A 144,179-nucleotide genomic window follows, 5' to 3' on the forward strand; every position below is an offset into this window, starting at 1 on the left:
CTGCGGGAGTCACTTACTACTGAGGCCACTGTGGTGGTTAGTATTACTACTGGGACCAATATAGAAGACACTATTACTACTAAGGCCATTGTGGGGGTCGTTATTACTACTGGGGCCACCATTGGGGACACTTACTACTGAGGCCACTGTGACGGTCACTATTACTACTGTGGCCAATATAAGGGACACTATTACTACTGGGGTCACTGTGGGAGTCATTATTACGATTACTATTCAGCTCTGCCGCTTAATGTATCTATCCGACTGTGTCATGTGGTACAAGTGAGGTTATAAAAGTGAGTGTCTGAGAGCGGGAAGAGGAATCTACTTCAATCTATGTTAGAGTAGGGCTCCATCTTACCTGCTGCTCTGAGCTAACACAGAGCACCTTTAGCTTCCATGTTGGTGAAGATGGAGGAAGAGGAACAACTACCCGCCGTGTTTGGAGTATGGATGCAATAGGAGTGAGTCCCGTCCAGAGAGAGAGAGAGCGCACAACCCCCAACATCCCAGTTTTACTATACCAGGTACCCGTTTACACTACAGGCATTTATTTTTCCTGTGTGACCGTCCGTCAATAGGATCACCACACAGAGGTACGTGATTGTGACACCCACATGGATGAAGTGTGGAGTGTATTTAGGCTAAACCTTTTTTTCAGTATCTGTCTACCAGAGTGTTTGTGGAGAGGTCTCTACTTTTACCTCCTCCGGAGTATATTTAATGTCCAGGACCGGTGATATATAGATAACGTGGACTATAGGGCAATATAGTATTGGAATATAGTATTGTTCCTGGGTATTTTTCCTCCCAACCTCTGATTTTTTGCCTGTAACTACTGCCGTAAATGGTACCTGTAATTGCCTGTTTATTCAAGTTGATCCAAGTAAAGTTTACCGTGTCTCAACCGTTTCTGAGATCCCGAGATACGATACACAAGTCTCAGTGTTTATTACTCCGCCATATAGAATAACGGTGTGGGAACGGTGGTGTCTTGACGTGATATATATTATTTCCACAATCATTCCCCTACGTGTTACCACTCGGATACACAGTCATATGGGCGCCGATCCGCCCATGTTTTAGGATGGGAAAACGGGCGCACTGCAGGTGCGGACAAATCTGTGCACCTGCCGGAAACAGAACATATGGCTGGCGATGGAGCTGGTCATGTGGAGATTCATCCGCACACGGTGCGGCCGTTTTCCCGTCCTGAAAGACGGGCGGATCGGCGCCCCGTGTGACTGAGCCCTATCAAGGACTAGGCCTCCAGCCATACACAAGTCCAATGGTTCATGTCCCCGTGAATTACAAGTCTCTACCAGGGCACTGCAACTAAATTATGGTGTCTCTCACAGGACGTTACATAAAATGTTGCCATGTTATTATCAGGATCTGACCTGATGTGCCTAATACAAGTTCCAGTGGGGTCACCCAAGATGGCGCCCATTATATTTTTATGCTCTCCTCTGTGACTCACATTTGCCAAAGTTGCTTGGCGCCAAAATGACAACGCCCTGGCCTGGTGCAAATTAGGGGGTGGGGGGGACTACCCCTGCTTGATGGACTTGCTGGTGCCCAAATTGGGAGGTGCTAACTGTGGCTGCAAACTCCTGGGCCCAAAGCATAATTGGCCAGGGAAGTGAAAAAAATGCACCTCACTACAAAAACAAGAGGGCTGCCAATCTACTGCAGGGAAGACTACCCCCATCATCCACCGGGCCAACCGGGCGGCCCATGCAAATATGCCTCAGGGTTGCATCCCTATGCACAGGATTTTGAGAACCCAGGGGTAAAAGTGTTCTACAACACTCTTTCCCCTACTGGCTGGACCGCTGGCTCCGAGGAAGAGAGAGAGATCCTGGCAAGCTACAGTATCCAGCCCCATTTCTTCTGTTAATTAAAAGGGACTCTTTATGTAAGAGACACTGGTCTGTTTTTCACATTTTTCTTGGTTTTTATGTTTATTGCAAAAGACTCTAACATACCAGAGACTGCAAAGAAAATGTTTTTTTCTCATGCTGAAAAGTTCCATAAAAGTTATGCAACATTTTATAATGTTCTGGTGTAGTAAAGGTAAAGGCGTATACAGTTTAAAAGTCTATGTGCTTATGCTCCCTCTCTTAAAGTCACCTTTCTCTTAAAGTCAATTATTTATACTTTAAGTCACATTTTCTTGCTTAAAGTTTATCTTATATGCTTAAAGTCATTGCATATTCATGCTTAATTAATAGTTGGTATATTATAGTCAATTTCATGCAAATTTTATGCAAATCCAAATGCAGTCACAGTGTGTATGAGACTGTGTGTATGATAGATCCATGTGTATGACTGGAGTTTTCTTGTGTACCCCTTAGTCCACTCTTTTGTGTTTGCAGCCTGTCATTAGCCTGTCTCGGGGGCCGGGGCCTTCCTACCACTTTTTAGTCACAGACAGCGGTATAGACTGCAGCTACTGACTGTTCTGGTGATTTTTTTTCTCTTTTTCTAGGGTACTGCCTGTGTTCTTTGTCTGCCAGTCACCTCTTCTAATTTTTTCATTAGGTCACACAGTGCGTTTCATTCTCTTAAAGAGACTGTGATGGTCATTCCACTGATCTCATTTTTCACTAGTCTTTGGAGCAAAGAGTTATGTATGACACTCCATAGCAATACCTGTTTTGGATTCTGTCCACCCTGGTAGATTTTTTAAAAGTACTTGCAAGCTAATTTTCTTACACGCTGTCATATACCAAAAGTCTTACACAAAAATGACACTTCATTAGTCACTAGTACACTGGGGCTGGGTTACGCCTTATATATAGGTAACCAGAGGATGGAATTGTGTTTCCAGGTTTCACCTTGCACACTCCGCAGAACCTTTTCCAGTGATAGCGAAGTAATACAGTTAAGATGGTACGTCTCCGGATTTGTACACTCTGTTTTAGAGGCGCCGGAGGTCGGCTTATTTTTAAGTAGGGGGAACTGTAGTGTCCCAGAACAGCATTTTGGATCCATCCATAAAAGTCATACATGTGCTGTCTCATGTGGATACACTGTGCAAAACTGTCATGTCAATTTTCTGTGTGTATGTTGCACAGCTGCAGCGTCTAAAATAATTGCCTGTGGGGGTCACTATTACTACTGGGGCCAATATAAGGGACACTATTACTACTGAGGCCCATATGGGATCAGTATTACTACTGGGGCCACTGTGGGAGTCACTATTACTATGGGGGGCCAAAATTAGGAACACTTACTACTGAGGCCACTGTGACGGTCGCTATTACTACAGGGGCCGATATAGGGGGAAATATTACTCCTGAGGCCACTCTGTATATTGCAACATACTTCAAGCTCACTTAGGCCACTTTCACACGGGCTTAAATATCGCACGAAATTTGTGCGTGGTGAGACACACAAATATGAACCCCATTCTTAAGAATGGGGTCATATGCATAGGTGATTGTTTTCCCGTATCACGGTGTGGTAAAAAAAAAAATCAAAAAAAACAATCACAGCATGCCCTATTTCTGGGCGTTCCCTTGGAACACATCACCCATTGTTTTCAATGGACAGGAAAACACATCACATGGCACGTGATGTACACGTGAGTGTGAGGTTTCCCATTGAAAACAATGGGAAACGCTTGCCAATCCTCCAACGCAGCTAAAACCAGGGCCAGAGGATCGAGACCTCACCGAAGTAATGGGAGGCGTTTATTTATTTTTTTTACAGAAAAATGGCTTGCATCCACCGGTCCATTGCAGTTTGGGCATTCTATGTCTAAAAGGTTAGCCAACACTAGCATAGGTCATGGTCCTTTCCTCTGGGAACTGACTGAACTTCCTACGATGATGTGACTTTGCTCCTATTACTGCTAGCTTGAAAAGTATTTTCACTCAGTCTTGACTTAATCTGGCAGCTAAGACTTAGTTGCACAAATTGACAAAGCAATTATAGAATAAGAGATTATATATATATATGCGCAGCTATCCTACAGTACAGGCAGCCATAGTGATACTTCTATCATCATTACAAATACTCTGTCTATGGAAATATTGTTGACTCAATAGGAATGTAAAATAGAAAAAAAGTCATCTTATGAGGAAGTAACATTTTGGTCCGATAATCCCTCTAGGGCAGAGAGGACCAATGGAGACATCTTCTGGCCGCTAAAATGTACTACACTCAACAGCTATTTTTGTAATTCTTGTAATTTAAGTATGCATCTAGATGCGAGCAGAAGGGAAGAAGATAAACTTCTTTAAAGCCCATTCCCAGTGACTAACCAGGGGCATGATGAAGGTAAGCACGTTGCACCCGAACCAACCACCGTTATATGGTATTGTCAAGTAAATGTGATAACTCCGCTAGTTACAGAGTCTTTATTGCATTTTAAAAGGTTAGAACATATTTCAGGGTGAAGACAGTGAGGAAATAGTGCTAACCATTCATAATGTTAGGTTGGTAGATAAGCAAGTGTCCAATGGGTTGGGTAGATAGGTGCCCAATATCTAGTGGAGAAGACAGGATTTCTAGTATCTAGTGGCAGCTGCAGTAGCCTATAATGGTGTCAGCCAAAATGCACCACCTAGAAGGAACAGCCACATTGCTCCATAACAATGTCAGATATCGTTCTCCAGTAGTCTTATACCAATAGTGCGCCTGTAACAATGCCATAATATTGTCAAAGTGCCCCATGCTTCTTATAATGCTGCCCATACACAATGAGCCCAAAATAGTACTTACCACAATGCACCCATTAAAGTGCCAGCCACAATTTCTGCATAACACTAGTCACACTGCCCCCATTTTAGAGAAACAAACAAAAAAAAAAACACGCACACTATTCCCCACAGTGCCTTTACATGAAAGGTTTTTGGCTGTGTGGCACAGGGTCGTATTGGGGCAATGCTAACTAAATGTGTCTGGTGGCCACTTAACTAGTATTGCTCATTGTGATGGGCCAGCAGGTAAAAATTGGGCTGATTTTTGCAGAATCAGATCAGGTCATGCCGATCTCAGATTATTTTTGAAAAATTGGGATGACATAGTTTAGTTATTAGAAAAAAAAAAACTTTCTGACAGTGAGGGTGATGAATGAGTGGAACAGGTTACCACGGGAGGTGGTGAGTTCTTCTTCAATGGAAGTGTTCAAAACAAAGGCTGGACAAATATCTGTCTGGGATGATTTAGTGAATCCTGCACTGAGCAGGGGGCTGGACCCGATGACCCTGGAGGTCCCTTCCAACTCTACCATTCTACGATTCTAAGTCAACTTTTCTAATAACGGTCATCACTACACTTTCTATTTCCTATTAAGATAAACAAGTACACTCAGCTATACATGTTTATGGTGGAGTTGGGACAGACAGTTGTCAGCCAACCCAACATCATGTGTATGGCCAGATTTATATTTCAGAGCTGCACTCATAATTCTCCCAACATTCCTTTCAACTCAATGGTTGCACAGGGCATTCCCTGGTGAATAGCATTCTGGCAGGGGTCAATGTTCAGTCATTTGATACAGGAAAACTTTCCAACTGTATTATACATATTTTCTCTGTTGTTTCTAGTAGTAATTAGCAGAATTATGAATGCAGCTCTGCAAAATAATATAGCCTATAACTCACAAGATAAGCAATCTAATTAAGTTTCTAAGGGGCCAGTTGCAAAACATTCTGATGTATGTCTCTGGGTTCTATCTTGTGGTTCGATATGAATCTCCAAAACGGAACTATAGGTTTACATTGCTGAAACGGAGACCAATAAGGTCTGCATCTCAGTAGGTCTCAATTTGTTTCCTGCTTTTGTGCCAGACAGGATATTGTAGTCTATTCAGCAATGGAAGGCTTTGGTTTGTCCCGGGGTTCCATCTGAATGCATGGCCACTAATTTACTCAATGGTTTCTTCTTCTGTTAACCCCTAAAATATAGGCAACCGTAAAAAAAACAAAAAAACATGCAACTATACAGTTACTACTTTTATGCCATTTGTTGGCCCCATAGAAACTCATGATAGGCATTATATACAATTGATGCATTGGGCAGACATGGTGTCAAATTTTGGTATATGCTTAAAAGGATTGTCCAGTTTACAAATCTCATTTTAATATATCATTTTAGGGAATTCTGAATTAATGGGGTGAGGGGGTTGAGGAGTGGGATGAGGGGGGGGGGGTCCTCTATTTAGTCAGAATGGAGAATGGTTAGAAAAAGGCATCTTTCTCTCTGGAGGACCTATCCTGTCCAGCATTACACAGACAATCCATTAATTTGTTTGGGCATTGTGTATTGCTTAATTTCCCCTTTGGCAGCGCTGCAGGGGAATGGAACACTTATGCCGGGTTTACCCACAAATTGAAGCTCATTGCTGGTGGGCCCACAATGGGGACACTTTATGATCAGCTTATTGTCAAGGAACCCTTCTATCTAGTAGGGGTTGTTCAATATGGAGAACCCTTTTAAGTTGCTCAAGAGTGGTAACTGGACCATAGACTAGGAACGTCACTGCCTGCAGAGTGAATAAACGAAACCGCCACATGACACTCATTCTACTGTATGCATTAGGTTATCCCAACATTAGGGAAGTAGAGATGTCAAACTTATGACTGCTTTTCAAGGCGTTCCATATGTATTATATCCAAACACGAATAACAATAATCCGTCCTCTATCTTAGACACAATTATCTTTATTTCATATTAAAAAAGTATTATATGCTTCAGAAAGGATTCTGTAAAGGGTCAGTCTTCAGCTTGCTGCTGCATTATAGACGGTTTTGGGACGTGCTGGAGGGCAGTCCTCGGCTCTGATCACAGAACTAGATTTTACTCATTTGGTTCTGTTCACTCTTGCATTGGAGTCTCCACCACAAATTCTGCTGGCTTTGGCTGGAGATATGGTGCTGCATGAAGGACAACACAATCAAACCCCAGACGACCAACCCCAATGGAGTCCGTCAGAGGGTGCTGGTGTCCATTCTACAATGAGTGCAATAGAGCATTGTGGCTTTTGATTAGATGCCAGGGATCATCTGGAGTCAAGAACCATGCTGGAAGTCACTGCTGTAGATAAAGGGCTTGTCAACTCGGGTCAATCCTAGTCCATACAGGAGGTCCTATTAGTGGTTACAGTATCAGGACTGCATATTGTAAGGGTTTTGTAGTTATAGACAATACATTTAATAAACGGAGTTTGATTGCGATATATAAAGAAACTGGTTATCTAACACCTGCCAACTCCTTTAACGTTTTGTCTTATCAGTACAGCATCTTAAAATATACAAGTTTTACAGAGTTGTCTGGGACTTTAACTATTGATGACCTATCCTCAAGGATTCAATGGAAGCTGTGCCTGCAGTACCAAAATTGGACACTATAATAAAGATAGTGCTATCAGCTTCCAGCGCTGTCTGCACTGACAGTGAGCCCAACGATTAGCTGACTGGTAGAGATTGTGAGCGTAAAGGTCCCAGGCAACCCCTTTTAGAGTACATTTTCCTTTTGCTGGTGCTGAAAACTACATCGCTACTAGAGATGAGCGAGCATACTCGCTAAGGGCAATTGCTCGATCGAGCATTGCCCTTAGCGAGTACCTGCCCGCTCGGGAGCAAAGATTCGGCTGCCGGCGGCGAGCGGCGGGGGAGAGCGGGGAGGAACAGAGGGGAGATCTCTCTCTTCCTTTCTCCCCCCCCCCCCCCACCCCCCGCTCCCCCCTGCTCATGGCCGCAACTCACCTCTCACCCGCGACGGCAGCCGTACCTTTTCTTCCGGGCGGGTACTCGCTAAGGACCATGATTGATCGAGTAATTGTCCTTAGAGAGTATGCTCGCTCATCTCTAATCACTACATTAGCAAAAAAAAAACTTTGATAACAGAGTTAAACACAAAAATGTAGCACATACCACATGACAATATGTTTTCAACATTATGCATAGGCTTTCTGCCATGTGAACTTTTAAAACAATAAAAAGGGGGGGGGGATGTATTTGTTAAATTGTTGTGGGGTGCTGTAAGATGCATCAGTCCTTCCTTTGACTATAATGGAAGTATATAGTATAGTTTCTAAGCTTAACTGTACATATACCACAGAGTCAGCAAATGTGGTGGCTATAGATGCCCAGGTGGGTGGGGGCCTGTATTTGAATGGGCCCTGAGAATGTCTAAGGGTCCCCTCTCCACAGGTTCTACAAACAAGCAGCTAGTCCTTCTCTCCTGCGTAGTTAGAGGTCTGGTGGCAATAATCAGTGCCAGAAGGGAGCCCCACTGTAGCCTTTGCTATGGGACATCATTCCCTCCATGTAGAGCCCTGGCTGCTCTGTGTATAGTAGATGTAGTCTAAGGTTATCTGAAGATGTGATGCGACATCTTCACAAAGTGCTCCGTCATAAAACTCTTGCCTCTTCTGCCTTCTACTGAGTGTTCACTGTGAGCAATCAAGTCTTATCAAAGGAAAACCAGTGAAGACGAGGCTGTATTCTTCATATTCACCAACAAGTAACAATGTCCTGTACTTCTCCGACTCTGGTCTTATACATCACATGGGTCGGACGCATCCAGACCGGATTCACTGCACTAGAGAAATGGGACAAAATAGAATCAGTCATGTAACTAATCGAGTGAATCGTTTCCTCCACATTGGAAGTTACTGTAAAGCATACATTAAGGTATCCAGGTGGAACGAAGAGCACAATTGTCAATGCAATCCACTGATGTGGTGGCCTGATTTCTACTTTGCACTGACAAATTTAATTCCAACTAACCCTCCATCTAAAGAGTACATTATGGAAATGCATTATGAGCAATTCCCTTCCACCTCGGCCAGCTTTTGGAACCTATAACAGTTAGAGCAGTAGTTTCACATCTAGTAATTGCATCTCCACTGATATAGTGCTGTTAAAGAACAATGTAAAACAAAATAAGTGCAGTTCTCCATTACCGCCACTAGATGGCACTTTACTGCAATAAATTAAATTGGCCACAAGTATCAGTCAGTTATACTATAGGGTCTGTAGAGCTGAAACCCAGGACTATGGGAAGAGTCTGTATATATAACGAATTCTAAATTCACATTAACCCTATTAACCCAACTATTTTTTCAACATTTCCTTTTTTTTTTTTTTTTTTAAACGCACTTTTGAGAGCCATAACTTTTTTCTTTTTCTGTGGATGCTGCTGTGTAAGAGCTTGCTTTTACGTTTTTATGGGTACCATTTTGCGGTACATGTGACTTTTTAATCACTTTTTACTTTGTTTCTAGGAGGCAGAATAAATTTAATAAAAACACGTTTTTTTTCACTTTTTTCTCTCTTGGAGATGGGTTGACCAAAAAAAGCGTAATGGTAGAATTTGGGCTGCCTGCACCCTATTGAAAGCAATGGGAGAACATCGCTTTCCTTGGCCATAGCTGTAACAGCTGTGGCAGGGGGTTCCTTCATTCCCGCAGGGAGTCCCCTTGTCACTGAACACTGACAGTGCTGCCATAGTGGTCAGTGATGAGGGAACTCGCTGCAGGGATTTTTTAGGCGCAGCACGGACCTTACAGGCGCATGGGTGTCCTATCTTTTGCAGTTGCGAGTATTTTTGTATTCCTATCCTATGAACACACCATGGTTCTATCAGACACACTTTTTTTTTGCACACATAGGCGCATGCAAAAAAAACTTTTGTTTTTATGCAATACGCCATGTGCATACTGGAAGTTGTAGGTAACAGCTTACTGCGGAACTGATGCTTGTAAACCAAGCGGCAGAACAATGTCTGCACGGGACGAAGACGAGAGGACAGAGCGGCAGATAAACAGTACAGGTGGTTGTTACTTAGCTGTGCCTCCCGGATTTCAGCATGTTCAGAATTTCCATTTTGTGCCCAGAAGACCCCCATTAAATCTTGATATCAGATTAAGGGGTTCTCACATCACAATTACAGCCGCAGCAGCTGTTCCTTGACTATTTAATGATTTGTGTTGTGTTGAGTGTCAAGCTAGTGTTTGCTACATCTGGGCAACCTGCATGGCCAGATCCAGAGACCCCATGGCAAGCGGCTAATTTTGCATAGGAAAGCTATAAATTTCGCCTCCAGCGATTGCTAGGGATGGGGGGGGGGGGGAATAGACAGACAGATTTGATAGATAGATTAGACAGATAATTAGTAATAAGAGGACAGTATACACAGGGACCGCCACAATCAAGTTTTACCCTTTTCACTTTCAGGGTCTCTAGGGCTGCCTTTACTGTACTGAAGAATTGCTCGTGCTTTGGGCCACCGTCTGCGCCGCAGTACATGAGGGCCTTCACTAGTGACACTACAAGAAACACATATCCTGTGTTATAGAAGAACATGGAAGAGACACGTCCTCCTAGAACGGACATTACTCACCACTGCAGCCTGTGAATAAGACCTCCGTGTCGAGTTCTCTCAGATCCTGGGAAATCTAAAGACATAGAGAAAAACCCCTGTAAAGAATAACATCAAATATCTTCTTCAAGACATCGACTACAAGGCATGACCAGTTTGTGGAGGCGGCCGTATTCACTTTATTGTTGTGGAGATCGCAGACCTGGATGATACACAACATAAAACTGAGTGGAGTTTAACTGACACTGCAATTCTCTGTAATGTTTTGGATTTGGTTTTTGTTTCTCTCTCATTGTTTTGCCTTTTTCTGGATCAACATTCGGGGGTGTAATAGGCTGGATGGACATGTGTCTTTTGTCGGCCTTACATACTACTGTGTTCCCCCGAAAATAAGACACTGGCTTATATTAAATTTTGCACCAAAAGAGGCACAGTGTCTTATGTTTAGGGGGAAGGGGGTGGGGCAGGGAGTATACTCACCTCGCAGATGGCATCTGTGTCTCCAGCGATGTCTCCCAGCGGTGCGGCAGGCTGCTCTAATCCTCCTCGCTGTCGTTTCTCTTTGGTAAACGGGGCTTTGAATTCCCCCGCCTCCAGCAATTAAGCGCTGTGAGTGGATAGATCACCAGCCAATCAGAGCCGGTGCTTGATGAACCAATAACAGCCAGTGATGTCATTCACTGAATGGCTGTGAATGGTTGAGCGTCGGCTCTGATTGGCTAGCGGTCAATCCAATCACAGCGCTTACTTGCTGAAGGCAGGGGATTTCAAAGCCCCATTTACCAGAGAGAAACGGCAGCGGGGAGGATTACTGAGCAGCCTGCCACACCGCCGGGGAGACATTGCTGGAGACACAGATGCCGTCTGCAGGGTGAGTATTGTGTTTTTGTTTACCTAATGTAGCTAGGGTTCATTATCAGGTCAGGTCTTATTTTTGGGGAAAACACACAGCAGTAATGGTGTGACTCTCTGCTACTATTAAAAGTAACACTATTAACCTACTAACCTACTTCTTGCTTTTGTTTTGCAGTGGAATATTGGTTACACAGTGTGCAGAAACCATTGCTGAGGAATTTTTATTTGATGCAAAGTCTGATTACGTGACCGGCCCTATGTCTAACAAATCACATGCAGTTAATGAGGTCTATGAATACCTGAGTGAGGGAAATCACTCCTGTATAGTCCAGAAATGTAATCCCGCGGCAGTCTAACACCAAGGTCACCTTCAGACATCCGTCACGCTGGAACCTTTCTGAAACAGAAACGATCATTTCCATCTGTTGCCTCTTTTTAAGCTGCTTCTAGCTTCCTTTACACAAAGTTTAATGGTGTTTTTTTCTAGCTTATAAACATCAATTTCATGCTTTTTTGGTGTTTTTATAAAGGGTCTACACATCCGTTAGAATGCCAGGTTGTCATGTTAAAGAATCCAACAAAGATGAATCATTTCAGATTTATTTCCACCTTCAATGTGACCCATTATCTGTACAACTCCATTGAAAAACTAACTGAAATCTTTTGGGAAAATCTAAAACAAATCTACAATAATGTGGTTGCATCTGGGTATCTCATGTGTAGCGCTCTCTTCAGGTCAACTCACAGATCTTCAAATGGGACTCAGGTCTTGGCTCTGGCTGGGCCATTCTAAAACTTAGATCTTCTTCTGGCAAAGCCATTCTTTTGTTGGCTTGGAAGTAGCCTTTGGGTCGTTGTCATGCTGAAAGGTGAAATTCTTCTTCATCTTCAGCTTTTTAGCCAAGGACTGAAGGTTTTGTGCCAACATGGACTGATATGTGGAACTGTTCAGAATTCCTTCCACCATCACTAAAGCCCCAGTTGCAGCAAGAAAAAACAACACCAAAGCATAATGCTGTCTCCACTATCCTCACTGCAGGTAAGGTAGTCTTCTGTGTTGCCTTTGTGCCAAACATACCTTTTGGAATTATGGCCAAAAAATCCAACCTTGGTCTTATCAGACCAGAACACGTTCTCCAACATACTTTAAGCAGACTTGATGCAAAATATAGCCGGCTTGGACGTTTTGCTTTGTAAGGCCTTAGTCAGACGGGCGTTTTTAGCCGCGATTTGCGCATGCGCATGCGTCCGGCGATTTTATAAAACCATTGCTTTGCAATGGTATCGGACACATGAGCGCTTTTTATGCGCTCGTCCGATAAATTATAGAACAGAAATCGCAGATCGCACCTATCTGCGATCTGCGATTCCTGTTCTCTTCTCTATATGCGCTCAATGGGGCCGGCGGCAGCAGCGCCGACCCCATTGAGAACATATAGAAGACAAATCATTCTTCTCTGCCACAGCAATAACAGCTGTGACAGAGAAGAACGATGTTTGCCCATTGAATTCAATGGAGCCGGCAATACAGCCACTCCATTGAAAGCAATGGGCTGCCGGCGTGCGCGGGGTGAATTGTCGGGAAGGGCTTAAATATATAAGCCCTTCCCTGCAATTCATCCTAAAATGTGTTAAAATAAAAAAAAATTGTATACTCACCTTTCCGCTGCAGCCGGAGTCCAGCCGCGGCCGCTGTCAGTTCTCCTGAACTGCTTCTCAGCACTATTCAGCCGGCGGGGCTTTAAAATCCCCGCCTGCTGAATGATCTGCCTCTGATTGGTCACAGCCCTGACTAAATCAGAGGCAGGTTTCACTCACACACCCATTCATGAATTCATGAATGGGTGAGTGACTGCTGCCTCTCAGCGCTGAGCCAATCAGGGGCAGGTCTGACTCACATCCATTCATGAATTCATGAATGTGTGTGACTGAGACATCCCTCTGATTGGCTCAGCGCTGAGCCAATCAGGGGGCAGGTCTGACTCACACCCCCTTCACACCCACTGCAGGACGGCCGCGCGGAGCTCCGGCTGCCGGGAGAAGGTGAGTATATATATATTTTTTATTTTTACACATTTTAGGATGAATTGCAGGGAAGGGCTTATATATTTAAGCCCTTCCCGACAATTCATCCCGGGCTCACCCGCATCGCATTGCTTTAAATGGAGCCGGCTCTATTGCCGTTTCCATTGAATGCAATGCGCTGGACAGCTCCGGCCCGTTTCTAATGAAACGCGGCTAGGAGCAGATTTCCGGGCGATTTGCGGGCGACTTGCGCGCACCGGTCACGCAATTTGCGGATGCGCATCCGTCATGCGATCCGCAAATCACGCGAAAAAACGCCCGTCTGACTAAAGCCTAAGAAAATGCTTCCGTCTTGCCCCCCTGTGGTGCAAATATAATTGGCCATTTGTAGCCCTCCATTTTGTATGTTATTGTACTGCAGGCCTACATAAATGGCTAATTATGTTCCTTCATCCTCCATTTTGTATTTTAAATACGAATAGCTATGAACATTCATGTGGACTTTAAACCTGTTTGGTGTAGGAAGCTTTGATGTAACTGTGAAATGTGTATGTGACTTGTTAATTTTTTGTATAAGATAGAGGTCTAACATATGTATATTTGTTTTATTTATACAGAACAATGGTAATTGTATTAACTACAATTACCAGAACAATGCTAATTGCATCAACTACAATTCCATTTATATAGGTTTGTTTGAATTCTGTTCATATACATTGTATCACCATGAATCTGTTGAGTCTTGTTACTCCTCTGATACCATCATCTTTGTCTAGGGAATTGAGTTGTTGATTCTGAACCTTTGGTCAATGAAGCTGGCTATTTCAGATGGTGGGGGCCTCAGATTGATAACATCTTGGTGGCAAAGCTTGGAGAATATGGCAGATGACTCAGCAAGTTATAGTGTATAAAATAGGACACAAATTGTACTGCATCAGAAGCATCTTGTACCTGTAGGGAGAAGACCATCTCTTACAGTGTTGGTCCATGAAACCTGTATGCTTTTCACTGTGGCTTCTCCAGTGAAAAGATGAACTCCAGGCAGAAGTGTTTAAGGTTGTAAGTATGTGTCTGTAAGTCTTTTGTATTGTAAAGTGTGTTTATGTTTTATCACTTCCTATATGTATTTTACCTGTAGAGTATCATTGTAAACATTTATGCAATATCATCTATTTTTATGGAACTTTCTTTTATTTTTATCATTTATCCATTTGTATTAATAAATTGTGTTGTATCAACTAGAGATGAGCGAGCACCAAAATGCTCGGGTGCTCGTTATTCGGGACGAACTTTTCGCGATGCTCGAGGGTTCGTTTCGAGTAACGAACCCCATTGAAGTCAATGGGCGACCCGAGCATTTTTGTATTTCGCCGATGCTCGCTAAGGTTTCCTTGTGTGAAAATCTGGGCAATTCAAGAAAGTGATGGGAACGACACAGCAATGGACAGGGCAGGCGAGGGGCTACATGTTGGGCTGCATCTCAAGTTCACAGCTCCCACTATTAAGCCACAATAGCGGCAAGAGTGGGCCCCCCCCCCTCCCAAAAACTTTTACTTCTGAAAAGCCCTCATTAGCAATGCATACCTTAGCTAAGCACCACACTACCTCCAACAAAGCACAATCACTGCCTGCATGACACTCCACTGCCACTTCTCCTGGCTTACATGCTGCCCAACCGCCCCCCCTCCCCCCACAGCGCACACCAAAGTGTCCCTGTGCAGCCTTCAGCTGCCCTCATGCCACACCACACTCATGTCAATTTAGAAGTGCGTCTGCCATGAGGAGGAACCGCAGGCACACACTGCAGAGGGTTGGCACGGCTAGGCAGCGACCCTCTTTAAAAGGGGCGGGGCGATAGCCCACAATGCTGTACAGAAGCAATGAGAAATAGAATCCTGTGCCACCGCCATCAGGAGCTGCACACGTGGGCATAGCAATTGGGAACCTATGTGCCAACACTATTCATTCTGTCAAGGTGTCTGCATGCCCCAGTCAGACCGCAGTTTTTAATTCATAGACACAGGCAGGTACAACTCCCTATTGTGAAGTCCCTGTGGACCGACAGCATGGGTGGCTCCCTGGAACCCACCGGCGGAACATAAAAATATCCCATTGCATTGCCCAACACAGCTGAGGTAGTAATGTCATGTTTAATGCAGGTGGGCTTCGGCTCACACTGCATGCCCCAGTCAGACTGGGGTTCTTTACAAGTGGAAACAGATGCATTTATAATTCCCTGTGGACCCACAGCATGGGTGGGTGCCAGGAAGCCACCGGTGGTACATAGAAATATCCCATTGCATTGCCCAACACAGCTGAGGTAGTAATGTCGTGCTTAATGCAGGTGGGCTTCGGCCCACACTGCATGCCCCAGTCAGACTGGGGTTCTTTACAAGTGGACAGATGTAGGTTAAACTCCGTGTGCACCTACAGCATGGGTGGCTCCCTGGAACCCACCGGCGGTACATAAAAATATCCCATTGCATTGCCCAACACAGCGGATGTAACATCAGCTGTAATGCAGGTGGGCTAAAAATTCATTTGATTACACTGTAGGCGAGGGCCCACAAAAATTGCTGTATCAACAGTACTAATGTACATCCAAAAAATTGGCCATGGCCAACCAAGAGGGCAGGTGAAACCCATTAATCGCTTTGGTTAATGTGGCTTAAGTTGTAACTAGGCCTGGAGGCAGCCCAGTTTAACGAAAAATTGGTTCAAGTTAAAGTTTCAACGCTTTTAAGAACATTGAAACATATAAAAATTGTTTAGAAAAATTATATGACTGAGCCTTGTGGCCCTAAGAAAAATTGCCCGTTCAGCGTGATTACGTGAGGTTTCAGGAGGAGGAGCAGGAGGAATATTAGACACAGATTGATGAAGCAGAAATGTCCCCATTTTGGATGGTGAGAGAGAACGTAGCTTCCATCCGCGGGTGCAGCCTACGTATTGCTTACGTATCGCTGCTGTCCGCTGGTGGAGAAGAGAAGTCTGGGGAAATCCAGGCTTTGTTCATCTTGATGAGTGTAAGCCTGTCGGCACTGTCGGTTGACAGGTGGGTACGCTTATCCGTGATGATTCCCCCAGCCACACTAAACACACTCTCTGACAAGACGCTAGCCGCAGGACAAGCAAGCACCTCCAGGGCATACAGCGCGAGTTCAGGCCACGTGTCCAGCTTCGACACCCAGTAGTTGTAGGGGGCAGAGGCGTCACGGAGGACGGTCGTGCGATCGGCTACGTACTCCCTCACCATCCTTTTACAGTGCTCCCGCCGACTCAGCCTTGACTGGGGAGCGGTGACACAGTCTTGCTGGGGAGCCATAATGCTGGCAAAGGCCTTGGAGAATGTTCCCCTGCCTGCGCTGTACATGCTGCCTGATCTCTGCGCCTCCCCTGCTACCTGGCCCTCGGAACTGCGCCTTCTGCCACTAGCGCTGTCGGATGGGAAGTTTACCATCAGTTTGTCCACCAGCGCCCTGTGGTATAGCATCACTCTCGAACCCCTTTCCTCTTCGGGAATCAGAGTGGAAAAGTTCTCCTTATACCGTGGGTCGAGCAATGTGTACACCCAGTAATCTGTAGTGGCCAGAATGCGTGTAACGCGAGGGTCACAAGAAAGGCATCCTAACATGAAGTCCGCCATGTGTGCCAGAGTACCTGTACGCAACACATGGCTGTCCTCACTAGGAAGATCACTTTCAGGATCCTCCTCCTCCTCCTCTTCCTCCTCCTCAGGCCATACACGCTGAAAGGATGACAGCCCAGCAGCATCTGTACCCTCAGCAGTGGGCCAAGCTGTCTCTTCCCCCTCCTCCTCATCTTCCTCATGCTCCTCCTCCTCCTCCTCAACGCGCTGAGATATAGACAGGCGGGTGCTCTGACTATCCAGTGACATACTGTCTTCCCCGGCTCTGTTTCCGAGCGCAAAGCGTCTGCCTTTATGCTTTGCAGGGAACTTTTCAAGATGCATAGCAGAGGAATGGTGACGCTAATGATTGTAGCATCGCCGCTCACCACCTGGGTAGACTCCTCAAATGTTCCAAGGACCTGACAGATGGCTGCCAACCAGGGCCACTCTTCTGTAAATAATTGAGGAGGCCGACTCCCACTGCGCCGCGCAAGTTGGAGTTGGTATTCCACTATAGCTCTACGCTGCTCATACAGTCTGGCCAACATGTGGAGCGTAGAGTTCCACTGTGTGGGCACGTCACACAGCAGTCGGTGCACTGGCAGATTAAACCTATGTTGCAGTGTCCGCAGGGTGGCAGCGTGCGTGTGGGATTTGCGGAAATGTGCGCAGAGCTGGCGCGCCTTTCCGAGCAGGTATGACAAGTGGGGGTAGCTTTTCAGAAAGCGCTGAACCACCAAATTAAAGACATGGGCCAGGCATGGCACGTGCGTGAGGCTGCCGAGCTGCAGAGCCGCCACCAGCTTACGGCCGTTGTCACACACGACCATGCCCGGTTGGAGGCTCAGCGGCGCAAGCCAGCGGTCGGTCTGCTCTGTCAGACCCTGCAGCAGTTCGTGGGCCATGTGCCTCTTCTCTCCTAAGCTGAGTAGTTTCAGCACGGCCTGCTGACGCTTGCCCACCGCTGTGCTGCCACGCCGCGTGACACCGACTGCTGGCGACGTACTGCTGACACATCTTGATTGCGAGACAGAGGTTGCGTTGGAGGAGGAGGAGGAGGAAGGTGCTTGAGTGGAGGAAGCATACACCGCCGCAGATACCACCACCGAGCTGTGGCCCGCAATTCTGGGTGTGGGTAGGACGTGAGCGGTCCCAGGCTCTGACTCTGTCCCAGCCTCCACTAAATTCACCCAATGTGCCGTCAGGGAGATATAGTGGCCCTGCCCGCCTGTGCTTGTCCACGTGTCCGTTGTTAAGTGGACCTTGGCAGTAACCGCGTTGGTGAGGGCGCGTACAATGTTGCGGGAGACGTGGTCGTGCAGGGCTGGGACGGCACATCGGGAAAAGTAGTGGCGACTGGGAACCAAGTAGCGCGGGGCAGCCGCCGCCATCATGCTTTTGAAAGCCTCCGTTTCCACAAGCCTATACGGCAGCATCTGTAGGCTCATCAATTTTGCAATGTGCACGTTTAACGCTTGAGCGTGCGGGTGCGTGGCGTCGTACTTGCGCTTGCGCTCAAACTGTGGCACTAGCGACGTCTGGACGCTACGCTGAGAGACATTGCTGGATGGGGCCGAGGACAGCGGAGGTGAGGGTGTGGGTGTAGGCCAGGAGACTGTACTGCCTGTGTCCTCAGAGGGGGGTTGGATCTCAGTGGCAGGTTGGGGCACAGGGGGAGAGGCAGTGGTGCAAACCGGAGGCGGTGAACGGCATCGTCCCACCTTGTGGGGTGCTTGGCCATCATATGCCTGCGCATGCTGTTGGTGGTGCCTCCCCAGCTGATCTTGGCGCGACAAAGGTTGCACACCACTGTTCGTCGGTCGTCAGGCGTCTCTGTGAAAAACTGCCACACCGTAGAGCACCTTGACCTGTGCAGGGTGGCATGGCGCGAGGGGGCGCTTTGGGAAACAGTTGGTGGATTATTCGGTCTGGCCCTGCCTCTACCCCTGGCCACCGCACTGGCTCGGCCTGTGCCCACACCCTCACTTGGCCCTCCGCGTCCTCGGCCGCGTCCACATCCTCTAGGCCTACCCCTACCCCTCAGCATGCTGTATTACCAGTGATTTGATTTCCCAGGCAGGAAAGAAATTGGCGCAAGGCTGCACTCAACCGTAGCTGGTTGCGTCTGATTTTTGTACGTTGTCCACGCAGCACACACGTACACGGAGACCTTAGGACTGACACAGGCAGGCCAAATACAATTTCTTTTCCTTTTTTGCAAAGGGAAGGACCCACTGCGTATATTCAATGAACGATAACTTTTAGAACTGTAGTGTGGCCCTGAAAAAGTGACACACAACTTTAGTGTAGCAGAGTTATTAACTCTAGCAGAGCAGGTATTTGCCAGTCAGGAAAGACAATGGCGCAAGCCTGCAGTAAACCGTAGCTGGTTGCGTCTGATTTTTGTACGTTCTCCACGCAGCACACACGTACACGGAGACCTTAGGACTGACACAGGCAGGCCAAATATAATTTCTTTTCCTTTTTTGCAAAGGGAAGGACCCACTGCGTATATTCAATGAACAATAACTGTGTTGTGGCCCTGCCTACACAATTCTGTCCCTGTAGTATCAATGGAGGGTGCAATGCTCTGCACAGACGATTTTTAGAAAAAAAAAAATATGCAACACTGCTAACAGCAGCCAGCACAGTACTGCACACGGTTAAATTTGGCCCTAGAAAGGACCGTTGAGGTTCTTGAAGGCTACACTCACTGCTAACACTCTCCCTGCCTATGCACCACTTCTGTCCCTAATGCCGGGTGCAATGCTCTGCACTGCCGATTTTGAGGAAAAAAAAAAAAACACTGCTAGCAGCAGCCTGCACACAGGTAGATGTGGCCCTGAGAAGGACCGTTGGGGTTCTTGAAGCCTACACTGACTCCTAACGCTCTCCCTACAGCAGCACCAGCACGATAGTACTTTCCCTCAGCTAACTCACAAGGCATGTGTGGCGAGCCGCGGGAGGGGCCGACTTTTATACTCGGGTGACATCTGATCGCCCCAGCCACTCACAGCAGGGGGGTGGTATAGGGCTTGAACGTCACAGGGGGAAGTTGTAATGCCTTCCCTATCTTTCAATTGGCCAGAAAAGCGCGCTAACGTCTCAGAGAGGAAACTGAAAGTAACCAGAACACCGCGTGGTGCTCGTTATGAGTAACGAGCATCCCGAACACCCTAATATTCGCCCGAATATCAAGCTCGGACGAGTACGTTCGCTCATCTCTAGTATCAACCCACTTGTCCTTCTTTAAAGCCGTATCTGAACTTGTTGCCTTTCAGTTGGCAAAACACCCCCCACAGCCCAGACATATGGACAATACGGGAGAGGGTTGTCACATGTACTACACAACCAGTACTTGCAGGAAACTCCCGCAGCGTCTTCAATGTTGCAGTAGGCCTCTTGGCCGTCTCCTGGAACAATTTCAGACCCCTTTGTGTTGTAAGATCTTTATGGACCAACTAAGAAAATATCTGAAAAATCCTCCTAGAAGAGCTGAACTTGGGGGGCGTGGCCAAGCCTGCAAAGTGTGAGGACGCACTGAAACGTGGCTCCGGAGCCATAGAGGCTTTTTAGGCATCTTTTGGCATATTATAGCCAGCAAGTGCTCCCCACACTAAAAGCAAGACCTTACCTGCAGTGTGAGGATCATTTAGAGCGGTTTCCCCACGAAATCGGGACATCGGGAGGCTCGGTGCGCTGAGCCAGCACGGAGTCCGGCAAGGGAGCGGGAGTGAGGAGAGAGAGCGGTGCGCATAGAGAAGCTTCGGAGGATCTGTTTCCCTGCAGCAGAAGATCCCTGGTGAGCGCCTGTCGGCAGCGCCGGCGGAGGTGAGCTGAGGAGAGCCAGGAGAACAGGGGCGGCTCACGGGACACTTCTCCGGTAACCTGGGAGTCTCGGTGCGCTGTGCGCTGAGCGCGGAGCCGGTACAGAGTCCTGCACGGAAGAGGAGAGGAGAGAGAGCGGGGTGTGCAGAGGAGCCGCATAGAAACTATTCCCCTATAGCGGAGGATCCCCGGTGTACCCCTACCGGCAGCGCTGGCGGAGGAAAGCTGAGGAGAGCCCAGAGAATAGGAGCGGCTCACAGGACGTTTATTCAGACAGCCCCGTGAGCGGGAGCCACGGCAACAGGCAAGAAAGAGAGAAAAACAACGTTCTCAAAAGCAGTGAGTACCGGAGACCCTGATAAGCCTTCCCACATACTAGGCATGCTCCCCAGGGCTTAAAGATTGCTCATCTTACTTTGAACGCCAACTCCCTGCCAGCAAACCCGCTTCCCGCCAGAATTTCCCGCCATCCAGCCCCCCCTCCCTCTCCCCCTACAGTGTCTGCGGCCATTACAGAGTGCAGTAGCTCTCTATTAAAGGAGCTGTCAGCCCAAACGGCACAAGTTTTAGCAAGACAAACTCTCCTTAAAGGGCACTGCCCTAATTTTTCTCGGAGCTGGTTTATCCAGCTCCAAAACTCTTTCAATTTTTGAAGGCTATAGACGCACGCAGGCTAGCACTGCAACTCACAAAACAATTTTTTCCTTTTTTTTTTCTTTTCTCCATCACTAACAAGCAAATAGCCCACAGGCTTGCTGTAAAGAAAAGAAGAGACCCCTCCAAAAGCATAGTTCAAACCTTCTACGGAGCTGTATCACACAGATCCGTGGAAAATTTTTCAGGACGATAGAAATAAGTCTGCCAAAACCGCAAAATTCAACTTTTCCTCTGTCATCTTAAAACACCATCTTCCCATGGGGTGAAACTCGCCTACAAAGATGACAGGCTGAATTCTAACTAGTGTGGAAGAAGTTGCACCTTGACCTGACCCATAACGCCGGGCACAATAATATACGACTGATTCCCGGGACCTTTCTGACCGTCAAACAAACTCCAACAAACCCCTTACAATCGCATAAAATGGTGAAGGGAAGCAGAGACCGCAGTGGCGATCCACCAAATACACCAAGAGGACAAAAAAATCAAGTTGACATGCAGAAATTTCTAAAAAAGAAAAACTCACAATCTCCAAGCACCTCTGCAAAATCGCTTCCCCCACAAAACACCTCTGACCAAGCAACCCCAGATTCAGAGCTAGACAGCGACATGGAAGAGGAAGAGTGCGACCTCAATACCCAAATATCTAAATCCTTCCTTCAAAAAGCACTACTGAAAGTCACCCAACCAATAATGTCAGAACTAGCGGATATCAAAACCGAGTTACAACAAATGGGCCACAGAGTGGAGGACCTGGAAGGTTCATGCTCAGCCATCATAGAACATGCAAAAGCCACCACGCAAGTGGTGGGGGTCCACCGTTCATACCTTGATCGTGCGCTTACCTTAATCGAAGATCAAGAAAACCGTAGCAGACGCTGCAACATCCGGATAAAAGGGCTACCGGAATCTTGGGCAGCAGAATCCTTACGCAAAGTGGCTGAAGAGATTTTCACTGACTTACTGGGCGAAGAGAGGGCCACTCACATCCAAATCGAAAGAATTCACAGAGCAATAAGACCCAAACCAAAAAACGGAGACCCGCCAAGGGATGTTATTTGCGGCCTTCTCTCCTTCACAGACACAAGTGCCATTTTAAATGCAGCAAGAACTCACCAGACATTTAAATATAACGATGCGACACTACTCTTCTTCCAAGACATCGCGCCATCTACTCTGGCAAAAAGGCGGATACTGCGACCGCTTCTAGAAGCTCTGAAATCAAAAGGAATTCAATACTCCTGGCTGTTCCCATTTGGCCTAGCAATCAATGATGCAGGACACAGATTGACGGTCAGAACCCCGGAAGATCTCGAGGTGATTTGGCAACAACTGAAAATAGATCCAATAGATATACCTTCCTGGATGCCGACACAATACGATCTAACTATACCACCGCTTCCGGAGATAGAGCCTTGGAAGTTAACAACAAAGCTCAAATCACCCAGAAGCAAAAAACATGGCGCAAAAACCTCATCTTAGGACACTTTAAGAGTCTTTTCCTCGTTGTTGGAGTGGTGATGGTCCCCCAGAGGAGTGGCGCTGTGGACTAATGAGAGTGAGACCCAGACACGAGACTTTTGCTTTCTGAGTAATGAGCGGACTTCCTCACACTGTTTTTTTTCAACAGTAACGTTATTGAAAAAGAGACACTGGCGGGCTCCTCCTCGCAATGCTCAAGAATTCACAGGAGACTCCTCGGGCTGTCCTCTCCGTGTACGTCCAGACCAGCATGAGAAGAGGGTATGAGCATCGGAGGTTAAAGTAAAATGTTTTGAGTAAATTCTGTGTTGCCAGAGGTATTTAGCCTTTATTGGTCGGGATTGTGCATTGGGGGGTTCGGGCCAGGAGGCTGGGTCCTGGGGCTGGGTGGGGCCCGGGGGCCGTACGGGGGTCGGCCCGCCGGGTTCCCTCCCCGCCCGGGGATCACAGCGCGAGAGCGGTTTGATCAAGTTGGCTCACTAGCTTACTCTAGTTATAAGAAGTTCCTAGGAAGAATGTGTCATATGGGCTACGAAGGATACTGTTGCACTTATTATTGTTCTATGTTAACGTGCCTTTCTTTTTCCTTCTACCTCTCACCTCGTCCACTTTCTGCTGCTCCGACTAGCCTTTCTCCATACCCAGGTTAAGCCAAAAACACCAAGACTTTGCCGGTAGAGGGAGGTGCTCGCCCAGCGGGCGGAGAAAAATTCTCCAGACGGCATAAACGGAACAGAGAATAACATCCGACCACGCGCCACCAGGGGAGGCCACACATGTGAGTGAACTTACCACACACTGAACTCCAACACCTGCTCTTATTTAAGGGCAATACCGAGATGAGAAAGACACCGACAACAGAGACCCGTAAGGGGAGGTTGTCGGGGTGCTTCTGATCCACACAAAACAAACACAGAACATAAAACAGTTGACTGGACATTTACACACCAGTCAAGAACCCAACGTTAATTGCAGACCTTCTGCTAATAGTTTAACCGATTTCCCCCACCCTCATTTTCTGCGAAAACAGACACGTATACAGAACCCAGAAATATGTCTGCGAGACATCTTAACAATGCCGATACCCCACAATACAAACAGAAAAAACAACAGAGGTTCTCCACATCCCCCCAAACAAGTAGCACAACATTTACCACCTTCAACGCTAAAGGCTTAAACTCCCCTAATAAAAGACACCATATGATATGGCTATTGAGGAAAAATAAAACCAAAATCGCATTCCTCCAAGAGACCCATTTTAAAAGTAACAAGATTCCAATCCTCCCCAAAAACTATTTCAAACAATGGTTCCACAGCTGCAACCCCTCCTCAGCCTCTAAGGGAGTCACAATTGCAATTCACAAAGATTTCCCATTCCAGTGTGAAAAACAACTAACAGATACAGAGGGACGCTTTATATTCGTTAAAGGCAAAATAAGAGGAGTCCCATACACCCTAGCTAACATCTATGGGCCCAATACGAACCAATCTAAGTGGCTCACGGACACTCTACATACACTGAGAGCTTTTGCAGAGGGTCAGGTGATTCTGGGCGGGGATCTAAATGTGACACTAAACCCGTTACTGGACTCCTCGAGGGGCAAGTCCCAGGTCTCGCAGAGGGCGCTGAAAAAAATTCATATAGCCTTGCAGGAACTAAATATAACCGACTCCTGGAGATATAGACACCCAGAAGAAAAAGATTTTACATTCTACTCGCACATTCACACCTCACATCAGAGACTCGATTACATTTTTGTGTCAAACAATCTACTGAAAGCAATACACAGTTCTCAAATAGATTGCATAACAATTTCAGACCACGCCCCAATACACACGAGTTTAAATATATTTTCGAACAACCTAGGGGAATGGAGATGGTCCTTGAACGAGTCGATATTAAGAGAAGAGGAATACAAACAAGAGCTGATAAAAAATCTCTCTGAATTCTTCGAAATTAATTCCAAAGACAACACAAATGCTCCCTTGATATGGGAAACACACAAGGCTTTCGTGAGAGGCTTATTCATTTCCCTGGGTTCGAAACTGAAGAAACAGAAACAAAAAAAAATAGATGAACTATTAACAAAAATCGCAGTCTTAGAGCGAAAAAGAAAACTAGCACTTGTAGAAAAGGCACAAATCGAACTTAATTCCCTCAGGGATCAATTAAGAGCAATCCTTGACAAAAAATTCACTAAATCCTCTATAAATTACAAACAAAAGATCTACGCACATGGAGACAAGGGTGGAAAGCTGATGTCAACCCTTATTAAAAAAGAGAGGGAAAAAACCCACATCAAAGAGATTAAAAAAGCCTCGGGAGGGAAAGCCACATCATCTAAAGATATAGCGACAGAATTCCATGACTACTACACAAATCTATACAACATTGAAGGCAAACTCACACAAATAGAGCTTGAAAGAAAACACAAGAACATGGAGAAATTCCTTAAAAAGCTCACCCTTCCCAAGATTAGCTCAGAAGAAGCCACAGATTTACTGACCCCTGTGAGTCAAGAAGAACTGACAGAAGTAATAAATAGCTTCCCTAACGGTAAGAGCCCGGGCCCTGATGGCCTCACTACAGGCTACTATAAAACACTACTACAAAGTCTGGAACCCCATCTTAGAACTACGTTAAACGCTATTATGAACGGAGCCACATTCCCCACACAAACGCAGGAGGCCCACATCGCCTTAATACATAAAGAAGGCAAAGACCCAACCCTATGTAACAACTACCGCCCAATCTCTCTACTGAACGTAGATATAAAAATCTGGGCAAAAATAATTGCTAATCGCCTGAGCAGCATTATACCCAAACTAGTTTCTGATGAACAGTCAGGGTTCGTTAAAGGTAGAGAGGGAAAGGACAACGCCGCCATACTCCTACATTCGATACAATATGCTAAGAAAAAGAACATTCCCCTAATTTTCCTGGGGATCGATGCTGAAAAAGCATTCGATAGAGTAAATTGGTCATTCATGAGAGCGACTCTAGACAAATTTAACTTCCCTAGCCAACTAACCGACGCTGTCTTCTCCCTCTACGCAAAACCCTACGCCAGAATAAAAATTAATGATATCTTATCCCAACCATTTAATATAACAAACGGCACGCGCCAAGGATGCCCACTTTCTCCCACATTATTTATCCTTACACTGGAAATTCTCCTTCAGGCGGTTAGACAATCCCCAGAAATTCGAGGCCTGGAGGTTGGAGGAGATTGTATACAATCTGCTGCATTTGCAGATGATGTGTTATTCCTGATCACAAATCCGGCACAGGGACTCAATAGCTTAAATCTCTTGCTAGATGAATATGGCAGCTTCTCCAACCTAAAAGTGAATACAAATAAATCGGTAATACTGAATATTTCGCTGCCCCCCCACAGGGCAGAAGAAGTGAAGAGATCATCACCATATGTATGGGCAGATCATTCATTAGACTATTTAGGTATCAAAATTTCAAATAACCTGTCCAAACTTTATGAGATCAATTTGGGACCGTTAATTACAGATATCTCATCACTTCTCACCGCATATAACTTTCCAATAATTTCTTGGTTTGGGAGGAAAAACCTAATTAAAACATACATTCTACCTAAAATTCTATACAAATTACAAATGTTACCAATACACATACCCAAATCCTTTTTCAAGGAAATCAACTCACAATTCTCGCGCTTCTTCTGGAAATACAAACGTCCGCGACTAGCATACTCGTTAATGTCTAGAAGAAGACAACACGGAGGTGTGGGCCTCCCTAATATAATGGAATATTACAAGGCAATAAACCTTAATAGATGGTTGGGTATGGTGGCTCCGACCAAAAGCCAAAAGTTAAGGAAAATCGCACAACAAACTTATGGTAACAACCTGATAAGAGATCTGTGGCTTCCCTGCCCAAAAACATACCGAGCCAAAGAATTTAGCATCCTGTTGAGAGGTATCTGCGAGACCTGGGACTCCCTATCACACAGATTGGCCCCCCTGCCATCACCATACACTCCGTTAAGCCTGCTCCCCAACACCCTCAAAAATCCTAAGACTGGGATGCCAGAGAACCTATGGAACATTTTTGAAGGAAATACAATTCAGGATTTTCAAAACATTATGCACGAGGATCCCACCACTATTATTAACTCCCTAGGCATACAAAAGAAACTACAAAATCTCCATATTGCACATATTGCGAACACAATAGCTACATTTAAAAAAGATTACCCCTCCACAAGACCAACTACGGAATTTGAAAGGTTAATAAAATCACAGAATACAGAACGCAGGAAAATTTCCTCGCTTGTCAAAAACTTCACAACACCTCATACATTAAGTAGACCATCTTATATCTCCTCGTGGGAGAAGGAGCTGGACATCAAGCTATCGGAAATAGAAATTAAAACGATATTTAAAGCTTCTTATGGCGCTTCCCCTTGCGTGCGCCTCCAAGAAAACAACTACAAACTATTGTCCAGATGGTATAAAACCCCCGAGTGGTTGTATAACTACAAACTGGCAGATTCAAACAGGTGCTGGAGATGCCAGGAGGAGGTGGGATCTTACTTACACATCTGGTGGAATTGCAAAATAATTAAACCCTTTTGGTCAGCGATTGAAAGCGAAATGCATAGAATTTTGGGAAAAACAATTGACTTGACCCCAGACACGATAATTTTAAATAGACCAAACAAGTCATTCAATCCCCTAAAGGACAAACTGGCCGCTTTTATGGTGGCAGCAGCTAAAGCGTTAATACCCCTCCACTGGAAAAGCCCTGCACCCCCCCCTATTACGATGTGGAAAACAAAAATCAACCAGATATACCAGTTTGAGGAGATCCTTAGTTGGACAAACTCGACATATCCAACATTTTTGACAATATGGTCGCCGTGGGTAGACTCTTGCTCTAGTACCACAACACAAGGCGGATCCCCTGCAGCGGACCCCTCTTGATTTGAGGGGGGTAACTCCACCGGAGCCTCCATAATAGTCTCTCTGAGAGGAGTCCGGATTGCACTGTAATAGAGTCAAAGCCTAGTAGCGAACAAGTAAAGATACTAGCTGGAAATAATCCACCTCACACAACTAACTCAATCCTCCAAAGCCATACACTAGAATAATCTTCCCACACCAACTCTGAGCTATAGCACCTCACAAGACTTGAGACATGACGGACCTACCCCCTTCCGCTTGTAAGACCACAGAGTCTCAGGGTGCCTGGAGAGCTGCCAATTGGGAGATGTCGGGAGGACGTCGCTGGGGCGCTCGCGTCCCTGCACCCCCCCCCCCCCGGTGGGGACGTGACCGCCCGCACACATGCGACAAACCCTGGGATTGGCCTCAGGGATTTAGAGATATGGGGAAATAACTTCAATAACTCCACTATCCATATTTGGAGTAAAGTAGGGGTTGCGTGGAAGACAACAGTTCACGCACCACGCCCACCCAAGTGGCGTTAACCGCAGAACTAAAGTTCGTAGACTGAATACAGAGACTTGTGACCACCCCCCCCCCCCTCCCCGTCCCCCCCCCCCCCCCACCCTTGCCTTTAAGCCTTACTCTTCTGATAAGTTGTAGAGATTTGAATAGTTTAGGTACTTGGATGTGATGATTTATGCCCACTCTGGCCGGATAAATAAAGCCATGTGTAAGTGTCTGACCGGGATGGGCAGTTCAGATACAAGTCAGTTTGATAAGAATATAATGTTATGATGGTAACATACGCATGTAATTCTGTAAGAAACTCTATGTTACTGAAGTTTAGACAAACAGCTGGTACTTATGTAAAGTTGAATACCATGTATGTTAAACTCTTTCAATAAAAAGTGAATTAACAAAAAAAAAGAAGAGCTGAACTTTATATGGGGAAAATCATAATCCTCGTAAATAATGACTACTATTTATCATGAGTTTAAATGCGATTGGCCAATTCTGAATTCAACCACATCCTCAAATATAAGAGGATGCAACCACATTATTTTAATTTTGTTTTGTCTTTTTCACCCCAAATGGTTACAGTTTGTTTTCCAATGACGTTGTACAGATAACGGGCCACACTGAAGGTGGAAATAAAGCTCAAATAATTCTTCTTTGTCAAATTTAGCATGACAAAAACCTGGGATTTTACAGAGGTGTGCAGATGTTTTTATCCATTGTACTTCAGGCACTTTTTTACTTGTAGAGAAGTCTATAAGAACCCCCCACCCCTAAAAAAAGAAACAAAACTGCATACCTAGAGCATGCTGCATTTAGTAAAAAATGTTGTGGACCCCAAAAAACACCTTAAAGAAAACCACCACAAAACAAACAACTTATTCTTACTACTGAGATACAGCTAACATCTGATCATAGCAAAAAATAAACACAGGTCAATCACAGGGTTTATCAGAAAAAAAAAAAATCAGTTGTTTTATGGAAGTTACTATGTATTTTTTTATCCAGAAATGAATGCAAGAGACATGGGAACAATAAAGACAGGACTTCTACTTCCTTACTGCTGGATCCATTTCTGGCTTAGTCTAAAAAAAACTGCATCAAAACTGCCACAAAGACCTGTGAAACCGCCAAAGGGCTCATTCACAAGGTTATCTGTCTGATCCTTCCAATGTGGATCTGGTGAAACATGCAACATTTTCACAGACCAAAACTGTGTGTATTGCCTGCATTATACTTTTTTTTTACGCATATACATTGCATATTTCACGGGCACAAAAAAAAAAAAAAGACGCAAGGAGGCCCCATTGATTCCAAGTGTAAATAAGCAGTGAATACACTGCGAATTTACGCAATCCCATTGACTTTAACAGGCTATATCAATCCATAATATGGATCAAAATAGAATGTGCTGCGATTATTTTCACTCGCTTGAAAAGCACATGTCTGAATACCCCACGGCAAATCAATGGGGTTTCGGTTCTCTGTATTAGGCATGTTAAACATTCGTGCAACATATGTGAAGGGGGCCTTAATCCATGGCAGAAATCTGAGACTAAGGGCTCCTTCAGACGGACATAAGCGCAAATATGCACAAAGCATTGGAACAATAATCTGCACCCAACAGGTCATTCCGTGTAGAAGCACCCTTAGGGTCCCACACACTTGAGATTGCGTTTTTTGTTAACGTGATTTGTTAATGCACAGAGTTGCGTTGCGTTGTGTTTTTTACAATAGAAAGTCCCATTGACAATCGCGTTAACAAAAAAACGCAAACACAAGTGTGTGGGAGCCCTTAGACTGCAGTAATCTATATGATATAATAGTGATAAGCAGAAGCTGGAGAAGACAAAGAGCAAAAGTTTTAATTAAACCCTATTGCAAAAATGAGTGTCAGTCCAACATACATGGATTAAAGGAGATACAGTAAATCACAGTAAATCAAAGTTGCATATATTACAAGTATAAACATATGCTAAGCTGCATAATGGATAGGCAAAAAAAGGTCAGCATGCAAAAACTTCAATAAAAAAATTACACTTTATTAAATAGAATTATTTTAAATTATCACATAACAGAAGAGGTAGAAATAATGCAACCAAAAAGGAAGGCATCTAGCATGTCATGTACATAGAGAGATGTCTCTGCAAAAGATATCCAATGCTGTGACCATCATGTTACACTGTATCCATTTCTTTGGCATCTCAGAATTCCCATTGATAGAGAATAGAGTGCTGACCGCCCATGCTCGGCTAGCACACCCTTAATAGGATGCTACTACAGGGCGAGAAGTGACCCTCGTAGTAACAGGAGAACAGGACACGGAGGTCTCATTCTTGAAATTAGCAGGGGGCTCAGCAGTGAGACCCCTACTGTTCTGCAAGTTATCCCACTTCAAATTCTGGTACAAACCATTTGAGTAAAATCTCTCCCCAAAGGCATCCTGAAGATTAGTTGTCTCCAAAGCATCCATCATCTCATCAAAATGCAGTCTATTCTGATGCGTCACTGCTAGGAAGTGACTGCTGCATTAGACAGTGCACTGATTTTGGCAAAAGGAATACATTTACTTACCTTTGTACACTCCATTGGGCGTAGTCATCAGCAATGCTCCGGCTTTATGCTAAAATACAGATTAAATTATTAGATCTTATAGAGACACACAGACAAACAGACAGAGAGAGAGAGAGACAGAAAGACAGAGATGGATAGACACTCAGGCAGATATGAAATAGATAGATAAATACTCAGATACTGGGGAACACAATTTTTTAGTGACTGAGATGTTAGAACCTTAGTTGTATCCATGTACACATATTGTATTATACATGTAATGACTTCTAATCAAAAGCTGAAGGTACAAAAGATAAATCCCAAGAAGCCTAGAACACGAATAAAACAAAAGTTTATTCATTGTGTCGATGATGCTACATTTCTGTGATTTCTTGCAATGAGATGTTCCTGGACATTCGCGCTGGATGTTTCACCAATAGTCTGTCAAGATTTGTGTATCCCATCGTCTGCAGTCCTGTTCTTCCACAGTCACCAGTAGTCCGCCATCATATATGTATCTCATCGTCCGCAGTCTTGTTCTTCCAAGGTCACCAGTAGTCCGCCATCATATGTGTATCCCATCATCTGCAGTCCTGTTCTTCCAAGGTCACCAGTAGTCTGCCATCATATATGTATCTCATTGTCCGCAGTCTTGTTCTTCCACGGTCACCAGTAGTCCGCCATTGTATATGTATCCCATCGTCTGAAGGCCTGTTCTTCCACGGTCACCAGTAATCCGCCATCATTTGTATCCCATCATCTGCAGTCCTGTTCTTCCACGGTCATCAGTAGTCCGCCATCATATGTGTATCCCATCGTCCACAGTCCTGTTCTTCCACGGTCACCAGTAGTCCGCCATCATATATGTATCCCATTGTCTGCAGTCCTGTTCTTCCATGGCCACCAGTAGTCCGCCATCATATATGTATCTCATCGTCCGCAGTCTTGTTCTTCCACGGTCACCAGTAGTCCGCCATCGTATAGGTATCCCATTGTCTGCAGTCCTGTTCTTCCAAGGTCACCAGTAGTCTGCCATCATATATGTATCCCATCATCCGCAGTTTTGTTCTTCCTTGGTCACCAGTAGTCCGCCATTGTATGTATCCCATCATCTGCAGTCCTGTTCTTCCACGGTCATCAGTAGTCCGCCATCATATGTGTATCCCATCGTCCACAGTCCTGTTCTTCCACGGTCACCAGTAGTCCGCCATCATATGTGTATCCCATCGTCCACAGTCCTGTTCTTCCACGGTCACCAGTAGTCCGCCATCATATATGTATCCCATTGTCTGCAGTCCTGTTCTTCCAAGGTCACCAGTAGTCTGCCATCATATATGTATCCCATCATCCGCAGTTTTGTTCTTCCACGGGCACCAGTAGCCCGCCATTGTATATGTATCCCATCGTCTGAAGGCCTGTTCTTCCACGGTCACCAGTAGTCCGCCATCATATATGTATCCCATTGTCTGCAGTCCTGTTCTTCCAAGGTCACCAGTAGTCTGCCATCATATATGTATCCCATCATCCGCAGTTTTGTTCTTCCACGGGCACCAGTAGCCCGCCATTGTATATGTATCCCATCGTCTGAAGGCCTGTTCTTCCAAGGTCACCAGTAGTCTGCCATCATATATGTATCTCATTGTCCGCAGTCTTGTTCTTCCACGGTCACCAGTAGTCAGCCATTGTATATGTATCCCATCGTCTGAAGGCCTGTTCTTCCACGGTCACCAGTAATCCGCCATCATTTGTATCCCATCATCTGCAGTCCTGTTCTTCCACGGTCATCAGTAGTCCGCCATCATATGTGTATCCCATCGTCCACAGTCCTGTTCTTCCACGGTCACCAGTAGTCCGCCATCATATATGTATCCCATTGTCTGCAGTCCTGTTCTTCCAAGGTCACCAGTAGTCCGCCATCATATATGTATCTCATCGTCCGCAGTCTTGTTCTTCCACGGTCACCAGTAGTCCGCCATCATATATGTATCCCATTGTCTGCAGTCCTGTTCTTCCAAGGTCACCAGTAGTCTGCCATCATATATGTATCCCATCATCCGCAGTTTTGTTCTTCCACGGGCACCAGTAGCCCGCCATTGTATATGTATCCCATCGTCTGAAGGCCTGTTCTTCCACGGTCACCAGTAGTCCACCATCATATATGTATCCCATCGTCTGCAGTCCTGTTCTTCCACGGTCATCAGTAGTCCGCCATCATATGTGTATCCCATCGTCCACAGTCCTGTTCTTCCACGGTCACCAGTAGTCCGCCATCATATGTGTATCCCATCGTCCGCAGTCCTGTTCTGGCATGGTCACCAATAGTCTGCCATCATATGTGTATCCCATCGTCCGCAGTCCTGTTCTGGCATGGTCACCAGTAGTCTGCCATCATATGTGTATCCCATCGACCGCAATCTTGTTCTTCCACTGTCCTTATTTCCTGCAGACATCCTTCCCCCTGTTCATCACTTACATCACCAAGACAATCTGGAAATCCATTCAAATAAGTGCAGATCCTGCAATCTGATGCTCATGTTACACCCTAGTGTTAAAAAACAGAAGTGAGCGTATTCTCCACAAGTTCACCAGAGTTTACGGCCTTCTAGTTCCCAAGGAAATGCTTTAAAAGCATATAAAACAACGACCACGCAGAGGCCTCAGAGCCGTCCACTGAATCTGTAAACGCTGGTCTTTCCTTAGTTCCCAGATTTGTGGTCCATCGAATTTACCTGCTTTTAGCTTCTCCATGCTCATTGCAGGAAGTTTTTTGTAGCTGAAACACGTTCCATGCCTCTTCAATGTCTTTACACGTTGTTTTATCTAACCAAGTGTGATGTACAGTGGTGGCAATATGTATCTTATATACTACTAGTCAGCAAATGCTGGCGGCAAAATAAAGTAACTATAGCAAAACTAGATAATGACATCAGGAATCTCTCAAAAACTAGCGCTCCTAGAACTAAAAACACCCAGAATAAGGTCTAAAATTTCAGGCATCATAAAACAAATTTTTTTAGTAGTGTTATACAATTTAGGCCATTTATGTAAAGAACAGAAGAGCAAAAATGCAGGGTTCTACAGAACGAACTCTATAATTTTATGATGTTCCAGTCCTGCAACTTTTTCATTTTTCCAAGAATGAAGGCAGCAGTTGAACTCGGCTCTCTCCAGCAGTCCCTTTGAAATGAATGGAGCAGTAGCTTTAATATGCGACCGCAACTCCCTTTATTCCTGGACCCCCCACACCTGTGGATACGGGATCACTTGCACTGGTGAGACAACCCTTTTAATGATACTGTTCTAGTCTAGGACGCTCGTCGCGGATATAAAAAGTTGTATCGATATGCAGCCCATTATTTCCCAAACTCTTGTTGCAGACTTTGAACAATACATATTATCGACTCTCTGTCTATTTTTGAAAAGGAAATCCAGAATGAGGATATTTTCTCACCGTACAGGAATCTCTTCTTGTTACAAATTTACGCATCATCTCCAGGATGTCTACATGGACTCTCTTGGCATTGAGAAAAAATAGTGGAGCCCCGATAGAGACAACTTTTAGTCCCTGGAAGAATGACAGAATAAGTATATGAAGATACCAGATAGATCAGATGCACACATTATTGCTCTGGCAGATAGACTAAAGGGGTTTTGTGGTCCTAAACTGTTGATGATCTATTTCCAAGGTAGGTCATCAATAGTTGATCGGCGGGGGTCCTCAATATCAGGATCCTCATTGATCAGCTGATTGAAGTGACAGTGGAGCTTGGAGGAGCTCCATTTTTACTTCTGTGTATACCAGGAACAGCGCCGTACACTGTATAGTGGCTATGCCCAGTATTGCAGCTCAGTCCCTTTAAATCACAGCCATTTTTTGAGAAATAATGCTTGTGTGTCACCAATCCATACCACCAGCACTTTTATGTGCTGGGAGTAACTCAATGTGCTCACCATTATAGTAGAAGGAAGGAGCTATTTAACCAATAATTGAAACTAGGCCCAGGACAAGATCCCACTTCCTATATGGGCCTAGATATGGATTATACATATTTATGATAGGACATCAATAGATTGCTGATGATAGTCTAACTATACTTCCCAACAAGCTTGGCCCACAAAGACGACCTAAAATGGATGGAGCTTATACAAATCTGACCCAAAGCGGTCATTCCTGGGCAGAGCAGGGGGCAGGACCTCATAATGTCTTGCAAAATAGTATTCAAATGTTGGTAAAATATTGTCCAACCACGGAGACTCCCACCTGTCACCCCAATGTATGGGTCATAGTGATCCGTGAAGTTGTCCTCCTCTATATGCTGTGTCTAGTATTGCAGCTCAGACTCATTCACTTGAATGGGTTGAGCTCCTGTACATAAACCCAAAGCATGAGCAAAATTCTCTTCAACTCATGATCATTAGGGGTTTCAGTTGGACCCTATAGATCTACAGGCTAATATTTTGGCACATACAATCCCTTCATTATGGATTGGACTATGATTTATAAAATCCTTACCGGATACTTATCTTCAGTCACTGCATTATATTCTTCATGCATATATACTACACGCATTATCTTGGCTCTGTAGAGTTAAGGGCATTTTTAATTAATTCATAGGTCATTAACCAAGTGAGCTACCATAACTTCAGTCTGCATGAAATACGTGAAGGTGGTTTTTAATATTTTATACTAGAATGTGATATGATCGCTTGAGGTTACAGTCCTGGAGCCTGAGGCTGCACTACTTCTGACACGGGTCAGCAAAAGATCTTGCAGCTTTCACTAAACCAACGCTGCTTGCACTCTAACCCAGCAGTTAACAAATCGGCAACTGTTGGCCTACCGACGCCAGGCGGAAACTGTTGGCCTACCGACGCCAGGCGGAAACTGTTGGCCTACCGACGCCAGGCGGAAACTGTTGGCCTACCGACGCCAGGCGGAAACTGTTGGCCTACCGACGCCAGGCGGAAACTGTTGGCCTACCGACGCCAGGCGGAAACTGTTGGCCTACCGACGCCAGGCGGAAACTGTTGGCCTACCGACGCCAGGCGGAAACTGTTGGCCTACCGACGCCAGGCGGAAACTGTTGGGTTAAAGCACAGGCAGTGCTGGTTTGGTGAACGCTATCAGATCTTGCAATAATAGCACTCTGTGAGGTCACATTTTGCCATGCGGACTTACGGGAAGGAGGAGGGTTACCAACATTGCAAAACCCAGAAGTTCATGCCCAACTCCGGAAGAAGTCCGGCACTTTATGTGGAAGAATGGAGCAATTTTTGCAGGGGTTCTCCACTTCTATACTATTAATGGCCTATTGATGACAGGATAGGTCATCAAAAGTTAATTGGAGGGGGTCTGCTGCTTAGGGCTCACATGCCGTGTGACGTGCACGCAAGTGCGATGTTTCCAATTGAAATCAATGGGAAACTCAATCCTCGAGCATGCATGAAACATATGCACCTGGCGATTGCAATTTTTTAAATCAAAAACGCCTTGCATCCTCTTTAAAAAAAAAACAAAAAAAAACGCACGTTGGCAACTGCGATATTAGGCCGAGTTTCTCAGCTTGATATCACGCTCACCCGTGTGAATGTAGCCTAAGAGTACAATCTAGATAGAAAACAATGCAGAGCTTACAAATGGCGCAGCTGGCTAACAATTGAAGGACACGGGATCAATGCAGTATATACAGATGGTTCTTACCGGGTTATTCTCAGCACGCCAACAGCTATACTAAACACAACTCCGAACAACAGACCCATGTTTGCAGCAAAGCAGATTGTAACCAGGTAAGTGCAGATCCAGATTACCTACAAAGAAAGGAAGTCCAGGACAACAGCAGAAGAATCAAAAGAAGGTGAAGAAGAGGCTGTCCGGGCGTGGAGCGATTTAAGAGAAAAATGGGTGTAAATGTGTTAAAGCAGCTGTACTTACCCGTTCATTAACCTGACAATCCAGCACTGCAGCTCCAGCGGTCGGCCCAGTCTTTGGCGATGAACTGCTACCACCTGACTGCTGCACCATTAAGACACAGCAGCGGTCGCATGCCATTCACTTGGCATCATGGCTTCCGGCATCTCATTGGCTGCTGTGGTCAGGTGGCAAGTTCGTCAACTAAGGCCGGGAGCTGCAGCGCTGGATTGGCGGTCAGTACAGATGCTTTCACTGTTTTAACACATGCTTAAAACAGACAAATATGTGTGCGCACGTTTTTATGCACGCGAAACTCATATCCGCAAAATGTGATAATGCAAACCCATTGATTTCAATGAGTTTGTACTCATGAACACATGCTACGCACGAGAAAAGATAGGACCTGTCCTATTTTTCTGCGTGTTACACAGAAAGCTGCCACAGAAGTCTATGGCAGGTTAAGAAAAAAAAGGGGAAGGGTGTGAGATAGTCGTCCTGTGTACACACCGCCACCAACAGGGCGCTGAGTCGGAAATCACTCAGATTTCGCTTCGTTTCAGCTTCCCTTAAACAAAGTAACTAGCGAGATTCTACTCACTCAGTGTAAACTGGAGTCATTCATCTACGAACGACTGCCTGTTTGCAGTGAATGGAGATGGGCAGCCGGAAGAGACATCCGGTCCGTATTGCCTCCATTCACTGAATGACCATTACCCCTCATAGGAGCGATTGTGGTTGGGACGACTGTCAGGCGCTTATGCACCCAAAAGTTGTCTTGCATAAAAGGTACATTCACCATCAGGGGAGTAACTAAAGGCTCAGGGGCCCTGATGCAAAACGTGAGCTGGGCCCCCCCCTCTATCTGTATCTGTACCCGTACCCATACCTAAACCATGCTGCACAGAGAAAGAACTTGAAGCTTCTGGACCCCAATGCAAAACCTGTAACAGGGTCCCTGACTATAATGCTTTATTCATAGTACTGGGCTCCGTATATGGAGAAGAGAGGCCTTATTGGCCCCCTAGGGCTCCTGGGCCCGGGTGCAACGCCATCCCCTGCACCCTCTATAGTTACACCCCTGTTCACCATGACAAAAACTCAAGGATGTGTCTAAGGCCCGGGCTCACATGGGGGTATCTGGCAGCATGCTAACTGGGAGATGTATGCACATGCGGCACACAGTAAGTACACAATGACTGCATACTGGCTGTATGCCGCTCATCGCCATGTACCATCTTGGTGTGTATGCTCACGTAATACGTGCTGAGATAGGACATGCTGTGATCTTTCTTGCAAGTTGTATGAGCGGCAACATGGCTAACTATGGCAGACTGGTACAGGAAAACCCGTGTGCCGAATACACTTGTACCGACATGCTCGTGTAAGCCGGGCCCAAGCCAATTCCGGGGCACTTTCAGTCCGATTCTTCAAACGCCAATAAATATAATGCAGTGCCATAACGAAGACGCATATTTGTGTAATAAATGGTAGCGTCACAGAGGAGTTCCATTCTTACCCAATCACATTTGTCCACGTTCCAATATTTCTTCAAATCTCTGAATTGGATGAGCATGCCTTTCAGTCCCACAACAATTATAGCTGCCAGGACACACTGCAATAGAAATGCAGGTAAGTAGTTTTTAATTAAAATGTGGATTCAAAGATTGAATTCTCAAACCATAGCTTCCCTTACCATAGGTAGCCAGTATAAGAGTGGTGCGACAAAGTAAATAACGAGCAGGACCAGCACGCACGCTATCAGAGAAGTCACCTAAAGAGCAAAGAAAAATGGATTTCACATATTATCTATTATAATATATACTCTATCTGAACTATTGATAGTTAAAGGAGTTTTTCTGGACTATGCTATTAATGACCTGTTCTCAAGATGGACCACATTGACAAACCTATCATTTGGGATTCCCACCAATCTGCTAAATGAAGAGGTCATGGTGCTCAGTTGAGCACCACAACATCTTCCTAGGCATGTGACATCACATTTGTAGGTCACATGACCTGAGAGCAGCTCAATCTTATTCATGTTAATAGGACTAAGCTGCAATACCAGGCACAGCCACTATACAATCTACAGTGCTGTGCTTGGTATGGACTGAACTTACAGCGGCACTCACAAAAGCACTACTGGCTCTTCAATCAGTTGACTCCCGCCAATCAACTATTAATGAACTATTCTGAGTAAAGGTCATCAAAAGTGTAGTGCCAGAAACCCCTTTAAAAATTGCGCGCCACCAAAATGTTCTTTGTGCTACATTTCTATTATTAGCAGCTGATTGGTGGATCATTTGACCTCTCATAGTCGGCTTAGCTGCACTGAATCTAATTGGTGAGAGCCCTCACTGTAGCTCCGGCCTTTAGACTCATTTATACATAAGCCGATCGTTTGGTTTCATTTTCTATAGTGCATGCCTGATTACAATCCTGTTAACCATTTCCAATTATACCGCCAGGCTTCAAAGAGGGTTTAAGGTTTTATACCTATGGCTTCTTAAAGGGGTATTCAGGCTTTAAAAAATTGATGATCTATCCTCAGGATAGGCCATCAATACCTGATCAGTGGAGGTCCGCTGCCTAGGACCACTACAGGTTAATCACCACAACGGCTTCAATCTGTACATCTGAGTATAATCCTGTTTGTACTCAGGACGCAGTATTTTTTTAGTGGCTCTTCTCCGTACTGTAAGCTTGCTTGTCCCATTGAATTAGGTTATTTCGGCATACATTTTACTATTAAAGTCTACGGGCACGTTGGCATATACAAGTGGAGGTCTTCATGGCATGAATGCTGAAGGGGCACTGCGGACATGGTGTGAATTGATCATTCTTCCACGTAACAGTGATAATGCAGGGTACTCACCTGGGTTTTCGATGCAGCGCTGTACGATATAAAAGTACGTACGGGGGCTCCAGAATTTGGAATACAAAAGAAAAACGATGGAATGATATTGCTGAGCCCATGGGCAAAGAGTTCCTAAGAAGAAAAAAAAAAAAGGAATAGATCATGAGACATTATCCTTCTACAACAAGAGGTAGGTCATTTTTAAAATGTTCTACTCCTATAGACATTCAATGGAGAAGGATGGTAACACTAGATACACAACACTGTGCTCTGATGTATGTGAAAGGATTCGGTGTTAAACTTGTTATTCAAGGGTTAATATATAGCTTAGTTTGAAGATAATAGAAGCAGCATTTCCAGGAGAGCATATTTAGTCATTGTGCCCGCATTCCTTCACTTTTATCAGTTTAAGATAATGTAAGCAAAATGTCCCATTATGTAATCATTCCTCAGTATAAAGGCCCATTAACACGCAAAGATAATCTTTCTAACGATTGAAAGATTGAAAGTTTGTGCTCTTTTTGCATAAAGTGTTAATGGCCACTGATGTCCATTAACACTTTATCATCTTCATTTTGCATGTAAATGGGCCTCCAGAAACTGTTTGCATAGCCCAGCATGTAATTAGAAACACGCCCGGCTGTGCAGAGAGCTGCACTGTTCTCATCCAGGCTGCCTGCAATTACCTGCAACCCACAGAGAACACAGCCTGCGGTCTACTGGAGATAAATGCAACCTGCTTTATCTGCAGTAGCTGAACATGGGATTTTAAGTTCACATTAAAATCATTGTTAAAGCGAAAAGTGAATGATGCCTGCATTTACATGTAATGATTATCGCTCATTTCTGGTCGTTTGAACGAATTTTGAGTGATAATCGTTACATGTAAATGGACCTTTACACGCAACGATTACCACTCAAAATTAGTTCAAATGACCACAAATAAGCGATAATCATTACATGTAAACGCAGCCATCGTGCACTTTTCGTCTGAACGATAATTTTAAGGTGAACTTAAAATCCATCGTTCAGCCACAGAGAGACAAAGTATCTCTCAACAGACCGCATGCTGCATTCTCCACAGGAGATGGAAGATAACATTGTAATCTGCCTGCAGCCCCGGCGAAAGCAATGCTGGGCTCTGCAAACAGCTCATGTAGGCCCTTTTACATGAAAATGAAGATGATAAAGTGGTAATGGACATTAGTGTCCATTAACACTTTATGCAAAAAGATCGCTAAAATTTTCAATCATTTGAAAAATTATCTTAGCATTTAAATAGGCCTTTAGACTTTGTATGATTTGCCAGATTTATGGAGTTGTCCACTTGCCATTTGACACTATACTATACTTTCCTCTGTTTTGAACTATAAATAAAGTTAACACTGAGGTGAGGTGGGTCGGAAAGAACATAGTGGTGACTTCACATGATCATCGTTAATTAATTTGGACACGAGGGACTTATTGCCAATTCTAAAATGAAGGGAGTACTTCAACATGTAACATACATTAACCCTCTCCAATCCACTGTCTGACCTCTGAAGACAATATGATTTAAGGCTGTACAGCTCTGATGTTGGAAGACGTCTGCCAGGGTTCTCTTACTGTATACTGCCAGCCTCTCTGCTGTCGGAGCCTATCCAACGTGTCACCTCATGCAGTACTGGCTTTAGCCAGCAGATAGCGCCATTGCATAACGGCAGAAAAAGAGTAAGCCCCCTAGGAAAACCGGGATAGAAATTGGATTGGAAAGGGTTCATATGATATATTCTTATTGCTCAGTCTTTAAAGGGAACCTTTTGGGTACTTTATGTTGTGCTCACCGAGGGCAGCATAAAGTAGTGACAGACATGCTGATTTCAGCAATGTCTCACTTGTATTGTGTCACAGTTAAAGGGGTTTTGTAGTCCTATATATTGATGACTAATCCTTATGTTAGGTAGTCAATATCAGATTTGCGGAGGTCCTCACTAATGTGAAGTAGCCATGGCACTCGAATGAAGTGAATAGGAGAGAGCTGCAGTACCATTCCAGGCCACTAGACAGTGGACAGAGTTCTGCTAATTGCAGTGCACTACGGCTACTTTACATTAGCTGATTAGCAAGAGTGCTGAGCTTCAGATCCCCACCAATTTGATTCGGATGACCTACCCCGAGGATTGGTTTCCATGCTCAGAATGTAGGTTTCTTAGCCAGAGCCACTGCAAAGAATAGTTATTCTTTAGGCAACTTGGCAGTATGTAGGGGCCAAAATTAAGATTGGCAAGCCTTTTGGGGCCACAGATAGGTTTTTAATGGCTCACTTTGTAAATAAGCCGCTAAAAACCTATCTATTCTATAGCTTAATGATTAAATTAATTTTGAAAATTTCTAAGTATTACCAGTTTTTAATCACATTTTGCAGCTTTGCCATTTTAAAGCCAAATTACCTTGACATTAAGTGGGTCAGTAAGTGAACACATATAAAGGGTCAAATTGGATAGACTTCTTGGACTTGTTCTGCCATCATGACTCTGTCCCGAAGCTCTTATGTTTGAAAAACGAACAATTTACATTTATAATATACTTTTTAACTCAAGAAAAAGCCCAGGATGAATGACATAACTTTTTACCCTGCAACGCACTTACAGCAGCTCTAAATACTGAAAGAGTCTGCCGCTCCGCCGCTCCCAAGGCCTACAGGACCTTCCCTGATTTGAATGACCAGCCGCGGTCACATGACTGTAATTGACCAAAGGTCCTTTACCGTGCGCAGTCATGTCACGCTAGTGGTAAAATGTAGACTTTACCATTAGTGGTTAGCGTGATATGACTGTGCCACGGACTGTGCCATGACTATAATGTAAAGTGGCATGTAGCCTTATGTTGTGCAGGCCTGTTCTAGATGAACCAGTCTCCTAACTGACCATGGTCCACTGAGATCATGTTGCATCTCTGTGCAGAACCATATCCCAGGCTATTGGCATTTCTGTTTCATGATTACTGGATGAAATTAATTTACTCTCTAGATAGATCACTTAATAAACCAACATGTGATTCACCTGATTCTCACAAATGGGGTATTTAAACTTCTTTGATGAGCTGTAAGCAAGAAATATCGATACTGCATATCCAACTAAGGCAACCCCAAATGCTTCCACAACAACATACTGGAGGATATCCATAGGTGGCACCTTTGGAAGGGGTAATCTGAAAAGGTAAGACAAAAGAGCCATCACTGTAAAATATAGCCTTCATCTCAGTCTACAATAAGGAAACTTAAGAGGGCCATACCACAATTGCAAGTTCTTCCCTATTCACAGGATAGAGGATAACTGCTGATTGGTGGGGGTCTCACTGCTGAGATCCCCGCCGATCTGCAGAATGGGGCTGCCATGTCCCACTCTACCGGTTACTGTGAGGGTCACTTCTTCCCCAGCAGTGACTTTAACATGGAGTGTTGGCTGAATATGCACAGTCAGCCAGCGATTGCCACTTGGGTATCTCCACAGCCCCATTGAACGTGAACAGAGTGCTAGTGCACTCCATTCAGTCTCCTCCTTACTGCAGGAGGTCCTATAACCCCACAGTGAAAATGACGGGGAACACGAGACCCCGATTCTCGAGATCAACTGGGGTCTCAGTGGTGTGACCCCCCACGATTAGCAAGTTATCCTTGATCTTATAGATAGGGGATAACTTGCAATTGTGGTATAACCCCTTTAAAGAAGTTCAGAGATTTGGGATTAGATATGTACAGGAGTTATCCCACAAAAACACTTACTTATGTCTGATTGTTGTAGGTCCAACCATTGGGACCCCCAGGGATCATAACAACAGCACACCCTGAGTTTCCCTAGTGAGTGGAGCGGAGTTACACATGCATGACCAATGCACCATTCACTGTCTACAGAGAAAGTCAAGCAATGTGATCGGGTATCTCCTTCTGTCCCATGGTAAATGGAGCTGTAGTCACACATGTATACCACCATTACATTCAATAAGGGGGGGGGGGCACTGTTCGCTTGATCCCCGGGGATCCCAGCATTAGACGCCTAATGATTATATATAAGGTTAAATGCCTATGTATATACTGAATCACAGATGTGACTACCACTAAAAACGTATTTTATTAAATGTATTAAAAAACATAAACTGGGCACTACAAAGACAACACACAGCAACCAGGTACCTCCAGACACAGATTCGTTATAGGAGGATAAGGACCTGGAGTTATTTGATACTTGATAAGCGATAAAAAAAAATGTTTTATGATAAACAAAAACACTCTACCCAAGATGGATTCAAAAAAGCAAAGGATAATTCAATATAGGAGCCAAAAGAGCTGGTTTATTCTATGTGTAAACAAGGCAGGGTTACCATTTGGACTCTCACTTGTGATGGAACACTATCACTATCAGTGATCAGGACTCAGGCTCCAACAATTGAGCGTCCTGAATTGTTATAGGTGTCGACAAGACAGGATCACCATCTAGGTATTCACTTATGATGATCAGTACTTGAGTAAGCCAGTACAAATACTCAGATCAGTACTAGGGTTGGTCAGTACTTATACTCTACGCGTTTCACCATTAATTTGTTGGATCATCAGGAGATACAGTACTTGAGTCATAGGTTCAAAGGTAGAGGGAATGAGAAATCCCCGAGAGAACATCAAACTAATATATAAAAAGCTGTATCTAAGATGAATACAGCAAAACTTGTGTAGTGATCAGGATAAATATCCTTATTATAAGAGAGTTCTATACTCTCAATTAGGGCATTAAGGTAACTCTTAGGGTTGGGGGCCTGCCAAAAGGTACCTCTAAACAAGGAAGCTTATCTTGTGTGCTAGCGGTTAATAGCTAGATGATATATGTAGGTACATAACGAGAGGTGTTTATTTCAAAGTATGCCTGTAAATACACGCACAGAGGCGGAGTAGAGCGTCCCCAAAAATAGATACTCAAAATAGTTAGCATATCGAGTTAGAATTTAGGTAATCGATATGGGGATAAGGCATAATATTATGTCCTGATCTCCTGACCCAATTAATTGCACTTAAGCAGACAAGAATAGCTAAAGTGCTAGATTCCAACCCAAAGTGCTCGCAATAGAGGTCATTGGTGTGGAGGTATGACATTAATGTAAGTCAAACTCTCCTGACCTAATTGTAGAAGCACTTTTAGATGTCCAAATTGCTCGCATAGAGGTCATTAGTATGGAGGTATGACATTAGTATGAGTCAAACTCTCCTGACCTAGTTGTAGAAGCACTTTTAGACGCTGTGCATGCTCTCAGGATAGACAAGCCATAAAGCTAGTTTCCTAGTAGTTAGATTTCAGGCAAGCAACCCCAGCAACCCCCCCAGATATAGGGCTCAAGAGAGAGCAAAGAAAAGGGTATGACCCATCGCCTTGATGGTAGGCTAGGGAATGAAAAATGCCCCATTTGGAGCTGCTTATATATATCCATAGACACGCCTCCAAGGGGGACGGCTTAATCGATACAGCCGGCCGCAGATAGCCTCTGTTTATGGACTGACATGCTACGATTAGCTGTATCGATTAAGCTGGCCCCCTTGGAGGCGTGTCTATGGATATATAAGCAGCTCCAAATGGGGCATTTTTCATTCCCTAGCCTACCATCAAGGCGATGGGTCATACCTTTTTCTTTGCTCTCTCTTGAGCCCTATATCTGGGGGGGTTGCTGGGGTTGCTTGCCTGAAATCTAACTACTAGGAAACTAGCTTTATGGCTTGTCTATCTTGAGAGCATGCACAGCGTCTAAAAGTGCTTCTACAACTAGGTCAGGAGAGTTTGACTCATACTAATGTCATACCTCCATACTAATGACCTCTATGCGAGCAATTTGGACATCTAAAAGTGCTTCTACAATTAGGTCAGGAGAGTTTGACTTATATTAATGTCATACCTCCACACCAATGACCTCTAATGCGAGCACTTTGGGTTGGAATCTAGCACTTTAGCTATTCTTGTCTGCTTAAAGGAGATGTCCCGCGCCGAAACGGGTTTTTTTTTTTTTAAACCCCCCCCCGTTCGGCGCGAGACAACCCCGATGCAGGGGTTAAAAAAACCACCCGCACAGCGCTTACCTGAATCCCGGCGGTCCGGCGTCTTCATACTCACCTGCTGAAGATGGCCGCCGGGATCCTCTGTCTTCGTGGACCGCAGCTCTTCTGTGCGGTCCACTGCCGATTCCAGCCTCCTGATTGGCTGGAATCGGCACGTGACGGGGCGGAGCTACACGGAGCCGCTCTCTGGCACGAGCGGCTCCATAGAAGACTGCTGAAGACCCGGACTGCGCAAGCGCGGCTAATTTGGCCATCGGAGGCCAAAAATTAGTCGGCACCATGGAGACGAGGACGCTAGCAACGGAGCAGGTAAGTATAAAACTTTTTATAACTTCTGTATGGCTCATAATTAATGCACAATGTACATTACAAAGTGCATTATTATGGCCATACAGAAGTGTATAGACCCACTTGCTGCCTCGGGACAACCCCTTTAAGTGCAATTAATTGGGTCAGGAGATCAGGACATAATATTATGCCTTATCCCCATATCGATGACCTAAATTCTAACTCGATACGCTAACTATTTTGAGTATCCTATTTGTGCATGACAAGCATTATACCATCTCTCTAGCGCTCAGGTATTTGAGAGCAGTGCCCCCCCATATTTTCGGGGACGCTCTACTCTACCTCTGTGCGTGTATTGACGGGCATACTTTGAAATAAACACCTCTCGTTATGTACCTACATATATCATCTAGCTATTAACCGCTAGCACACAAGATAAGCTTCCTTGCTTAGAGGTACCTTTTGGCAGGCCCCCAACCCTAAGAGTTACCTTAATGCCCTAATTGAGAGTATAGAACTCTCCTATAATAAGGATATTTATCCTGATCACTACACAAGTTTTGCTGTACTCATCTCAGATACAGCTTTTTATATATCAGTTTGATGTTCTCTCGGGGATTTCTCATTCCCTCTACCTCTGAACCTATGACTCAAGTACTGTATCTCCTGATGATCCAACAAATTAATGGTGAAACGCGTAGAGTATAAGTACTGACCAACCCTAGTACTGATCTGAGTATTTGTACTGGCTTACTCAAGTACTGATCATCATAAGTGAATACCTAGATGGTGATCCTGTCTTGTCAACACCTATAACAATTCAGGACGCTCAATTGTTGGAGCCTGAGTCCTGATCACTGATAGTGATAGTGTTCCATCACAAGTGAGAGTCCAAATGGTAACCCTGCCTTGTTTACACATAGAATAAACCAGCTCTTTTGGCTCCTATATTGAATTATCCTTTGCTTTTTTGAATCCATCTCGGGTAGAGTGTTTTTGTTTGTTATCATAAAACATCTTTTTATCGCTTATCAAGTATCAAATAACTCCAGGTCCTTATCCTCCTATAACGAATCTGTGTCTGGAGGTACCTGGTTGCTGTGTGTTGTCTTTGTAGTGCCCAGTTTATGTTTTTTAATACATTTAATAAAATACGTTTTTAGTGGTAGTCACGTCTGTGAATTGGGCTTATATTTCTTGGTTGACTCTATACTGCCCCCTCTGTGAAGTCCTATGTATATACTGTATCTATGAATATTGCTGCTGTACTTCATATTTCTGCCAGGGCCTTCAGAGAGAAGTCACATGACCACGTTCTTGCACTCTAACTTTGTTGATGTGGATTAACAGGATCTAAACTGCCTGCTGATTGGCTGATAGACTAGGTATAAAGGGACAGGCTCTGGTGTGACTCAGCAGTTTCAGAGAGTGCAGAGAGGAGACACTCTGCTAGTGAGAGCTGCAGTAGAGTTGACTTGCAGCTGGGACTTGTGAGATTTTGCAGCCAGGAGAAACAGTTTTGGTCAGGGGACAGTGACTGCAGATTTTAGGTAGCAAATGTAGTCATTTGGTTAACCAAAGTTCCTGCAAGACTAAGCTACTTCAGAGGAGACTCCTATTTCCAACCAACATTTGTGGAGCCACCCATTCGTAGGCTTGTATGTTTTTGGCATATTATTTTTATTGTACATACAGCAAAGTATTGTTTAACTGAACTGGTGTAAAACCTCTCCACTATATGTGTCATACTCCGCACCTGTTACATATACATAAGTGATAAATGTTTTTGGTGGGATATTGGACCCTTCTATGAACCAGAACGGGAAGTAGTTAAGAAGCCGCAGCGCTCAAACTGTCAGCTGTCCATTCATTTGGAAGGTAATGCTACCTTCTCCCTGCAGTAGCCACTGGGAGCTGTGTTGGAGGTTTCCAAGGCACAGTAATTCTCTTATTTAAGGGGTTGCCCCATTGTATACTATTGATGACCTTTCATCAGGATAGGTCATTAACCCTTTCCAATCCACTGTCTGACATCTAAAGACATTCTGATTGAAGGCTGTACAGTGTCGATGTCGGAAGACGTCCGGCAGGATATTCTTACTGTATATTACTGGCTGCTATATTGCCAGGGGCCTCTCCAGCATGTCACATACAGCAGTACTGGCTCTAGCCAGCAGATGGTGCCATTGTATAATGGCAGAAAGAGAAAGCCTCCTGGTAAACCCTGAATCCAAAATTGGATTGCAAAGGGTTAATAGTAGATTGAAAGAGGTATGTTGACAGACATTTGTCAATCAGCTCTTCACTGAGCTTGTGCACTGAGCCAATTACTGCAGGAAGTAGACAGCTCGGTACTCACTGCAGTGGCCAGGCATGGTACTGCATGCCCAGCTCACATAGTACTGAATAGGAACTTGGTGGGAACTGGTTCGCATAGTACTGAATGGGAACTTTTGACCCTGGGTAGCAGATCCCTGCCAATCTATTACTGATGATCTATCCTGTTGATTGGCCATCAGCAGTTTACAATCCCTTTAAAGTAGCGGTCTCTGATTAAGTAATCTCTCAAAACGTGCATTATGGTAGTTACATGGAGGTACACTAAAGCAAATTATATTAAACCAAAAATTTTAGGGTCATGTACAAAGTAGAACTCTGCTTCAGTGCAAATATTGACTCTGTCAGTAAAGAAAAGGTGGGAAAGTTATCACTTTGGTCAGTTTCTCAAATAAATGTTACACAAATTTAAAGAATTTAAATTACCCTGTTGGAATATGTCCAACAACGTCCATTCCATGAGATTTAGGCATATCGGCAAGGTAACAAGCGAGAGAAGTCAAAATGATCTGTAGTAGAAGCAAAATTTATAACAGTTACGATATGAAATGCTTATAACTAGTCCTTGGTAGATACCTGTAGTTGTGGCCTCTCATGTGGTGGCTACAGGGGTACTTGACTATTATCTCTAGGGGTGTTCGACTGATGGGGAATAGGGTTTCTTGTTCACATGTATCCTAAATGAAAGTCTGATATGAAATTTTAGATAATGTTCATTTGCAAAATCAGGTGAATACACCGGGCGAAGCAAGTGTGCCATGCAGTTGTTTTTTTTCAAAAATGGTGTATTTCTGTATCCTGAATCTGCATTGTGACACCAACCACACATGACATTATGATATCCATATGCCCTAATCAACTTTTAACACCTATCTTCATGAAAGGTGAAAAAAGACTGATCGTGGGGAAGGGGGTCTCTACTGAGCCCCCAACTGATCTTAAAAACACCCCTAACTGAATGAAATAGTGACTGACAATGTGCGCTGCTGTTCCATTCATTTTCAATGGCAGTCCCATAGTGTTGAGCTTGCATGCTGCAGCTGTATTCATTTTCAATGGTACCTGCGGCAGCCTCATAGAGCTGATTGGAGGGTGGCCAAGCATACTCGCTGACAACTCTTTTTCAAAACTCCTGTTCTCAGGATTGGTAGGGGTCTCAGTGGCGAAACCCACACACCTATTCCGAGGATAGGCGATAAAAATCCTCCAAAAACACATTGTACAGTTATAGAACTAATACTATCATTGCAATAAACACCCTCCTTATTGGACTCACCAAAGCCAGGTCAATAGGGATAACAAATCCAATTTTACTTTTGAACTTTTCATTAAGCTCTTTTGTCAGAATCAGAACCACAAGGGAGAGACTGGATAGAAGCAGAACTCCAAACTGAATCAGACTGATGTTTTTAAAGACATAGCTATAAATCTGCAAAAAAAATAGAAGAGGAGATCTAAATACTACCGCAAACTAAAGGCAAAACTATATGTTGGTCGAACGGAGAGAGAACCCAGCATGGTACTTACATAAAACATTCCTAATGGTCCTGATATATAAGGCATCTTCATTCCTAGCAGAAACTTGACTTGAGATGTCACCACATGAGTGGCAGCGCCCGTTGTCATTGCGCTAACTACCGGTTCTGATAACAGGACTGTTGTACAGCCCAAATTCAGCAAGAACATGGACATCTGTGATAGAAAGAACATTGGCAATTCAGAAGCACCTCCTTAGTTCTACACGGATGATCGCTGTATGGAATTTATACAATAAGGGATACAGAAAGAAAGTAACAATCATATACAGTAACGTGTTTTCAATATACAGAGGTCTCAAGCGTTGACTTGACATTTAAAGAGCCTCTATCACCTAAGCTTAGCTTATGAGGGCTAACATTATGGGCTGATAGTAGATGACCCGCTGAGCCTGAGTAAGTGAGTGTTACACTTACCTCCCCTGATGTTCCCCCTGGTGTCAGTGCTGAAATCTGCTGCTCAATGCACTGAGCGGCGCTACCAAGTAGACTGCCCATTGTAGAATTAGAAGGGGCGAACTACTTAGCGCTGAGCAGCCGCCATCAGCGCTGACACCAGGGAAACAACGGGGGAGGCAATTTAAACACTTGCCCGAATTCAGCTTGTCGCCTACTTTCAGCCCATAAGCTTAACTCATAGGGCTAAAAGTAGGTGACAGATTCCCTTTAAAGGGATTGTCCAGTAAGATTTTGAAAATTTAATGGCAGGTGCATCTGTGTAAAAATAAGAAATACAGTAGAACTTACCCGTCCCTGGCATTCCAATGCTGCAACCTTGCTGTTCTTTCAGTCTCTGTTGACAGCAGAAGTCAGGTGACTGCTGCCTGCCAATCAGGGGCCGCAGTGTCACTGTTCAGAACTCATGGCATTCAGGATGTAAGTAATGATGCCAGGAGTACTGCCGATGACGCTTGGGCCTCTGATTGGCAGGCAGCAGTCACATGATTTCTGCTGTCAGAGACCGGGACCACTGTGGGGTTGCAACTCTTGATCACTGGGGCCGAGGACAGTCAAGAACTGCTGTATTTGCTGTTTTCACACAGATGCACCTGCCATTACATTAGCAAAAAGTAACCCGACAAGCCCTTTAATGCATTATGATAACTTTACTATGATGTATTGCAATGCTGTAAATTAGGTTATCACAATGTGCCGGTCATGTTAACGAATGCTACATCTGTGTATTACCTACTGTATATAGGAGTGTACAGATGTAACAAGCACCAAACTAACAGTTATAATGTAACACTTGCCACATCTGTATATGTGTTCTAGCAGTTCGGCTTCTAATGAATGACCTTCATTCTATATTTTGTCCTTCCTATTATCTAATCACCCTCCGGTTGTATCAACTACCCCTTTAACCCCTTAGTAAGCAGCCCATCTTGTGCTTTAAGGACCAAGCAATGTTCATCATGGTATTACAAGAGCCATAATTCGTTGACAGCCATATGAGGGCTTGTTTGTTTAGACAAGTTATATATTTTAATGGCACTACTCTGGGGTACATATAATGTGGGGTATAACATTTATTAATTTTTTTTTTTTTTGGGGGGGGGGGGGGGAGGTGGAAAAAACAATCAGAAATCCCACTATTGTTTTGGGGTTTTATTTTTACAGCGTTCACCTTTTGTAAAAGTAACATGCTAACTTTCTTATCTGGATAAGCAAGATTACTGCGATATCAAGTTACAGCCGCTGTCACACGGCCGCACAAAATCGTGTGAGATAAGTGCATTGCAAGACGCACAAATCTCACACGAATAGGAGCCTCATTCTATTGAATGGAGTCGCATACATGAGCGATTTGCTCTATCTTCGGAACGCACCGCCGGTTGTTTTTAATGGGACAGGAAAACACATCGTACATCGAGTGCGATGCGAGGTTTCCCATTGAAAACAACGGGAATCATTTGACAAACCTCACAGAAGTGATGGGAGGCGTTTGGCAGAAAAACGCCTCGCATCTGTGGGTACATCACATGTGCACGAGCGCGATATTATGCCGAGCTTCACGCTCAGCTGTGTGTAGGTAGCCTAACAGATTTTTTTACTGCTTTTGCCAATAAAAACACACTTTCTAAAAAACAATCTGCCTCCTTAAATACCACATCACAGTAGCACAAAATGAGTTTAAAGATCATTACTTGGATGACCCCGCCGAGAAATGTCACCGCTGCAGCGACTCCTATTCTTTGCATTTCAAAATCAGATAATCCCAGATCAGCCAGCGAGGTATTGGTAACATTGCTGTCACTTCGTGGAACGAGACGCTCCACAGCCGCACAAGATATCAGCGATGTGATAGCGAAGGTTCCTGAAATACAAATAAAGATTAGTTGGCAAGAATACACATTTGTGCTTTATAATTTTGGGAATGGCTGGGGGTAGGGATGGTGATGAGGGGGGGGGGGGGAGGAGTCATTCAAAAATAAAATGTAATTACTCATAGCAAGCAATCGGAGGGTAATTTCTACTTTCTAAACATTAACAAGCTCCACATCCTCTTGGCTATAAAGGACCGCATACTGTTGGAGGAGTTTTTGCCTATTTTACTGTACTTTCAGCTATAGACTTCTTGTTGCATTTCTAAGTTATGGTTATACAGAACTCCGGATCCCCTTCACACACTAGGGGGCTCATCTAGCTTTAGAATTTGGGGCTAGATGCTCGTAATTAGTTACAATATTTTTGGTGCGACAACCCCCTCAAAGAGGTTTTGCCGGAACTGAAAAAACAAAAGGCCGATGTCCATACAGTCTATGAGAAACCCCTCCTACAATGTAACTAGCATGGTTCATGCAAATCTATAGGGGAGAAGGGATGTGGAACCTGATGCCATACTGTTCATTCTTGTCCGGCTGAATGGCTAAATCTAAGAGGAAAGACCAGTGTAGTGTTACGCTCGCCCCCATCCCATCTTGTCTAGAGCCGCATACACCGGTCCGAGTTACATTCCAGGAAAGCTTCCTCGCAGGCTGCAGAAACAGCAGCCGCTTTTGTTCAGTTCACGTAAACCCCTTTAACTAAAATAGTGACCGATGCAGAGGCTGCGAGGATCCTGCCCGCGAGAGTCTACAATCTACAAGGACGGGGGTAATGATACAGTTGGTGATGGTAGAAGCTGCTCATATGGTAGGGTAGTGGCAGTAGGGTTATTGTAGGCTTTTCTGAAGAGTTGGGTTTTTTGGGTTGCTTTTGAAGATATCAAAGGTGGAAGGGGGTCTGATGTGTTGGGGAGCAGAAAGGAGGAGCGCAGAGAAGAAGGTCTTGTGAGGACTGGAGATTACATGTGGGGAGGTATTAGAAGATTAGGCCTGAGATGTACAGAGGGTTGTAGATGACCTTGTATGCAAATTGATAATATTTTGAACTGAATACTCTGGACAATGGGCAGACTATGAAGGGATTGGCCAAGGGGAAATGCAGAGGAGTAATAAGCAGAAAGGTGGATTAGTTGGGCAGCAAAGTTGAGATTAGATTGGAAAGGTGCAGAAGTGTTGGATGAGAGGCCACAGAGAAGGCTATTGCAGTAGTCTAGGCGGAGTATGAAGAGAGCATGCATTAGTACTTTTGTTGACTCAAAGTTGAGAAAAGAGCGATTTCAAGAGATGTTTTTGAGTTGAAGGTGGGCAGGATGTGATGAGGACTTTGATGACCCCGCAATTTGAAAGAGGAGCCAGAACCAAAGGTTATCCTGAGTTAACGGAGTTGTGAGACTGGGGAGCAACTTACTATGATTGATATGTCTGCTGTGAGATTGAGTGAGATGGGGGAAGTTGTGTCTGTAGGGTTATGAGGTTATGAGGTAGCAAAGTGTGCATAACAGAGCTTCATCTTCTAGACAAATTTGTCATGCCTTAGGCCTCATGCACACGGGGCAAATTGAATTGCGCATTCCGCGCTTGTCAAGAGGCGTGGGCGACCCGCTGCTCAATGTGCCCATTGAGGTGTGTGGAGATTCCTCTCTGCATGAACACAAGCGGATTTTACGTGACAAAATAAAATTGCAGCATGCTCTATTTTCAGTGTGGATACGCAGGGACGGCTTCCATTGTAGTCAATGAGCATTGCAGAAGTGTTGCGGATCTGCGTCATTGCCTAGGCGACGGCGCGGGGAGATCTGTACTGCGCATGTGTGCCGGCGGCACATCCGCAGTACAGAAGATGATGATTTCTAACAGGTACGCAAGGTTATCAGCAGCGGTCACAGGAGGATTCCGTGCAGGATTTCCCACATAGAATCCGTGCGTGCCCGTGTAATTGAGGCTTTACATGCAGATTTCACATAAAATAAAAACATCAAATCTCCTTAAAAGTTTCTTAAAAGTAGGTAAAAGTAGGTTTCTTAAACTGTATAGTAAAGTGCAGTACAATTGAAGACTCTTTAGAAATACAAAGAATAGTTTATATTTTAAGGTATACTTTAACCCCTTGCTGCCTTACATTTATGGCACAGGAAGTAATTCAGTAGTGACAATAAATAAGTTAAATTCCCTCTTTATTTTTCTTCTCACCTGTAAAAACATGACGACCCATTCCAAAGATAGCGTATATCAATGGGGCGAAGAAAGAGCCATACAGCCCAAACACAGGGTGAACTGATGACATCACTGCAAAGGCGATACCTGCAAAAAAAAAAGAGTAATTAATAGAGATGAGCGAGCGTACTCGGAAAAGCACTACTCGCTCGAGTAATTTGCTTTATCCGAGTATCGCTGTGCTCGGGTCTGAAGATTCGGGTGCCGGCACGGAGCGGGGAGCAGGGGAGAGCGGGGAGGAACGGAGGTAAGATCTTTCTCTCCCTCTCTCCCGCCCACTCTCCCCTGCTCCCCGCTGCGACTCACCTGTCAGCCGCAGCGGCACCCGAATCTTCAGACCCGAGCACAGCGATACTCGGATAAAGCAAATTACTCGAGCGAGTAGTGCTTTTCTGAGTACGCTCGCTCATCTCTAGTAATTAAAGATTAATAGGCTAAACTGGATGGACATATGTCTTTTTTCGGCCTTACATACTATGTAACTAGAGAAAAATTACTCTTGGGGCTTATTCAGATGGACGTATATCGGTCTGGTTTTCATGCCCGGCCAATATACGCTGTCCCCCTCTGCCAAGGGAAGAGGCGGGACGAGAGCTAGTGTGCTAAGGTTAGACGGCAACTTAGCCTTGACATCAGGAGTCCTATGTGAGATTGCAACATTGGCACATTACATCAGAACCCAATTTAAGTGAATCTGCTGGACTTCGGATGGTTGGGTCGCAGTAGCTTGCGAGTCACTACACATATTTTGATCAAAGTGTGTGAGCCCATCTTGCAGATACTTGTACTGTATGTCGTAGCCACGGCGGACGCGCACCTGCACATTTATTGCATTTGTAGGAAGTGCTGTCTAAATGAATGCTTATTTTGTTGCATTTGTGAGTCAAAAAGGGACCATTACATCTGGGCCAACAATTTGGCCATTGTAAAAGCATCATTAGGATAACGTCACACATGCTGTTTGAAAGCAATTTTTGCAGCCAATGTCAGGAGTGGATGATAAAGGGAGGGAAAACATACATGAAACATTCTACCGCTCCTTTTTTCAAACCACTCCTTCTTTGGCTTAACCTATGGCATCAAACGATACCAAAAATGGTTAGAAAAACTGGATATAAGGCACAACCTGGGGACATATATGAATACACAATGACAGTATTGCTTAACATTCTGTTTATTATATAACCAGCACATATACATTTTTTAAGGCCATTATGCCTCCATTGTATACTCATATATGTTCCCCTCCCTTTATGATCCACTCTGACATTGGCTATAAAAATTGCATTAAAACATTATGCTGAAACATCTTCCTGGGCAAAAGGCCAGAAGTCTGCTCCTCACACCTGACTTGCCCCCAAAAAACACTGAGGACGAGGCATAATGACCTTGAAACGCGTATATGTGCCAGTTATGTAATTAACAGAATGTTAAGCAATACTATCATTGTGTACTCATATGTCCCCAGGTTGTGACAGTCAGTTGGGGTTGGAGGCACCTACTATGCAGAGAACTCTCTCCTGTTAAGGACCCAGTCTACACACCCTTACCAAGGATATAGTCCATCGTCTTCTCTCCATACTATCCATGTAAGGCCACAAAAATGACACCAATGAAGGCATCATAAACGAAGAGAACTGAGGCAATGGTGTGCCAAACTACCGTAAATCACCAGACATGACAAGTGCATTGTGTTCAATGACATTCAATCATTTCTACTAATGGTTGCACATTAGGGGCGTTATCCATTTCGTAACTACCCTCAGGACAGTCCACCACTCGGTTCCCATCAGCTGTCAGTATGTCTACAGTGCTGGAAGCACACAGCTCCGTACGCTTGGCAGCAGCATGGGTTGGTATTGCAGGCACTGTTCCCATAGACAACCCCATTAAATGCATCCTGCAAATGGTTTGTGGTCATGGAAAGTTTCTTTATATAAATACATTCCACTTTCTATCACATTCACCAGCTTGTAAAGCCTGTGCCAAGAGCCAAAGCGGAAAATTATGCTTAGTGGCATAATGCCCAGTATTTGGTAACAATATAGGGTGGTAAACAGTCTCCAGAGGTCAATGATAACGTGCCCAATATATGTGAGTGCCACCGCCCATGGGTGTGATGGTGGGGATAGTAGTACAGATAGCAGTGGAAGTTGCACAAGCTGTATCCACACAAAGACAGCAGAAGTCAATATAACTCTATAGAGTGAATAAATATGCTGCCTGTCGACTCCGTCGGATGTCCGATATGACAGATGAATGTAGTTTGTGTATAGGGGCTGAATTAAGCCAAAAGCACTTGTGCACTTAGTAGATCAACTTTTACAAACTACCAGCAGGAGAAGCATCCATGTATTTTGGAATACTGTGCTTTTTTACCTGTAACCCCCACTAGGAGGAATGCTTTGTATGGATGCTTGTTTAATGAGAACAGTATAAATCTGAATGCAATGAGCACCCTCTAGTGGTGGGTGCAGGCACAAAGTTTTGTAATTAAAGGCAATCTGTAATCATGACACACCCCCACCCCTCCCTTCCAGTTTCAAACTACCATAATATTTAGGTAGCTGAAGAGACATAGATTGCAGGGGTGTAATTCTTATCTCTGAACTCACTTTCACTTCTTCAACAGTAAGACCCAACGTCCATGGAAGATCTGCAAATCAAGCCGTCCATAGGTAAACTTGGGTGTCCGTAAATGAAATGAAGCATGCAGATTTGATTTGCGGCCCATTTGGTTCGGAAAACAAATCGCAGCATGCTCCATTTCAGTGCGAATCTGCAGCCTAGCCGCAATAAAACTGTGGATTCCGCGGGAAAGCAGGAGTTCAAAAATATATATATATTTTTAAAATGCACTGTGCTGGTGCGCCGCTTCACATACATTCGCAGACCAGGAAATAAAAGACCCAGACGGGTAAGCAGAAGACCCGCAGTGTCCTCGGACAGGGTCAGATTCTGCTGCGGGTTCCCGCATGTGGGATCCGACCCGCCTGTGGACATTGCGCCTAAGCCAGCAAACAGCTCATGGTCTATGTGCTAATTGAGCATCTGGGAGTCCCAATGTAGTGTTCATCACAGCTTAGGAGCTTGGTGGATGCACTACAATGCAGAGCACTGACCGTTTGCTAACTTACTGCAAGGGAATGAAAGGGAGTTCAGAGATAATAATTACATCCTTGGAATCAGTGCCTCTTCAGCTATCCACACATTATAGTAATTCAAGGCAAAAAACTAACCTTACATACAGACTAGTGATGAGCGAGTATACTCGCTAAGGGCAATTGCTCGAGCGAGCATTGCCCTTAGCGAGTACCTGCCCGCTCGAGACAATAGGTTCGGGTGCCGGTGGCGGGCAGGGAGCTGCGGGGGAGAGAGGGGAGATCTCTCTCTCCCTCTCCCCCCCCCCCCCCTCCCCCCCGATTGGCCTGCTGTGACAGTCTTTGAATGGAATCTGTCACCTTGAATGGTCCCCATAACCTAAAGGAATCAATGAATTGTAAAATGGACTATCAGTTCAAGTCTGTCATTTATAAGCTTATTCTCACTCCCATCCTCCTTTGCCCCCACAAACTGACCAATCAGTGCGTAGAAAGGACTATTGAGCATGCGCACACAATGGGGAGTACTAGCTCTCTATACATCACCATGCAGTGAACAAAGGTTTGAAGGCACAAAGTAGAACAGGACTGAGAGTAAGCAAGCAAATTACACATCTGAACGGATTGTCCTTTCTACTATTCCTTTATTACGTTAGCTTATGAGGGTCGTCACAGGTGACAGTCTATATGTATTAGCTCTTACTTCAATAGATTTTATCCCTATAGACGGAATACTCTACATACAAGAATCTACAGTATATGCACCTGTCCAATGTCCATAGACAAGATGTGAGGACATAGCAGAGCTGAGTTTGTCATTCAGTGCAATACAATACTTTGATTGCATTATTCTACCCATATGCTACATGCACAAGAATGAAGTCTGTCATGTAGTCCTCTTAGATTTACACTTACAGATACAGCAAACTAAAACTTAACTTCTAACACGTTAACTTTTTGTGCCACCGCTTATATACCATTTCATCACTTTTGTTAAGATGAGAGAACAATAGTTTTTGAGTAACTTAAATGGGTTTTCCGGGCAGCTTCAGCTGTCAGTACTGGGCTACAGTGGGGTCGGATGGAATCTGCTGCTCCGACCCCCTGGGTAATAGCCGTTGCAGCTCTCATTGAAATCAATGGGACCCCGGCCTGAAATTACAAACGCAGCTCCCATTGACTTCACAGAGAGCTTCAGCTGCAATTATGAGAGCCGGCCACTACACAGAAGTCGGAGCAGCGACTTCCACTCTGAATCCAGTGTAGCATGGCACGGACAGCGGGGGACTGCTTGGAAAACCCCTTTAAGGTAGAAAAAAAACATATTGCAGAAAGTTTTCATACTCAAGTTAAACCTTGCTACATCTGTACTTGTCTGCATGGTCTCATATGCCAGAGGATTACATCATGTATGGCTGCTCGTGTAGTAGGAGATACCAGAGGCGTAACTTGAAGCTCCTGGGCCCCAATGCAAAACCTGGAACGGGGCCCCCAACTATAATGCTTTATTCATAGTACTGGGCTCCCTATATGGAGAAGAGAGGCCTTATGGGCCCCCTAAGGCTTCTGGGCGCGCGTGCAATCGCATCCCCTGCACCCTCTATAGTTACGCCCCTGAGAGATACTGTAAATGAGTCTTATTACCGTGTGCCACCTGCTGGACGGCCAGCATCATCCCGTAGATCAGGTCTGGAGTGAAGTTTTGCCGTAGTTTGTACTTGGGAGCCCACTCCAGTATAGGGATTCTTCTTAGCCACCATTGCCTCACCGCAGAGCGGCTGATAGTAGATAATCGCTGCCGAAGTAAGCACAAATACGTTTTCCTGCCTGGTTTCTTGTTTGTCATCTCTGTTCTTCAGTCTGACAATGGACAATGAGTTCAGCTCCGCTGTGTAATACTGCTCCCTAGTCGTCCTGCTCTCACAGCACTGACACCTGGAACCACTGAGGTACTGAGGAACTATTCTTGATTTGCATTGCTTCCCGCCCCTGTACAAGTCTCGTCACTGGATTAGGCAAGAACTGGAATAGAGCTCTGTGAGAAAACTGACTATATAAACTTTTGGACACCTTGTATTTCTGTGGATGCTATTATACGGCTTATTAGGATACTTCGATCAAGCACCCTGTGGTGTGGACTGTGCCGTATACCCTAAGGCAATCAATCGCCTTTGTAAAATATAACATATAGAGTTCCTTAAAGGGAACCTGTCATCAATTCTAAACATTGTAAAGTTACGGTTGCTTATAGTTCAGGTGACGTGGAGTCTTCTCATTCTCATCCAGCTGTCCCTGCAGTGTCCCCTGGTGAAGGCAGAGTGTGCGCAGCAAGCTTGACTCTTTTCAGATGACTGTGTATTCCCATTCATGTCTATGGGACTGCATGCACGGCCTTTCGAAGAGTCAAGCTTGAAGTGCGTGCTAACTTTGCAGGGGAACACTGCAGGAATAGAGGACAGAGAATGAGAAGAGGCTCCACGGACTTCATGTCACTTAAAGTAGAAGCACCATAACTTTTTTTATACCGGTTATAGTTGATGACAGGTTTCCTTTAAGTGGCAGCATACTTAATCTGTAGGTATAGATTAATATACCGTGGATACAGTAATCTATATTATTATTCTAACTGCGTAGTGACAAACCCATTTTTTGCCTTAAGGGCCCAGCGATTTTCATCTTCGTGTTGCAAGAGCCATAACCCTATGAGGGCTTGTTGGGGTTTTTTGGGACAAGTTTATATAAATGTTTTTATTGCTTAGTACATTTGCAGACAACAAGTCTTTAACCCCTTATTGATGCAGCCCTTTTTTTTCATTTTCGTTTTTTCCTCCCTCCTTTTAAAAAATCGTAACTTCTTTATTTACCCATCAACGTCGCTGTATGAGGGCTTGTTTTTTGTACATTGGAAACTGTGGTGAGGGGCGGAAGCTCAGCATACTAGCTCCCGCCCTGTCCCACCTCCTCCCTTTGCGGAGAGGGGCAGCGTATAGTGGCCGGGCGTGAAAACCCCGCCGATATACGTCCATGTAAATAAGCCCTAAGCCTGTGACAGCAGCCTATTAGACTTTACTAGAGGCAAGGCCTATCAGGCTGAGTTACATGACAGACACAGAGGCCTTTGTCAGGCTTCCGGCTGCTATGGAAACCCATTAGTACCTTGCCATCACACTGTGAGGTACTGATTGGTGACTGAAGAAGACCCTCCCAGTCATCTGCTTACATACTGTAGCTACTATTGATTGTGGCATGTAAGGGGTTAAAATTCCAGGATCTGATGTTTCTCCGCTCCTGGGAGTTAGAGCAGGAGCCTGGCTGTTAGTAGTCTGTCAAGCCACCACCTTAAAAAGATGTATGTGCAGGCTTAAAGCTCATTAGTGAGGTCAGTGAAAAAGGAATATTATAGTATGTAGCAGTGGGTCCATTAGAGTATTTTCTGTGCAGGCTATCCACACTGAAAATCCACAGCATTTAGAGTAATAGTCTGCAAAGAAAATCCCCCCAAAAATCTGTGTGGAATGGACATGTGTTACAGAATTTAATTTCACAGCATGTCAATTAGCTGCAGGAGATTTGTGGTGCAGATTTCACCTCCACTAAAATCTGAGTTAAAATTCACAACAAATGGATTTTGACATGGCTTTTGCGCTGTAGATCTATTCCAGAGTGTCTGCTGTGGACCCACCCCTCCAGCAGCATGGTGCAACAGAAATCCGGATTCATCTAAGCAGGCGATGTTTTCCACTGCTCACTGATACAATTTTTGTGCCATTTTGTCTCCTTGATTCTCGATTTTCTTCTGTTTTTCTTAGACACAATGGTGGTGGAGCGGGTTGTCTGCTGTTATAGCCCATCCACGGTAAGGAGTGATGAGCTGCGCATTCAAACACATCAGTTGGAGCAGTAGTGTTGTACACAGTTGCAATTTGATTGTACACCATCTGTTTGTCAGTATAATTTTTGACATCCTCCGGACCCCTTTTATTGATGAGTTGTTCATCAAACCCCACAAGGTTGGCAGTGTATGAAATCCTGGCCCCAGGCTAGTCTAGCACCGATGACCAGGTCTCCTTGGAAGTTGCTCAGATTTTCCCATTATAATGTGGATTTGCACTGAAACTGATCCACGGAAAACTTGCCACTTCATTTTAAGCTGCACTCCAGCGTTAGGGCTCCCACCCACTTGCATTTTTTTCACGCGTTATAGCTTGCCTTTTTTCATGCTATATTGCTGCTTTTTTTTCCACACGATTGTCAATGGGACTTTCTAATGTTAAAAACGCACCAACTTGCAAAGCGTTTTTAACATTAGAAAGTCCCATTGACAATCGCTTGCAAAAAAGGCAAGCTATAACGCGTGCAAAAAAACACAAGCGGGTTGGAGCTCTTACAGGGATAATTTCCATACAGGGAAGCTCCAATCATGAAAATGCCGAGGTCTATATAAATGTCCATTCAGTGTGAGTGTGTGTGTATATATATATATAATATTACTGTCAGTGACAAACTACTAAATAAACAAATTTATTGAAAATGCTGTACATTATTGGAATCATAAAAAATGTAATTAAATGTTTCATAAATAATCAAGGCCTAGAAGTTGTCGTTTTGCTGTAAAACCTGGAATGCAGTTCCATCTCAGGGTGGATTCAGACGACCGTATATCGGCTCGGTTTTCACGCCGAGCCGATATACGGTGTCCTCATCTGCAGGGGGGGGGGTAAGGGGGGGGGTTGGATGGAAGAACCAGGAGCAGGTACTGAGCTCCCGCCCCCTCTCTGCCCCTCTGCACTATTTGCAATGAAAGGAGGCGGGACGGGGGCGAGGCTAAGTTCCGAGAATTAGCCCCACCTCCATCCCACCTCTCCCCATTGCAAACAGTGCAGAGGGGCAGAGAGGGGGTGGGAGCTCAGAGCACTGCTCCTGGCTCTTCCAGACTCCCTCCCCCCCCCCCCTGCAGAGAAAGACAACGTATATCGGCTCAGCGTGAAAACCAAGCTGATATACATTCATGTGAATCCAGCCTTAGGCAGATATACAAATGATTAGAGTTGTGGTTATTAGATGAACCGTCTTGTCACCTGAGACCCTAAAAGTGGTTCCCCGCTTGGCCTATAAAAAGCTCTCGGAGGCTCCTTGTGTGTAGTGACCTCTTCTTCCACTTGTGTAGAGCTTGTTGGCCACTAGACATCTCTACGATGCAGAGAAGAGATTTCACCCCGTTACCAGAGTCTGAGAGGGGCACATTATTGGGATGGGAGAACCTGGATGGTCGTATCAACAAATTGCTGCCACCTGGGCTGTTCTGACCAGACTGTTTAGAGGTGTTGGGATCAGTGGATGCGTGAGGGCCACTGGTGTACCCTCCGTGGTTGCAGGGGGTTGCAATGGCTACCCTCCGTAATATATAGTGCATTGCCAGCCGCGTGATTGCTGCGCTGCATCAGACAGTGTGAGCCAGAGAGCAGTAGCGAAGAGGAGGAAGGAGAGAGGAGGCGAAAGGCAGGCAGGCAGACACACAGATGGGACATCAAGGAACAGAGGAAGCTGCTGATGATGATGTGATCCCCCTGCACTCCTGCACAGTGTCTCCATGCCTGCTGATCTCCTCACACAGAGAAGTGGTCCAGGGTATGTATCTATCTGTCTCATCTATCTAAGAATAATGAAAAAGCTGGGCAGCATCAAACGGTGCAAATAACAGTAGTCTGCGTTTCGACCAGTGTGGTCTTCTTCATCTATCGAATTATGGCTGATATAAGTTATACATCTCCTGTATATAATTACACACAATTAAAAAAACACATTAAAAACACATTCAGTTCTTTATAGTGTAAGCAGATTCTTAAAAACTTATGTGGGCTTTGAATACTGCATGCAGTTTTTTTATGTGTTTTTCTTAATTTTGGTTCAAAAGTATAACAAAAAAACTTGAACACACCCTAAGGCAACTCTCACACATGCGTTCAGAAAGCACAGTTCTAAATTGTGGCATTTCACCGCAATTTCGAGCTGCGTTTTTGAATGCTTGGTACAGTGTTTGACAGCGCTTTTTAATGCAACCCACCATTGTGCTAGGTGAGCAGGTGCATAAAAAAACATGAAAACACAAAAATAGAACAGACGGCTCTCAAAAATTGCGACGTTAGGAACACTGTGTTTGAGCGCAGGTCTGATTAACCACATTAAAATCAATGGGAGTGTTGTACTGTGGCTAGTACAGCGCTTGGAGGGGGCACGTGCTAACAGTGGTAAAAAGCGGTGTGTGAGAGTGGCCTAAGGGGCTACAAATACGTTTTTTACTGTAGTGCAGGATTTAGGCATGGATACGGGTGGGGGGGCAGGTTGAACTTTTGCACCCAGGCCCCTGAGCTTATAGGTATGCTCCTGGTGAGGGCACACAAGGTGACCAGGTTAAAGATGCCTCCGACAAACCACCACTAGAGAGGATCATCTGATGATCCAACAAGCGCAAGCAGCTCCAACTGTCTCGTTGTCTGCCATCCAGAGACAGGTGGCACCATCGTTACAACCCTGTCTCTGAACCATTTCCAGGTGCTTGGTTGAAGGAGATTTGCTCTCACAGGGCCCATTATGCGTACTGCCTATGATACCCACCGTCACCTACGTTTGCAGTGAAGTCATGAACTATGAAACTGGACTGCTACTGAGTGGAATTGGGTTGTCTTCAGAGACAAAACCAAATTTAGTTTGGGCTATGATGACAGCCGAGCTTATGTCTGGAGATCTAGGGTACTAGAGCCTCCATGCCAATCCGTATTACATGGTGTATCCAAGCTAAAGGCGCTACAACAGAGTACTAGAGCTCCATGCCCACCCGTATCACATCTTTCATCCAGGCTAGAGGCAGTACAACAGGGTACTAGAGCCTCCATGCCCGCCCTGTATCACATGCTGCATCCAAGCTAGAGGCAGTACAACAGGGTACTAGAGCCACCATGCCTGCTTGTATCACATCTTGTATCCAAGCTAGAGGCAGTACAACAGGGTACTAGAGCCTCTATTCCCACCAGTATCACATCTTGTATCTAAGCTAGAAGCGGTACAACATGGTACTAGAGCCTCACTTCAAGTGGTCAGTTTTCTGCAAGAAGTTCTCCTTTTGCTCTGATACTGTAATCACTTATATCAACGTTACAATCACACAGAGAACGTTCCATTCCGACACCTTCTGGGGAGGACGGGTCTGACAATGAGTGTATATTTCAGGCCGCTCATTGAGCTGCTACTCCAAAAATATCAGCATGTCTCTGGTTAAAGCACTGGTAAGAGCAGAGTAAGATCTTCACCGGTAACAGCGGCACATTGTTGGAGGTCTTCATCTTCTGTTGGCATGGAAAAAGAAAAAAACATTTTGTTAGAGGTGAATATTGACCATGCTGTGGCTGGGCACAAATCACACGGATCTACAGTGGATGATAGGAGTATAGCAATGCCCTCTACAGGGTGGTACATGTAGTAAAATAATCAAAAGAAGAGATTCAGTCAATGGGCTGCTGCTTATCCATTATAGATACATATACAGTAGAATACCCATCCTCCTCTACCAAACAGTTATGTTGGTGCGTATGGAGAGGAGACAATAGAATCAGACAAATACATGCAAATACTATTGATGATATCCTCAGGATATATTATCAGTAGTCGATTGGCTGTGGTCCACCCTGGGTGATCAGCTGATCAGGCAATCTCTGTCAGCGCTGCAATACACAGTGGTCAGAGTGGAAGCAGTTGGCTCTGACCCCAGTGTAGTGGCCAGAACTCGTAACTGCAGGCACCCCCTCATTGAGTTATAATGAGACCCCAGACTGCAATTATCAGCGCCAGCCACTACACAGAGTGAGAGCTAACTGTTTCCGCCACGACCCCTGAGTATTGCGGTGCTGACAGTGGGCACCCAATCACTTGATTGGCTGTGGTCCCGAGCGGTAGACCCCAACCAATCAACTATTGATGACTTATCATGAGGATAGGTCACCAATAGTATTTGTGTGGCAAACCACTTTCAGAACGTGGCCTGAGTTAGCCTATAAGACTCAGTGATTTTTTTTGATTTTTTTTTCAGTTTTTCATTCCTGCCCTCCAAGACCTATAACAGTTTTACTTTCCCATCAATGTAGCCCTATTAGGGGATGCTCTTTTGTGGCACAAGTTGTCTTTTTTTTATTGGCACCATGTTGGGATACATTTAATGTATTGAAACAACTTTTACTTATTTACTTACTTTGAAGAACAGAAAGAAACAGAACTTTTTACGGCATTTATTTCTTGGTTTTCCCCATATAATATAAATGACATGTTAGCTTTATTCTTCAGGTTGGAAATACCAAAATACAATTCTGGAAATACCAAATTTATATAGTTTGTTTTACCAGTTTTGCACAAAAAGCACTCTTTAAAAAAAACCATTTTTGCATTCCTGTATTCAGAGTCCTACAACTTTTTCTTGGTCTCTGTGTGGCCATATTCTGAGAGCTATAATTTTTTTGTTTTTCCATCGAGAGAACCTGAACATCCCTGGATGCCACCACCAATACTCACACGTTCACAGTGGATAGCAGGTACCAGATTAGAATTTTGTTGTTCGGCCCTGTCACAGCAGCCAAACAACGGCAATCAGGAAGAGTCGGATCCAGAACATCACTGACAAGAATAGTGCTCGATGCTCCCGGCTGACTAGAATACCGTCTGTCAGGTTCCAGTTATGCTGCCCAGCAAATGAATGCAGCATAATACTGGTATGTTATACTATCCAGCATTTGGAATGGATCTGCAATAGAGGCCAGAGCCAAGCTCCCTCTAGTGGTGGCTACTAAAAGCAGCCACAATTTTATCATTTAACCTTATGAAGTGGATTTATAAGGCATTTAGCAGGAAAATGTAGTCCATTAGTACAAAGTCTACTGAGGAAGGTCACCAAAGATTCCAGAATGGCAACAGTCTTCTGAGATCTCCAGTGTATCACCAGCTTTTCATTGGCACTATGATGTGGGTTTGTTACACCAGCCTGTCCCACGTCTCATTCTATAACATCTCACACATTCATACATTTATTGTATGTTTTATTACCTTCTTCACATCCACAAACTTTACGCACACCAGCCACATATCTAGAAACCACTTTCCGCACAGCGCACACGCATTTCTACCGCTAAGCAGTCTTCCAGCATCCGGGTAATGCTTGATCTGTTCTCGCAAGATGCTTTCATTTTCTGGATGATTTAAAATGTGTCTGGCTGTTATTTCCTGCAAGATGATGATAACAGAAGTTGTAAAAAACAAAACGTCATTATAATGCGGAAAGTTTTGAAAAGTAAACAAGGTGGCAAAGTGAACAATGTAAAAGATTCTTACAATGTAACGAAGTAGATACAGAAACGGTATATATATATATATATATATATATATATATATATATATATATATAAAAGTCTACACCGTTCTATGTATAAAGTCGGATTTAAAATCCGCGCCAAAATCTGAACAAAATTGGTGCACATTTTGACATGAATTTTCATGTGGGTCCACAGCAGACTGCAGCCCTTTAATTGAAAGGGTGAACTCTGCTGCAGATCCTTGTCAAAATCCGCACCAAACGGTGCAGATCTGAACCAAAATCCACAGTGCAAAATATGCTGTGGATTTTAGTGCACCCATGCACCACAATCCGCCACTCTTAGGCAGTGTTCAGATGGTTGCATGCAAGTTGTGCCAAAGAGACTTGGGCGCAGCTGGCATCAAGTACACCAACTCAACTCTGCACACTGCATGTGCTTTTCTTGCTCGTGAAAAAGACGAGAAAAGGACATGAGGCAATTTCTTTCTAATGGTTTGTTTGAAAGATCATTTGTGTGAATTTCCTCATAGGGTATTATTACGCTGTGTCCTGTCTGTGAACTACATGGACAACACACGGCCCAGATATAGTGCCATCTGAACGGGCCCTGAGAGATAATTGGTCCATTTTTGGCCTATCTAGAACTGCCATCATAGTTGCGTGAAATGTTTAAATGCTGTAAAAGTCTCTTAATCTGGAATATGATTATCCAGAAAATCTGACAATGTGGTGATGTTTCCAGCATCAAACTGCAATATACTGTTCAAATATTCAAAATTTTGCAATGTTGCTTGGCTGATAAAATGTGTGGAATACGATATAAAAATCCTTAAATATGCTGTCCAAGCTGCAGGATCGTGTTATTGAGCAGCAGAAGCTGAGCAAATTGATATATAGTATTATGGGGAAAGATGAGCAAAGATATAACTGAATAAAATACACGTTATACTCCATAAAACTATATATCAGTCCGCTCAGCTCCCCCTGTTCTATAACATCATGCCTGCGGTTTGGACAAAGTGTTTGAACCGACAGCTTCCCTTTAAAACGGGTTTTCGGAGTTACACAAAAAATGCAGAGGATAGGGAATACATCTAAGAATAGGGTTACAAATAAGAAACTACGTTCCTCTATTCCCCTACCAATGCCACCGCTCCTGTCCTCACGGACGGGCCTGGTTTGCATTGGCTGCAGCACTGACATCCCATATAGACATGTGTCCACTGCAACCAATCACTGGCCTCTATGGTATACAACTGAAGAGCTATTGAAAGAGTGAATAACGTGTGGCACAGAACTTTTTTTTTTTTAGCATTAAGTCTCAAGCTTTTGCTAGATCTCTATACGGACATGCCACCACTACAGTTTGTCAAAAAAAGACCATCGGTGGGGACAGGAGCAGTGGTGGTGCTGGACCAATGGGGAATGGAGTGGTGAGTATAACTTAGCATTTTATTTTCAAGCATTATCTATCGTCTGTGCATTTTCTGTAAACTCAGTAAAAAACATTTAAAGAGGTTTTCCAGATAATTTTTTTTGATGACTTATCCTCAGGATACAAGCTCTTGGTAGATTGGGCTCGTAGCGCTGTGAATATGTCAGGTGGGCGGTCCCTACCACTCACTGTCAATCAAGTATGACATCACCCATTGACAGTGGGTGCCAGGTATGAGGAAAGAGGAGTACATCATCAGAGCAATGCAGCTAGTCCTGCTGATATGAGGATATGACAGGTCTGTGGGGTGGTGTGTGACATAGGGATTCACGTCTCTGCTCTAGAACCATGACAGAGATTTACGTCTCTGCTCTAGAACCATGACATAGGGATTCACGTCCCTGCTCTAGAAGCATGACATAGGGATTTACGTCTCTGCTCTAGAACCATGACATAGGGATTTACGTCTCTGCTCTAGAACCATGACATAGGGATTCACATCCCTGCTCTAGAACCATGACATAGGGATTTACGTCTCTGCTCTAGAACCACATAGGCACGCCATATCTATTACAAAGCTTAACCCCTTCCTGACATGCACCATACATATATGGCGTAGCAGGCCAGTAGTTCCCGCATCACGTTACACATGTGAGGCATAATAGATGGAAAAAAAAAATTTAAATGATCGTTCTCTGAATATGGCGATAAAAAAACTGCAGGTTCAGGGTAATACTATTGAGTTTTGTTTATCTGATAACTTTTGTAGTTCTAAAAATCATTAGAATTGAAAATCTGCAAGAAAAATGAAATTTTCTAATTTTTCTTCCATTTTGCTTTAGTTCTTCTGAACCAATTCAATAGTTAAAATGGGGTGATTTATGGAGGTTTATGATATTTATATATATATATATATATATATTAAAAAATTGTATAATATATGGTCTCAAAAAGTCACTTCCGAACTGAATCATGCAAGATTTGTGCGTTGCAAGATGCACAGATATGAACCCCATTTTTTTGCGATGTAGGAAACAAATCACGGCATGTTCTATCTTGCTGCATTATCTCGCATTGCAGCACCCATTGTTTTCAATGGGGCTGACGGCTGCATCCCACCGTGTGCTAAGTACATGCGGCGTGATGCAAGATCTCCTATTTAAAACAATGGGAGAAACTCTGCGATCCTCCGCTGCGACTGATAGCACAAATCTCACATGAATATGAACCGCATTCTTTTGAAGGAGGCCATATACATGAGCGATTTCCCCCCCACATCATGGTGTGGGGAGGGGGGAAAAAAAAAAAACGCTGTATGTCCTCTTTTCTCTTTCCTCGGAACGCATTGCCCATTGTTTTCAATGGGACAGAAAAACATATTGCACGGTGTGCGGTGTGCATGCGAGTGCGTTGCAAGGTTTCCCACTGAAAACAATGGGAAACACTGGCTGATCCTCCGACGCGGCTGAAAACCGCACCGGAGGATTGCTACTTTACTGACGTGATGGGAGGCATTTGAGAGAAAATCGCCTCGCATCGCCATGAAAATGCATGCTGGCAAAGCCAGCTTCAGACAGATGTATTTGCGCGTGCAATACGCAGTGAATAGAACCCATTGATTTCAACGGGTTAGTTTGCTCGCATGTATTCTGTGTGCGCATTTCAGCTGCGCAAACCCCCCCCAAAAAATAGAACATACTCTTTTCTCCTCCGTATTTGTCAATGGGGGTTGCGCAAATGTGCGCACAATACACAACTAGATGCGTGAAACACTGCGAAATTGTGCTGGAAAAAGAACACATCTGGAACTAATTAGCCGTTTCAATTGGTGCGTTTGTTTGCCGCACGCAAATGGAATGCCCTGCGAGCAGAAAATGTACAGTTAAGAATGCTGATGCAAAAATTCCTAATTCATAGTACAAAAATGTTGCACAGAGGCGTGCGTAATTCCGCTTACATCCATGTGAAGCCGGCCTTACAAGCGGAAAAATTCAGTTTCAAAATTGTAAATTTTCCAAAAATTCCTGTAAATTTTGGATTTTTTAAAAATAAATAAACACAAAACATACTGATGAAAATATACCACTAACATAAAGTACAATGTGAATCACTTGCGGAAGTATAAGCGTTCCCAATTTATTACTATTTAAGGTAAAGCATGCCAGATATGAAGAATAGGGCCTGGGCAGGAAGGCCAACATTGGCTGCAGGGGGAAGAGGTTACCTGCTGTACCCATCTATATGGACCCTACAGGAGGACTTCATCTACAAGTTCCATGTTGTTCTGGAACTATCAGAACAACCATCACTGATAATGAGGAAAGAATCCTGTAGGGGACTTCTTCTTTCTATCCTCTGGTCAGAAGGTGGCTACAGCTTTACCTTTAGGGACAATACTTCTTCATCCTGAATGGCCGACACCGGTTCCTTTAGTAGTAGAGGGTTTTCTTCACAGTACAGTTCTTGCAAAGGGGTTTCATGCATCTGCAAAAATATGTGAAGACATACACACATACAGTTCTTGTAAAGGGGTTTCACATCTGCGTTGGGGATTCCACTTTCCTGCTCCGTTTGAGGGGCAGGAAAGGGGAATCCCCGCGGCCGAACAGTTCCATGACGGAAGCTACAGCCGTAGGTTCCAACACAGATGTGAAACCGGCCTAACACAACGAAACACCCGAACAATGTAAAGAAAGATAACATTTAACAACTTGACTCCTTAGGAAAGTCGCAGCCAATCCATTAATCCCTCAGCAGTCCCTGTGTGCGGCAATGTGAAGGGTGTGGGTATTACTCAACAACAAGCAGCTCCACAGGGACGTCACCGGAGCACAATGACTGATTGTCCGGACCTTTAATAGTGATGTGCTGATGATACTTTGGATATCCATGCTAAGGTCTGACTGGAGAATGCCGGTAAGCGCTTGCACTTGTTAGTTTAGTAGGTTGGTTCCTCGGGATCTGAATGCCTGCATTCATCTGAACACTTCATTAGAGAAAAGGACTACAATGAACATCTTCAGAGTTGGCTTGGATTAGAAAAAGTGTTGGCTTTTTTTCCAGAAACAGCAGCAATCTTCTACAACTCAAGGGCATTAGGAGAGATACAGCACTTGGGCACGACAGGTGCTGTATGCAGGGGAAGACCCTTCTTTTTAATTCTGGATGAGCCCTATAATTTAGAGGGGTTAATACTTACTCTTGATGGAAAGGCCTGTATTTGATTTCCTGCAACATCCAGGATTCTCAGGTTTCTCAACCTACAAAGTCCCTAGAGAGAAGATAAAGTAATGTGCATAAGATACACTATCCTACTAAAAGTACTTGGACACCGGAGCAAGAATCAGAAGTAGTATTCATTTCCATATGTTATTACTTAGTGGGGCTGCTTTGGCTCTAATGATATCAGATACTCTCTATGGCATACTCAACATTTGCAGGATGAATGGAGGGAAATACCAGCAGAAGTGTACCAGGTGTTAGTGAAAAGTATGCCACGGAGAGTATCCGATGTCATTAGGGCAAAAGGAGCCCCACTAAGTATTAACATATGTAAATAAATACTACTTTTGATGCTTGCTCAGGTGTCCAAAAACTTTTGGTAGGCTAGTGTAGATATAACAGAAAACGATGAGTGGGACAAGCTTGTTAAGGTACCCATACACCCTCAATAGTTGTTGGTCGACAGCCACCTGTTCTGATTTCCCCAGTCACAAGAACAAAGACTATTCATGTGTTTTTAAAGAACAGAGCAGAGAAAGTTGCAGACAGACTCCTTTAACAGCGGCATATCTCCAGGAAGAACCAAATGATCGGGCACTGAAATTCCTCAGCAGTCATCTGTCTGTCAGGGGAAGAGTTGGGAACCCAAAGCACATAAGACAGCTGGCTAATTCCACTCAAACTGGTGGTTTTAGACTAATTTTGCCTAATGTGTATTGGCCCTTTACAACATCATTTTATCAAATTTGCCACCACCACAGAGCATTCCATAGTCTCACTGCTCTTACAGTAAAGAACCCCCTGCTATGTCGGTGTTAAACCACCTTTCCTCTAGATGTAGAGGACGCCCCCTTGTTACAGTCACAGTCCTGGGAACAAATACATGATGGGAGAGATCTCTGTACTGACCCCTAATATATTTATACATAGTTATTAGGTCGCCCCTCAGATGTCTTTTTTCTAAGCTAAATAACCCCAATTTTGATAACCTCTCTGGGTATTGTAGTCCACCAACTCCATTTATTACTTTAGTTTCCCGACTTTGTATCTGCTTAAGCTGTGATATGTCCTTCTTGAGTACCGCTGCCCCAAACTGTCCACAATATTCCATATGTGGCCAGACCAGTGACTTGTGGGCACCACTGACCCCTTCCTTCCTGACTTTATCAGTCCTATGTACCCATAGCATTTTATTGTATATCAACCATTCTAGTCAAGCAATGCCTTGCACATACTATGTTCCTCACCTCCGGAAGGCCGGTCAGATTGTTCCGATAAATCCGCAGCTCCTTCAGGTTGCTCAGATAGCCGATGTGCTCCGGTAGGGTCTCCAGCTGGTTATGTCCCAGGTGCAATTCACAAAGATTTTGTAGGACACACAACTCTTTGGGGATGTGCTGCAGGTGGTTATAGTTTATACTGAGCTTTTCGAGACGCTGCAGCCTGCATGAATGACATTAATAAGTGAGGTATCCCGCGTGGTATTATTCTAGATAAGCAAGGACATCGGCACCACAAGGTACAATGCATCCAGCATGCCTGAGAAATCTCATAAATGGACAAGCTGACATAACAAGGGGTTACCGTATTTTTTGCTCTATAAGACACACTTTTTTTCCTCCAAAGCAGGGGAAAAAGTCACTGCATGCTATAGAGTGACTGTGTCAAAATTCGTTGCAATTGCCTTTTTTGCGCGATTGCGAGTCTAACACACGACTGCAATTTAGTTCGGGCATCGGTCAACAATATAGGGGTGCATGCACATGGGTGATTTAAAAGTTAGCCCAAGACTCTTTGGTGTAACTCACACTGGACAGCAATAAGACATACTGCGATTTTTTTTTTTTTTTGTACTTGGACCTCCTGTGCGAGTAAGAAAAAAGGCCACGAATGGGTGTTACTTCCGTCCGATTTTCAGCCTGAAAAGTGGACGGAAAAAAAGCCCTTCTGTATGTACCCGGCTTAGTTCACACAGGAAATTCTGCATGCATTCTTAAGGCCAGCTGCAGAGCCGGATACAGCATGCGGAATTACATTGCAGAAGGCCAGCGGGTCGAACGACTGCCATTGACTTCAATGGAAACTGTCTGAGTGGAACCCGTGGAAAAATGGAGCATGCTGCGACTTTTTCTCTGCTTGCGGAAACCACCATTGGTTTCCGCAAGTATGGAGGAAGAATCAATTTCCCATAGCATACTATGGCCGCTATTTGCTGCGGATCCGCACCGCGGATTTCACAGCAGATATCCGGCCGTGGGCAGGAGCTCTTACAATAGGAAATGTTCTGCTAAACAGCAGCATGAATGATGCGATCAGCCATGAAACACACACGTGCTAATTTCTTAGCAGATCGTTTACACAGGCTGAAGAAAAAAAAAATGTTCATATAAATGTTCAGTTGCTCAACTATCAGTGTAAAAAGTCTTAACGACATGTTCCCATTTTGCTGATTACAAAGCGGTCGGGATGACTGAAATATTCGAACTCGGCTGAGCTACGCTGTTTCCAGCACTGCCACAGAAGTCAATGAGAGTCATGCAAACAACGTTGCACAGCGATCTACATTATTTCCGCAGCTATGGGAAAAGTGTAGCTCACTGTGTTACACTATTTGTATAACTCCCATTGACTTCTGTGGGAGTGATGGAAACAGTAGTGCAGGATGCTCTGCTACCTATTTCCATCTCACCATATGAACAGCATACGCCACAAAAGTTTGGTAGGTACGGGTCCCACCTGTGGCTGCCGCTGCATTCAGGGCGGTCGCAGGCAGTGGGGGTCCTAACTCAAAATATCAGACTTTTGTATCCTATGGATATGCCATAAAAGTGAGAGATGGGAATAGCGCTTTACCTTTAATGAGCTGATCCTACAGGCACATAAAGCACTAGCTCAGTAGAGTGTTCTACACGCACAACACATAAAAAACCTGCAGAACTAAACTGTAGATTTACCTTGCTGGGTAGAAGGCACAACCTGGGTCACAAATATAGAAACATCTACAGCACTGTATATATGATGTCAATAGTCCAACATGTGATCTAGTGTTAATAGCAGACGTTATGTAACACCAATAGTACAAGGAATGATGTAACGCTAACAGTACAATGCATTCCCTTCAAGAACACCTCCGCAGCGCTCTACTACAACGCAATTGTGTGAAGGAAGTTACAGAAGCTGTTCTAGGAATAAAACAGTAAGTGCATGTTATATAATGAAAGGATATGACACCAACCATGTCATATAAGAGGGCTCTGGACTCAAATTACCGCCCATGTGGGATACAGAGCTAATGATACATTGCTCCAGCACTTACACACTTCTGAGCAGTGGTACGGGCATTGCAGTGTAGATGCCGGTCCACGTATAAACTCCATATTACATATACACACGGCACTATATAACGCTAATGAAATTATATATATGTGCTTTGAATCTATTAACTGGGTTGTCCAGGATTACAGAAACATGGCTGCTTTCTTCCAGAAACAGCGCCTCCTCTATCCATGGGTTGTGTCTGGTATTGCAGTTTGGCTACATTGAAGTGAAAGGAACTGAGCTACAATTCCAGGCACTATTTGTGGACAGGAGTGATGTTATTTCAGGAAGAAAGTAGCCATGTCTTTCTAATCCTGGACACCTCTGTCATAGAATAGGTTTATTCTCAACAGGCTTTCCATGTTCCTGCTTCCATGACATCTGTAACACAGATATGGGCAGAGCTCAAAGGGGTTTACCAAAATTACAAGTAATCCTGTGGATGGGAAATAATTTACAGATTGAGAGGGGGGGGGGGGACTCACCAATGAGACCCCTGCTGATCTTGAGAATGGGACGTCCGTGTCCTGCTCTACCGTTATTGCGGGGGTCGCTTCTTTCCCCACAGTGATGTCACTGTGAATGAAGAGCTGGCCAAGCATGCCTGGTCGATGCTCCATTCATGTTTAATGGGGCTGATGGAAATACCCAAATGGGTGCTGCTCTTAGTGTCTTCGGTTGTGGTACAACCCCTTTAACATGGTTGGCCATTTAGTGACTGGCATGTAATCCTACATCTACCTTACAACTACTACACAGTGTAGGACCAAGCAAGTAACCCCCTCCATAATGTTCATATGCTCTAATGAAAGCAGTTGTTGAGATGAGACAATCAGACCTTTTAATATACATGCCAGAAATATATTCAGAAATACCAACAATTTAAATGTTGATCAACAAACTTACTTTTGAATTTCCACAGGAAGATTCTCTATTAAATTGTTGTTCAGATTTAGAAATTTCAGATTTTCTAATCTATCTTGAAAATTAAAAAAAAAAAGAAAACTTTTTGAATAAATGATCAACTAAATCTCTGCTTACATTACGAATGGCCACATTACAATCTCTGCTTACATCAAATACAGTTTTTCAAAAATATATTTATAGGCATATATTTACATTTTTGGAATGTACCATTTAATACTGTACAGCCCCAGAAATGTTTAAAAAATTATGTGGATGATCATTTTATTATATGCACTATTAAAAGCTTTTGGGGGGATATGCACCGTAGTCTCACATGAATAGTACTAGTAATTATAAGGAAATTATAGTACCAGGGTTTCTAGTGGCGCAAGGCGCCACACAGCTCTGCTACATGCACTTCACACACACACACACACACACACACACACTCTGCTACATGCATGTCACACACACACAGCTCTGCTTCATGCACGTCACACACAGCTCTGCTTTGTTGCTTTTGCATATGAGCTGCACAAGATTTACGAACTTCAACAGCTCGCTGAGGAGTTATGTTTGCTTGTAGCTTTCGCATATCTGCTGCATGAGATTTACAAACTTCAGCTGGTGCTGAGGTGAAATCGTGGCTTGCCGCTGTGTCATGTAACCGGCATTAGCCTCGTGGCGACGCTGAACCCTCTGTAGTGCAAGGTTTGCATGACAGCGAAGGGTTGTTTCAATACTAGACAATGGCTAAGATGAAGGCTGGACTGGTGTTGGTGGTATTAGCATTTGAGATGACATATTACATTCAGGAGATGTGAGGATGGTGGTGAAGGACTATGCTGCAATGCTGTTGGTCAGTATGCACCGCCAGCTATGTATGTGCACATTTGTGAGGTGTGATTTATTGGAGTCTCCACACAGGTGTCCAGCTGTGTCACAACCAGCTACAAACTACCAGACTTAATACTGGTGTATCCATAGCAACTGAGGCAGCAGGGGTTTGTGAGGGATGAAGTCCACCCATAATCCCTCATTCAGTACACAAGGATAAAGGACCTGTGATTAGATCACCGTCATGTGATCAGGGGACGGAGCTAAGCTGTTAAGTGACATTCACAGGTGCGGTCAGGCTCTGCATTTAACTCACATACATGGAAAGACGGACAAGTGGTCGTTAGCACTTTGATATATTGATCATATAGATTGTGCAAATTAGCTGCAGTAGGAGATACAATAAAAAAAAAGCACAAAAGCCACTATGTATAGCGTGATAATATCACCTATGTACTTCCAGGCCTTAGACTTGGGCATATGTGGTTGGTCCAAAAAAGAAAACATTATTTACCATTTTCAAAGCTTCTGTTTCTAAAGCTGGCCATAAACAAGAGAGAAAGGTCGGACAAAGTCACAAATAGGTAATAAAAGTCTGATCGGTTGGGTCTCACCACTGAGACCCTCACCGATTCAGAGTACAGGTGTCCCGGGTCTTCCAGTTCTCCCCACTGCCTCTCTGCAGTGACACAAAAATTGAATGGAGCAGTGACCAAGCACGTGTGGTGCCATTTCATTAATTTAAAGCGGAGCACATGTGCTTGGCCATCTCTAGCACTTCCGCTGAAGATGAAAGGACCACCATTCATTCAATCTTCTTCTCACTGCGGGGGGTGTAGTAAGCCTGCACTGAGGAAAAGAGGCACAGGTCTTCACTGATCAGTCTTTTTATCACCCATTCTGTGGATTTTGGATAAGAGTCAATCTTGGTATAATCCCTTTCAGGCCCCATTAACAGCTGTAGGTGTTGGCTTTGTGTTCTATTCAGATAGCACAGGTTTTAGAATATGGAGGAAACATTCCATGAAGAGAGTCAGTCCTCTGATATTCTTCATGCATGTTTTCCCCATGCACTGCATAGTCTTTAATACGCAGCATATTTGGATGCCTTGTAGCTAGAGATGAGCGAGTATACTCGCTAAGGGCAACTGCTCGATCGAGCATTGTCATTAGCGAGTATCTCCCCGCTCGGCAGAGAAGGTTCGGCTGCCGGCGCGGGTGACAGGTGAGTTGCAGCAGTCAGTGGGGTAGGAGAGGGAGAGAGAGATCTCCCCTCCGTTCCTCCCCGCTCTCCCCCGCAGCTCCCCACCCGCCGCCGGCAGACGAATTTTTGCTCCCGAGCGGGCAGGTACTCGCTAATGGCAATGCTCGCTCGAGCAATTGCCCTTAGCGAGTATACTCGCTCATCTCTATTTGTAGCTCAAAATATTACCCTATTTATGCACCATTATCAGTGCTTCTAGGAGAGCATTAAGTGCGCTATACGACACTCAAAGAACACAGACCTGACCACAATATAGTGCACAATATGCTTCTGTATTCCAGACCAAAATTCACATGCCAGTATGAATAAGGTCTACGTCTGCCCTACTATTCACAAAGTATGAGTAAACAATCCCTTGAATACTTTTCCCATATATTATATACATATACCTTCATATATAATGCTATGCAAATGTTTTTGACAGGCGTGAAAAAAAAACTGCAAAGAAAGACCGTTGCTGCTGTAGTAAATAATACCTATAACTGTCTCGTTGCTGTTCTCAGTATCCCCACGGTGTATGATCTGTGACATGAAACGGTCTTCCACAACCTCACTTTTGTAGCAGAGTTTAGCTGTTCCTTATGCAGTTTTAAGCCTCCTACACAGCTGTTTCTGTTTCAGTTAATGATTATATTTCAACTTACATATGAAAATGATGATCATTATCACCTGTTTTGTATAATTGGTTAATCATACACCTGACTATAATATCACAAAATCCCAGACTTTGTGCAAGTGTACCTAAAAGAACTGGTCTCTGCATGAGTTTGCCATACAATGGCTTGTATCAAAACTTCAACCAAGCTAAGTCAAGAATGCCTTAGACAGCTGTTGGAGGTCAGCAGAATCACAGGGAGCTAGTCAGACAAGCCACAATACAAAAGAGATTTCCCCAGCAGCACTCACTGGAACTCAAGTCACTGGACGGGCCACGGGTCAGACGGCTTCCTTTGACTTCAATGAAATCTGCAGGAAAATGGAGCATGCTGCGATTTTTCATCTGTGCATGAAGAATTACTTTTGCATTGGATGCTATGGGCGGTATTTGCTGCAGAATCCAGAGGCGGGCGCCTGCTCCCGACTCCGCAATTCAAATCTACCCATGTGCATTCACCCTAAGACAGATGCCAGTGATACAAACTAGTCATTCTAGATCTTGGCGTAGTTTAAAAGGCTTTTTTCCCCCATGTCAATCGAGTCAACCTTGAGCCAGCTACCTGAACCATGCGGGGATTAAACCAGCAACCTTCAGGTCGTGAGCAAGACCTGAGGACTGCATACTGCTGCCATATACTCTGCGCCGCACAACGCCCCTATAGAGGACCCGATCATGCTCAGTCTCATAGAAGTGAATTCAGCGGTTGTCCTGTAAGCGCACCAGTGCTCCATTCAGTAAAGGGACTCAGAATGCGCCGTTACTGTAATCTCTAGGAGTCCCAGTGTTAAGTCCCCAAAATATCATACTTTTATTAAGTATCTTGTAGATAAGGGATACATGTCTTTGACTGTATTAACACCTTTAAGGGGAAACTCTGTTATAACACGGAAATTGAAATTAGAGAATGAAAAAGTCAAAAGGAAGCAAATAACATGGACCCATCACCATACTCCCATGAGATCTACCAGTGTCCCCCATATTACAAGTACTCATATGTGCTACCAGTGATTCCATTCAAAGTACTGGATAAGAGGAAATGGTTGATGGTGCAAGCCATGGACCACAGATTTACAGGTAAGGCCATTATTTTATGCTTTGGGGCTTGGGGTACTCAGGCAGGGTGTATCATATAAGATACCGGCATCACAAATAATGGGTATTGCCTGAGGACCAGTGGCCACTATTGACACATTCTCTAAATCTTGGTTAAAGGATAATCTCAGATGTGTATATATACGCTTAGTATTTGGCATCCACAAGTAAATGGTTGGACTGGTTTATCTGCTTCAAAACAATTGTGTGCGGCACTTATATGGCGTTGTCACACTACAGCTACGGCGCCTCTCTTTTGGAGGTTAAGTCTGTAAGTAGGAGATATAATCACATTGCTCATTTAACCTTCAAGCTCCACTTCTTTGCCTGTTATGCATCACAGTGTACAGGTCCGGTAGTCATAAGGGATCAGAAGAGGAACGGTGCGCAAAAGGCTGAGTGCCTCCACTCTGTTATTACAGATAAGGGCTCTTAGCACCGCTCCATGTAATATGACGTCAAAGAAATCTCATCAAAGTTCTATGGACTTTTTCCTCAAATACCGGGTGATTCAAAAGTCATGGCCACCTGGAATATCTTCTAAATTAAAGTTTATTGGGCTGATTCCAAGATGGCTGTTACCAAGATAGCCAACGGGTTACACTAAAAAGAAGTATATAAATATGGCATCATCATAACCATACTGAGCCACAAAGTGAAGAAAGGATGTAATTTTTACTACACCGTGAACTCACTAAAAACAACTCCACTGCCCAGAATGGCGAAATCATGTTTTTTCCCCTTTCACCCCACTTTAAAAGTTTTCCAATACATTATATAGCATGATAAATGGTATTTTTTAAAAATACAAAAGTTATGATTTTTTTTGAAAGTAGGGAAGATACAATGAAAACGCAAAAACAATAAAGGGCTGCAGCAGGAAGGGGTTAAAGGGGTTCTGTCACTAAAAAAGAAAAATGCTCTACTTATCTGTTCCTCCCCCATCAGTCTACTTACCAGATCTTCCCCTCCCTTATCTTCTCCTGTCTCCTGGAGTCCAGGGGGCTCACTTCACCTCCACTTGCCTGATTCTGCTCCTTCCTGTGAGGTTATGTACATTAGGTTGGCAGTCTGCCAATGTACGTTATGTCACAGCTCACAGGCCAGCAGGAGGACTGCCTATCTTCTTCAGAGATTGCTCATGCGATCTGAAGTAGATTACAATTCCTTCCTAGGCAGTGAAGCTACAGCAAAGGGATGTGACCTTCACTGACCCAGCAGGAAGGAGTTTGTGATAAGCAGCCTTCATAACAAGCTGGGCCCAGCCTGCACTGAGCTGACCTGGGGCACTGGAGAAGCTCAACCAGGAGAAGATGTGATAAGGAGACAGACAGGGAAGGAATAGGTACGTTTAGATAATTTCTTTTTATGACAAATCCCCTTTAAGGAAAAGGCACTGAAATTAGGACGGTTTAGAAAGTAGAGAAATATGGTCTTCTCGCTATTGACAAGCAAAAGCAGGTGGGTGAAACAGAATTAAAGAGGGTAATTTTAGTTCTCTGTGTCAGTTATTTTTGTTTTTTTTCTGAGAGGCATTAGTTACGGGCCTGAGTATCAGCACTTCCATGTGACAGGGGGCACTTATTTATCACAAGGAGCACATTTTCCCTATGATGGGTGTTTTTCAGGATGACAGCTGGCTGTAATCCATAAGCGGAACACTTTCCCATTAGCTAATATCTTTTTGTTACCAGGTTGCTAAGCTGCGCCAGAGGGAAATATCACTTTCCCCCGGCAGATATATATTTTTTGATAAGAATTCCACAGATATTGGGCTGATATTTACAGTTAAGAGCAGGTAGTCAACTCAGATGAACTGCATGGCAAACACAATTTTCTCTGTATAAGCGGATCAAACTAGATAACATCTCGGCCTCTGGATCTTTGGCGGGGTTATTGCGTCAACCTTAGCCATTTTTAATTATTACTTTATTTTTCCCTATTTGTTTGAGGATTTCATTTTTTTACTATACTCTTGCATGTAGCAAACAGCTGAGCGTTATGAGTACAGTATATCGTGGCTTATATTTGCATATATCGGTCCCGTTTCTTTCAAAGAAAACAATTTCCCCCTATGGAGAACACAATTATTCTCCTTCTTTTGGTGAGAAAGATCCATAAAAAGACCCCTACCAATCAGCAAGTTATCCCCTCTCCTGTGGATAGGGAATAACTTCCAATCTTGAAACAGCTTCTTTAACGGGTTTTCCAGGTATTTACTATTCCTGACCTATCCACATAGTTGATCAACAGGGGTCCATCTCTTGGAATCCCCACTGATCAGCTGTCTGCGTTGGGGTCAGAGCCAGAAGTCTCATAGAAGACTTAGCCTCCATTCATTTCAGTAGGAGCAATGCCTTCTATTACACTTCTGACTCCGACTGCAATGAGGAGCCGAAAGTGTAATGAAAAGCATCGCTCCCACCAAAAGAAACAGCAGCAAACCATTTATGATACTAGATTGACATGATGCTTGCTACGCGAACATAGAAGTTCACAACCACCTTTTTTGAAACATTTTAAGTCTGCTGGGTTAGGTGATTATTTAGAGTATCACTTTGTATTTGGGACAGATATCGAAAAAAAAAAAAAGCCTACAGGTCTTAATCTGTTTGTCTGTCTTTCTCTCTCTGTGTCTCTCTCTGTCTATTTGTCTCTCTCATTGTCTGTCTCTCTCTGTATCTGTCTATCTCGGCATCGCTCTCTCTGGTTCTCTTTCTGTCTCTGTCTGTCCCTCTGTCTGTTGCTCTCTCTATCGCTCTCTCTAGGTCTATCGCTTTCTCTGGGTCTCTCTCTCAGTCTTTCTATCACTCTCTGTCTATTGCTCTCTGTCTGTTTCCCTCTGTCTCTCTATTGCCATCTCTCTCAATTTGTCTCTCTATTGCTCTGTCTGTCTATCACTCTCTGTCTCCCTATGCTCTGTTTCTCTGTCTCTCTATCGTTCTCTCTTTCTGTCTCTCTCTCTCTATTGCTCTCTGTCGGTCTCTCTATTACTCGGTTTGTCTATTGCTCTGTCTGTCTCTCTATTGCTCTCTCTATCTGTCTCTCTATCACTGTTTGTCTCTTTATTGCTCTGTCTATCACGGTCTCACTATCTATCTCTCGCTTTCTGTCTATTGCTCTCTCTCTATCGCTTTCTGTGTTTCTATTGCTCTTTCCCTCACTGTATCTATCTCTCTATTGCTCTCTGTTTCTCTCTCTATTGCTATCTCTCTCTCTGTTTCTCTATCGCTCTTTCTCTCACTGTTTCTCGCTCTATCGCTCTTGGTTGGGCAGTGTATGGTGTAGCTCAGCAATGTATGCTGTGTTGCTTAGCAACACTTCACTCATTCCAGCGCACGACTGAAGCACAGCAGCGCCGCCCATAGACTTACCATTGAACTTTCAACCCGCCTGACAGGTCCCTGAATGTATTACACTCACATGTGATGATTTTATGGCACCGGTGAGCTTGTGTGTCATCTAATGACACCAATATCATACACCAAAATTACAGCAAAGGGGTCAAAGTGCGGTGCACGAAAAAGCATGTAGGCTTATTTATATTAGATCTCCAACCCCAATGCAGACATCCAGCTCCGCTGCATTAACAGCAGGACGGAGGATCAGATGATCCTGATCGGCGGACCACCGCTGATCAACTATTCATGACCTATCCTGAGGAGAGATCATCAACAGTAATTACCTGGAAACCCCCTTTAACTACAACACATTACAATGCTGTAAATTGAGTTATCATGATGAACCAGCCATGTTAGTGACTGTTACATCTGTACATTATGTTTGTAACAGATTAAAGGGAACCGGTCATGCCCCCACAGCACCATAAACTAAGTTATATGTTGTTAGGGGATGTGTCAGGGAGCCGGGTGCAGTATTTTTTATACTCACCATTTCCTGTAGTGTACCACTCTGAACTTGGCGCACGGCACTAAAAATTGACTCTTCAGAGTCACAAGAGCGTGCTCTTCTATACCAGCCTGTGGTAGAGCGCATGCGCGGGACTCTGAAAAGAGTCACATTTTTGTGCAGCACATCAACTTCAGAGGGTGAGCGCATTAGTTAACAAGAGTGGGCACCCGGTTCGCTGTCATGTCTCCTAGCAGCACCATAACTTACATCATGGGACAGGTTCCCTTTAATATTTACAAACAAGACAAGTGTTCGCATCTAACCAACTACTGTACAAAGGACAAACGTGCAACCGCTCTAGAAAACTTAGTCATTTCTGTCATGAACAATTATTACAAAAGGCTAAAGTTCCCTCTCAAAAACTATTAACTGGGTGAAAGTTCTTTGATTGCGTCATAGAGGCGTCTAGCGGTCAACGAGCTCTAAACAAGCGGAAAAAGGTCACTGAGAGCCTTTTTATAGGCCAAGGGGGGAACCACTTTTAGAACCTCAGGTGACAAGACCGATCATCTAATCACACCACAACTCTAATCATTAACATATCTGTCCGAGATGTAACTGCATGCCGAGGTTGGCAGCAAAATGACAACTTCTAGGGGCTCAATTTTTTTGAGTGTATATCTCATGGTGGGGTGGGGTGGGGGGCAAACTTGACCACAGCTAGCTCTAAAAGGGAAAGTCCTGTAGGAAGCAGGTTAACTGTGGTTTGACATCCAGAAAGGACTTGAAAGAACTCAGTCATCATCAGAGTGCTGAGAAGGGATTTCAGTATGGGTTCCTAGAGATTAATTTACATTTGGAGAATTGCGCCAGCTTCCCCTATGTGGGCTGCAATGTTATTATTTTGATACCTGCAACTATTTCAAAACTGAATAAAGGCCCAATGTCCACGTGCGAGTTTGATTTGCAGAATCTGCGTGAAAGATCCACAAATCAAGCAGCCCATAGGGAAGCATGGGCGTCCGCAAATGAAATAAAGCATGCGGATTTGACTTGCAGACCTTTAGGTCCGGAAAACAAGTCGCAGCATGCTCCATTGCAGTGCGGATCCCCCACGGACGGCTTCCATTGAAGTCAATGGAAGCCATTCGATCTGCAGCCCAACCGCAATCGAACTGGGGAAGGGCTGTGGATTCTGCGGGAAAGCAGAAGTTAAAAAAAAAAAACTCCAGTGTGCATGTACGGTGGCCAGCGCTTTCGAACAGATCCACAGTGAAGAAGATAGAAGACCCAGGCGGGTAAGCAGAAAACTCGCAGTGTCCTCGGCCGTGGGTGGGGTCGGATTCCACTGCGGGCTCCCGCATGCAGATTCCGATCAGCCCATGGACATGAGCCCTTAGGCTATTTCTTTGGATTGCAGTTGAGCTACCTTGATGCTAAAGTATGCCAAGTGTCACAATAGATACATACAGTGAGACAAGTGCATTTGACACGAAGTTAAAGACATGACGAAAACATGTAATTTTATTTTTCTTTGAATATATACAGCACACACACAAATATAAGCCTTTATATGATGGTAACACACCACTACACACTACTAATGTGCTACATGCAATATTACGCAGAAAGGAAAACACGTAATGCACAAGCCAATAGGAAAAAGAAGTGCAGAGGTTAAAGCAGTAACCCAGCAGAAGACGTTCAGGTCTATAAGTTAGATGTGCAGGGAGAGAACAGAAAAATGTGTTTGCTGTGCAATCTGTCAAACTTGTGCTGTAGACAATGTAATCAACCTGACATATAGGTCTTATTCCTACCAAGACAAATAGATCCACAACGGATGTCCGTCCAGCGGAGCTGAGCTACATGGCAGTGCTACAAATATAAACCGAAAAGTGCTGCTCCTCTGGCAGACATCAGCCACCAGTCAGCCGGGAAATGATCGCTCACGGGAAAAGTAAATTCCCACTGACAGACAAGTATGTGCCCAAGAGCTCTACCTCAGGTGGATCACTCATACGATACCTAGAAGACATCCGTCACCGGGAAAGTGTGCTCCCCGTGATGGACAAATTATAGCGGACACCAAGGAAAATATCTGCCAGCGGAAGGGTCCCTCTGCAGAGCCAGAGCTACCTGTTAGCTGAAAACATGTCTGCAAGGCCTGTGCAGAGCAACATAGTATGGGCCAAAAAAAGACATCTGCCCATCCAGTTCAGTCTATTACCCCCCCTCCCACTGGTGTTGATCCTTAGGAAAGCAAAAAAAAAACAAAACAATGAGGTAGAAGCCAATTTTCCCTAAAAAAAAGAAAAAAAAATCCTTCCTGACTCCGATCTGGCAATTGGAATAATCCCCGGATCACCGACACTTCTGAAGTAAGTAGTGACCATAACGTGTAATATTGTATCGGTCAAGAAAGGAGCCCAGGCCCCTCTTTGCCATCACCACATCCTCAGGCAGAGAGTTCCACAGTCTCACTGCTCTTACAGTAAAGACCCCCCTTCTATGTTGGTGTAGAACCCTTCTTTCCTCTAGATGTAGAGGGTGCCCCCTTGTTATAGTCAGTCGTGAGTATAGTTTTTTTTTCATATGCGTGTAGTCTGTTAAAAAAGGACAACACACAGACAGCATATGGATTTATATTCCTCGAGGTGGCATCAAATACTACAGAGTTTTTTCACGCAGACGTGGCCAGTGTGAATAAACTCATTGCATGCTGTATTCTGATCCGTTCTAAGGATGAAAATCACCCAATTAAGTCAAAGAAAAAAAATGGACAGCGCATTGAATTGGGCTGGTTTCAGATTTTTTTATGTGGACGTAAAAAATGTATGGCACACGGAGTTAGAAAACAGACACAAGGACCAAATACTGAGGCCACACGGATCTGCACGTGTCTGAAAAACATCAGGTTTTTTGTGGAAGTAACACTGATGTTTTTTGTGCTCACATTAGCTGGGAGCAGTAGTTTGTTTTTTATGCGGATGCAGTATTTTTTAACTTTGCTGTGACTAAAGGCCAATTTAGACAAAGCGATTATCGCTCAAAATCCGTCTTTTAAGTGATAATCGTTACGTGCCCATCTTTCAGTTTTCTGCCAAACGATGGTTGTCAGTTCGGCTTGAAATCCGTCGTTCAGCAGAGCAGCTGATAAGATAGACCGCACGCTGTGCTCTGTCCGGGGACTGCTGATTACAGCTGATTGCATGGTCTCAGCTGTTCTCAGCTGTCAGCCCCACTGGCAGAACAAAAGGAATTCATTCAGATGGCAGTGGGTAGTCCTCTGAATAAATTCAGCGCAACATGATCACCCAAAAGCCATCTTTTGAGCCATCAGCTTTGTGCCTAAATGGGCCTTAAGAGCCAGGATTATATGGCTTGAAACATGTAAGCGTTCCTGTTTATATCCTCTGCCTTTTAGAAGATGCAATAAAAGCTATGTTTTATTTAGAAGAGTGCTGGATCACAGCTACCTACCATCTAGAAAATCTCTCTCAAAAGGAAAGTGAGCTCATTGTGAAGGATAATATATACCTGTCAAATAAAAAAAAATGTCTGTTGTCCCTCTGTAGGATCACTTAGTGCTGGATTATGAAAAACCTGTCACTTGGATAAATAACCACCAGAGAGAGAGCGTTGTCTCTCTGATAGTTCACAGGGTGGCAGATAACAAATATCCATCACCTCACAAAATATCCACCACAAAGTGTGCTCCTTATGATGCACAATGGTTACGGGTTGTGTATAAAGTACCCGCCTGAGGGATGGGGGACATTTTCTCCTCAATAAACACCTGAAGACAAACACCTGTCTGAGGGAAAATGCTGCCATTGTGACGGATGGCAGCTACCTGCCAAGGCATCTATCACAGCGACATTGTGTTCCTACCTGACACCTGAAGAAATATCCTCCGGAGGGAACCAGCTTTTGTTTAGGTGGATCCGTAATATCCATCAATAAAGGAAAAGATTCCTCAGAGGGGTAATGTAGCCGGTGTGAAGGACAAGTCATGGGTGTTTACATAAAATACATAGGGACAAAATGTACTAACTCAGATGGATCAATAATACCCGTCATCCTGGAAAATATCTCTCATAGGGAAAGCATACAAATATCCGGTAGAGGGAAAGTGTTTTCCGTCAGGTGGATCAATAACAACTTTCCCCTGGAAATATATACCTTGGAGGGAAATTGTAGTCCTTGTGAAGGTTCACTGCAACCTGTCAACCCAAAAACATAATATATCCTCCAGACGGAAAACAATATCCATCAAGCGGATCAATAAGAATTCTCATCTGAACTAATCCCTCAAAGAACAACTATGTTTCCTAATGATAGCCGTCACCTTAAAAAAAGCAGGGGAAAGTGTTTTCCTCAAGACTGACAACTGTTGTCAACTAACATAAATATCCATCCACCTGAGGAAGAGTGCTGTCTGACAGATCACTAGTGCCATAACCTACCAAAAATATATCGCAAAAATTATATTAAATCAGAACAGCTGATTCTGACCCCATGGAAAGCAACGGGCGTAAAAAGTGGCTTCACTAATATGTGTTTGTATCTTCTACGAATGTGGCTTAGTTGTTAGCACTGTTGTCTTTTAGTGCTGGGTTCCTAGGTTCAAATCCCATCAAGGATGACTTCTGCATGGACTTTGAAAAACTCTATCCAGATGTTGCCCTTGGTCAGATTTGAGCCTACAACTCCAGCACTGCAAAGCAGCCGCAATAACAACTGAGCCACCAAACTTGTCTGTTGTGCTCCAGAGAAGGGGAAGAACACCGCAAATAAATCCAAGAAGAATGTAAAAACATTGCCCTTAGACTTGAACCTACAATTCCAGCACTGCAGAGCAAAAGTGTCAACAACTGAGCCACCGAGTTCTCTGTGTTTATTCGTGTTGTCCTTCCCCTTCTCTGAAGCAGAACTGACAAGTGTGGTGGCTGAGTTCATAGCACTGATGCTTTGCAGGATCAAATCTGACCAAGGGCAACTTCTGGATGGAGTTTTTCAAAGTCCGTGCAGATGTTATCCTTGATGGGATTTGAACCTAGGACCCCAGCAACAAAAGGCAACAGCACTTACATACATCCCTCCCTCCGACTTTTATTTGTAAAAAAGATTTTCGTGACGTATCGGGTCTAAATTGAGGCTTTTGCAAATATAGTTTTGGGGTGCATTAAGTCTACAGTCAACTAGTAGGTCTTTTTCCATATACAAATATTGAACAGAATGGGGCCTAATACTGAACCCTGTGGCACCGCACTATAGACCGTGGTCCAATCAGAGTACAAACCATTTATTACCACCCACTTCTTCCCATCTCCGAGCCAGTTCTTTACCCATGTACACACATAATATATTTATAAATAATATCGCCTGAAGTCGTTCACATAGAGTATATACAGTTGAGTCACATTATTATAACCACCTTTTCACTTCCCATGACAGAAGTGACGTGCGGTGGGCTGGCTTGATGGGTATACAAGTTGTGCGATAGGCCGTCTGGTCATATATCACTCATTGTTATAGCTAAAAGTGGCGATTTATCAGAGTAGCAAACATGGATAATTATTGGCTTTTCGAGCCAATGGTGGCGGTATTTCTCAAACAGCGCAGTTTGTGAACTGTTCGCGTGCTGTTGTCATGAAAGTGCATCGTGAGCGGATAAATGCTACCATTGGGAATAACCGATGTGGAAACTGCGTGCCATTGATGTGAAAGGTGAACTCTGGCTATGAGGGTGCGCAAGGGATGACCCATACGCTATAGCATGGCAACTGACCATGAAAATGAACCAGGAGGCTACCAGACGGGTGTCTAAAACAACAGATCAGTGAAACCCTACAGCGTATGGGGCTCCGAAGCAGACGGATGGTCAATGCAACTAAGCTAACAAAGGAGCATCGGAAGAGAAGACTTCAATTTGCACAGCAGTATCAGGAATAGACCACCACTGATTGGCAAAGGGTCGCCTTCTCTGATGAGTCACATTTTTTGCTTCATCAAACGGATGGACATGGTGTGTCAGATGAGGAACATCAGAGAGCAAACATCCTAAAACTATTGCTGAAAGAACACAAGCTGTTGGCGGAAGCTTTATGGTCCAAGGAACTTCTTTGTGGCATTCTCTGGCCCGCTCATCCATGTGGAGGCACTCTAAACTGATTTGGTTAGAAGTCCATCTTAACAGATCACGTACATCCATACATGCAGTTTGTCTTTGCTAGGGCAGCAAGACAATGCGAAAAGTCACACGGCTAGGAATGTCTGACAGTGGTTGGAAGAGGACGACCAAGACTTCCAAGTACTTCCTTACTCTGGTACTATAATTTCCTAATAATTACTCGTCAGATTGTTACGGATAGGGGTTTTCATAAAAGAATTAATCAGATGTGCAATAAGGTTTTAGATAGAGGTTATCCAAAAACCCATTGTGGAAAAATGTAAAATGAGAGTTAAGAGGAATAGACTGAATTGTGAACGATGAACTGAGGATGCTACACAGCTAGAATTCTTTTTATCTGCAGGTATTCAGTCGATAACTACTGAATCGGAGGACAGTACTTGTGGAAATACATGGACGCATGAGGATCCGGAAGTATGTAGCGCACAGTGAACCGGGAAGATGCCAAGACTGGGTGTGAAGTCTACTCATGATATGGATCCCAGCGTGGATTGTTACTTCTATACGCTGTACATATGTTCTATTTTTGGATGCTGCAACGCGTTTTGATGCCCCGTGTCACCCATTGGAATGAATAAATGGAGCGTGTTAAAGACACCGTAAAACGCTGCTTACCATGCCACCAGGAGGGGTGGGGGTGGGGTAAATGGTGATGTCATCAGCTTGCTTTGCCTGCATTGTTCTTGCACAAAATATGCAGTAAAACACAGTGTTTTTACAAATGCTTGTGTGGGAGTGGCTTAAGACAGCAAAGTGGTGTCCCATTTAAATGTAATTTGTAATTTATGCGGATTTTGGTGTGGATTTTGCACCAAAGTCTGCCTTGTGAACACATCCTAAAGCTCTTTTTACACCATGTTTTTTCAGTTCAGCGCTGGTACCTTCCTGGTTTATGTCATGTATGCAGAAAACTGCATAGAAACAGAAACCAGGAAGAACGGGACCATTAAAAAAATATGACGGAGACCTCTTTGATCGCCATCTCATATAGTTTCCGTCCTTGGCAAATTTTTAAATTGGATAGAAAAGTACTGAGTATGGTGCTTTAGTATGCAATGTAAAAGACTGACAGGGCTGGAAACTATATGAGACAGCGACCAAAAGATCTCCGGGTCACATATTCACCCCTATGATTCTGTCCTGTTTTCTGTCTCCATGAAGTGTTTGCATATAAAAACCCAGGAAAGAAAAACGCCATCTGAAAAGAGTTCTACTGGTATTCTATTATTTAGACACCTGACAACAACCTGAAGGACTGTAGGAAATCACACTACAAATGTATCATAGGCTAAAGGTGCATTTAGACACACAGATGATCGCTCAAAAGATGGCTTTTGAGTGATTACTTTGCATAATCTACTAATTGGTACTAATGCCTATTAGTACCAATTAGTAGCCTGTGAGCCACCAGGAGCTGTATTCAGAGAACAGACCATCCGCTGTTCTCTGAATAAATTCTCTTTGTTCTGCCGTGCTGATTACAACTGAGACAATGTAATTAGCTGTTATCAGCGGTCCCCGGGCAGAACACAGCCTGCGGTCCATCTTATCAGCTGTTCAAGCCAAACTGAGATCCATCGTTCAGCAGAAAACTGAAAGATGGGCTGGGCACATTTACATGCAACGATTATCGCTCAAAAGATGGCTTTGGAGTGAATTTTGAGCAAAAATTGTTGTGTCTAAATGGGCCTTAACTCGACTCTTACAGTTTATTTGCCTTTTCAACAGCTTTACAATGTTTTTGTTGTGTCACAATAAGCAAACAAAAGGTTTTCAATGGCTTAAGGCCTCCTATCCACGGCTGCGGCGGAATATTGCTAGGGTAGGAGGGGGAAGCACTGTAAGGTCTCTGTGATGAACCTATCTAATTGATAGGCTCACAGCGGAGATTTGCGGCAAATCGCAGCATTCTGTTCCTGTGGACGTCGGGCTGCGCTTTCCATAGTTATCCTATGGGAAGTGTGCCATGCGAGCTCCGCAAGCGATTTAATGCAGTGGATCTCGCTATGACATCTTGCCCGTGGACAGGCAGCCTAAATAAGATATGACACCCAAGTTAAACTTTGTTGTATCTGTGCTCTGCTGTTGGAATCCAAATCTTATTTCTGACAAGATTGATTTACAATATTTCCTGTCGCCAGCACTTTATACAAAAGCCCTCCTCCCTAGGTCAGCATCAGCACCCAGCAAACTCGGGCAAGTGCCAGGGCCCACTCAAGAGTGGGATCAATCCAATCCTCATTCTTTGAAGACAGGAATACAACAGACTAAGTCAGTAGCACCGCAGAAAGTTGAGTGCTTCCTGTTCTGCTGCCTGACGACTTCACTGTTACAAAAGGTGGCCCGATGATGACATTAAGCTCTCTGCATTGTTCTGCAATATCCTGGCTAAAAGAGGCCAAGGCAGAGAAGGATGCTGTTGAAAACTGATGGAGTTGAGTTTATCGCTGAAGCCTAGTGGGGCCTTATTACTCAGGGAACACAGCGGGGCCTTATTAATTATTTAGAGGACACAGTGGGGCCTATAAATGACCCAGGAGACATAGTAGGGCTATAAATTCTAAAAAAGACACAACACGGTCTATAGATTATTAATCACTGTGGTCTGTTACCCAAAGTCCCATACAGACATGGAGCTGGCCCTGTACACATTGCCTACAGATCAGACCATATCAGTCAAACTATAATAATCTTTATAAAACACTTACCAAATACACAGGCTGGGATCTCAGAAATCCTATTGCCAAACATATGTAATACTTGTAAGGAGTGTAAATACTTCAGCTCTTCAGGAACCTTTGTAAACTGGTTGTTCCCCAAGTTCAAAACGGAGAGCTGTAGAAGTAGATCAGATGGTTAATAATGAGCAGTGCCAACAATGGTCTGCCAAAACTTCAGAAACAAGTTTATTTAAAGGGGTTTTCTAGAACTTTAACTCTTTCCAATCCACTGTCTGACGTCTAAAGATATTCCGATTGAACGCTGTACAGCTCCGATGTCAGAAGACGTCCGGCAGGGTATTCTTACTGTATATTACTGGCTGCTCTGTTTTTTTTTTTTGGGGGGGGGGGGGGGGGGGGCCTCTCCAGCATGTCCAATACCACAGTACTGGCTCTAGCCAGCAGGTGGCGCTATTGTATAATGGCAGAGAAAGAAAAGCCCCTAGGAAACCCTGAGTGCAAAATTGGATTGCAAAGGGTTAAAATTGATGGCCTATACATAGCATGACATTAGTAACTAAGGGCGCTGCAACATATATTTAATGCCAATTTCTGAGTACCCCAGAATAAAATATAACAGGAGAAACCACCAGTGATGCCCCCATAACAGTGTGCCAGCCTCGGATAACAATACCATAAATACCCAGCCCTGCTGTATATATTCTGCTTTAATATTCTAGTGATTAAGGTAAAAGAAAGTTGGTATTCTAGTTCCAAAACGCAGACAGTTTTAGGTGAGGTTCACACTTGTGCTTTCCGCAGCGTATTTTGGTGTCAAAAAATTTTTTGCATCATTTTTCACCTGTTCCATGAAGACTGAGACCAACTTGAGGGTCTTCATATGAGGAGCCATAAGGGCTGCTATGCCCTCCTAGTACAAACGGAACAAGGTGGTACTAGCCACGTGGTCAGCGGCACTAGGTGGGCTGGAAGGGGTGAAGGTGAGGCCTGATCTCACATGGAGAATGGATGGATTAGCTGAGAAATATGGTAAGGTGATGGAGGGGGTTGGAAGGAGGAGGGTCCAGGGGGGGATTTAGGAGGCTTTTACATTGAGCGATTGTTGTTAACATGTTCAATTTCCTGATCGCTGAGGGAATCGTTGGGAGCATTTACACGGGCTGAAATGTCATTCGTCATTCAGTTAGGGGGTGCGAAGTTCTTTAGCCTCAGTGTTAAGGCAGTAGTATGCAGTCCTAAGCTCTCGCTCATGACCTGAAGGTTGCAAGGTCACTCACCGCATTGTTCAGGTAGACGGCTCAAGGTTGACGGAGCCTTTCATCCTTCCGAGGTGGGGGGGTAATTAATAAATTGGCGCCATACAAATAACAAGTATGTATCTGAAACTTGAACCTCTCCTCAGTGCGCACTCATTGGCTACAGAGTCCTTGTGCGGTTGGTCAAGTGAACCAAAACCAGACAATAGACCTGAACATTCCATGGAAGCCCAGCAGAGACTGTTCAGTGAGGATCACTGGCATGTGCTCTATTTATGGGTTTACGGGAACCAATGAGGATTAAGCGGGAGGGCAAAAAGGGAAAAAAAAAGCTGGAAGCCAACCAGTGTTTGGTGGGAGGAGCATGCCAACCAAGTGCCCAACTCCGTGTATGCTTACCTTTTCACACTACCATAATCAACCCGCGAACATTTTTATTTTAACTGAAACAAGGGGTTAACCGCCTGAGAGGCAGCCTATCTATCACATGACTTGATAGGCAATCAGCTATGGCAGCGCCGGGGGCCTTCAGAAGCCCCAGGTTGTCATGGCAACCGAACGCCTTCCCGCGATCTCATCGCCATGGGGGCTGTTCGTGATTCGAAAAAAAAAAAAAAACAATAGGGGAATTTAAATGCTGCTGCGGCATTTACAGGGTTAACAGCCAAGATCAGCGTTAACGCTGATAGCAGCTGCTACCGACAGGTGTCAGTCATGAGAAACAACCGTCAACCGCACTGTATGGAACGGGATCGACCGACCCCGCTACGTGTGGACGCACCATAATTACAGGAACGCAGAGTAGTCACCCACTGTTGCTAGGCAACAACCTGACCAAGCCTGCCTGTAGAATTCTACACCTGTTATAGCATCATCATGGAGCTCACATTGCTCAGCGCTACCACTTCACCGGGCAGCTGGCACAGACAGTTACTCTTCAGCTGTAGGGACGCCAGCTGGGTGAGGCTGCCCACTGCCCCCGGCACACGCTGCAGCCCTCTCCCATTAAGGTTCAGGGTCCTGGCTCTACCCCGGATGGCCCGCAGCACCAGCAGGTCAGCCATGAGCCCGGCGCTCTCAGCACCGGGTGTTATAGAGTTAAAAAAAAGACGCGAATGGTTACCAGGACAACGACGTTTAAGCACGATAGAAGCGTCCATGTTACGTAATGCCCGCCCGCCCCTCTCGAAACGTCAATGTGCTGCGTGAGTGATCTTTATACTGATTGGTCAGAACATAGTCACATGTAAGTAAATGCCTGATTTCTATTGGTTGTTTCATCGAACAGTTCCGTCCTGATTGGTAGCTGTGTCTCCGCCCTTTTCTTTGCTTGTTGCACTGACAAGAAACATGGCGGCGCCCTTGGCAAGAATGTCTGTGTGGCCGGTGACTGGGAGGACTCTCAGTACGGCGGGTAAGTAGTGCTACGGACTGACTGACTAATGCAGCAGCAGCCATGATACTTGTGGTGCCAGCTGTGGTCATCTGCTACACATGGAGGCCACGTTGGCCATTATGAACCTAGGGTTTCATCATTGGAGCTCCATCTATGGGACTTACTTGCATTAAAGGGGTAGTCGCCTACATTGCACAGTGGCCCAGGCTGGTACTGCAGGCTCAATGCCATTTACTTCAATAGGATTTAGCCTGCAGTACCAGCCTGGGCCACTGTACAATGCATGGAGCTATCTGAAAACAGCTAGAAATGAAACAACCTCTATAAGGGGTTGCTGTCATAGCAGCGCAGCAACCAGATCTCTACGGATGCTGTAATGTAAAGCAGAGCTCCATTGTCCCTTTATCATGATGGCAGGCCGGGCCCACACAGTGCAGATTCAGTGCAGTTAGTGAAGGAATCCAAGACTAGGGTTGGATCCAAGAAGGAACAGCTGTAAAAGGCCGCGGCCGCACTTGTGTTGTGGTTTCTGTCCATGGCCAGATCTGACATACTGGTGCCCAGCGGATGCCACGGACTGGCAGCGGGATCTGTCAGATTCTGCAAAAATGTCTGTCATTATGGCAAGAAAAATGGCACCGCAGAAACCTTGTAGTTCGCATGAAACAGGACAAAATCTGCGACGGCATCTGAAGCAGGTGTGGACAGAACCTAAAGATGGCCGTACACCGTAGGCTGCATTCACACGGGTGAGCGCGATATTGGGCAGAGAAGCTCAGCCCCATATCGCATTTATCAACATGCGTTTTACCCACGGGGTGGGAGGCGGTCTTCATGCAAACCCCATCGCGTTGCTTGAATAAAATTGCGATCCTCAGACGCGCCGGAGGGTGGTAAGTGTTTCCCATTGACTTCTGTGGGAAACATCACGTCGTACTCGGGGATTTTGCTGTTGAAGTTCTGCAGCGTTTATAGCCTGGGTGAAGGCACCATTATTCTTCCTGACTCCCCCATGCTCAGCAGGTTGCGGGTATAAGCCATTACCAGACACCTGTAGTGGAAGCTTATCTCCCAACATGCCCCATGCTGCTTTCCTGTGGCATCTGCTATTGGTGGAGTCTGACTGCAAGAATTGCTCACACTTCCAAGGGTGCCACATTCTTGATGGAGAGTTGGTTGGTTTGTGCTGCCACTCTGCATTATATTCTGTGGAAGACAACAAGCTACCAATTGGCCGCCATGTACGGAACTGTGCAGAGATCCCCCCCCCTCCCTCCAAGCTCTGGTGTGGAGGGGCCCGTGTCGGTTCTCGCTGTAACGTACTGCGGTATTTGCCCCCACAGATGGCTATTTTTATAGAATGTATTTCTTGCACTTCTGACATTTTCTGATGATGTCTCCTTAGCTGCGCTGTGCCGACGAGCCGCTCCTTTGGGTCCCCTTCCCAATGAGCAGTTTAGAGGTCAGAATTTGGACTCGTTGAAGAAGTATCGCTGCTTCGTAAAGTATTACCGACAAGCTGAGAGAGAGAGCAGGAAGACAAACTGGTGGAGGACGTACAGACAGTTCCTGTACCCAAGCAAAGGTAAAGTGTCCGTAGCGGCCATACACCTCATGTACCTGTAAGAGGAGGCCTTTCTCTGGGACTGTTCACACTAGCATCATACTTACTTTTTATGGTAGAAACCACATTTTAGTCCTGGCTCTGCTGTCTGCCGGATACGGATGATGCCCGACTGACCCGATTGGCTTATAATGGGTCTGTTGGGTTCCATCGTGGCGTCCAATGCTGATGTGAACGATATTTCATATAGGATTGGAACGATTGACATTATGCAACATGACTGATGCCTGAAGGGCTCCACAGATCAAGGAATGGGGTCTAAGTATGAAAACACATTGGCCAACTCAATGACTGTTGAGAGAGAGAGCAACAAATATATAGACGTGGCGCTGATGACAACTCTGGTTTGTGTCAGGGTGAAGAGGAGATGTCTGCTCGCTGAACGCTCAATTAAATTCTCCATAGACTAGTGATGCTGGGGAATTTCTATATTTCCTCTCTAATTCCTCCTGGAAATGTTTGACTATATTGACAATAGGGTGGAACAATCTCACTGGCAGTTAAAGGGGATTTTCGGCATTTAAATATTGATGACTTCTCCTTAGGGTAGATTATCAGTATTAGATTGGCACAGTTGCAGGGAGTTGGACTCCCATTGACCAGCTGTATGAATGGGCTGCAGGACTTGTGTGAAGGCTGCAGCCTCTTCATTATATACCAGGTACCATACATTACAGCTCAATACTGTTCACCTAAATGAAACTAAGCTGCACATAAGTCATGCAACAAATGGATCAAACGCCAGAGAAGAGGCCACATCGCTCGTCCAAGGACCCTGGCCTCTTCAAGCAGCTGATAGCTGGAGGTGCCAGAAGTTGGACCTCCACTGATCTGGTATTGATGACCTTTCCGAAGCCTGCGGCATGAAGACTGACGGCTTTCTCCATATACGCAAAAGAGGAGAGAGCTGTCGGTCTACATGGTGCGGACAGGAAAAGGCCAGCATGGTCTGATTCCCAAACAAACCGGCGCAGCGCACTACGCTGTTATAGTGCGTCTAGTAGGCTGCAGTGGGATATGCCAATAGTGTGAGGCGCTGAACAGTAGTTTGGTGCGTTAAAGGGGTTTTCTTTGGCATAAAAAAAGTTAAACAGGCATAAAATGCACAAAAGTGAATACTCTAAACTCCTTTCTTGGTGGTCCCACCCTGTCCAGAGCTTCAGCCCCAGTGCCTGCTACACAGGACCTGGAAAAAGTAGCGGGCAGTCGTGTGCTGTTCATTGTGCACGGGCACTCACAAGCTTCAGCGGTGATTCTTCCATGAATGGCACGACTGCCAGCCACTACTTCTGGTTTCTGTTTGGTGGGTGCCAGGGCTGCGGCGCTGGATGGGGAGCTGCCATGATAGGTGAGTATTCAATTTTTCCTAACTTTTTTTTCCTATGGCCTAGAAAATCCCTTTAAACAAAAATATTTAGCGTGTCAAAGATTCTTTTGGTGCCGCTCTGTCCGTATTTGCATACAGTGCGTCTACAGGTAAAAACTGTGCATATCAATGTTTATATTTTAGAGTATTCAACATTCTGGTTGCCCAATAGAGCTCCTCTAAAGTGACCCTGGCCCAGACAGATGGCTGTGTTCTATCTGTGATTCGGATGCTGAGATGATTGTACAATGCCTGAAGCCACTCTGTAGAAGTATCCAACTCGGACCAACCGTCCAGACTGTGAAACTAATGGAAATTTAGTGTGGTGATCCTTCACCAAGCACTGGGAACTGAACCCACTCACATTGATATATATATAATCAATTTTTTTCTTTCAACCCACTATAACCTCTATATAAGGGGCTATAGAGACATCTCTGAACATATCTATGTACAAGATGTGGAAAACAAAAATTGTATTCCATGCTCCATTCAGTGCTTGATACTGAAAACAATAAGTAAGCGGCATAAAACCTCCGTGAACCATCATTGTAAATATGTTTTAAATTAAGTTTTAAAATGTCTTTTTCCTATTTACAACAGTTCACGGAGCTCGCGGTTTTCAGTACCAAACCCTGACATGGAGCATGTGATGCAATTAGAAATACAGCTTAGAAAAGTTCTAACCACTGCGGTTCCGCGTACAAAGTATCGTCTTAACTTGTATTTTTTTTACTGCTGCTAATAATACAAATTTTATTTGCCTTCTAGATGGGGACGAGCAGAAGGTGGACATTGGGTTTCCGTCTGTGTTGCCTTCTACAAAAGAAAGACTAAAGGCTCAGAAGGAAGTGCTGAAAGCAAATCACCGAAACCCAGAGCTAGAAAAAGCCTCACGCCACCGCACATGTATGACATCCGGTTTGGGGTTTACTCTAGTGAGGAGTGATTATTGGAATAGTTGAGTCAGGAGTGATTGGCCTGATTTTCAAAAAAAAAATTGGGAATCGGGAGAAGCCTATCCCAATTTGCACTAAAGTCAATGAGAGTAAAAATTGAGTTCACTAGTTTGACCTTCAGAAGGTTCCTAATGCATCCGAAGAAGAAGGTGGTGGTGAGCTCAATGTGGCTCTGTAGTTAACACCGTTGCCTTGCAGTGCTGAGGTTTTAGGCTCAAATCTCCTCAAGAACAACATCTGCATGGACTTTGAAAAACTCCATACAGATGTTGTCCTTGGTCAGATGTGGAAAAACTCCATATGGATGGCGTCTTTGGTCCAATTTGAACCTAGAACTCCAGCATTGCAAAGCAACAGTGCTAACAACTGAGCCAGCATTATTAGAGTAGTATTACCTGTGGCCTCCACTTGTACTGATCCAGCACAGCTAAGCGGGATCCCAGGCCCCTGTTCTGTCCTCTAGGATGACTGCATGAACAGCACTGGCCAAGCAGAGAGCCGCATGTATTAGCTTGGACCACAAAAGCACAACGGGTCTTATATGCTATGTAAAATTTGACAGTTTTCTGGCACAGTTTGCACCAGAAAACTGTCTTGCTTGTTTTCTTCTACATCTACTACCGTGTTTTCTCAAAAATAAGACACTGTCTTATATTAATTTTTGCACCAAAAGAGGCACAGTGTTTTCCAGGGGTGTCTTAATACTCACTTAGTAGCTGGCGTCTCCATCCCTCAAACTGCTCTGCAAGCACTGCGGCAGTCTTCCTTGTTGTCCTCAGCAGTGACAGAATATTCTCTTCCTGGTATCATGGGTTGAATACCACGCCTCCAGCAAGAAAATGCTGTGATTGGCTCAGGACTGTAGCCTTAGCCAAACACAGCCGGTGCTTGATGAGCCAATCACAGCTATTCATTGATGTCATTCACTGGCTGTGATTGGTTCATCGAGCACCCGCTCTGATTGGCTGAGCCACAGCGCTCATGATTCAATCAGAGCAATTGCTTGCTGGGGGCGGAGTATTCAAACCCTGTTACCAGGAAAACATTGCTTTCTCAGCGCCGAGGACTAGACGGAAGACTGGGAGTGTCGCAGCCCAGCGTGAGGGATCAGGACGCCACCTGTAGTTACATCTGTAACCTGATAGTTTCAGTATTTTATCATTCTGCTTGGATGTGAAGGATTCTTTGTTTCTTCCTAGTGCTGATTCCCTTGGATGAAGTTCGAGCAGACTGGGAGAGAGAATGTGGCCCAATTCACATACAGAGAGTTGCAGAGCATTATGGGGTGTACAATGATCTTTTTGGAAAAGCAACATTTGTTCCCCAAGTTACATTAAGAATCCAATACAACACAGAAGAGGATGCAGTGATGCCCGTGTATTATGGGAACGTCGTTACCCCTACAGAGGTTGGAGGATATCCCACTCTAATACGACACACTTGATGTGGTGAACGACCTGACTGATGGTTTACCTTTTTTCTAGGCTGCGGTTCCGCCAGAGGTTTCATTTGAGGCAGAAGAAGGTTCTCTGTGGACCCTACTGCTGACAAATCCAGGTCTGTAGGAGGAAGCTTTGAACGTGTGTTGGATTCTGTTTGATTGTTACCCCTTGGTCAAGAATTATTACAGATTGGGTTCAGGTTTTTTTTTTCCTGCTTTCTTTTTGCCTTTTGAAGATTTAATACTTCCTGTTATTTTGATGGAGTTTGGGAGTCTTTGGACAGTATTCATGACTTATACATGCGCTTCCATACACAACCCCTATTCTTGAAATTTTGCATTTCCAAAAATAAACTTTGAGTACCACCTGAGTTTTCAAAAGCAGCCCAGGTCTTTATCGGCTGCTGCAATTTGCACCCACTTTGCTCGATTTTCCTATTTGTTCGCTGCCATGTTTGCATCCAATTACATGTGCAGGCAGGTCCTAATCCAGTACTGTACTGGTCAAGACTTCCACTCCTACACTTCCCTTGATGTCTTGCACAGCATCTGAATGCCTGCCCCTCTGTTGCATGTAGAAGCTATCGGTGTCCCTGTTACTACCTGATGACAGGCAGTGGATTGCAAAGATGCTGGAGGTGAGACCCCTAGTGGCAGCCCTTCAAACTTGATTTTCAGTGGTAAAACAAAATAATTGTAGTAAAATAGTATGTAAGGCCGAATGAAGACAATGTCCATCTAGTCCAGCCTGTTTATCCTCCTATGTTGTTGATACAGTGGAAGGCAAGAAACCCCAAGAGGCAGGAGCCAATTAGCCCTTTTGGAGGAAAATTCCTTCCCAACTCCCTAATTGCAATCAGACTGTTCCCTGGATCAACCCCAAATAGTTCCTACCTGCCTATATACCAGGATTAACAATTAACCTAAGATTTATATCCTACTAGCTTTCCGGTCGCGCGTTGCTGCGAAGACAGACATACATACATACATTTGTTTTTATATATCTAGATAACAACCAATCACAGCGCAGCTTTCATGTTACCTCAGTGGTATAATATATAACAACCAATCACAGCGCAGCTTACATGTTACCTCAGCTTTATAATATATAACAACCAATCACAGCGCAGCTTATATGTTACCTCAGCAGTATAAAATATAACAACCAATCACAGTGCAGCTTTCATGTTATGTCAGCAGTAAGAGAAATAACAACCAATCACAGTGCAGCTTTCATGTTACGTCAGCAGTAAGAGAAATAACAACCAATCACAGTGCAACTTTTATTCTGCCTCAGCAATATAAAAAATAGCAACCAATCACAGCACAGCATTCATTTTACCTCAGCGGTATAATATATAGCAACCAATCACAGCACAGCTTTTATTTTACCTCAGCATTCTCAATATCCTATTTATGACATAATCAATGCTCGTGCCAAATTTCCCATTTCTATGACATTGGAAAGTGAGAAAATTACATTCCGCACGCATAGAATTGAATAATCAAGTTGGGACCCATTGACTTTTCCTATTTTTGACATAATCAATGCTCCTGCCAAATTTCAAGTTTCTATAACATTGGGAAGCGAGAGAATTCGATTCCGTACGTAAAATTTGGACGCTAATTGTTTGGCGCTTACAATTGAATCGAGTTGGGACCCATTACCTTTTCCTATTTATGACATAGTCAATGCTCCTGCCAAATTTCATGTTTTTACGACATCGGGAAGTGAGAGAATTAGTGGCAATGATGGAAATCGAACGATCTACGTGGGGGGTCGTAACCGTCGACGACGCTCGCGCACGCGCCATTTGTTATAGAATATTTGTACTATGCCTATAATCTTCCCAGGCGTGTACTCAACAACTTCCCAAAGTTTCATGGCGATCGGATGAATGGTGTAGTAGCGCATAAAGGACAAACAGACAGACATATATTCAATTTTATATATATAGATAGATAATATCCTTCCGCTCCAGAAAGACATCTAGTCCCCTCTTAAACTCCTCTATGGATTTTGCCATCACCACATCCTCAGGCAGAGCGTTCCACAGTCTCACTGCTCTTACAGTAAAGAACCCCCTTCTGTGTTGGTGATGGAACCTGCTTTCTTCTAGACGTAGAGGATGCCCTCTTGTTACCGTCGCAGTCCTGAGTATAAACAGATCATGGGAGAGATCCTTGTATTGTCCCCTCATGTATTTATACATAGTCATTTGATCGCCCCTTAGCCATCTATTTTCTAGGGTAAATAATCCCAACTTCGATAGCCTCTCTGGGTATTCCAGTCCAGCATATTACAAGATTGATGATACACACAGGCTGTTAGATGAGTATATGTTATGTATACTGGTAATGCTACCTTGACAATGGCACTGTCAGAAGGTAACTTAATGGGATGGTCCCATCTTATACGCTTGTGTGTAGCTCTCTCCATTCACTACTATAGGAGTCATGTAAACAGCCGAGCACTTTTGTCTGGCTAACTCCTATAGAATTGAATGAATGGAGCAACACACAACAATCTCTCCATTCATTCCCTGCCTGCATGCGACAGTCATTGGCCTTCTCTCCACGCGGGTCGGTAGACATTATCTTAGAGATGGATACAGATCCCACCTCTGAGACCTGCACCTAAATCCTGTGCCTATGCAATAAATATTTAACATGGGAATATCCCTTTAAGAGAATATTTCAGGCTGACTGATACTATTATACCTAGTGTTGAGCCTTGTGTCTGTACGAAGCACAACATGTGCACAGAGTGAAATGGTGTTTCTTTAACCCCTTAAGGACCACTCACTATCAATGTATGGCAGGTGGTGTAAGGAGTGGGTTTGGGAGATGAACCCACTCCATACATGGCGGTTGTCAGCCGTCCCTGACACTGCAAAGACAGTGATCGGGGCTAGGTCTGATCATGGCTGTTAACTGTTTAGATGCTGACAGTGCATCTAAGCAGCCAGCTGGAGAGGGCTGAAGTCTCCTGTGCCCTGTCACCATCCTGTTGTGACACTATTGTGGAGTGCCAATGGGTTCATGTGGCAGCCCAGAGGCTAGTACAGTCTCCCAGACCTGCCATATATCGCAGTATATTAAGTTCTTCCTGTGGTAGGGCTTAATAGACTAACAGAAAGCAAGGAAATCCAGCACCTCTGCAGTCACAATTCAATTTTTTTAATTCCATATTTAAAAATGGTATAGAAAAAAGTCAAAATTCTTTTTTTTTTTTCCTCGTGCTACCATGGCTTTTGTTTACAGCATAAGAACAGGTGATCGGTGTGGGTCCCATCTCTGTGACCTTCACTTATCAAACTTTTATGGTATAGTCTGTAGCTAAAAGTCTTTGATGGGTATAGCCCTTTAAGAGCTTTATACGACTTATTTGCATTATCTGAAAGCCTAGCGATCGATCGATGATACTTCCTAATCACAGATGCAATTTAATTCTCCGCTGTACTTCCAGATGGCCACTTGAGGGAGACAGACTCAGAATATGTGCACTGGCTGGTGTGAGTATCTCCATCTGGTGTGGTCTTTGTATTGCACTCTGCTGCTTATGTTCTCACATTGTGTTTGGTTTTCTTTAGAGGTAACATTCCTGGTAACCGGGTATTTTCCGGCGATGAGGTGTGTCACTACTTCCCAGCCTTCCCTGCGAAAGGCACCGGATACCATAGATACATATTCATCCTGTTCAAGCAAGAAGAACACATTGATTTTGAGGCAGAGCTGCTCCCCAACCCCTGGTAAGGGTAGATCTTTATGTGTACGTGACGATGCCCGCCTTGTTTAGATGCAGATGGTTAGTTATACATTTCTTACAGCCACAGCCTGAAGTTAAGAACATTTAAGACGTTGGATTTCTACAGAAAGTACGAGGACAGAATCACTCCGGCAGGCCTGGCTTTCTTCCAGTGTACATGGGATGCCAGCGTGACCCACGTCTTCCACAGCTTACTGAGTGAGTGCCATGTATACACCATAGAGCTTATCTCTTACTTCTCTGCTGTCTGCAGAATCAGTCCTTTCTAGAGCATTAGCGACCTCAATAAGGTGCTCCTACTTCACACCGCTGGAATTGTCAGTGGAGCACCATCGGTACAGCAGAGATGTGTGTGGCTGCCTGCAAGCAGAGATCTTGAAAGTGAAGTACAAAGTATGTTAGATGAGTTTATAATCCTTCAATTACAATTATTTAAAGGGAATCTGTCAGCAGATTTATGCTGCCCCTACTATGGGTAGTGAAATACTGACCGGCTCCCTCATTAGGTTGCGTTCACATGTTGCATTTTGGATATATTTATGATAAGTTTGTAAACCGCAGCAAAAAAAAACAAAAAAAAACATTTTTTAAAAATGCATTCAAAAATTACGTTTCTTGTCTTGCATGATGCTGTGTTTTTAGGCTACAGTCAGCCTGTTTTATGAGATGTCGCAGGCTGCAAAAGTCAATTGCAGAACTTGGCACTTAAACGCTGAGGTTTGTGATTGGCTGTAGCAGCTTGCCATGTCCCATAAATAGAGTATGTGCTTTTTTTTTTATGCTTTACCACATGGAGCACCAATTAAAAAAATTAATGAATGACTCGGACCACCCCTCTAGAATACTATTGATGACCTATCCTCAAGATAGGTCAGCAATAGTTGATCGGCCGGGGTCCACCACTCAGGACCCTGGCTGTCTGGGTGCCTGCTGACAGCGCTGGTGTACACTGGGGTCAGAGTGGAAGCTGCTGCTTTGACCCCTTTGTAATGGCCAGCGCTTGTAACTGCAGCTGTCATTTAAATCAATGGGAGCTGCACCTGCAATTACAAGCACCAGATAACACTCCGGGACTGGAGCAGCAGCTTCCGCTCTGACCCCGGTGTGTACCGGCACTATTAGAGTGCAGCTGACCTGCCGAGGTTCAGAGCGGTGGACTCTGGCTGATCAACTATTGATGACCTATCCCCACAGCGGCCCCCAGGGGTAATGGCGACTGCCCACAGCGACTCACCATCCCCCATACCCACATACAAGACCCTCCTCATGGAAGCTCTGCTCCTCCTCTGCTCGGCGATGATCCCGGCACACACTGTGACACCAGTGTCCTACCGGACGCCTCCTCCCCCTGCTCTCGCGGAACAAAGTAGGAGACGTCAGGGGAGGGGGGAGGAGGATCCCGGCTGTACACTGACGTCAGTGTGGCCGGGATCAGCGCCGCCAGCAGCGCAGTGAGTGAATACCGACAGGGGAGCCACGGCCCCTGCCGGTATTCACTAATGTGGTGAGCGGCCGACGGCGATGCATGACCGCAGGGAGGGCTCTGCGTGCCGCCTCTGGTACGCCTGCCATAGGTTCACCACCACTGACCTATCCTGTTAGTATTTTCATTCGAAAACACGTTTTAGGCTGAAAAATCTGAAGCTGATTTGAAAAAAAATACAAAGCTGGCCCTTGGATTTCTGATGGGGATTTTTAGCTTACATTGCGGCAGATCCATGTGTAGCTATCCACCACGCAATCTCGAAGACTAGACATGTCCAATGTGACTGCATCTGTTTTACCTTCAAGGGTTAATTCTTGTTAAATCTGTACTTTATGCATTATTATAGGAGTCAAATCATACATCTTTTACTTTGCCCCAATGACTGCTATTAATTTTAGGTTTTGTTCACCTTTATAACTGATCTCTTCCTTAGAGGAACTCTGGAACTTCTTATCACTACAACATTTGCCTCAAAGTAGAGGAAACACTGGGGCACAATTACGCTTTTTACGCCAGTTTCTGGCATAAAAAAGTCGCAAAGTGTATATTTGCACAAAAAAATGCAACTTTTCTCCTTTATACACTGGCCCCACCGCTTTTTGAAAAGTGGGTGTGGGTCGTTGTGGAGGGCACATGGCCACCCCAGAAATGGGTATAAATGATACCAGAAATGTGTGCCAGATTGGATATTTCTACATAGGCGCATGGAGCAGCGGGGCATTTGCCGAATATATGAAGAGGCATGCACCCAGGGAAACTGTGTGAAGCCTGGCACAGGAAATGCCAGGCATAGTACATTTCCACGGCTGTTCCAACCTCCCTACCAGCTGGATTACTAGGAGAATCTGTAACTTCTGAGACTAATTACTTTGGGAAACCAAAAGCCGGATTGGTTTATTGCACAGTACAAATGTGAAATGCATTAAAACTCACCCAGCTGAATCATTGTCTTCTCTCCTAGATATGAAGGAACCCATCTTTGAACACCAGTTTCCTCCAATTTATCATACACCGCAAAAGAAATTTCCTCATTATCAGCCTCTAAGATATCTGGACCGCTACAAGGACTCTGATGAGCTCACGTACGGCATTTACTAGTACAGAGAGGATTACCTGGCTGGGGGCATTCTACGGGTCACCGCCTGTTCTCCTGTGTTGCCATCATGTATCTTCAGAGTTTTCTCCTGTGGATCAGCGTCTTTACATGGACATATACACAATAGAGCAAGGAAGCCATCTGACATGGGATGTATCTATACCACCCAGACAGAAAATGGTTAAATCACAATCTTGTTTGTTTGTTTTTTTATAAAAAAGGAAAATTGGTGAATGTTTGTTTTCCTCAGCAATACACTTGAGTTGTCTGCAGGTCGTTATCGCTAAGTGTAGTGTTTATAATACATTCTGTATCGCCTGACAGGAATTAAAAATTACGTTTGCGAAACTTCAGATTTTGTGACCAGAATATCACAGAATCTGATAGAACTCTCTTAAAGTGGACCTCCTCTAAAGAGCTTTACATATATCAAAGTACAAGTAAATATCGTAAGTAGGCCTGGCATCACCTGTATAGCCTAGTGCTACAGCATCACTTTATCGGATGCCCCTTACCCATTTAAAGGGATTCTGGCGTCCGGCTCAGGCTGCCGAACCACAGGTAGCATGAAGCCAGGACAGGGGTGCTTGTTACCCTCTTAGGGATTTTATTCTGAGACGCTGTGGTGTTTACAGTTTGACTTGGAGGTAAGCGCCAAATCTTGGGGTGGGCTATGCTGGCCTTTCTCTGCCTGTGCCTGGAAGACTGACCGCTCTTTTCCTTTTTGTGAAGGGGGAGAGAGCGGTCGGTGTGCATGCAGCGGGCAGGAAGGGGCTAGTGCGGCCCGCCTCCATGACACAGATCTCAGCTCAGAGTCAGATTTCAAAGTGTGTTTATCGTGAAACCCTGCAGCGTTTCAGAATAAAACGCCCATTGGGTAATAGGCATACATGTCCCAAGTTCATGCTACTCACGGTCTGGCAGCATGGCACTGATGAAGAATCCCTTTTCAATATGGCAGCCATACAAATTTATGGGCCCTTACTGTACCTCTGATACTATAAGTATGTGCGATTTTCGATTGCGATTTTTGAAGTCAATGGAAGCCATCCGACCTGCAGCCCATCCGCAATTGACATCGTGCGTCATCACCTAGCAAGCCGCCACAGTCATCTGCAATACAGAAAATACAAGGTATGCGCGATCGCGGGACAGGGACAGATTCCACTACGGGCTCCAGCATGCCAAATCTGTCCCGTCCGTTTGCAGCCGGTCTAACTAACACATCTCAAAGATGTCTGCAACAAATGGGTTAAAAAAAAACCTATTACAGTAGGGAAAAGAAAAACGGCGTAAGAACCCACCGGGAGTGTAACATGTGATGATGGCGCTAGGCACACTGCAAGGCACTGCGTCTATATCCTCAGTAGTGGGGAAATAGGCAAAATTAGCTATCTCACCTTACAAAAAATGGAATATGAAGGATCAAAATGTCTCATGGATGAACAAATGGTGCCATTAAGAATTACAACTCATCCCGCAAAAGAAAAAACAAACAAAAACCTTACTGTTAGGGGTCTTTGAATGCAGCAATAAACAAAAGATCCTATTTTTTTGTTTTTGTTTTTTTTAAGGAATAAGTGAAATGAGTTAAAAAAAAATCTACATAAATTTGGTATTGACCTAATCGGACCGACCAGCAGGTTTAGTTTAACATATTATGTATACCACACCGTGAACAATTAGTTGGTCATTAAGGTGCAGACAGGCTTGGTCATGAAGGGGTTAATACATCCACAGAGGCACCACTCTCCTAATTTTTCTACTTGGTAAATTAAAATTACCTCATTTAATAATAATAATCTTTATTTGTATAGCGCCAACGTATTCCGCAGCACTCCTTTCACACTTTTGCCTAAAACACGTTAAAGGGATTTTCCGAAAATTTAAAAAAGAAAAATGGTAAAGCGTTTAAAATGAACAAAACTTGAACCCTGACCGGTGCCGGAGGCTCCCCGTCTGCTGCTGCAGCTCTGGCGCCCGCCGCAGCAGTAACTCTTCTATGGCCGCTGAAGCCTGTGAGTGGCTGAGTGGTCACGTGGTCGCCCGCTGGACTGAGAACGGCCGGGATAGGGGAGTATTCATTTTAAACCCTTTTAACTTTTTTCAGTCCTGGAAACCCCCTTTAACCCATTAAGGACCAGACATTTTTTAGGGATTTTACCCATGTGGTAGTTTAACTGACCAATTTTTTTTTTCCGTGACACATAGGGCTATTTTTTTTAATATCTTTTTCACTGACTTCTCTTTCCATTTTTTTTGTTTGTTTCTACTGGGGGTAAACTGCTAAAAAACTTTTTTTTTAATTTAAAAAAAGGAATTTTTTTTTTTTTTTTACATTTATAGTTTGTTTTTTTAGTTAGTATATTTTAGCGTAAATATACTATGGGAATGGGTTCCTCATTTTGTTGTGGACGTTTTAATATATAATATGTATGGTTTTGGATTACAGGGCGACGGTTTTGGGTTGTTTTCTTTTTTTTATGTAAATATTTTTATTTTATTCTGTTGGGCTTTTTTTTTTTTTACTTGTTTTTTTTACTATCTATATGCCCCAAGACGACATATAATATTTCTAGGGGACATTCACATGGGTTTTTGTTTTTTTTCAGTTTGACATTTTTCCCACTGTAGCTGGGGCATCCATAGGAACCCCAGTTACATGGAAAGCATTCCCCTGTAGTGACATTAGTCACTGATAGAGCTGATCTGGGTCTGCTAGGACCCTGCAGCTCTGCTGTATGTAGCAGGGGAACCCAGCTAGTTAGAAACACTTTCAGTTCTTAATACATAGTGCTCATTGAGTGCTATGTACTAGGGAAAGGAGAAAGCAGAAGTTCTTGAAAACCACTGACTAGCAGCTGACAACCCAACCTGCTACTGCTTGATGGCAGATGAGGGGCTTAAATCCTGTGCCGTATTTTTAACTATCGGACGGAATTAAAGCCCAGGACCAAGTGCAATATATTTACTGCACTAGGTCTTTAATGGGTTAAGGTACCTTTAGGCTCGCTGCACACGGCGGATTTGCATTGCGGAATCCGGAGCCGGTGTCCACCTCTGGATTCCGCAGTAGATACCACCCATAACATGCTACTGAAAAACACTTTTTCCTCCACATGAGCGGAAATCAATTGCGATTTTCCACGCACGGAGGAAAAATTGCAGCATGCTCTATTTTAGTGCGGACGGCTTCCATTAAAGCCCTTCCGCAATGGCGTGGGAAAAGCGGAGGTTTATAAAAATGTGTACTGCACATGTCCGATGACTATCCATACGAACTATCCGCAGTACAGAGAAGAGAAAAAGAAAGAGAAAGAGTAATTGTTGGAAGCAGTGAATTCAGGCGATAGTCATCCTGTGTACGCGGCCGCCGACCGGGCACTAAGCAAGAAACTGCTCGCCTGTCCGCGCTTGCTTTCCAGCTTTAGGTGCATTTAGATGGAACGATTATCATTCAAATGAGTGAAATTGAACAATAACTGTTCGGTCTAAACGCGAACCAACGATCGAGCAACAAATGATAATTGTTCACTTTTACCTAAAGATCAAGCGACTGCCAGGCCGTGTAAACGGGCAGCCGTTCATCTTTCTAGGGCTGCCTGTTTACTCAGCATGGAGGCGGATGACCGAAGAAGATCCCCAACGCGCTCCGCCTCCAGTCACTGAAAGCATCGGGGTGATGGTGGGACGGCTGGCGAGCACTGGTGTGCATACGTAAAGGTACTCATAGGGCTCCCTACCCACTTGTGTTTTTTTTAACGCAAATGTCAATGGGACTTTCTAATGTTAAAAACGCATCGCACAAAAATCGCAAAGCACAAAATTGCGATTCCTTTTTTAAACATGGGAAAGTCCAATTGACATACGCGTTAAAAAACCGCAAGTGGGTAGGAGCCCCTAGGCTGCTTTCACGCGACTGAGAAAATCGTGTGAGATTTGTGCGTTGTGAGATGTATCGATTTTGCACAACTGTCAACCACATCCTTGTGAAGGCTTATACCTGAGCTTTTTTTTCCCGCATCGCGGTGTAGGAAAGAATTGCGGCATGTCCTATCTTTGGGCGTTCCCTCAGGATGGGTCACCTATTGTTTCCTACATTGCACGGCGTGAATGCAAGGTTTCCCATTGAAAACAATGGGAAAAACTTGTGGATCCTCCGGCGCGGCTGATTAACTTAGTCACGGGTGAGGGCTGCAGGCCGAAATTAGCTGATCTAGAGTCAAAATCTGCACCGACACTTCGGGTTTTAGTGCAGATCTATAGATTTTCCCAGAGAATATCTGCAGCATGTCCGCCCCCTGTGAACGGATCCTATTGCATAACACCCCGGCATTCCATACAGCGCTACATACCTGTGCAACAATGTAACAACTGCATATGGCCGGTACCACACACTGCGGGGGAGGGCAGAGGGGGGACGAAGAGTGGAGCCTTCCCGCGAGAAGTTTAGCTGTAACGTGATTGGGTCCGAAAGTTCAAGGGGAGGAGCTATAAAGGACACATAGGGGGTAGCGGACAGGCAGACAGGTCTCTTCCCTCCGGGACTGTCCGCTCTGAACAATGTCCGGCAGCAGTGAGCTGCTGCAGCATGTAGTGGGCGCCTGCTAGACTCCTCCGAGGAGCCTCCAGCGCGGCGGCCAGCGAGAGCTCCGTTAGCTGCGGGCTTGTCTCAGCGCCGCCTCCATGCTGCCCCTGCGCCCCGTCCCTTCCACGGTCACAGGGTCCCCGCCGGGGCACCGAGTGGCGGGAGAAGACGTGACGGGACCTCCTTAGTTGCCGGCTGGCCTGCGGCACTCGGCGCCTCGTCCCTCCTGCAGCCGCCAGCAGCCACTAGGCGGCGTTACTCCCGCAGGGTAGCATCAGCCCCGCCTGTAGTGCAGAGCGCGGCCTCTGCTGAAAGGGAGCGTCCTGCAGCTGTGAATAGGCGAAACACTGATCCCCCTGCTGGAAGGAGAAGGAAAGGCGGGCAGACAACATCTTCCTCCACTGTCGCTTCCTGCAGCAATAGCAGGGGGGCACTTAGTGGTTCATCCCGCAGACATCTAAGGAATGTGGCGCGGCATCTGAGGCAGCCGGTAACCGCCAAGTCCTGCTGGATCCTGCGGAGGTTCCAGTTCCTCCATACCTTTAGAGTGGGAAGCACGGCTGGCGGTGATAGGAGGAGGGAACAAGCTTGCAGTCACAGACGCCGAGATTCCTGGTCATCAGCAAAGCAATGGCTGTCCCGTTCTGCTTATGTGCTTCAGAAACCCGCCAGTAGGGCGCCAAATGCTGCAACATCCCTCCCAGCGGTCACGGGCGCGGATGGTCAGTTGGTTTGAATGTTTATCGGCTAATGTTTCCCCTCCGGTATTTGGAATGCTGTTTTGCGCATGTTCTGGCGCGTTTACATCTGCGGGTGGGATTCCCATTTGAGTTCCGTCTGTCTGTTACCTTTTTGGAGCGTGTCCGTTATTTTCCTCCATTGATTGCAATGGGTTATTAAGAAAAAAACAGAAGACTTTCAGTTTGAGCCCTTTCCATCACGGTTCCGTTTCTTAACAGGACAAACAGCGCGGTCGGCAGAGTCATTCTATAAAAAAAGAGAGAGAGAATCCATCTGAAAGCACGTATTTCTCTGAAAACCCATTGAAATCCAAAGACGAAGCCGTTCGGCTGTGGGGATTCCCCTTTCCTACTCCACGAATGGAACCCCGGGCGCTGATGTGGAATCGCCCTAAGGCCGGGTTCACACGTGCGGGAAAATCACACGAATATGAACCCCATTCTGTTGAATAGAGTCAAACACAGGAGCGATGCTTCTTTTTTTTTTCCCTTGCATTCCACCACAATGCGGGAAACGGATCGCGGCATGGCCTATCTTTGGGCGTGCCCTCACATCACATTTTGCTTTGGTTTCAATGGCGTCAGTGGCCAAGTGCATGCGATGTGAGGTCTCCTATTGAAAACAATGGGACAAACTCCGCGATAGATCGCTACCTCCGTGATGTGAGTTGGTTTTTAAAAACGCCGGGCATCACCGGGGATATTGCACTCGTCCGTGTGACGTTCACATCGGTGCTTCATTTTTGTTTTTTTTCTCTCCTAAGAGCAACAAAGCAACGGATCCAGTGACGTCCGTGCAGCTTCGGCGCAGTTCACAGCCGTGGTTTGTGTTTCCATCCCGCTGTTCCATTGTGGGAGAAGTAAACAGAAAGCAAACTGATGTCGCCATGCGCCATTGCCAGCAATGTTAGAAGGAAGCGGCTCCACTGCACTCTGCTTTAGTTCTGTTTTTTGAGCTGGACACTCGAGTGCAGCAAGTCAGCGCTTTTGTTCTTGACTTCTGTTTCCATTTCTCATCGGTTTGTGATGATCTGTCGATTGTACCGTCTACGTAAGCAGTTAAGAAAAACGGATCCGTTAAATAGAATTAATGGATGAAATCGTAAGCCATTCCGTCTGTATCTGTTCCCCATGGACTGCAATGTAAAAAAAAGGCATTGACCGTTCCTTCGTGGTTCCGTTATTTTGAAGGGAAGAAATGGCGCCGCAGACTGTTATCCTTTCCATTAAACAAAACCGTAACCGTGGTGGAAGAGCTGCAGCCGGGAGCGAACGGAAGAGATTTGTTTAACGAATTAACTTTTAACGGTTCCTTTTATTAGTTTTCTTAGTTTTTTAAACAGAGAACGTAACACTGATGTGATGGAAGCCTAAAGCTGCTCTTACACTGGATGACTGGCGTCTGCACAAGCGAATGGCCTGCTCACCTCGCCATGCGGCCTGTTTGGACCGGTTGATTCATCGTTGACTCTTTCACTGTTTTTTAGTCCTGCAGAAACTGAACGAGAAGCAAACGATTGTTGTTCATTCATGTTTAAACTGAACAATTATCATTCACTTCCATTCGATTGAATGATTTTCTTGAATGGTGATCGTTTGGGCTAAAAGCACCTTTAGACGTCCTTAAGAATGGATAAAAGGGCGCAAGTCTGAAGAGTGTATATTATAATGGCTATAGTACGGATTGGTATGTGTGGCAGTAGTGTACATATCTGTCTCATCACTTGTGATTCCAGGACCTGGTGACCTAGAAAATACCGGGAAGTGCGATACAGATGGCGGGAAGTCAGGCGAGGGAAGCGCTGTGTGCCGTGTTAATGGAGACGAGTACACTGGGGAATGGATGAATAACCTGAAGCACGGTGAGGCGGGATAGATGTGTCCTCTATTACTGTATAATGGACAAGGGGATGCAAGGAAACTCAATATTTCTTAACCCCTTCCCAACATCTTCTGTATATCCTCGGGACAGGTCATCAATAGTTACTCGCTGGGAATCTGCCACTCTTTCGTTGTCAGGGCGGTGGGGCCAGATATCGTCATAAGGGCTTATACACAGGAGCGTATATTGGCCGCCATTTTCACAGCCGGCCGATATACGCTAACATCTGAGTGCTCTTCCCTCCAACTGGCCTCTCTCCTCCCCTCTGGCTGTTTGCAATGGGAGGGGACAGCTCCACCCCACTCCCTCCCATTGTTGGCTGCAGACAAAGGGGGAGGCAGAAGCTTAGCTCCACCCCCTCCCATTGCAAACAGCCAAAGGGGAGGAGATGGAAGGTGAAAGACAACTCAGATGGTAGCGTATATCAGCCGGCCGTGAAAACGTTGGCCGATATACGCTCCTGTGAATAAGCCCTAAGGGACAAAAATGGAAACGCCATAGCTTGCTTCAGTCCCATTGAAATCAGTGGGAGCTGAAGTGGCCATTACACTTCCGCCTCAGCTCCCGTTGATGTCACTGATGACGGCCAGGCTCCTGAGTGGTGGGTCCCGAGTGATTAACTACTGATAGCCTATCCTGAGGATAGGTCATTATTAGTTTTTGCCAGGAAAACCCTTTTAATACATAGCTGGGCTCCTGCAGCAGCGTGCGGAGAGAACTTTAATCCAGGTTGTTTAACCCTTGACGCCACAGCAACTTTTTCAATCTTTTCATTCCTGCCTTCCAAGCGTCATACCACTTTTATTTTTTTCTATCAACATAGCCGTGCGAGGGTTTTTTTCAAGACTGATTGTATTTTTAGTGGTATTTTTTTGATGTTCCATATAATGTTCTATAAAAGGGTTTTTTTTGTTTGTTTTTTTTTTAGTTTTGTAAGATTGAATGGAAAAAATGCAGTTCCACAATTTTTTTTGGTACCTTTTTGATGTACTTTACAAATTTTTCAGTCGCGCAATAAGTAAAAAAAACTTGCAGCATTGTTTTTCTTCTATTATTTTCTGTTTACGCCGTTTCTGCTAACTAGCATCATAACTTTGTCCTTTAGGGTGATTTTTTTTTTTTTAAATCCCCAAGGGACCAAGTATGTGATCGCATTTGATAATTCTACATGCTGATATTAAAAACCCAACTCAAACCACAAAAGCCCTCTTATGGCTGTGTTAACAACAGAAATGACTAATTTTGGGTCAGTACACTAACAGTGATGCTAAATATATATAAAGCTTATTTAATATTTTACTACAAAAAGATGAAAATAGTCCCCAATAAAGTCCTATAACTTTTTATTTTTCTGCCTGTGTGAGGACTTGTGAGGTGCCATTTTAGGGTACAAACAACTTTTCTTGCCCGTGTCATTGGGGCTTACAGCTTGGACCTTGGGTATAGCTACTGCCATTAGGAGGCGGACAATAAGAAAAAGTTTTAGCTCCTCCCACCCCTCCTCCAGGCACCAAGCTAATCGGTCTTAGCTTAGTGTCTGTGACTACTTCATGTTCTGCAATTAATAGCAGCACTACGATGGGAGGCTTTTACTATGCCTCCAGGTTCCTTGACAACTATTATCATCCTGTGGGAGGGTGTGGGGGACACATTTAGGGTACATTGGGGTCCCCTTCCTCTGTCTAACCCCTTAGATGCCGCAGTAAGCATTTACTCTGGTACCCTTGAGATTAAGCGACCAGGATCAGGACTTGGCTCCGATTGCAGTCAATGAAGGTGGATGTCAGCTGTGCAACACAGCCGCCAGATGGAGTAAACTTGGCGCTTGGGTCTGCCCTATACTCCTCTGACATGATGTAAATATATGCCAAATATCGGAAAGGCGCAGATCCCTTTAATTTCCTGTTTTGACTGTTATTTCAGGCAAAGGAACATATATCTACAAGAAAATCAACGCCATTTACCAAGGAGACTGGGTCTGCGGTAAGAGAAGCGGATATGGGACATATGATGTGAAGTCCATTGGATACTATCTCAGGGTCTATGCTGGGCACTGGCTGAACGACCAGAAACATGTAGAGACTGGAGAGCGCCGGCTGTCTATTACAGGACTGGTCGCTGTAGTAAGGCGATGACCCAGTCCCGTACGACCCCAGAGCCAAGGTCTGATGTATTCTCGAGCCCAGATGATATCATATGAATAGAATTACTCTGGAGGCTTCTGGAAATGTGAGCAGAAAATGTGAACTTCTCTTTGCGTCTCTTTCCAGGGAACTGGGACTTACTGTTACTCGGAGGATGAATATTATGAAGGGAACTGGGAGTGCGGCAAAAGGAGCGGATGGGGAAAGATGCTATACGCCAATGGTGAAATCTATGAAGGAGAATGGCGCAATGACAAGTGTTGTGGAAAAGGCTTGCTTTGCTTAGGTATGACATATTATACAGGACACAAAGCCAGGTATGACTTTACAGCTTGCGAACATCATTCCAGAATATTAATCATAGATCGGTCGCACAAGGCACCGAATAGAATCAAGCCAAGAACTGCATTTGAATACATGTTACAGTCACAGAAAGACTTGAAGGCCGACTTTAGTTAGGATCAGTCCTGTCTGCCATCAGCCCTCTGCTTCTGCATATGCGGACGGAATAATGGTTTGCTTCGTCCCATTATTTTCTTGATGTGGTCATTGTGTCTTATTTGCGGGTCAGATTGCTCTCACATTTGTTGTTTTGATGCAAAACAAGGAGTGGATTTACCCCTTAGTGGCCACCCTTACAACTTTTTTACGGAGGTCACAAAGGGGCTCTGTAAAAAATTGTATGGGCGGCCACTAAGGGGTATGTGGCCATTTTTCATAGTACTGCATCAGAATACTGACATTGATCTCCCAATTCCGGTAGGAGCAGGAGTTCTGACAGCTAGGCTCCGGCTCTGGAGAAACCTCTGATTCCAGCCAGTCAATTTGATCATGGCATGTAAAAGGCTGATGAATGGAAGGGGGCTCCCTGTTACTCATCAAACCTCTGCGATCGTGCGGTACCAACAGATTTGCCAAGCTGTTTTTTTTTCTAGGCAACTTTTCCAAAAATTACAAACGGTAACACATTTTTTATGGACACATTAAAAGCATAATGAATAATGATATATGGTAATAGCTCAGAAATTGATATGAACTCAGAACCAGCATTCACCGTGAGCTGGAAAATGCTGATAATTAAGCATAATAATCTGCTCAAGTACCACCAGCCTCAAACAAAATTAGACTCCTGTTTTGTTTTTTTTTAATAACGGAAACTAGAAAAAAGTGCCCTATCCGGGTCCCAATGGGTTTGCTATGGCACATGGAGACTTGAAGATGGTCTCTGGGTCTTCGAATATACTGGTCTGCAGCTGAGCCTCATGGGCAATATAATACACTGCAATACTGAAGTATACCATTATACCAACAATCAAAAGTTTGACATTTCAAGTCCTGCAGAGGGTCACAAATAAAAAGTAGAAAAAAAGATAGATACAGGCAATACCCTACCTTCCCCCTTTAGTGTGTGTGTGTGTGTATATATATATCACAAATTTGGTATCGCTGCCTTTGTAATAACGCATGTTACCACATTAAACCGTTAACCTGCGCAGTGCACGTCAGAAAAAATATAAGCAACATGGTGAAAATAGCTAATTTTGCATATTTCACTTCGCGAAAACAGAGTTAAGAGAGATCAAAAAAGTCACGTGAATCCCCAAGTAGTATTATCTTAAAAGTGCAACTTGTCCTGCAAAAATAAACTAACTTCCCACAACACCATTGACGGGGAAAAAGTTAGCAGTCTTTGAGTGCAACAATAGAAAAAAAAAGCATATTTAAAAAAAAAAAAGAAAAAGTGAAAAAATTGTGAAACCTAACAAAAAAATTATATAAATTTTGTATGGACATAATTGTACTGATCCGCAGAATTAATTCATCAATATATTTATACTGCATGATGAACACTGTAAATAAAAATATAAAACATGCCAGAACTGCAGATTTTTTTTTTATGTTTCCCCTAGAAAAAAATGGAATAAAAAATGATCAAAATGTTGTATAGGATTAAGACTGGAGGTCATCCTGCAAGAAAACAAGTCCTTGTGGAGCTCAATCAGTAGAGAAATAAAAATGTTATGGCTCTTGGAACGCAGCGACACAAAATCATATTTTTAAGTGTTTTTAGTATACAAAAAGGCAAAATCCTCCCCCAAAAATGGTGTTAAGGATTCACTCATCATTTTTTAGGAAATGCCATGTTTTTTGTTTTTTTTTGAGATCTTGGACACGGCTCGCATCGGCCAGTGCACACTGCATGTTCTGTTCTAGAATTCCCATGTGTAAATGGCCCCATTGACTTAACTCCCCTGTGCAGAAGCCCGTACAGCCCCACCAATATCTGCAGCTGATCTGCCCTATGTGAATGTACCGTAATACTTTTACAGCAAACAAGAATCGCTTTGAAGGCTCCTGGAAGGATGGAAAGAAGCACGGGCCTGGGAAGTTCTACTTTGTGGACAAAAACTGGATTTATAAAGGATTGTGGGTGAAAGACATACCCCGGAGGGGGATTCTGGAGGACATGAGCTGCGCAGAAGCTACTAATGCTAAGGCTACTATTCCTGAGGCAAGAGGTTCTCTTTAATGCTATATTCACACTACAGAATCTGCTGCGGATCGGATGCCACTTCTTGATGCAGCCCTATTAAATGAAGCTAATCTGGCATGCAGATCCACAGCAGCAGTATTGCAGTTCTGTCGCACAAATGCTCTCTTAAAGGGGTTGTCTAGTTGAAGCTACTGATGGCCTCTCCACAGGACAGGACATCAATAGTAGATCAGTGCGGGTCTGATATCTTGGGTCCTTCTACGATCAGCTGTTCGCTGGGCCAGTGTGTTTGTGCACTGAGCTGATTTCTGCAGGAAGCAGACAGCTCTGTTTCCCACAGTAGTGGCCAGGCTTGGTATTACAAGGAGAGTACCCACTGAAGTGAATGGGAACTCAAGGAACAGATATCATAGGGGGTTCCAGGCCGCAGACCCCAGCCAATCTACTAATGGTGGCCTATCCTAAGGCATGAGCGCCGTTAATACTTGTGTAGTAGTGCTAATTGCCAGGCTGCCTGACAAGTCTCGGGAGAACTCAAGCACCGGCATCAGCTGCTAGTGCTCATGTAATAGCAGTCTAAGAATCACGGCTGTGGAGTCCTGAGTTGAATTCCATCCCATTTTGGTGGGGTCAGAGTCACTAGAAATGTACCAACTCTGGCTTATAAAAAATATATATATCATAAATATGCAACAAATGCTGCATCAAATTATACCATATGTCCATGCATAGAAATTTAGGAAAGTTTTGAAATGTCGTCTAAATATGTACTATTCATCTAAGCCCCTATTTATCAAAAACATTGATATCGAGGATGTGGAAACAGCAATAGTTACTGCCTTTCCTCTTCATTAGACTCAATATCATGATGCTGCTTCTTCAAGGCTTTTATTGAGATGAATCTGTGCTGCACCGTCTGCACATGCTCAGTAGTGAGGCTCCTCCTCAGAGGAGAGCAGAGGAAGGAGGTGCTGGGCAGTGTCAAGGCTGTGGAGTCTGGGAGAGTTGAGGAGTTGGAGGTTTGGCTTATGGACTCCACAGCCCTGCTGAGGATGGACCATTATTTCTTTACAACTGGACAGCCCTTTTAAACATACAGATTTTTGCTACGGTATTCCTTTGAAATCCGCATCAGATTTTTCTGACAAGGTTTATACACGGCCATTAAAAAAGATGAATGGTACAAAAGTAAAGCTGGTTTTTCCATAGATGAAGTGTCCTACAAACAGCCAGCATAACATGAAAGGATAGAACTCTCTTACGTTTGTAATGCCTCTCCGGGCCCGTTCACACAGGTGGATTTTCTGTCTGTAATAATCCATATTTTCCTGGTCGTCATCCCGACAGCCCCATTTACAATGGAGGTTGCCCTCTGACCTCGGTAGGCACAGGAAGAACCCTTAAAAGAACCTCCCTTTCCACCATTCCTCAGTCTCTTCCTGTCCCTACGGTGGCCAGATGCAAGCTCCGGGGGAAATACTCCCCAAAGGGCACGTAGTGCCGAAGTCACCTGGAGGGCAGAGGTTGGGGCGGCATACCACGGTCCCTGCATCCCAGGCCTGCGCCGCCATGGAGCCGTCAGTCGCCGAGCAGTGCAGGCCTCCATAAGTGGGTCAGCACTTCTGGCCGCCTCCTCGGTCCACGGGGAGCATACTTGTGACGTCATCCGGCATGGTGATGTCACACGCACGACGTAGGGGGCGGGGCTACTGGTGCAGATGCGGAAATGGCGCCAGATTAAAAAAACTGCTTCACGCTGGCTCTGCTTCTGCATGGAAGTTACCCTGCAAACTGCCAGAAGTGCCTCAGCATATCTACACGCGACAGCTCAGCACGTGAAGGAGACGCAGATACCCTACAAACCGTGAGTGGCTATATACCAAAAAAGGAATATGCAAAACTTGTCTCTGTGATTGATTAGATGCATATATGTTCCCTTTTTTCCCCCTTTTCCCCCATTCTTGTGTATGGGTTAGACTGATAAGGAAGGTCCGAAGACTAAAGCGGACCCCAGAAAAAAATCTAGAAAGTGTGTTATCTGTAGCAAGAGACTTGAAGATAGTTACAAAAAGTCCCTATGTGAAGAGTGCACTGGGAAGATCCTAGCCGAGGAAAGGGTGGCGTTTAAAACTGATATCAGGTGCATGATTAAAGAGGAATTGCAGGCCTCTATGGCGTCCTTCTCTCACCCTCAGCCTGGACCATCAAGGCCTCCTAAAAGGTCAAGGCAGGCAGAATCGGCAAGTTCTATCTCCGGGGTGTCCCTGGAACCCCTATCAGAGGGGGAACTAGAAGATCCGCTGCCGATAGTTGAGGACGAGAAAAAATGCTACTTTTCATCAGATGACATGGGACACCTCATCAAGGCAGTGAGGGAAACTATGCAAATCGAGAAGGCCCGTCTGCCCCGAACTGTCCAGGACGAGATGTACAGGGGACTTCTGTCAAGAAGGAAAACTTTATTTGCGGTTAACCAGACCCTGCAGCAGGTTATCACAGACGAGTGGCAGGAATCGGAAAAGAGACTATCAGTCTCAAGAGATTAGAAACCGTCTTGCTTTTTCTCCGGAAGATGTCCGTCTGTATAGAGAGACCCCAAAGGTCGACATGCAGATTGCCAAGGTGGCCAAGAAAACTCTGCTACCTTTCGAAGATGCGTCCCAGCTCTCAGATCCTATGGACAAAAAAGTTGACGGACTGATAAGAAAGACCTGGGAAGCAACCGCCTTTAATATTGAAGCTAATATCGCGGCGATGTCAGTAGCCAGGTTTGTGGTGCTGTAGCTGAACAGGATGGAAACATCAATTAAAGAGCAGGTTCCCAGGGAAGAATTAGCCAGCTGCCCTCCCCTTCTGAAAATGGCCACTGCCTTTCTTGCAGACGCGTCAGCGGAATCCATTAGATACTGTGCAAGAACCGCGGTTGAAATCGTGGTCAGCCGACGTGACTTCCAAAAATAAGCTCTGTGGAATCCCGTTCCAAGGCGAATACATGTTCAGACCTGTCTTGGACAAAATCCTTGAAAAAGCGGGAGACAAAAACAAGATCCTTCCAGACAGGAGGTCCTATAAGAAGCCATCCTTTCCAAGGAGGACACGGCAGCCACCTCCAGAAACTAAAAGGAAAGGAAAAACGGGGAGATGGTCGTACCCTAAAGATGGTGGGGGTAAGGAAGTCCAATCCATTTCTGACCCAACAGGGGGTAGGTTAGCACGATACCTAGACCAGTGGCGGGGGATAACATCCAGATAATCCAGGTACTCCAGATAATTGAAACAAGGTATCGAATCAAATTTAACTCCTTACCCCCTAGAAGATTCTTCCTAACCTCCCCAGGGTCCCCTCAGGAACAGAAAAATCTGCTAAAAGGCATCCAAGAACTTAAAGACCTAGGAGTCATTATGCAGGTTCCCGAACACGAAAGGGGTGAGGGATTTTATCACCCCCTTTTTCTTGATAAAAAACCCAAACTGCTCTATTAGAACCATTTTTAACCTCAAAGCGTTAAAGAAATTTATTTCTTACAAGAAATTTAAAATGGAAACCGTGAGGTCTATCGTACCCCTGATAGATCCCGACAGTGTTATGTACACCATAGACCTTAAAGACTATCACTACCAATTTATGGCTCTACCATTCGGTATCTCTACTGCCTCTAGAGTCTTCACGAAGCTAGTAATAGAAATGATAGCCTACTTTAGGCGAAATCAAATTGTTATCTTCCCCTATCTGGACGATTTCCTGCTTGTATCAAGAATAACAGAGGCCATACGTGCAGACTTGTCCGTAGTCCTGTCCACCCTGGATGACTTAGGGTGGATAATAAACAAACAAAAATCAGATCTAAACCCAGGTACACAGAAGATATACCTAGGAGTACTCCGAGATTCCCACACCCAAGAATCACGGCTTCCACTGTCTAAGAGCAAGGATCTTATTCAATCCGTATCATCCCTATGTCAGGCCACGACAGTGTCCATCGGAGAAGCAATGAAAGTGCTGGGCCTGTTGACAGCCTGCATACAAAAAGTTCCATGGGTGCAAGCTAATATCCGTCAGCTACAGCAGTTCATCCTCTACCGGTGGGACAAATGACAGACCTCCCTAGACAAAAAAGTGAGGCTGTCTGTCCAAGTTAAACTGTCCCTGCATTGATGGACTTTACAGAGTAACCTGAGCAAGGATACTTCTTGGTCACGAGAACCCTCCATATCCGTCACAATGGATGCTAGCAAGACTGGGTGGGGAGCACAGGTAGCAGACATGACCCTGCAGGGAACCTGGGATTCCCGAATATCCGCACGTTCATCTAACTATAGAGAACTAAGAGCGATATGGGAGACCCTTTGTGCGGCAGAACCCCACCTAAAAAGAAGGCATGTCAAAATCCTAACTGATAACATGACAGCCCTGTCGTTTGTTCGTCACCAGGGGAGAACATGACACCCGCACCTCCAACAGTTGTCGGCAAGGATATTTCACTGGGTGGAATACACGGTGCTATCCCTCTCAGCCATCCACCTGAAGGGATCCAGAAACATCATTGCAGGCTAACTCAGCAGACAAAGTGTCCTTCCAGGAGAATGGTGTCTGAACCACCAAGTCTTCGATCATCTAACACGCCAGTGGGGGCAACCACAGATCGATCTGTTTGCCACAAAGGCAAATACAAAATGCCGGGACTTCTATTCCCTCAACCCAAGGGACAACCCATGCGGGGTAGACGCCTTGTCTCAAAAATGGGACATGGACTTGGCCTATGCGTTTTCTCTTTCCTGCTGATCCCGTACACCCTCAAAAAGATTCAGGTCAGCCGGGCAGCCAAAATCTTAGTTGTCCCCATGTGGGACAAGAGACCCTGGTATCCCTTATTGAAGGCCCTAGCAATCCAGGGTCCATTCCAACTGCCGGCCAAGCAAGATCTCCTTGTCCGAGGCCCACTAATGTACTCGGGGGTCAAAAACTGAAGCTAGCAGCCTGGATGCTGAAGGTATAATTCTTCGGGGGAGGGGACTTTCCCAAAAAGTAATCACCACCTTGTCTAAAAGTTGCAAGCCCGTAACCACAGCCATTTACAGTAAAGTGCGGAAGAAGTTTTCAGAGTTCTGTAACACAGACCCAAGCAAAGTTCCAAGTGTAAATATACCTGTAATCTTGGAATTCTTGCAGGCGGGCCTGGAAAAAGGCCTTAGCCTGAGAACTCTTAGGGTTCAGGTGGCAGCTTTAGGATCCTACTTAGATTGTCCCTAAGCGGAGCACCGCTGGGTCCGTAGGTTCCTTAAGGGAGCAGACAGGCTCTGGCCCTTCATTAGGGAAATATTTCCCACATGGGACCTGAACTTAGTCCTAAATAGCTTCTGCAAACCACCCTTTGAACCTCTCTCCCAACTCCCGATAAGGTTGCTTACGTTAAAAGTTTTCCTCCTAGTCGCCATAACCTCAGCTCGAAAAGTAGGAGAACTACAGGCCTTATGCTGTGTCGAGCCACACATGCAGGTACAAGATGATATACTCACCTTTAATCTAGACCCAGCTTTTATCCCAAAAGTGGTGTCAAAATTCCACAAAGAGCAAACAATCACCCTGCCCTTTTTCTTGCCAGAACCACTGCAACGACAGAGAGTTCCACAGCTTTGATGTTAGGAGAGCTGTTCTAACATACCTAGAGGCTTCTCGTTCTTTTCAAAAACATAACAACCTCTTTGTCCAATTTCAGGGGCCCGGCAAAGGAAAGGCCGCATCTAAAAGTACAATTGCCTGATTGATCAGGATGGCCATCCAGGAGGCGCAAAAAGCCAGGGGTCTCCATCCTCCGGGGAAAATTAAAGCCCATTCCACTCGATCCCTCTCCTCCTCATGGGCAGAGAAAGCCCAGGCCTCGGCTGAGCTAATCTGCAAGGCGGCTACCTGGTCCAGTCTGCATACTTTCATAAAACATTATAGGGTTAATGTACAGTCGGACAAGGACCTGGGATATGGACAGAAAGTCCTCCAGGCAGTAGTCCTGCCCTAAGTCACCTATAATTTGGTATTGCTCCATTGTTAATGGCGCCGTCGGGATGACTACCAGAAAAAATATACGGATTACTTACCGGTAGTCATTTTTCCAGGAGTCATCACGACGGCCCATAGTTCCCTCCCTTATAGAATATTTGTGTTCTTTTCAATGTAAATATGACTGAATAAAGGTAAATTTTGGTTCAGTAATAGAGATGAGTGAGCACACTTGTTCGAGCCTGATGCTCGTTCAAGTATTAGAGTACTCGAGATGCTCGTTACTCGAGACAAACACCACGTGGTACTCGAGTCACCTGCATTTCCTTCCCCGCATGTTTAGCGCCATTTTCTAGCCAATAAACATGCAGGGAAGGCATTACCACTTCCTGCTGTGATTTGCCAACCCTCTGCCCGCCAACAGCAGTGAGTGGCTGGGCCGATCAGGTGACCACCGAGTACTTAAACTGGCCCGCCTGCGGCTCGCCTCAGATGCATGCTGGGAGGTTAGGGAAAGTGCTGCTGCTTATATTAGTGTATAGCTGTTAGAAGTGTTTATATTTATTTATTTATATATAATAGTGTTAGCGTAGGATCCTGTCTTCAAGAACCCCAACGGTCCTCCTTAGGGCTACTCCTCATCGTGTGCATTATAGTTGTGGCTGGTTTGGAGCAGTAGTGCACCAATTTTTTTTAAGCATCTCGGGCTGTGCAGGCCATTTCAGCTATAGCGTTCTCCGTCTACAGTGTATTACGCAGAGTTTAGGGACAGAGCTGCCTATATAGGGAAAATTTTACAGGAATCCTGATCCTCTGTGCAAGAACCCCGACAGTCCTTCTTAGGGCTACATCTCACCGTGTGCTTTACAGTTGTGGCTGGCTGGAAGCAGTAGTGCACCAATTTTTGTATTACGCATCTAGGCCTGTTCCCACCCTTTCAGTAATAGCGTTCTCAGCCTGCAGTGCCGTACAACCAGCTCTCACCGTGAAACTGCACTCTACAAATTTCCTAGCCTACTGTAAAGTAGTTCAGTTATACCGTTCTGTGTGTGCAGTGCATAACGCAGAGTTTAGGGACAGAGTTGCTTCTATAGGAAAAGTTTTACAGTCCTGATCCTCCGTACAAGAACCCCAACGGTCCTTCTTAGGACTACATCTCACCGTGTGCTTTACAGTTGTGGCTGGCTGAGAGCAGTAGTGCACCAATTTTTGTATTACGCATCTAGGCCTGTTCCCAGCCTTTCAGTAATAGCGTTCTCAGCCTGCAGTGCTGTACAACCAGCTCTCACCGTGAAACTGCACTCTAAAAATTTCCTAGCCTACTGCAAAGTATTTCAGTTATATTGTTCTATGTCTGCAGTGTATTAGACAGAGGTCTTACCACTAAACCGTACTCTTAATATTTCCTAGGCCACTGCAAAACCTTTCAGTTATACTGTTCTATGTCTGCAGTGCATTAGAGAGAGGTCTCACCGCTAAACAGTACAGTAATATTTCCTGGGCCACTGCAAAGTATTTCAGCTCTGCCACTGTGCAGAGCGTCTCACAATACCTTTTCCTTGGTGGGATTGAGATAGCTGCAGTTACCAGCCCTATCCACTGGCTTTAGTCTTCCCCCACTCCCTATAGCCTCTCTTATCTACAAGTCTCTGCGAGTGGTAAATTACCCCTAAGTATCAGCGCAAGACAGCGGGTTAACTTTTTCAAGTCACAGCATAGAGCCTCCGCTATCTACAAGTCTGTGTGCGGTGAATTAGCCACAGTTGTCAGCGCTGTACAGTGGGGTAATTTATTTGGATCCTGCTCTATTCTTAATCCACCATAATGAGTAGTAGGGCTAAGGGTCGCAGGCGTCCAAGTGAGGGTGTGGGCACAGGCCAAGTTCCAGGGCATGGTGAATCACATTCGGCTGCTGAGGGATTAGGAGAGAGACAAATTTCTGGGCTCCCCAGCTACATATCACAATTTGCGGGTCCATGTGGTAGACCTTTATTACAAATGGAGTAGTGTGAGCTGGTCCTGTCGTGGATGGCAGAAAACGCGTCCAGCAATGTATCGACCACCCAGTCTTCTACGCAGTCCACTACTCCCGGCCTAGGGACTGCAACTCTGAATCCTCTGGCTGCTCCTCCTTCCTCCCAGTCTCCTCACTCCATGAAAATGGCATATTCTGAGCAGGCAGACTCCCAGGAACTGTTCTTGGGTCCCTGCCATGAGTGGGAAAAAACGGTTCCTCTCTCACCTGAGGAGTTTGCCGTGACCGATGCCCAATCTTTGGAAAGTTCCTGGAGTCCGGGTGATGAGGCTGGGGACTTCCGGCAACTGTCTCAAGAGCTTTTTGTGGATGAGGATGATGAGACACAGTTGTCTATCAGTGAGGTAGTAGTAAGGGCAGTAAATCAAAGGGAGGAGCGCACAGAGGATTCGGAGGAAGAGCTGCTGGACGATGAGGTGACTGACCCCACCTGGTTTGCTAAGCCTACTAAGGGCAGGGCTTCAGAGGGGAAGGCAAGTGCAGCATCAGGACAGGTTGGAAAAGGCAGTGGAGTGGCCAGAGGTAGAGGCAGGGCCAGAGCAAAGAATCCCCTAACTGTTTCCCAAAGTACCCCGTCGCGGCAAGCCTCTGTGCAGAGGGCTAGGTGTTCAAAGGTGTGGATGTTTTTTAGTGAGAGCGTGGACGACAGACGAACAGTGGTGTGCAACCTGTGTCGCACCAAAATCAGCCGGGGAGCCACCACTATCAGCCTCCCCACCACCAGCATGCGCAAGCATATGATGGCCAAGCACCCCACAAGGTGGGAGGAAGGCCATTCACCGCCTCCTGGTCACACCACTGCCTCTTCCCCTGTGCCCCAACCTGCCACACAGATCCAATTCCCCCTCCCAGGACGCAGGCACAAGCGCCTGCCGGCCTGCACCCACACCCTCACCTCCACTGTCCTCCACTCCATCCAGCAATGTCTCAGCGCAGCGTTCAGCTGTCGCTAACACAAGCGTTGGAGCGAAAGCGCAAATATGCCACCACCCACCCGCATGCACAAGCTTTAAACAGGCACATTGCCAAATTAATCAACCTGGAGATGCTGCCGTACAAGCTTGTGGAAAAGGAGGCTTTCAAAAACATGATGTCGGCAGTCCCGCGCTACTCAATCCCCAGTCGCTACTATTTTTTTCCGGTGTGCCGTCCCCGCCCTACACCAGCACGTCTCCCGCAACATAAATCGTGCCCTGACCAATGCGGTTACTGGGAAGGTCCACTTAACCACGGACATGTGGACAAGTACTGGTGGGCAGGGCCACTATATCTCCCTGACGGCACATTAGGTGAACTTGGTGGAGGCTGGGATCGAGTCAGAGCCTGGGACCGCTCACGTCCTACCCACACCCAGAATAGCGGGTCCTACCTCAGTGCTGGTATCTGCGGCGGTTTATGCCACCTCCTCCAAACCCTCCTCCTCCTCCGCCACGTCTACCTCTCACTCTCAATTAAGAAGTGTGAGCACGTCAGTAGCGCGTGGCAGCACAGTGGTGGGCAAGCGTCAGCAAGCCATGCTGAAACTAATCAGCTTAGGTGACAAGAGGCACACGGCCCCTGAGCCGTTGCAGGGTCTGATAGAGCAGACCGACCTCTGGCTTTCGCCGCTAAGCCTCCAACCGGGCATGGTCGAGAGCGACAACGGCCGTAACCTGATGGCGGCTCGGCAGCCTCACACACGTGCCATGCCTGGCCCACGTCTTCAATCTGGTGGTACAGCGGTTTCTGAAAAACTAGCCTCCCCTTGTCTGACCTGCTCAGCAAGTTGTGCCGCATCAATGCACATTTCTGCAAGCCCACCACAAACGCAGCCACCCTGAGGACCCTGCAACGTCGGTTTCAGCTGCCAGAGCACCAACTGCTGTGCGACGTGCCCACACGCTGGAATTCTACGCTGCACATGTTGGCCAGGCTGTACGAGCAGCATAGAGCAATAGTGGAAAACCAGCTGCAACATGGGCGGCGGAGTGGTAGTCAGCCTCCGCAATTCTTTACTGAGGAGTGGGCACGGATGGCAGATATCTGCCAGGTCCTCAGAAACTTTAAGGAATCTACCCAGATGGTGAACGGCGATGCGGCCATCATTAGCGTTACCATCCCGCTGCTTTGCCTGCTGAGTTCGCTGCTAAGCCTAAAAGCTGACGCTTTGCGGTTGGAACAGGAGACTGGGGATGACAGTATGTCGCTTGATAGCCAGTACACCCTCTATATGTCTATATGTCAGCGCGTTTTGGAGAGGGAGGGGGAGGAAGAAGAGGAGGAGGGGAAAGAGACAGCTGGCCACACTGCAGAGGGTACCCATGGTGCTTGCCTCTCATCTGTTCAGCGTGTATGGGCTGAAGAGGAGTAGGATCCTGAAAGTCATCTTCCTAGTGAGGACAGCGATGTGTTGCGTACTGGGACCCTCTCACACATGGCTGACTTCATGTTAGACTGCCTTTCCCGTGACCCTCGCGTTGGACGCATTCTGGCCAACACGGATTACTGGGTGTACACCCTTCTAGACCCACGGTATAAGGAGGACCTTTCCACTCTCATTCTTGAAGAGGAAAGGGGCACAAGAGTGATGCAATACCACAGGGCCCTGGTGGAAAAAGTGATTCTAAAGTTCCCATCTGACAGCGCTAGTAGAAGAAGACGCAGTTCCGAGGGCAAAGTAGCAGGGGAGGCGTGGGGATCAGGCAGCATGTCCAGCGCCTTTCCAAGGCCAATGCCAGCTTTATGGTTCCCCAGCAAGACTGTGTCACCACTCCCCAGTCAAGGCTGAGTCGGAGGGAGCACTGTAAAATATGGTGAGGGAGTATGTAGCCGATCATACCACCCTCCTCCGTAATGCCTCTGCTCCATACAACTATTGGGTGTCAAAACTGGACACGTGGCACGAACTTGCGCTGTACGCCCTGGAGGTGCTGGCCTGTCCTGCCACTAGCGTGTTGTCAGAGAGGGTGTTTAGTGCAGCTGTGGGAATCATCACAGATAAGCGTACCCGCCTGTCAACTGCCAGTGCCGACATGCTTACACTCAATGATGAGCAAAGGCTGGATTTCCCCAGACTTCTCTTTTCCACCGACGGACAGCAGCGGAACCTAATGATTCTTTTCGCTGCAACAGGAGAAAAAAGCATTCTCTATCACCGGAAAAAAGGGGGAATTAGCTTTGTCAATCACTCTCGGATATTATTACTCCTCCTACTTCTAAAACAGCATGTCTCATGGAAGAGGCACCTAGACATACTGTGTCATTATTATATAGTCAAATACTGGAAGAGCGAGTAGGTGACCACACCCCCAGGTGGATTACCGCTTGGGAGGAGGCGCTGGGTCGATCCATCCCCGGAGAGCTCTGGAACAAGGCATTCCAATACACCCACAAGATGTCGGTGTCTAGTAGGTTGCAAGAATTGAATTTTAAAATCTTATCAAGGTGGTACATGACACCGGAAAGACTCCACTCTCTCTTTCCAGCGACGCCAGACACTTGCTGGCGATGCAATGGGGGAGTGGGTTCGATGCTACACATATGGTGGGAGTGTCCCATGATTACACCCATATGGAAAGATATAGAGAAGCTGTACGAGAAGGTGAGCAGGGAACCATTGTCCCTGACGCCGGAGGCGGCACTATTGTCCATCCCCCCACCCGGCACCCACTCACTTAAAAAAGGCCTGTTGAAATTTTTCATTATGGCCACAAGACAAGTAATTCCCAGATTTTGGAAACAGGACATCGAAATTCCTAGATGTGCGTGGGTGGGGGCGATGGACGAAATCGAGCGACTAGAGAAACTGAGGACACAGGACGACATAACTAGACACGAGAGCTTTCATCGCACCTGGGCGGTTTGGATAAGCGCACGCAACTCACAGTCATTCACTAGGTGGCTGCAGAATGGCAACTATGAGTGATGGCCCACACCATAAGTGGTAAAGCTAACCAGGGGGTCCAACCTGGAGCACCCCCCCCCGCCCCCTCCCCTTGACTCCAACCCCCACATCCTACCCTTCCCTCTGCCCTTGTCTGTCAAGTAATAGAATGTAACAATTATATCTTAGTGGTTTTCATAAGTTCTCTTTTAATGGTTACAACAATAAGATGTGAAGTGGAATTCACGACTCTATCAGTTCTTGACATTGTAAAGTTATATATATACTGTAAAATCAATAAAATATATTGAAAGAAAACAGCATGTCATCACGCTGAACTGCCAATTTTTCTGCCACCCAAAAGGCTCTGTTTAAAAGTTTTTTATGATTTTTCTAAGTCTCAAAAGTATTGATACTTTAACCCCTTAAGGACCAAGCTGTTTTGTACCTTAAGGACCAGACACTTTTTAGGGATTTTACCCATGTGGCGGTTTTACTGCTCCATTTTTTTTCCTTTAGCTACCAAAATTATTTTTGCTGCGTTTTTTTTTCCGTGACATATAGGACTATTTTTCTAATATCTTTTTCACTGACTTTTTTTTCCGTTTTTTAGTTTTATTGGTGGTAAAATGCTAAAAAAAAAAAAGATTTTTTTTAACATTTATAGTTTTTTTTTTAATTATTGTTATATTTACACTAAAATAAAGTATGTAAATGGGTTCCTCTATTTTTTTCGGACGTTTTGATATATAGTATGTATGGTTTTGGTTTACAGGGCGCATACGGCGACGGTTTTTGTTGGCGTCTGCTTTGTGTTATTCTCTTTCTTTTGTATGTATTGTTGTTTTATTCTGTTGTTTTGTTTTACTTATTTATGTAATTGTGTGTTTTACTATCTATGTCCCCCATGATGTCATATAAGACCTCTGGGGGACATTCACTTTTTTTTTTTTTACTTTATTTGACACTTTCCCACTATAACAGGGGCATCTATAGGAGCCCTAATTATAGGGAAAAGCAACCCCTGTGGTGACATTAGTCACCTGCAGAGCTGCCAGGGTCCAGTCTGACCCTCCAGCTCTGCATAGCAGGAAATCCCGGGAGGTCACATGACCCCCAAGGCTCCTGTAGTGAAAGTACTTCTTACTTTCACTTTGCCCATACAGTGCACTGTATATCGGGGAAGCAGAAGGCAGGAAGGGTTAAAAACCCCTCCTGCCTTCTGCTCCGGGTTATCAGCAGTCACTAACAGCTGATAACCCCTTCCTGCCTCTCTGACTGATTGCAGAGGCAGGAGGCTTAGAGCACCGCTGTATTTTTACTATCGGTGGTCCTCTAAGCCCAGGACCAGTCGCCGTATATATACAGTGGCTGGTCCTAAATGGGTTAACAGAAGCCAATTTTTTTTCACAGGGCTGCCTCCAGGCTGTGTTACAAATGAAGCAACAGCGAGCTGTAAATTTAAAAAATGTTTATGGGTTTCACCTGCCCTCGCGGTTGAGCAATTTTTCAGGGGTACATGTGTACTCTTGGTACACCAATTTTTCAGGCCCTCGCCTATACTGTTATCTAACTAATTTTTCCAGCCTTCGCCTACACTCTTGGTAACCAAATTTTTTTCAGGTGTTCGCCTATACTCTTGGTACACCAATGTTTCAGGGGTTCGCCTACACTCTTGCTACAGAAATGTTACAGGGGTCCGCCTATACACTTTCTACTGAAAGGTTTGAGGGGTTCGCCTATACTCTTGCTACAGAAATGTTACAGGGGTCTGCCTATACTCTTGCTACATAAATGTTATTGGAGTCCGCCTATACTGTTGCTACATAAATGTTACAGGGGTCCGCCTATATTCTTGCTACAGAAATGTCACTGGGGTCCGCCTATACTCTTGCTACATAAATGTTATTGGGGTCCGCCTATACTCTTGCTACTGAAATATTATTGGGGTCCGCCTATACTGTTGCTACATAAATGTTACAGGGGTCTGCCTATACTGTTGCTACATAAATGTTACAGGGGTCCGCCTATATTCTTGCTACAGAAATGTCACTGGGGTCCGCCTATACTCTTGCTACATAAATGTTATTGGGGTCCGCCTATACTCTTGCTACTGAAATATTATTGGGGTCCGCCTATACTGTTGCTACATAAATGTTACAGGGGTCTGCCTATACTGTTGCTACAGAAATGTTATTGGGGTCCGCCTATACTCTTGCTACATAAATGTTACTGGGGTCCGCCTGTACTCTTGCTACAGAAATGTTACTGGGGTCCTCTTGTACTCTTGCTACAGAAATGTTACTGGGGTCCGCCTATACACTTGCTACTGAAAGGTTTGAGGGGTTCGCCTATAATCTTGCTACAGAAATGTTACTGGGGTCTGCCTATACTGTGGGTGCACAAAGGTTTCCCATTGCGGTGTTCAGCTGCCTGACACATACACAGAATGAAGTGTATGGGGACACATGGATTTCCCATAGCTATTTAACTCATGGCACCTTGGGTCACACAAGGTGGAGATTGGGACCGAGCCTGACCCAGGGCCTGCTCACGTACTTCCCTCACAGAGTATTGCAGGTCCTACCTTGGTCATGGTTTCTTATCCTTATTATGGGCACTCTGATTTCTTTATGTGTAATACCGTCTTTGAGTTTCATGGGCTCGTCTATGGGAAGTCTATGGGTACACAAAGACTTCCCATCGTGGTGTTTTACCTGTCTGGCACAAATACAATGACTGACTAGGACAGAAATGTGGGCCGAGGTCCTTGGCAGGGTGAAACTCTGCCATATTTGGGCACTCTGTTTTCCTCATGTGTAATACCATCTTTCAGTTCCTTGGCCTCGCCTATGTTGTGGGTGCACAAAGACTTCCTATGGCGGTGTTTTACCTGTCTGGCACAAATACACTGACTGACTAGGGCAGAAATGTGGGCTGGGTCGAGGCCCTTGGCGGGGTGATATTCTGCCATGTTTGGGCACTCTGTTTTACTTGTGTAATACCATCTTTCAGGTTCTTGGCCTCGCCTATACTGTGAGTGCACAAAAGACTTCCTATCGCGGTGTTTTACCTGTCTGGCACAAATACAATGACTGTCTAGGGCAGAAATGTGGGCCAAGGCCCTTGGCTGGGTGAAACTCTGCTAAGTTTGGGCACTCTGTTTTTCTCATGTGTAATATCATCTTTCAGTTCCTTAGGCTTGCCTATGTTGTGGGTGCACAAAGACTTCCTATGGCGGTGTTTTACCTGTCTGGCACAAATACACTGACTGACTAGGGCAGAAATGTGGGCTGGGTCGAGGCCCTTGGCGGGGTGATATTCTGCCATGTTTGGGCACTCTGTTTTACTTGTGTAATACCATCTTTCAGGTTCTTGGCCTCGCCTATACTGTGAGTGCACAAAAGACTTCCTATCGCGGTGTTTTACCTGTCTGGCACAAATACAATGACTGTCTAGGGCAGAAATGTGGGCCAAGGCCCTTGGCTGGGTGAAACTCTGCTAAGTTTGGGCACTCTGTTTTTCTCATGTGTAATATCATCTTTCAGTTCCTTAGGCTCGCCTATGCTGTGAGTGCACAAAGACTTCCCATTGCGGTGTTTTACCTGTCTGGCACAAATACACTGACTGACTAGGGCAGAAATGTGGGCCGAGGCCAAGGCCCTTAGCGGGGTGAAACTCTGACATTTTTGGGCACTCTGATTTCTTCCTGTGTAATACCATCTTTGTGCACCGACAGCATAGGCGAGCCCAAGGAAGTCAAAGACTTTCCATTGGTGTTGAGCTATCTTACACCTACACAGAATTAATTGTGTGGGGACACAAGGATTTCTTATTACTATGTAACTCGCGGCACCTTGGGTCACACAAGGTGGAGGCTGGGACTGAGCCTGATGCTGGGCTCGCTCATGTGCTCCCCACACAGAGTATTGCTGCATTTAGGAGATGTGTAGAAGTGCTGGCACCTGAGTCCCCTTTATGCCCATGTTTGCGGCTCCTGACAATTTTGTGAAGGAGGTGGCACAGGATTGCAATGATGATCGTACGTCAATTTATCATCAATTCTCAACAGCATTGTGGGCTATCACCCACACTTTCAAAGAGGGTCGCTGCCTGGCCCTGCCAACCCTCTGCAGTGTGTACCTCCGGTTCCTCCTCATCCAGTATTCACTTATAAATAGACATGAGGGTGGTGTAGCTATGAAGCAAGCGTGTGGCATGAGGGCAGCTGACCGCTGCATAGGGAAACTTTTGTGTGTGCTGTGGATGCAGGATTGTGCGGGGGGGTTGGGCAGCAATGCCAGAATATAACCCAGGAGAAGAGGCAGTGGTGTCACCCACAGGTAGTGTGGTGCTTAGCTAAGATGTGCCAGCGCGCGTGCCTTGCTAATGAGGGTTTGTCCAAAGTAAATTGTTAGGGGGGTGACCGCCAGGCTCTTGCCCCAATTTTGGCTTAATAGTGGGACCTGGGAGCCTCAGATGCAGCCATGCATGCTGCCCCTGCCCTTCCTCATCCGTTTCTGTGGTGTTTCCATGACTTTCTGATGTTTCACAAGTCATCACCTATGTGGAGTCATCACCTAAAGCGGTGTATCAGTTACACACTGAAATTGCGTATGCCCATGTAAACAAACCCTAACAGATGTTTGATGTGGGCGCCATCAATGACATGGCAGATGGCAAGTCGGTAGTCCAGTTCTGGCCAGTCCAGTTCTGGCCAGTCTGGTCCCGGCCTATCCTCTTATTAATTCCATTGCAGCAGAGATCTGGTGTTTCAGATCGTCTAATGTGTATACAAAGTCCATTCATGTATGAATAAATCTGCATTAGTTTTTGGCCTTTTTTCTTTTTAAATCATCCTGTATAATCGGAATATATCCTAAGGCTGGGGTCACACAGGACGTATTCCTGGTGGAAATCTCGCGGTTTGGCCGCTTGCTTTTCCGCTGTGGCCAGCGCTCCCATAGAGAAGAGCATGGCCGCAGTGAAAAAAAAAAATAGAACGGACATGCTGCAGCCGGCGAATTCGCGCGGCAACAGCGACTACTGCCGTGACGGATTCGGTGTCCCGTGTGGACGAGATTTCTCAGAAATCTCGTCCACATGGCTGGATAATCACGGGATTAGCGGCCGCAGGCGTACTTGCCATGGCAAAATTCCGGACGGAATTTCTGCGGCAAATGCGCTCAGTGTGAACCCAGCCTTACTGTGCGTTCACACAACCGTATGCGTAAGAGTTGCACTACAAAGTTATAGCAGTCACTCTTGTGTTTTATTTGAAAGGTGAAAGTGGCCGAAGAGTCCTTGAAGAAGCGCAGAAAGCACTTATTCTAAACCGAAGAGGACAGCACTTTTGCTCGCATTGGGGACACGCTGTTGGACTACCGTTACCTGAAACTATGAGTGTCCTGTAGAACTAAAGCCGATCGCTCATCTCTATAAGGTTTTACAAGAAAGAAAAACACAAACTGAAGAAAAACTCCTTATCAATTAGAAAAATGGCCATGCAAACAATTTCTATCAACCCCTTATTGAAGCCGTGGGCATAACATCCTAGGGGCTCTTTCACACGGGTATCAAAATTGCGCAGAAGTTAGCAGCAAAACATTATGGCTAAGTGGCGAGTGAATGAACGATTTACCGCTATCAAGGCCCGAGTCTATGGACACTCCTGCGCTCTGGGCACCACAGATAGGATCTGACCTATCTTTTCTCACAGCAGGCAATTTTAATCACGGATGTCCTATTTTTTTTTAGGTGTGATTATTTTATTTTTTCCCCGCCTAAAATTATTTCATCTGACCGTTTCCACAGTCATGTGTTTGTGCGCATGTAAGTTAGCTGTGTGAATTCTCCCGAGGGAAAGAACCCTTAGGGTTCTTTCACACGACCGTTTTTATGTTCAGTTTTTTGAGAGCCAAAACCAGGAGTGGAGAGAAAGATCTGCATGTCTTCCATATTTTGGACCCACTCCTGGTTTTGGCTCACAAAAAACTGAACATAAAAACTGCCGTATGAATGAACCCTAAGGGCTCTTGCACACAAGCTTATATCGGCTGCCATTTTCACGCTCAGCCGATATACGCTACGATCTGATGCAGTGAATTCCAATGCATCAGACCACATGGCTGTATTCCCAAGACGTAAAAGCGCCCAGCTGGCCTTCATAGCACCAGGGCTCTTTTACGTCGGGCCCAAAAGATAGTTCTGGAACTATCTTTCGGCCCGGAATGCGTCGGCCACTGCATGGGCTTCTATGGAAGCCAATGACAGCGGCCAGAGAAGAGAGGTGGGAGGGAGGTTAGCAGCGTGACTACTAAACTCCCTCTCTCTTCTCTCCTCCCCTCTGGCTGATTGCAATGGGATGGGGCAGGGGCGGAGCTAAGCACCGACCCATTCCACCGCCTCCCATTGCTGGCTGCGGGGAGGGGGTGGGAGCTTAGCTCCACCCCCACCCATTGTAAACAGCCAGAGAGGAGGTGAGTCGGCAAGGGGCAATGGCATGGTGGCCTCGGCGTATATGGGCTGGGCCCATTTCGTCTGAATGGGCGCACAGATGTTTGATTAGTGCGCCCGTTCACAAGTTTTTTACGCCTCAGAGGGTAGCGTATATTGATTGGCCGTAAAAACGGCAGCCAATATATGCTCATGTGAAAGAGCCCTTAGGCTGTATTTACCCAGGACAGTGTGACTGGTCAGTAAATCAGACCTATATGCGTTTCCATGGCTATAAGCATCATCATTTTTACACACGGGGGCGGGAATAAAAAGAAAATTAGTTCCAATAGCTGAAATTCACTTGCATGTGAGTGCAATGCACCTATTGTTCATGCTCCCATATGAAAGAGCGCAAGCTTCTCACAATAGAATCACCCAAAAATAGGACGCACTGCAGTCGTTTTGTCCCGCACTATCACTGCAAGAGAAATCGCTCATGTATAATAACCCATTGAAGATAATGAGTTATTTCAGTGTATGAGTTCTGTTCATCTCATATCGCCCATGTAAATACAGAGCATAGCGCTCAAATCAAGCAGCTAGTCTGCATAGGCTACTTTCACACGGCCGAAAACCTCACACGAGATTTGTGCACTACAAGACCTGAATATGAACCCCATTCTTCTGAGTGGAGTCACATACATGAGCGATGCTTTCCTCTCGTGCAGCGAGAAAAAAAAATGTTGCATGTTCTATTTTTGTTTTCAATTGGACAGTAAAGCACGTCGCAGGCCTGCAATGTCAGGTTTACCATTGAAAACAACAGGAAACACTTATCGATCCTCTAAAGCATCCGGAAGCCCCATCTGAGGATCACTACTTCACAGGAACATGGCCCATTTCTCGGCCCAAGATCGCGCTTGCCCCTGCATAGGCAATAGTGGGGGGGAAACTGAACCTACTTTTCTTGATCAGCAACGCCTATTCTGTTGACTAGTTTATTGTAAAATGTTTGTTATTAAAAATTACAGTTGAGAGTTAAAAAGGGAAAAAAAAAAAAAAAAATTTAGTTCTGAAAAAAGAAAACCGTCCGCATTTCTCAATAGCCTAGCCATGGCCATGGTCTACGGCTACTGTGAACACCAGACTGAAGCCAAGACCACGCTGTGAGGCTGGTAGTATCAGGTGGGATAAGCAGCTGGTTGGAATAATGTTAACAATAATTTAAAAAAATTAAAATAAAAATCCATGTCATTGTGTAGGGATTTCATTTTTTTTCTAAACATTGACTGTTATATTTCTTCATGCCTGCAGAGGGCACTCTTCTAGGATGCCATGAAGCTGCCTCAATGTATAGGACTCCTTTTTGGAAGAGCATAGTTACCGCTGGCAGGGTAAAGATACAGAGTCTTAAAAGGGGACCTGCTACTTACTAAGGATCGTGCAGACAATATAGACTTATCAGCCAGGGAGCTGTGGGTCACAGCCCACTGCCTGCCACGTATCGGCAAACTATGTTTATGGGCTCATTGCAAAGGGGACATGGAGGCTGGCTTTTTTTTATTTTTAATATATAGTGGCCCCATATTCCCTCACAGTCAGTCCTGGAAACCGGCCTCATCTCTGAAGTCAGTGTGCGTCTACACGCACCGTGTTCTATACACTGACTGCAAAGCCCCACACACAGACCAAGAGCCCAATTTCCAGGGCTGACGGGAAGGCTGTAAGGATTAAAAATAAATAAATAACCCCCCCCCCCCCCCCCCTCATTCTGCATCTTTGTCTTGTGTGACAAGACAGGCTCCCCTTGAACTTGGCCACGAGGTGTCAGATGCCTGGAAGAAGTTGTATCATATCACAATAAAAGATTGGGGCGAGGAGCTCCGGGTCATAAACTGGAGACAGGGCAGGGAGTCAAAGTGCGGTACATGAATAGAGAAGACCAAGTACAAGAGTGCTGTAATCGGGATGAGAGCTACTTCTCTGGTAGATGTTGGTGCTTGAAATTAGCTTGATCTGGGCAGTTCACAAATTGGGGTCACATGACAGCAGAAAGCAATCTAACATTTTAGATGCTGCTGTCAACGGCATCTAAGCAGTTAGGCAGCGGGAGAGTCTCTTTATCACGCAATTGCTTCCCCACGAAATCCTGCTACCTTCATATACCCATTACGCCCTTTCCTGAGGGCAATGCTTAGCATAGGCTTTTGCTATAAATATGTATTACAAATCCACAGGATTCATTATGCCTTGATGAAGGACCCTGTGAGGTCCAAAAGCTTGCTGTAACATCATGTATTTTTGTTAGTCATTAAAAGGTATCATATTTACAAGATTACTTGGTTTCTCTAACTGAGAACAAGCACACTTGAGTTGTATTTTCTACTGGACAAATCTAATATTAAAACAAAAAAAAAAAGTCTACCGGCTTTTCTTGCTCCACTCGTTGACCCCTTTGTGGATGATTTTGGTGTCATTAGGTTTGTGACATGCTCACCACCACCATAAAGTTTGAGTGTGATACATTGAGGGACCTGTCAGTCAGGTCAAAGTTCCTACGATAAGGCCTCCTTCCCACGAGCGTGACGGGGTCCGCCGCGTAATATTACGCAGTGAAGCCCGTCACGGCGCCCCCCAGAGCCCCTATACTTACCTGCGGGAGATAGCGTGAAATCGCTTCCCCGCCCACCACCGCCGCGTCACCGGCCGTGTCACGTGACGCGGCCGGCCGCGTCATTTGGCGTCTTATGACGCGCGGCGGTGGGCGGGAAAGCGTTTTTTCACGCTATCTCCCGCTGGTTACAGCGGGAGATAGCGTGAACGGACGGCTTCCATTGACTGCAATGGAAGCCGTCAGTGCGTACAGCCCGTCCTCACCCGCAGAAAATAGAGCATGCTGCGGGTGAGGACGGGAGAAATCGCGGTGCGTAATTCCGCGGTGGAATTACGCATCGTGAGCATTGTGCTATTAGGTTCAATAGAACCTAATAGCTGCGGGCAACGCAGCGGATTTTCGCCGCGAATTACGCGGCGGAAATCCGTTCGTGGGAAGGAGGCCTAAGTCTAGCGGCACTATTGTGCTTCAGCCAACAACACCGCTAGGGAGAGGCAGTGCTCCTTCACACTGACGAGGGCGATATCACCCTCACAATCCATGTGGAAACCCCTGGATGTAGGGCGGTTTCACATGGAAAGAGCCTCGTATCACTGCAGAAGAATAAAGCCGCGGCAGAGGATCGTGGAGTTCTCCAATTATTTTCAAGGGTGCTGGTGCCGCTGCCACTGGCCCAATTGAAAGCAATGGGTGATATCACAAAAAGATGCTCTAATTTCTTTTTGTTTCCCTACATAGCATCACAACATTCGCGGCAGCAGCGCCAGCCCCATTGAATGCTATGGGAGAACTCTGCGATCCTCTGCCGTGGCTGTCACGATTCCCTTCATTCCTACAGTGATGTAAGGCCATTTTCACATAAAACCACCTTGCATCCACAGAGCTTTCACATGGTGGGGAGCACAATATCGGGCCGTGAATCACCCTTACCAGTGTGAAGGAGCCTGTAGACCAGCACTTGTGCTCATGTTTTCAGTCCAGCCATTAGCGCTATTGCACTAGTGTTAACGGGGCTTGTGCAATAGCAGCCAAGGCCAGTTTCACATAAACGTATTGCGATATGTCGGTAATGAAGACAACACTGCACCAGTATTTGTCTCCATATTTGCAGTCATTGGCTTTAATTTCAACTCTATATAATCGCTAAAGATCCCTTTTGCCCCGTAGAACATGCCAATAAATGCAAATACTGTATATTCAGCACTTTCCACTAGAATGGTCGTATTTTTCACCAAAAACAGACAAAAAGTATTGCATACTGCTTTTAAAACCACTTAGAAAAATATGCTTAACTAGATAGATTCATAAATATTTATTAGCTCCGTACTGCAGTCCACAAAGACCAGACACTGCAGGGGTGTGCAACTCATTTTCACCAAGGGCCCCACCAGCATTATGGTAGCCTTCAAAGCGCTGTTTATAAGGGCTTATATACACAGGCTTATTTGCACACGCAATACGGATAATTAATGTGCGAGTTGATGAACAGAGCAGTGTGGAGGGGCGCACTGGAGCTCAGAATCCAAGATGGCACCTGCTCCCTATGCTGGCGCCACCCTCTGTGCAGTAAAAATAAGCTTCTCTGAAAGTGAGCTAATAAGCAGCACAGGGGTTCGTGTGACCTCTAGACCAGCACTGTGTGTAGTATATGTGCAGACCCTCATGTATCTGATGTCTATCAGGCCTGGACAAGCAAAGATGCCCACACTGTGTCTCTCACTACCTGATAGACTAATGCACAGTGAGCAATGGCCCATTTACACACAACGATTACTGCTCAAAATTTGTTCAAGCGATGTCTTGTGAGCTATAATTGCTGCGTGTAAATGCTGCCATTGTTTGCTTTTTGGCCGAACTATGATTTTTAGTTCAGCATAAAAACAATCGTTCGGCCGGCCAGCTGATAGCAGGGACTGCACACCACGATTCTCCACGGGAGCGCTGATAACATTGTTTTCAGCTGTTGTCTTGTGGGAGAACAATGGAACTGTATGCAGATAACAGACCACCCACTGTTATCTGCATATAGCAAAGGGAGCTTCATTTAAATGCAAATGAAGCTAATAAGCTACTAATAGACATTAGTGCCCATTACTAGTTATGAAAAATGATCGCTCAAACTGTCTTTTGAGCAAATTTTGAGCAGTCATCTTTGCGTGTAAATGGGCTTTAGACACTACATGCTGCTTTGATTAACCATTGTTGTCCACATGCGCAGCGCCGGCCAGTCAGAGCAGCATGTAGTGTCTTAGACTAATGATGGATACTAGCGTATAGTGCGCATCAGGTAGTCAGAAGCAGTGCAGCCATCTTTGTTTGTCCAGGCCTGGAGTGTTGCTTTAATCCACAACAGGAGGCCAACACATAAAGAATAAATTTATTTTTTCTTCTTCTAAGGACGACCAACATTATTAAATGCCTCCTTCATTATCCCATTACTATTAGAACTGGTAGGAGTTTGCTTGTGTTCATGATGAGGGAGCGCGGTTTATATGCAAATCTGAACCACTGTATGTTCTTCAGTTCATAATCGTTGTAGCAAGGTGCCCACCACCCGGATTCAGACCTGTCCGGTACACGATTACTATTGGACAAGGTGCCGCCTCCTACCGCAGGACTGCTGCCTGCTCCATGTACTTCTTTATGACGGGACAATATTTCCTTGGCACAGAGAACTACTCTGCAGGGGGTACAATTAGTGGTTCTACAGAGTTATAATGCTCGCCCAGTCCATAAGCGTGGCGCATATATCTGCAAGAAAAAAGTGATAAAGGTTTTCATTACTCCGTCCATGCACAATGCTAGCATATCCAGCAATTATATTTAGTGCTGCTAAACTCCCTCCCACCAACGGTCGCTGCCATGGGCTCCCATAGGAGCCCGTGGCAGCGGGTGGACGTATTCCGGGCAAAACATAGTTCCAGTTTTTACATCTCACCAATACACCTATGTGATCTGATACATTGGAATCCAATGCAGCAGATCACAGCGCATATCAGCCGGCTGTGAAAATGCTGGCCGATATGCGCTCATGTGAAAGAAGCCTAAAGGAGATGGTGGATTTAGGCATCAAAACATTGTGGAGGGCACAGAACCTAATCAGCTTTTATATATGTGGGAAGGGGACACACACACACACACACACACACACACACACACACACACACACACACACACGCACGCACAAGAATTATGGAACTCTACTTGCAATGACAAAAGCTATATTTTCTCTCTATGCTTTCATTATGCAAAAATAGTAAAATCATACAGAAACCTGCCATACATTTCAAATCAGTGCAATTGTACTGACCCATAGAATAAATGAGATGTCATAAACGGCGTTTTTTTTTTTTTACTAGTTCTGCTAAAAGCACATTTGGCACCCAAAACTATTTATTTTCCATCACTGCAGCCGTGTGCGGCTTGTTTTCTGGGACGGTCACTGAACCACAGAGGTGCTTATAAAACTTACTGCTTAATCCATTTTCTTGTTTCCCCTCAAGGAAGAGAGACAATTAGAGATGAGCGAGTATACTCTCTAAGGCACATTACTCGAGCGAGTAGTGCCTTAGCCGAGTATCTCCCCGCTCGTCTCTAAAGATTCGGGGGCCGGCGCGGGTGACGGGTAAGAGATCTCCCCTCCGTTCCTCCCCGCTCTCCCCCGCCGCCCCCCGAAGCTTTACAGACGAGCGAGGAGATACTCAGCTAAGGCACTACTCGCTCGAGTAATGTGCCTTAGCGAGTATACTCGCTCATCTCTAGAGACAATACAAAGCAATTCCAAAAGTTTATTTACACTACACTGAATGACATAAAAAAGTAATGCGCTAACTTTATTATACAGGTCAGTACAATGTTGACAAAACCGTGGAGGTGTTATTTTTTTTAAGAAATGATAAAATGAAACCACTTTTCTAAAAAGTTATTAATTCTGTTTTACTTTGAACACTTTAATCTATAAAAAAAAAAAAAAAAAACTTTAATAAACTGTAGTTTCTAAAGATTTTTTTTTTCACTCCACAAGGCGATCTGCTGAACACTTATAGAATGCTTTGGTATACTCTGCATCATTGATCTAAAGGCCCATTTACACGCAGCGATTATCGCTCAAAATTTGTTCAAACGAGCGCAAAATTAGCGATAATCGTTACTTGTAAACATGAAGCCATCGTGCGCTATTCGTTCACTTGTCACCGATCGCTGAGTTCAAGCCTGCATAAAAAGAAAGTCGTTAGTTCGTGCGCTTGTAGTTAGGTCAAAATAGCAGTTGTTCAGTCTTTCAAACAACTTGAGGGAAGGGGCGATTTTTGTCCAGCTAAATAAAGTGACTCATGCTGCAGCAGACAATGGCTCTTTCTTTGCACTAATTAAAAACCTCCTGGCTAGAGAGATTCTTTGCATATACACATGGCCACCTCGGCAAACATTTGTTACTTAGCTAATGAGGGAAATGGCGAAGATGTCAAACGATTATCTTTACGTGTAAACGCTAAGACACTACACGCTGCTCTGACTACCGATGCATATTAAGGCACAGTGTGCATCAGGTAGTCAGAGAATCAGTGCGGCCGTATGTGTCTATCCAGGATCGGAGAATCGCTTTAGGAGCCACATAGCCTTGGCAACCTATCAGCTCTTCTCAAATCAGGCTGACTCTCTTTGTCTAACCACCTAGATACAACGCCCAATATTGACAAGAACATCTAAGAAAGCAGAACTTGGTAATC

At 45.0% G+C, this 144,179-nt stretch overlaps 4 protein-coding genes across 5 annotated transcripts in view; 1 reads left to right on the plus strand and 3 right to left on the minus strand.

Annotated features, from left to right (window-relative positions):
* Positions 1–7,861: 7,861 nt before the first annotated feature.
* On the minus strand, positions 7,862–59,394 carry SLC26A7 (solute carrier family 26 member 7). 2 transcript variants are annotated; one of them, XM_066579024.1, is made up of 18 exons: positions 59,096–59,394; positions 54,327–54,437; positions 51,957–52,126; positions 49,802–49,966; positions 49,551–49,703; positions 48,701–48,783; positions 42,618–42,765; positions 39,595–39,708; positions 38,413–38,490; positions 38,236–38,331; positions 36,510–36,616; positions 35,322–35,388; positions 34,260–34,373; positions 30,830–30,878; positions 11,493–11,590; positions 10,360–10,414; positions 10,179–10,285; positions 7,862–8,556 (listed from the first exon to the last, which is right to left on the minus strand). In XM_066579024.1, exons 1-18 carry the CDS (start codon positions 59,295–59,297, stop codon positions 8,512–8,514), a joined length of 1,962 nt encoding a protein of 653 aa, XP_066435121.1. In that variant the 5' UTR covers positions 59,298–59,394; the 3' UTR covers positions 7,862–8,511. The 2 variants fall into 2 exon arrangements, with proteins under 2 accessions (XP_066435121.1, XP_066435122.1); XM_066579025.1 differs by lacking the exons at positions 51,957–52,126; positions 54,327–54,437; positions 59,096–59,394 and adding an exon at positions 50,557–50,616 and having other exon boundaries at positions 7,863–8,556.
* Positions 59,395–62,401: 3,007 nt separating this feature from the next.
* Positions 62,402–94,630, minus strand: LRRC69 (leucine rich repeat containing 69). The gene is made up of 8 exons (XM_066578426.1): positions 94,411–94,630; positions 92,295–92,421; positions 75,688–75,760; positions 72,711–72,906; positions 71,441–71,512; positions 70,624–70,725; positions 66,539–66,715; positions 62,402–64,794 (listed from the first exon to the last, which is right to left on the minus strand). Exons 1-8 carry the CDS (start codon positions 94,585–94,587, stop codon positions 64,684–64,686), a joined length of 1,035 nt encoding a protein of 344 aa, XP_066434523.1. The 5' UTR covers positions 94,588–94,630; the 3' UTR covers positions 62,402–64,683.
* A 202-nt stretch (positions 94,631–94,832) lies between these two features.
* On the plus strand, positions 94,833–106,915 carry MRPL38 (mitochondrial ribosomal protein L38). The gene is made up of 9 exons (XM_066578425.1): positions 94,833–94,937; positions 96,325–96,504; positions 98,681–98,818; positions 100,068–100,276; positions 100,353–100,425; positions 103,779–103,824; positions 103,903–104,061; positions 104,140–104,276; positions 106,526–106,915. Exons 1-9 carry the CDS (start codon positions 94,874–94,876, stop codon positions 106,660–106,662), a joined length of 1,143 nt encoding a protein of 380 aa, XP_066434522.1. The 5' UTR covers positions 94,833–94,873; the 3' UTR covers positions 106,663–106,915.
* Positions 106,916–141,815: 34,900 nt separating this feature from the next.
* Positions 141,816–144,179, minus strand: part of OTUD6B (OTU deubiquitinase 6B) — a 13,064-nt gene continuing 10,700 nt past the window's right edge. The window contains exon 7 of the mRNA XM_066578427.1: positions 141,816–142,203. Coding sequence (XP_066434524.1) covers positions 142,128–142,203 — 76 coding nt within the window. The 3' untranslated portion in view covers positions 141,816–142,127. The remainder of the gene's footprint in view (positions 142,204–144,179) is intronic.

Source organism: Eleutherodactylus coqui, chromosome 9 (genome assembly GCF_035609145.1).
Source record: "Eleutherodactylus coqui strain aEleCoq1 chromosome 9, aEleCoq1.hap1, whole genome shotgun sequence".
NCBI lineage: Eukaryota > Metazoa > Chordata > Amphibia > Anura > Eleutherodactylidae > Eleutherodactylus > Eleutherodactylus coqui.

Coding starts and splice junctions, on each gene's coding strand:
- SLC26A7 (XM_066579024.1), bottom strand. CDS start 59,297: ATGACAAACAAGAAACCAGGCAGGAAAACGTATTTGTGCTTACTTCGG. Junction 36,617..38,235: donor ACGTGGACAAATGTGATTGG/GTAAGAATGGAA, acceptor CTTTCTTTGTAG/GTAATCTGGATCTGCACTTA. Junction 10,286..10,359: donor CTTATTCACAGGCTGCAGTG/GTGAGTAATGTC, acceptor TGTTTCTTGTAG/TGTCACTAGTGAAGGCCCTC.
- LRRC69 (XM_066578426.1), bottom strand. CDS start 94,587: ATGGCTGACCTGCTGGTGCTGCGGGCCATCCGGGGTAGAGCCAGGACC. Junction 75,761..92,294: donor GATCCCAGCCTGTGTATTTG/GTAAGTGTTTTA, acceptor TTAATTTTCAAG/ATAGATTAGAAAATCTGAAA. Junction 70,726..71,440: donor TACAGGCCTTTCCATCAAGA/GTAAGTATTAAC, acceptor ATATTTTTGCAG/ATGCATGAAACCCCTTTGCA.
- MRPL38 (XM_066578425.1), top strand. CDS start 94,874: ATGGCGGCGCCCTTGGCAAGAATGTCTGTGTGGCCGGTGACTGGGAGG. Junction 103,825..103,902: donor GAATATGTGCACTGGCTGGT/GTGAGTATCTCC, acceptor GGTTTTCTTTAG/AGGTAACATTCCTGGTAACC. Junction 104,062..104,139: donor GAGCTGCTCCCCAACCCCTG/GTAAGGGTAGAT, acceptor CATTTCTTACAG/CCACAGCCTGAAGTTAAGAA.